Raw genomic sequence first — 116008 nt, forward strand, 5'->3', positions numbered from 1 at the left:
TTATCAAAGGATCACATAAAAAACACACTTTCCTCTTGCTAAAAATCCCATAATTTTTTTCTTTCTAGATTCTCATCATCAGTTTTTTTTAAATACCTCTACTGATTGTAGGAAGGATAATCAAGAGTCTCAAATAAAGCACAACAGAGACTCTAAAGGTGAAAAGAAATACACAATTCCACAACAGAACAGAATCATTTTTCATTAAACTCATTATTCACCACTTACTCATAAAAATAGATTTATAAATCTGTATTTCTTCTTTCCATAATTTGATTAGAAAAAAAAAAATACACAATCAAATCAATGAACATCATGAAAATGCTGTCTTGGTGCAAGTAATTTTTTTTTTTTTTTTTTTTTTTAACATACTGGCCATAGACTCTTATCTACTCTTATACAATATCAACATCTATCTGTGTTCACATGGAATATGTTAACACATTCAGTCAAGACCCCAGCTGTCGGATCTCATGTCACAACAGTTCATAAACACCATGGCTGTTGTCAAATTAACATTAATTAGCTCATCATTGTGTAACCACTGAGATCTTGATTGTTAACTATACTGTGCACGTTCGAATGTCCATATAAATCCATTAACAGAGATCTATGTGTCATGTGTGCTCACATGTGGTAACCTCAGGCAGAGGCGTCTGGTCCTGCATAACCACCTGCGGTGACGTGGTGACCGGCCGACTCGGGGGCACTGAGTTTTTCTGGAGCTCAATCCCAAACGCAGGGGGAGCGTTTTGCAACTGTCTTCTATACTGCACAAAGCTGCAAGTCTTAAGAATAATGGCCAACACATTTTTACCCATGAGTATCCCAGATACCCTGCCATCTTTGTAGAGGAGCATGTTTCCCCCACGGATGAAAAGCGTGACAATATTGATGGTGACCAGGCTGAGTATGGGGTACAACATCATCTTGTGAGGAACGATATTGATCCCTTGCATGCTGATTTCGCTCAGTGACACACACGGCAACACCAGAAGCAGGATGTAACAGTAGAAGAACATTAAACCTTCTGCCCATAGAGGGAGCCCTTTCTTCTGTGGCTCCCAAAGATTAGCCTGTATGTCCAGAACATCTAGAAGGTCCACCACCACCCAGAAGAGACGGTTTCGGATCTCCTCCCTCTTCTTGAAGGCTCGTACGTACTCCATGTGGTCGATAGCCACCAGGATAACAAACAGTACAGGAATGCATATGGATAGCAATAATGTTAGCGCCTTACGCGCTAATGCATCCAGACTTTTCCTGTCTGCCTTGTAGTTCTGATATATGAAGTAAACCTTGATCTCCAACACAAAGATGTAGAGAAACCAGAGGATCATGGCGTAGCCGCGCTTTGCCGTTCGTACCTCGGCACCCACCCACACCGCTACGTATCGCAGAATGATGAGAAAGCAGATATCACCCACGGTAACCATGATGCAGATGCCGATCTTGCGCGGGCCGTGGTTCTGCTCCACCAAGTACGCATCTGTAAAAGCCATACTGCTCATAATGAGGATGGTAGACAAGCACACATGGGGCTTGTTGGTTGGAGGGGGCGGTACCATCCTGCCACGGGCTGGGTGACGGTGCCTTGTCGATGGACCACCGATTGGTCGATTTGCAGAGGTTTGTCTGCGAGTACTCGTGGGATTGGGGGAGCTCAGACTGCCGTCTCCCCCTCCGCTGCTCCCAAGGCTGACATCCAGATTGCACTAACTAGGCATAGACAGATCACCTTTATTAATCCTGGATCACAAAACCCTTCCATCTATGCACAAGAACACAACTCTAAATTACAGACAGAAATGCATAGCTCAGTTTAATCTGCCCTCAAAAAATGACAAAGATTACCTTATTTGATATCATTTTTTCCTTTCTGATTAGATGGATAATGGGTATTTAAGAGATGGATGGAATAGAAAAAAAGTGAATTGGAAATACTTAGCCAAAGAACTCTGGATTTTACCTTAATTCCTTTTAGAGCAGAGAAACAATGAACGAATAGAAAAAAGGGGGAAAAACTTACTTTTTCTCCTTTCTGTAGTTCACCATAATGATTTGCAGTTGACAGTCTTCGTGCGATGCTTTGAGAGCAAGGCAAAGCTGTAATCCATGAGCAAGCCTATGTGCATATATAAAGATTCCCTCCCTGTGAAGAGCTGTTAAATCCAGTAGTCATGGATGTTTCTTTAAGCTAAAGGAAAAATCCCCAAAATATCACAAGCGTAATCCACTTAAATTAGAATGTCAACGAAGAAGCTGTTTTAGTGGTCTCAAAATCTGTTTTCAGAGTCAAATGTGCATCCAGAGAGACTGAGGGCATTTCTTATCCTTCTACACGCAGGAATATGTGTTTTGTTCTTGTTTTTTTGTTTAATTTTCTTGATATGTGCTTTAGTTTGAAAGTACAGCTGTAGCAAAACTCACAGCAACAAAAAGAAAGTTGTGTTAGCTGTAAATCCCAGCGAAGGTTTGCTTGTCTTTCCAAAGAAGAAAAAAAAAAGACATTGAAATCCCATATCAAAGATCCACATCGAGCTTTGGCAGCATGTGTACTAGCTTATTTGTGTAATATCTATGTGTGTTTATGCATGTGAGTGTGCATACGTGTGCGTGTGTGTGTTTGTGTGTGTGTGTGTGTGCATGTGGGTGGGCTGTCAGTATCGTAGTGAACCCCGTGAATGCAGATGCTGGCAGAGTTCTCTGTCCCTCTGTGCGTGTGTGTGTGTGTGTGTGCGTGTCCTTCTCTTTCTTTCTCTCTCTCTCTCTCTCTCTCTCTCTCTCTCTCTCTCTCTGCCCTCTTAGCGTTGTGTGGGAGGTTCTCTCCTGTCAGTGCTGCTCTCCCTGGCTACTGCTCCCTGGCCCCCTGGTCCCTTCATGCTTGCGTTGACTCCGTCCCTGTTCCAGATAGGAGATTTGGAGCGCTGCGACGGGAATACCGGGGGCTGAACTCCCCCCTCAGCATGCTGGTAGTGAGGAATACTGTCCCTCTGTGTGCGCTCGCGGCTGCTGCTGCTGCTGCTTCTGCTACTGCTGCCTGTTGTACTCAGTCACCAGTAATCTGGGGCTCCTCACACTGACTCCTGTTTGGGAGATTTTTTCTTTCCTCTCCTCCTCTTGTCCCCTCCTCTCTCTTTTCTGCTGCTTTCGTTCATGTGAAGGCACTTGCTGTGTGGAGGTGATGCTCAGTAGAGCACAGCTGCGGTGAAAGAGAGGGAGAAAGAGGGAGAGAGAGAGAGAGAGAGAGAGAGAGCGAGAGAGAGGGAGGGAAGGAGGGAGGGAGAAAGAGAGAGAGAGAGAGAAAACAGTTATCTGGGTGGAAGGGGGTAGTGTGGAGAGAGGAAAGCCAGCCTTCATTCTGCAGCTTCAGTGAATGCACAACTTGCCTTTCTCTTGTGCGCTCAAACTCAGACACACATACCCACACACACACACACACACAACATATATTGAGTTGTTTTTTGTTAAACTGTCTGCCCCCATAACCATCTTCTCCTCTGCTACCCTTATAATTAGAGAATGCTTTTATCTTTTTCTTTTTTGCTCACACAAATGCTTTTAAAATGCTTGTTTGCACTTTTATCTAGTGTGAACTTTGAGCAAATTTCAGCAGATGGAGAGTAAACAAAAGCTGGTGGCATTTGACAGATTTTTTTTTTTTTTTTTTAATTTCAAACAAAGCCAGAGAGAGAGAGAGCAGTGGCAGTCTAACAGGCTGTCTGTGTCACTGGTGCGTTGGCTAAGGGCTGTGGAATGGAGACAGGCAGACGGAGGTTGCTAGGCATGCTGCCTCTTATGGTACCATCATATTGATCTTGTGACAGAGCCGTGAATCAGAATACTGAGACGCAGAGAGGGAGTGGGGGATACAGAGAGAGAGAGAGAGAGAGAGAGAGAGAAAGAAACTGCACAGAGGTGAGAAGAACAGTTCTTTAGGTGAGGTGTTTATAAAAGGGGATGGTGAGTAACAGAGAAGGGGTCATTTGCCCCTTTCGATACATGTTAATATACAGACAACCTGTCTCAATTCACATTTATTCACCAACCCACCATCAGAGGGCAAGGACCAAAATTTTAAAAGATCTTACACTAGTGTAGACAGAGTTACATAATGATGCAGAACAAAGTCTAGTGCCATAAAGTGCATACAAAAACATGTTTACGCTGAAATGAAGTAACGAAAACCAACCACTTGACTGGAATAAAATACCTAAACTCTCTACAGCTTTAAGCTATAAGCAGGGAGGTGAGGTGATGGAGGGAGTAGAAATATGTTATGTTATGACCAAGGCCATAAAAAGACAAAATGTACTTAGAAATATTAAAATCAAAATACCAAAAGTGTAAACACCAGACCTACAAAACAAAATTTACACTCTTTACATCGGGAGCTGATTTAACGGCTGCTGTATTTATTGTGTGTGGCGAGTGTGTGTGTGTGTGTGCACGAGAGAGGAGGGATGGGGGAGGGGAAACGCACGCAAATGAGAGAGAGAGAGAGAGAGAGAGAGAGAGAGAAAGAGAGAGTGAAGGAAAGAGAATCGTGTATGAGAATGACCCCCCAAAAAGAATCAGCACTTTAAGTGTAAAATGGCAGCTTGCTGCTCTAATACAATTCCTCATCTGCACTAATCTGTCACAGACAAAGAGAAAGTGTAGACATGGCATTGTCATAACCTCAATTACAAATTCCGCCCATGCAATCTCTCTTAATTCATAATTCATTGATTCATTTACATGTCTTTTATGACATTTGTGTATGGCAAGATGCTCCATGATGCTCTCAGCTTATGAAAAGCCAAGTCATCTCATGCATAGCATTCAAATTGGGTTCTATATATCACTCACAGTCTTACCTGACACAACTCGTTTCTTAAACACTACTTATGACATAGTATATTTATTATTCATTAGAGTGGAGGAAGTTTCATAAATAGATTATGTAGGGAAAACTCAAGAGAGTTCTTTTGCCATCTGAATTACAGAAGATTAGAGAACATTTATCTCACTCACTCCTGCATGAGATGAGCTTTTATCTGGCATAGTCCACTCCCTTAGGTCCACTCTAATTATTTCCAGGAAAATATTTCCAGATTTGCTATGTTATAAAGGCTCTTGTGAGAGCCATGGGTTAATTGATTTTTTTTTCAGCACATCTGAATATATAATGCAGGTTATATACATATATAAGAAGTTTACCCATAGGATTCATCATTTGTCAGTTCACCTCCTCATCTCTTATTTGATGGGCCCTGTGATGACCTACAGGGAGAACCATGGCTGCAGTAATGAGAGATCAGATGGCCAGAATAAATCCAGCAGAGATAGAGAGAAAGGGGTAAGAGAGAGAGAGAGAGAGAGAGATGGAGACAGAGAGAAAGAAACAGAGAGAAAAAGAGACAGAAAGAGAGAAAAAGAGAGTATAAACAAAACTGTGAGATTGCACCCAAGACAGACTCTTTCAGGAATTAAAAATTCACAAAACAAAGAATGTGAGTAAGGGGTGGGTCAGAACTCAAGGAGGAAGTTCATAATGAAAGCTCTTTGGAATGGAATACAGACATGGAATGTCTCGTATATAACCTGTCACAAGGTATACAGGCTAAAGCACTCGACTGTGTCTATTATGCTCACTGGCTCAAGGTATACAGGGTTATATTAGTGAACAGAGGCTTAGATACGCTCATAGACGAGGGTGCTGCATCATTGGAGGCCATTAAACCTCTAGCAGCAGCATTTCGGATGGAAATGTGCCTGAATATGCAATGGATATCTGGGAACAGATTTACTAAACTGTAATCTACTCGCTCTATCACCGAGCAAGTTTTTATTCCACAGTCCCATGGTTTTCATGAAAAAAAAAAAACTTCACTTCTTTCTAATTTGGAGTACCAATTACGCATACTCTTGTGAGTTTCCTTTTTGTTTGGCAGCTGAGATAACAGAGGCTAGTACACACCTTACAGCATTTCCCTTTTTTTTTTCAAAGTGCAAGGCATCATGAATCAAGTCAAATAACACACTAGAGGGAGGGTGCTAGAGTCTTATCTCCACGACTACTGTTGCTGAGAAGCAAGTGTGACCCTTAAGGGCACAATCAGCCAAGGAAACATAGCAAGTTTATGTCGCTTGGATTCCTAGTCTTTCAGCAAGTGTTGAGAACATACTCTACCTTCTCCTTATTAATAATTTGATTATAAGTACATAGCTGGTGATTTCCTCAATGACAAAATGGTTCCATTTAAATTTTCTCTAACCTGTAAGACACTCTTTCAATAACTCTTGAATACAAAGTTCACCAAGATCAAGCACTGAGGAGAATCCTAAAATGATATTCCTGTCTGCAAATCACAAACATACCCTGAAAGACAAACAGGAACTTACAATCAGCTTATTGAAATAAACCTATCAGGACTTATCAAAGCTCCTGACACTCTGAAATTCCCTTCTTTTTTCACCACCAAGATAAAGAAAATTAGTTTGCATCTGTATTCCTCATGCGCGTCTCCAAACATGCTAATATAATTACCATCTATTGATGTGCGTACATTGTACACAAGTGAACTAACAGCATTAGATTGGATTCCGTTGTGTTCAGCTTCATTTGTTTATGATCTCATACTTATTGGTTCATGCTTAATTTATCTGTATCATTTCTGCCATATTAGATTAATAGAGCAACCCAATCTAATTAAATGAAAGGTGCTCGTAACAAACTCCCGAAAGACAAATGAATATGTTTTTAAAGTTCTTTATACCACAGATTCATTTGATCCATTACCTTTCCTGAATATTCAACTGTTGGGTTTCACATTGTGTTTTAAATCATTTTATTGCTGTCAGTTGTAATGTTTCTCAAAAAGAAGTCAACCTCCGGTCCACTACCATCAGGGCGCTGAGATTATATAGAAAGGAGTTGCTAAGGGAGTCCTGCTGGGAGCTGGTGCCCTTCATGGAAAAATTGTTCCATGGAGTCCAGGAAGGTTCAGTAAGTGTGTGTTATTAAAATCCTTGCTGCTCAAAGTACTTCAGCTAACCTATATAATTTGTTTTCGAGAAAGAAGGACATATTCACTGTTTCTTGTTGAATCTGTCTTTTCACTGGTTTGTGAAGTAATCCATTTAGAGCACTTTGCCTTTGGACATATACATTTTCAAGTCATATTTGGCTAAGATTTCAAGGTTATTCACATTTTTATTATTACACTCATTTTCCGAGTTGAAAATAAAAGGAAATTAAAACTACAGACTATTTTAATGCAAATATTGCATTCTTATCTTCTCTGATCCTTTACATAAATGATGGTTGATTTATTACAGATGCACTGAAATGAGAGACATACACTGTATCCTTTTTAATCCAGAGTAAGTTGTTTGTCTTAGATGAAATAAGGAGACAACTGGCAGAAGTTAAACTAAAGCATTTTAAAACTGACTGGTCGTTCTTTTTCTCAATTGCTGCTTCTTGAATGTGCTAGAATAGGCTCAACCAGAAGTATTAGCAAAGAATATGAACCAAGTCAGTGGTTCAGTATTTACCCCTCAAAACTGAATGCAAATACTGTAGTATGGTTGATCAGACTACTTTAAAATCTCTCAGTACCTTTTAGGACTGGAAAAAGGGCATTTCTCTTGTAGAGTGATTAGTCCATGCAAAGGAATTTAAAAGAAAATTCTTTTCAGTGTCGTGCAATGATAATTTAGCATGTGTTTGTTTATTTGTTTGTTTGGTTTTTGTTTGTCTGTTTGTTTGTTTGTTTGTTTCACAAATCCTGTCTTTAAAACAAAAGGTGAGCTCAGGATGCTATTTAGGAGTATTCATAAAACCATACCATCTCGTGGTAAGGAACACCACACGTAATTTATCATCTATAAGACATATGTAATAGCTTAATAGCATGAATACTTTGTATTATACCAAGGGGCCAAAAAGGCTACCATACCCCAACAGAACTAGTGACCTTTCCAAAATAGCTGCCCGGTCATTTTATTTTCTAGCAATTGCCTCATAAACTGGCTTTAGTAGGTGTGAATGAAGACATGGCAAAACTCAAATGAGAACTATCAGAGGCACTGTATGAAAATATTATGAAGTCTTTACAACTGAATTATGCTATCAGCAATTAGAATATTCATGATGAATATATCAAATTAGGCAAACACACACAATGCAAAAAACAAGGAAAAGATGTTAGCTCCCTATGATGTAGGTGTTTATTAATGAGTCAAATAAAAGTTTGGTCATTGTTAATCATTTAGTCGTGGGCGAAAATTATGTGTGACCTGTTAATAGATTCTGCCAGCCATTCATAAGATTGCTGACAGGCATCTGCAAAAGTGAAGCCGCGGTAATATGAATGATAGGGGAATATTTAACTACGGTCTAGCCTGTGGGTGGGGGGGCACAATGAAGATAAAGTAAACTGTCTGCAAACATCCGGCATGATGTGATTTGCAGGTGTCTGGGGTCCAAAGAAAAAAAAAATCCTTTGGGCGAAAAATGTAAATAAATTACATCAGTTTCATGGACCGGATTTGGAGTCAGCAAGTCGCAAAAAGATGGTGAATTTACATCACCAAAGACAATTTGTACATGAAGCATAACAAGGGAAATAGGCCCCATAAATCACATTAGCTGTAACCCTGAGCTTCCATCGATTACCCCACAGGAAAATGAATGGGGACATTAGAGCCTCCCATCCCTAAACATCCCCATCAGGATCCTAACCACTCAGCAGGAGGCATGTAGGGGCAGAATCGCAGTTACACCCCAGTGAGGAGGGAGATGGACAGGGGAGATGTTGTCAGAGGTGTTGTGACAGGTGTTGGAAGATGTGACTGTAGCAGTGGAGCCTGGAGCCACAGGCAATGCAGAGCCAAAGGCTCTGATCCAGAGGTGGCAATGTTAATAGACCTTATAGGGGCATTACCTTCATTTTTAACCAGCCAAAATGTGATGAAAACGCATTATTACGCTTTTTTTCTTAGGGCTAGTCATTAAATTTGCATAAAACACATAAGCTCATATTTAGGGCCATGATGGAACGCTTGCATTAGGAGTAAACACTGCCGCACTGCCGGGTGGGTGTGTAGATATTTCTCAGTCAACACTGTGGTATGGTTTTTTAAGCACACATGATTTTCAGGCTCTAAGGATAATTATCCTTATTTACCGGGTGCCTGACTGTTGAAGTGAGGGCACAAACTGGGTCTATGGGAAGAAGTGAAATGTTCCTCTGGATTGCTTTTCACTGAGCCAAAACAGGAATTAGGATGGGAATACTTTTTCAAACTGACTAAAGGAGTAAAGCCATAATATTTGTGTTTGTGTGTGAGCAGAGGCTCTAAATCCATCAAACTCTAAAACAACACTACACCTTCAGCAGATTTTTCTATAGGTTGACCATACCTTTCCTAAACCAATGGGGATTCAAAGCAAGATGTTTGCCAACCAAAGGAGTCCTACTACAGCCATTGCATATACTCATTTGTGTGTGGGCAGGCTTTTACTGTGTGAAAATTACCATAAACACAAATAAACAAGTAAACAAACAAGCAAAAGTTACACAGACTGTCATGTATGGAGATGTGGAGAGATAATGATAGTGATTTGTGTAAGGTGTTTGTTCAGTTTCCTGTAAGTTTCCTCTGGGTTTTTTTTTTTTCCTGAGATTGATTTATTTGATGCAAAGCAGTGACGACCTCACCGGTAGAACATGAAAACCTACGCGTGGCCCTGAAGGGATGAAGCATCTGCTAGGGGATGAGCAGAATTCATTGAAATGCAGTAAATCAGGTGATAAGTAACTGAGTAAATAAGAATCTCTCAGCTGTCATGTTTTTTTATTTATATACTGCTTGGGAGTTTTGAGCAGTTCTGATTATTTTCTGTGAGGAGTTGGGGTTTCAGTTCAGAGTGTAAGATTCTTAAGATATACTATAATTGTGAGTACTCTAAGAAATAAGAAATGCATGCACCTCAATAGCTCTCTGTACATCTTTCTAAATATAACTTTAAATTTCTAAGTAGTAGATAACAGCTGGAATCTCAGCCAATAAGTAAAAATTCAGTTGAGACAACACTGGTTTTCTTGATATGCATGTAATATGCACAAACAGAACCAAGAATGCCAGCAGGAAATTTTTATGAGTAGTGTAAACAATTTAAAACAAGCAAAATATTTAAACTATCAGATACAACAACTGCCAGCTATGGTCTCATTCTTTATAACACTAATCAGTGTGGAAGAGATAATAACTAGCCTATGTCTTGCCAATGGCAAAGTTTACACAAACTGCATAATTTGACCTGAAAAGTAAACAAATGTCATATTTTTCTCCATGGGCTGCTTGAAGCAAAACAATTAGTTGGGAAGGAGATTTGCTCCATTGTACATTGTATGAGACATGTACACAAATGGCTTTACTCGGTCACTGGATGTGTTTTTTACCTTTCTTGTCCACATGAGAGGTAAAAAGCATTGTCATTAAGATTTCTCTGAAAAAAGCAAAAGAATCAACTAGATTTTCCTATAATTTACTTATATGCACAATTTTTGTAAGATGTATGAGGACAACAAGAACCTAGTGTCGCATATGTACTCCTGTGACTAAAGTTTTAAATCTACTGTGGTCTTTTTTGTGTGTTTGTTTCAGTTCTCTTTGGCTAGACAAAAAATACATATGTCTTACTATAATTTCCTCTTTGTGACATTTAACCTCTGTCTCCCATCCTCAGGAGAAATGTTATTAAGATGGAACACTGTAATGACATCGGAGTTCACAGCAACGTGCCTCAAACAGAGATCAAGTGTCAGAAATGTGCACAGATACAGCATATTAACTGGGGTTTTTACGGCTCTTTAATGATCTGCATCCAGATCTGTACATCCTCAGAGAACAGAGAACAAAAAAAAAAAAAAACCTCTGACGTGTTCTTCTTATCTTCTGATATGTGCGTGTACTGCCATTTATTAAGCTGATAAGAAGGTCCACATTCACTCTGTCACATGCTCTTTTCTAATGCCTCTAAACCACTGTAAGTAGGATAATTCCTTACAATAATCATCATAGGCAGAGGGTGTGTTTGCTGAAATAAAGATTTAATAAGGGTGTGATGCTTCTTTAAATCTATCAGTGGAGACGAACTGTACCCCCAGTTTTCCTTATTTGAATGGGTCCCATGACGTTCTGAATCTGGCTCAGTGGTTTGGGAAATGGGACCATGCTGTGAGTCATGTTTGGTGAGTCAGGGATCCTAGATGTGTTCCCTGCTTTCATGCCTCTCACAGAGGATCTTCAGTCAAATTGCTCGTCTAAAAAGTACTTCAGGTTTCATCACCCTCTCAACCTGGAATAAAGTAATCACCTTCTGTTAAACCATACACTGCTACAATCATCACTGACATTAATGTGGTACGTGCTTTGGAAACAAACCATGTGGCATAGACCTTGTAATATATATAAATATATACAAACATACATTGTCACACAAATATATATTGTATATGTGTGACTATTTGATAATGTAACATCACTTGACACACAGGCTAACATTCTTCTCAAGCTAACATTTTTCCCTCAATGTAGCAGTTATTATAGCTATTACAGTAATTGCAAGCATATTCAAACGTGTATAATAACTAGCAGCAATTTAAAAATCCTTTCTTTGAAGGAAAATAAATTCAGCTTCTATCAGCATTAAAAAGTTCACATGATGTCAAAAAGTTTTTCAAACCTTCAGAGTAACACAGTTAATAGTTTTGGTCAGAGTTGTACCTCTGGAGACTCATTGATCATTACTCTGTAGAAATATGAAGAGATTAATAAAGAATGGAGAGAAAAGGAAAAGGACACACAGAACTAAGAGCATAATTAAATGAAAGATATTATGTCTACACCACAGTCTGTTCGCTGTGCCATAGAGTTTTAGGTCCCAACTTGAAAACTGTAGGACTGGCAGATTTTTTTAAAAAATAATGAATGTAGGTCAACGGAATAAAATGAAGGAATACATGTAGGTAGACAGAACTTAAAGCATTAAAGTACTAAGAAGAAATTTTCCAGCATCACCAACTCTTTCAAATGCTTCACATCACCGAATTTGAATGCAAACTGTGTGCGGCTGTACAGAATTTGGGTCAGTGCCTCTTCACATCTCAGTGTAGTAGCAGTGCTGAGAGTGTACACAGGCTGCCAAACATTTATATAGAGGATTGTACACAGAGATGCATACACACACACACACACACACACACACACACAATACATTCACACATTTCTACTGGGAGCATACATGTCCTGAAGTTCTTTTGTGGCCTGTGTAATGGTTAGCTGACGTTAGGCCAAAGCAGTGGTGACAAGGCTGACCTTGAGTGGCTCGGCCCTTTACCTCCTGAGCCAACACCTGTCTGCAAGCCTTCAAAGGGTACACTGAGAGTCCAGGGCAAATCCCACAGAGAGAGAGAGAGAGAGAGAGAGAGAGAAAGAAAGAGAGAGAATGAGAGAGAAGAGGAGAGAAAGACAGAAAAACAGAAAGCAGAGAGAGTTAAGGTGTTTGTGCATTTGTGTTAGTGTGCGTGTGTGTGTGTGTGTGTGTGTGTGGATGAGGGAGAGAAATAGGAGGAGAGAGAGAGAGAGAGCGAGAGAGAGAGAGAGAGAGAGAGAGAGAGAGGAATTGCAGGAAGAAGCAACAAAGCGTGCAAAGGGAGGACAGAGAGGAGGAGATGGAAAAGATGGTGTAGGTGGGCCAGCTGAGAGGGACAGATAATGGAAATCAGACAGCTGAGTTAACACTGTCATTATAAAATATCTCAATTTAGACCTCAAGAGAGGACTGAAGTGAAACAGGGGAATTTAGATATTTCAGAGAGGAGAGAGACACAGAGTGTAAAAGAGTGTCACAGTGATGGAAAGAGATGAAAGGAAAGAAATTAAGGGAAAGGGGAAGAACAGAGGATATATGGCCAAAGAGTAAGAGAGTGTGAGAAGCAGTTTAGTGGTAGAGTGACAAAGATAAAGAAGGATGTTGAAAAAGTAGACAGCGAGTCTGGCACAGTTAAGTGACAAGAAAACAGTAGAAAAGGGAGTGATATAGGAAAAGAAAGATTGAGAAACTAGGTGCTGGAGGAGGAGGACTAATGGCCTACTTATTCAGCCCCTGCAGTTGGCCCTCTGAATCCCTGTAGTGAACTGCATGGGTTCAGTAGGCACCCAGGGAGTGAGGAGGGGGGTGGGTTTAAACCTAAAACTTAACATCCTGTGAGCTAGACTTACTCTTCAACTTTTTTTCTGTTCCCCCAAAGACTGAAGCCTGGAAGTTTTCAGCTACAGAGGCTCCAGAAAGTTCTGGTTCATTGCCTGGTTGAAAAAAAATAATTAGAACATCATTGGTTTAAGTAGTTGTTGCAGGATATTGCCACCATGTCCTTGAAGAAATTTTTCCTGTAAATTAGGACAATGAAAAAGCAGCCTCTGCTTTATTCAAAAAATACATCAGATATGTTGTTTATAGAAATAAAGAAACCTGCTTATTTTGGTCCCGTACCGCATGTCTTGTTTAGGAACCTCAGGCAATTGATCTCACTTGAGACCCTCTTAAGGAACACAGTAGCTACCATCTTTTCATCTCTGAAAGCTTAAGATTTAGAGTAGGTACCACATCTTTTCCTCACTCATCTCTTTCCCTTCAGAAGGATCTACGTTGCTTTTTGTGTCATTTACTAGTCTGAGTTAGTTAGGGAGTATCAAAAGGGAGACCAAATCAAAGTATCTCATTATCTCACAGTTTTAAAGCACTGTCTATGGAAGTGGAGTAGCAATGTTTTCTTCCTGTGGTTTATTGAGACAAATTGTCCTCTTTACAAGTCTCACGGAATCTTTTGACTTTTGTAGACATCAAGTTCAGTCTTACATTTTGAGTAGAGGTTTCTGCATTTACATTTCTGGAGTTTGATGGATTACACCATCACTCTTCTGTGAATTGCCCTTGATAGATTCACCAGCAATGAGTTCAGACTCTACTACTATGGTATCTGAGAATGCCCCAGAATTTCACAAATACCATGTTTTCTTCGGTAACTTTAAAAAACAAGGACATATTATGAGGCTATTTTTATATTCTAAAGTGCATGTGCGTGTTTGTGCGCGTGTGTACGTGTGTGTGTGTGTGCTACATGTATCTTAATGGTTACCTTGACAATGATGAAGTGATATCTGAATAAAACATTCAACATATCATGGAGTTGACATCCAACATACACTCTTTGCTAACAGATTGTTGACCTGTTTCAGTTCAAATTTAAAAACGAGTCTTCGAGGGAAGTTCCATGCGGATGAGACAAACAGTGGTCCAAGACACATATAAAAGGCCTCACTACATATTAAAGAATCTATATATAACCCTGTTAACACAACAGCTGCACCAGTTTATACAGATCAGCATTGTCTGGACTGTGAATCTGTTCAATAAATAAGAAATTTGTTTTTTTCTTTGTTTGTTTTGTTTTGTTTTGTTTTGTTTTGTTTTGAACTTATATTAGCTGCTCTGTCTGTGGTTCTAGTTCTACTGAATTGTTAATTAATTCCCCAAATACCTCTAGAGGCACTAGTTGACAACTTGTCTTTTGACAAAGAGCGTCTAATTGGATATATCTAGATTAAGGTTTGGTTCTCTGTCTTTCTACTGCAGCTAGTAAGGAATTATGCATTATTAACCAGCCTGCGACCCAAAGTTATTCAAATCTACCAAACTCTGTGGAGAACATCTTTCGTGTCTTTTAATCGTGAACTCTAACTGGTTCATGCTGAATATGAGGACAACTAAATCAAAATGAGTTTTAATCGTTCCTTTCCCCTCTAAGTCTCTAAGTGTCAGTTGTTGCCATTAAAAATCTGCAGAGTGTAATAACATTTTATTAAGCACAATAAAACACGTCTAATAATAACTTTATGTCTTTGATCACACACATTCCTTAACACTTAAGCACTTAAATGTGTCTTAGTTTAAACCATAAAGTGCCTGTCTTCACAGAGCTTGTCCCATTGATATGAAGCTCCTGTTGAAAACCATTGCTGTTGATGTGAAATTAAAGCAGCTGGTTTGTGTACCACTGTCTCCTCAGCTCTCACCTGGATGACTGCTGTGTTTTTCAATGGTATATTTGGGTTATTTACTGCTTGATGGAAGTAGACATGCAATCTGTCTGGTTCTGTTCCAGCCATTTCATCTGACAAATTTTGTTCAATGTAACTGAAAGCATTCTGGAAAAAAAGCCAAGAATTGAACATTACAGCTTCTTAGAGAAGTATAGAACCAAATAGCAAAACTTAAAGAGGAGCTCCTAGAACTGAGAACCACCCTGAATATGACTATTATAAAGATTTTAAGTAGTTCTTCCACAGTTCTGCAAATCCTCAAAAATGTATGCAAATTCTTCTATGCTTTTACTAAAACACAGACGTTACTTTCCTTTTGTCAAAACTAAGAGATTCCCCAGACTTACCCCAAGGACAAGACTGGAGCGAAACTCACAGCTTTAGAAGAACATACAGTTGGTAAAAAACCCATTTTCGGTCACTAGACATGCTCACACAGTCATAGTTGTTATATCTAGAGCCAGCCATATGTTTTCCACTCCAGGTCCTATTGGTGGAAAAACTGGTCAAAAAGCATACACTGAGCACTGTGTTCTTCAGCTGCAGTGGGGCCACAGACCTGATGCACTATAATTTGAGATAACAAATACAATTTTAATAAAATAAAATAATAGTAATTAAAAAAAACACTTTTTGTTTTTATTACATGTAGTGACGGTCCTTTTGCACATCACAGCTAAATATGGTTGAGAGCGCATTAATCAATCACACTGAGCTGTTCTTCAAGAACACGCGGCTGTTAAGTTCTTTTTGATGTTATCATTATCACAAACAGAACAAGGGATCATGGGCGTGTCAGTTTGATGAATAAATTAGCTTTCAAATTAGAGGTTGAATTGTGAAAGCCAGACAAAAGGTTTACGGAGTGTGACAGTTTCATAAAGGTTATTTTGAATTCCTGTTGTGAAAATGTTTAAACTTGTTGAAAATGTTCCTCCTCTGTGTAGGTGTAAACACATCTGTCTGATGTCTGAACAAACCTAAATAATGTAGAATGGGAGTTATAATTGAAACTTAACTTTCCCTTTGAGCAAAACAAAAGGAGGGGTGGTTGCTGAAGAAATGCTGAAGAACAAAATGTTCTCGTGAGATAATTGCATAAAATGTCCCACTGAAACTGTTCAGAGTTGTGCTAAAACCATGCAGTTTGTAATAGATATAAAAGGAATGAGTAAATATGATATAGATCATTTTTATTGCTACTGTACCATGCAATATGCAGTATTTTTCATTATATTGTGATTTAATGATAACCAGGCCGAAGAGCATTAAATTTCATTGCTCATCAGGTGGTAATAGATTAATCATTTCAATGATCCCTAAACATCTATTAGGACAGGGATTTTCAACCTGTTGGGGGGGGGGGGGCAAGCACCTGTCAAGGGGGGCGCAAGACTAGGAGATTTTTAGGCCCAAACTGGCTAGTAAAATGAAAAAGGAGGAGGAGGGGTGGTGCGAGTTCAGAGCTAGACAAAGTGGGGAGGGGCACATGTTAAAAAAGGCTGTATTAGGACACTGCACCAGTCATATGGTTTGTCTGATTCTCTTCACAAGTTATCAGCTTACACAGAGAAGAGTGACTGAATATTTCACAGAGATGTTTCACATGTTTTTAGCATTTGAAATTTTCAATTTTCAGCGGTTTCACTAAACAGTAAAACTGTGATAGTTCCGTTAAGACATATACTAGGAGATTTGTAGCATTTCTGGTTTTAATCAAGTAATTCAAATACAGATTAGTAGCAATTCATCTGCAATGACCTCTTCGTTTCTCACCTTGAAAAAATCTCAGTGCTATGCAAATAACCTTAGTGGTGTTTTCCATTTAACAACATTACTTTCTTCAGTAACCTAATTAGGATGAAGTAAAACCTCTGTGCTCCCTTTAGGGGTCTGTGCAAGCTTTGATGTGACTCCAACAGGAAGAAACAGTTGCCACAGTTACACCCCTGAGAGCTACAGATTTCCTACCCTCTAAACATGAAACATGGAACATCACTGTGGTTTCAGTACCATGGTCAGCACCGTTTAGCTTTCCAGCAGGAGATCCAGTCAATCAGGACCAATGAGACACAAGTAGAGGCACTTACCAAAGGCACCTGCAGCTCACAAAGACATTCAGTCATTGTATAAGCCAAGTGATGCCTTCTTTTCTCCCTATGCTGTCTCTCCCTGAATCTGTTTCATGCCTAGTTAATCAGAAAATGTTTTATTCCAGTCTCACTTTTAGCACCATAATATCTCCCTTTTTTTGTTTCACACAATGGTATCAAACAACACTTCAACCATCTTTGGCTAAGCAGTACTCTGCGCTGGCCTTGAGCAGTCTTGCATAGTAATATGGTTCTGTAGAAATAAACAACCCTAAATATTTGCATTAGAGTAGTCATCAGAAGAGCGGCTATTGTGAATCTAGCATAAACAGTGTATTTTTCTTCAAAAGAGTAATGTCTGCAAAATCATTCAGTGCATCACAGCTGCTAACACAACTGGTCCCTCTCTTTCTCTCTCTCTCTCTCCCTCTCTCTCTCTCTCTCTCTCTCTCTCTCTCTCTCTCACTTAGTGCTTATTTTTACAAGATTGTTTTGCAATGCATTAAAATGGGAGAGTATAATGAATGCTTGAAACCAAAAAGGATATATGCAAAGAAAAAGCACTACCCTTTTCTATTGGACGTAATTAATCACACTGAAGTATTGCAGAGAAGTGAGGCATAAACCTGCAACTATTACAAAAGAAGAATATATAGATTCATCTAGTGCATTAAAAACACAATAACAACTCCCTGGTGACTGTTAAGAGTTTACGCTGAAGTTTGAATATGCTAAGCATCGGAATCTGCGCAGGGCTTAGACACTCACTCCATAATCCAGACACGGAAATCCACAAATTCCAGAATGGGGTCAGATAAGGGCGGAGTCACGGCTGTTACCCAGAGTCCCCAGTGTCTCAGCCTTCTTATTCAGACAGCTTTTTTTAGCATGGAGATGTCAGCTGCTGTGGAGAATCAATTTCTCCACAAGCAGGGGCGGGTCGATCTACATTTTCCAATTCATTTATACTCATTACCACGAAAGAGCCAGTCGACACGGCAATTTCTATACCTGCAACGTTCAGCTCTCTCTGTGATGTTTGCCTCTATATATATATATATATATATATATATATATATATATATATTTTTTTTTTTTTTTTTTTTTTTCACTTATTTATTTTCCATTGGTCAGGTTATTCTTAGTCTAACCACATGAACCACTTTACATCTAACATCTTAACCAAGCTCGGAAACATACGACATGGAGAGCTATAAAGCATACTTTCTATGCATTATGAGGAACTGATTGATTTCTGACCTGATGGTGTAGATTCAATAGGTCTTTATTGCTAGTCTGAATATTGGTTTCATTAATTTGCTCATGATGTTTGCAATCATTCAAACTGTTCTGTTTGGACTCATTTCTGAGTGTTGGGTGTGAGGTGAGAGTTTTAGTCTCTCATTTTTCTGCCATTTGTTAGGACAAGAAAGACAAACGACAGCCCACCCCCCCGCCCCGTGCCCTGTAAAAGACACACCTGAGCACTGTCACCTTGGACACTGTGACAGATTACAAATGTATGCCTTGATTTACATTTGTCTGATGGTGCTGCTACTCCTTTTTTTAAATGCGAAATTATTTCCATTGTCAATCAGCAGGTCCAAGACAAATCGCTTAACTACCCTTCTTGATAAATAGTACAATATAACAGATAAATATCAACTTAAAAATCAAAGAAAAAATGAAGGAAAATAAGGGCCAGGATGTTGAATCCTTGGTATTGTGGCTCTGTACTGATTGAACTGGAATGTTAATGGTCATAAAATATGCTTTATATGCAAGGGGTAACTGTCTCGCCTGAATGTTAGTAATTTCCTTTATTTATTGTACATTTAATCTAGTTTTACAGATTTCAGAAGCCGAACATGCTCCACTTCAATGAATTGCAGCTCTGGTATGATACTGCTTCGACAAGCAATTTGTGAATTAATCTTTTTAACATCACTGAAGTGATTCTTCTTTCTCTGGAAGATGTCCAAAAGGAAGAAGCCTTGTTTTAAACACTAAGTGCATTAACATCATAAGTGATGGAAAAACGAGCTTCTCGAAATGTATTAGTTGTCTTGAAACAAATGACATGTTTGGCTATAGGTTGAATTCTTAAATGACACCAAGTATTGTGTTTCTATTTTCCTCACGCCTCTTCTGTCAAGACTTGGCAGCCAAAGATGAAAGAAGATGATAGAAAGTGTTACCTTTGATCCGGTTTTCATGCTTTTTCAGCCAAACTAAAAGCACAAATCTGGGATTAAGAAACTAGGGGAAAAAAAAGAAAACAATCATAATTCCAGTCTTTTGTTTGATATAGAAATATAAATTCAGGATGTGTTCACTGGTGTGTTTTTTTAAGTACGTTTTTATGATGTCTTGTGCAGATGATCAGTGTGAGAAAAGACACAGTTAGGTTGTGGGAACAGGACTGATGACTGATAGTTCACTCCACTTTGAGTATAGACAATATATCCTGTTTGCAAAACAACTTCTCCAGGTTAGTGAAATTAATCAATGACTCATAGCACTGTTGGATATTGGTAAAAGATAAATTATAATTATTATGAATTCTACTGCAACTCGTTTATCATGAAGACATTTGTGATTATGTTTCGAGTGAATCATTACTCCACAGCAACAGTTTTTGTACAATTTATTTAGATTTGTTTTTCAAAAATCAATCTCTTTACTTTTTCATCATGTGAATATGTGCTTTCCTCCCAAGAAATTACTGTTAAATTGATTGTTTAAAGTATCTGATTTCTGGTATGATTTTCCTCTTCTGAAGATGATTTGTTTTATTTACATGGGTGAGCTCAGTTGTATCTTCTGGAACAGTCTTTAAACAGGAATATAACTACATTTTTGCGGTTTGGGGGTGTATCAGGTAATAGTTAGCTGTGTCCTATTTTTCTATCGCCAGGGCTCATTGTCCCCTGGCAAGAAACCTGCTTTTAGTATATGTCTTGAAATTCATCTGTGTGACACCAGACGTTGGCCCCCTGGACAAACTCATCCCTCTGCTGGAGAAAAACAACCTAAAGCAACCTTTCAGAGAGCAGTACAGCTCTGATATTAGCTACCGTCTGCTGGCTTCCAGCTAATACCTTCCTCCAGGACCTGTTTGTCCAGGAGAAGCAAAATTCAATGCATGAGGACGTACAAACGACAGTCACTAACGGTTTTCTATAATGCACTAGCAAGGCTTGGTAATTATGCGGTATTTTATGTTTGGAGGAAAAAGTAATAAAAGTTGTCAGTTAAAGTAATGTCTCTCCACAGAGACGGCTTGTGACGCAGCCAAAATTTCCTGTAGCTGCTTGCTTTCACCTGAAAGACACTGAAATAAGACAGATGAGAAATTTCCGGACAACTTTGACATGTAATGATGACTTTGTTATGAGGCTGCACCCCAATCAATTTATTACATTGTGTGAACATATATTCCACCTATGAATAAGCTTCATGTAAGAGACACTGTCAGCACAAGGTGACTGAAATGGGTCATTACGTCAGACCGCTCTGATTAGAACAGGCTCCTGCTGTGGGCAAACCATTAGAATGCCCTTATATATACCTGTCTCTTAGAAAAAGAGGATAAATATACCAGATATATCAAAGTACATTGAGCTTTACTAAATGCACAGTTCATTGAAACTGTTCCTACAAAGGTCAGCCGTTAGCTGCTAAATCAATTGATTAACGAGAAGAAGCTATGATTTGTGCATTAACTGATTCATGGGCAGAAGCTGTGATTTGCACATTCCCTCCTCTTCATTAGTTTGGCATATTGGACAGTGGTGCCCTGACTAAAGACTTAAATGGGCCACCTATGGATCATCCAGTGTCAGTAAGTGAGGGATTGGCCACATTTTTCTCTTATTGATTCTTCAATGGATTTCTTTCCCTTTTTTGGGAACTCAGTCTAACAATGGTTTCTATGACACACTTTCTGGTTAGCACTATTTTGTGCTTAGAGCCTGAAGACAGTCACATCATAATAAGCTCCACTCAGCTGTGCATGTTACTTAATGTGGCATAATTATATAAGCATGCCCTGGACACCAAAAGAAGCTTACTAGTCCCAAAAGTCCACAGAGAGATGTAAGGAAGCACCGATGAAAAGAAGAAGAAGAAGAAGAAGAAGAAGAAGAAGAAGAAGAAGAAGAAGTCTTTCTTTTCCACCTGCTTGTGTTGATGCTCATGGACATGGATATGACACGATAGATTGCATCTCTATAAACTTTTTTGAACGACCACAAAATCATTCCAAAGTAAATCATCTCATCAGCACTTTTAGCTCCTGGTTTCTTCTAATGTGACATTATTGCTGCACCTGTGGGTATATGTGTTTTAAATAGAAGTGAAAGCTTTTTATCATCATTATGTCTCATAGACATAATGTTTGAGCTGGAGGACATGTGAAGACATATCCTCTCTCTATGTCGATTGATACCTTCTGCACTCAGAGCTATTGCATTCCAAACCATTAACTCCTCTAATCTCTTTCAGTCCATGACCCAAAGAGGTTAAATTAATTTCAGACAGTTTCTTTCTTACCTAGGACCAAGCATTTTTTTTCTCCATTATCTAAACTGAATGGTCTGGGTTGTTTGGTGGCTCTTGACTGCTTGGAAATGACAAAGCCTTGAGCAGATCAGACAGTGTAAGGTGTGGTGGGAGATCTGATTGGAAGGAAAGGGAGGGTAATACGATTTTATAGAGAGTTGAGCCTGTTGCAGAATCAAGCAGCCTCCATTGGAGCACCTGATTTAATTTACTCTCCATCTCATTGTGCCCCTTACAAAAACACATTACAAGAGAGGTGCTCTAAAACGTAGCCATGTAAGTCTTTTCAGAGCATAAGATCGGTTTTCAAGATTGTTGAACATGACAACTAATTGGAAAAATCACATTACGAGAACCTTTTTGACCCTCTTCCTGGTTTTAATTTTTAGCAGTTTGTGTTGTTTGGGATTACTAAATTCATGTTGCAGATGAGCCCTTGCGCAGAGGGATCATATTCCTAGTACAAAACTTTTTTTAAGGACTTTCAAGGCAATACAACACAAGTCTTTTGTCTTTTGTTTGTAAGGAAGAATGACTTTATTGTGAAACACTGTTTAGCCTCAAAAACAGATGCAGGAAAACGATCTCACCTAAATTTATAACTGGACAAAGGAGCAGGAGAAGCACTCAAATTTTATTACTCCACGACACATGTTTAGCACATTTTTTTGTGGTAGACAAGGAGGAAGTCAAAGATCCCCTGGTACAGTCCAATCTGTGGCTGTCATGGTGCCAGGTATTCAGTCCAAAACCTAATCCAAAATATTAGCTATGGTACAAGTGGATGTTTTTTGTGTTTGCTTTTTAGTCAAATATTGTTGTGTGACAGGAGAAAAGTATTTGTGCCTCTTTTCCCACAGACTGGAAAAGTGCCAAACATATCACAGAGGATATAATGGTTCAATGAGAGTTTGATTAAATCAGACTCTAAATAAAAACAGCCAAATAGACTGATCTTTACTGACAGAGACTGTGCTCAGTAATAAGTCATTCTTTCAAGCTGCCTAACAGAGGATGAGGTGCGCAAATATCGTCAATATGAGGCAATTTATGCTGTATTTGTCAAGCTTTTTGGAAGAATTCCTTCGAGACTTTATGCTCATTAAACATATTGTGTTTCTTTAAAAACTATAATTATTCAAGCTTGATGTTTTTAAATAATCAGTTTGGCTGAGTTAAGTGATTTCTACTTCAACCATAAGACATAATTAATGGGACTGCATTGTTGTATGTTTGAAGTTTCTTTTTCGTAAAAATGATTCCTGAACATATTTATTTTTCATTTCAGTAGTATGATGAATAAGGAGAACAGCAGCAGGGAGTATGGGCTGTCTTAGATCTGTGGATGGAAGATTTTGATTGGCTCTGATGAGCTTGCAGTTCTAACTGTAACAGCATGATGTTAGAGACGCTGGGTCCCCCAGTTAGTAAGATTCCCTTTAATGCTGCTCTAGCTCACCAAAACCATAACATCACCATCCACTTTTTGTCTTTCAGCTGATAAAGTTTGTTTAAAGGGTCCAGTGGTCTTCTCTGAGATGAGTTGCCTTGTTTCATCACAGGCAATTTTAATTTTCACTTCCTGTCTGCCCTTCTCCACCTCTTTGAGTTTGGCCCCTTTAAAACGTCTTTCGCTTCTTCAGACAGCTCTGCACTTCCCATCCTGTGTCTAATTCACAAAGCCAACAATATTGTGTCTGTCTGCCCTCACTGTCTGCAGAGAGAATGCACTTCTTTCTTCCTCTCTGAGTCGATAAACCGGACCTTCAACGTGTTTTATCTGTCCTCCAAAAATGAAATTTCCATTTGCGTTTCCCTTTTATGAGCTCTCTCTTCTATGAATAAATATAACTAGTCTGTGTAGACGAGACTCCTGCTAGATTTGCTTTGATGAACAAAGGATTTTTAAAAGATGACTTTGGAGTTAGGATAAAATGACGTATGATTAACATTTTGATTTCTGATACTGTATTAACAAGATTGCTCGGGAGATTTTATTTCCTCAGATGAAGTAGACTGGCAGGGCTTATTATGTCGTTTGAATAGAAGAAAGATAATACTGTCCCTGAAATTACCACGTGAGTACTGTTTATGAATGTGACAGCCATGAGGCTTTCCGCAGCACTTGCCCTTCTTTGATGTTTTGTACCTGCATTTCTGTTACACGTCAGAAAATCATTATATCTACTCAGATATGATCAAAGTTTGGAGACTGTCTGCCTTTTTTTCCGAGCAAATATTGATGACCAGTAATATAGGTGGCCTCCCAGCACATTTGAAAAATACAACTGGACCAAGTAGATGTTTCCAGGTTTGGAGGATAACATTATAGGCTTCTGCTGTTGGCAGCACTGATGTGAAGCATTGAATCAGTCAGGAATAAAATGGCTGGGTGCCTGCTTCCAATCCAAAAAATGGCTACAGAGATTATTAACATCAGTCATAAATTATCTTTGTGACCTGGGCCTTGCTGGATCAGTCTGTGCCCGAACCAGTAGTAACCACTCCTGACTTCATTACCCGCAGAGCTAACAAGTCAGCTAGGCTCTTTAAAATCTAAAAGGAGTGGTATCTGCATCATGATCAATTAGCATTGAAGAACTCCACTGACCTGCATCACTTCTATCCTTTGATCTTTAGATCAGTTTCAAATATAGACCTTTTTTCATTTTCTTTTTTTTTTTACTTACCAAGGGACATTGGATTGATCGGTGTTTGCATCCTACTGCAGGTAAAGGCAAGAACAGTCACTGGTCAATTAGCTCAGTGTGTTTTCTCAGAGGGTTGCACCTCCGATACGGTGAAGATTGACTTTAAACATATCAATGTGTCCATTGAACTTCCTAAGTACAGACAACAAATACCATGTCTAAAACAAGAAGATAAACGGTTATATCATCGCTGCGTCTCATTTCCCAATTCTTGTCATATGTTCCCACTGGTCAGAATCGGAAACTCTGAACACTGTTTGGCATGAATTATAAACAGAAGTTGAGCTCCAAATCAAGCCCCAGTTTATCAGGTCTCTCACTCCAGAGGGATTTTGACCTCTATATACTCAACCTCCTCATATGTGCTAATCTGGACTTTATGAACTTGAACATCACTCTGTTAAAAATATATGTTTAATCTGTCACACACATGTTAAATGTTTTTGTACAGTTCGTGTACACAGCCCTCCTAGTACAGGGCTATTAAAGATGTAAAATAACACGTCGAGTTTGACATGACAAGATAACATATTATCTTAATGAGTTGAAACACACTTGTTGCCAGATGAAGGTTTAGCTCTTAGTGTAAAGTTTATAAGCCCTTTTAAATACACAATGCACCCTCCTTTTGGTGAACTTTCCATAGGCGTCAATGACCTGTGGTTCATATGCTCCTTCTCAGTCCCCCTCATCCACAACCGTCCACAGACTTTATATGTCACTGAGCTTCAGATTCATCAATAAGACACAGAACAGAAATAACAGGTCTGAGAATAAGTATAGCTTGCTTTTCAGATAGAGGTCATGCTGAAATACCAATAAAATGTCATATGGGGGTATGGTTTACAATATGAATTGTTCTATGTGTTTCAGTTCTTTCTTTCTTTTTTTTTTCTTTTTCTGTTTGTTTGTATTTCTGATTTATCTGCATTAGATCCTGCATCTACCAGTACTCACAACCAGTGCAGAATATGCCTATTCTCCTCTGGTTACAGAAGTTATTTTTAGAGCAATACTTATATATGCAGATTATTTCCCCACAGTGAGATTTTATACCCATGTGTAGTCATGACCAGTAGAACCGCATGCAAAATACGCCCTGAGGCAATGATAGCTTAGTGGGCTGTATTCAGCTTCTGTAGCTGATGGCATTCTCGCCACAATGTCACCATAAGGTTTTAAAATGACAAGAAAGGAATAAGGCAAAGAGCCAGAAGCAATTCTGGTTATACAACTGCGAGATGAAGTTGTTTTTTTTTTCTTTATTTATTTATTTCTTGAAGAGGAGTATTTGCAAAAAATGAGCTTCTGATAAGTGGTTGGAAGAACTCTTGTATTTCAACCTTTCTTAAGAACACTCAGGGTGACCTTGAGATGAGCTGAAGGTGGAGTGAGCCATCAGAGTAAATAACAGGCTGTGAGCCCTGTCACACTGCATGTTACAGAGGAAGAGCTACTCCATGCTTTACTCATCCATACGGACTAAAGACCATTCCATTAAAACAGAGTGGAGGTGGATTTCAAATGTAAACGCGCAGCAATTGTTTTAGAGAAATCCGAATACAGTGAGCACTGTGGAAACATGAGATCAGACTTAAATCTTTCTTTTTGTGTTTTTTTTGTGATTTCTCATTAAAGTAAGGATACAGCCCTACAAGCACTTTTACATTCCCATAATGCTTAGAGGAGGTGTCGTTATGGTCTTTATTTCGAGATATTTATGCTGTTCAGGCTGAAACAGCTCCACAACAACAATTAAAACCCAGAGAATGTGGTCTGTGTTGAGGTTTAGTTTAGCTTAGTTCTTCAGTTGGATTGTTAGTTGTACCTGTGAAACTGCTGTTCAAAAACAAATGACAAATAAGAAATAAATAGTAAGATGTAAATAAAAAAACGGGGGAGGGGGGGGATCAGTGAGTCAGTGTGGATCAGTGAGTCAGTGAGTGATAGATATTAGTCATTTAAATCTTTGGCAATTTATCTGAACAGCCAATTTTCTTACTTAATGAATTAATTCTCCAATAAATTTCCTGGTTCATTTAATTTCGAATAAAGACCACTTCCTATTCCTCTTGAAGAGAAAGGCTGTGTTAGTCACATATTTAAAATAAGACCATGTCTCTATCAGCCAACTTCAGATACTCAAGTTTCCAGCTCAAGCGTCACCAGTAAATCTAGTGTGTGCCTCTGGCATTCAGTGAGCCACTGCTCTCTTGTACCTGCTTTCCCCTGTCCCCGTAGTTCTCATCTTTAGTCCTTAACGCCTGGAGCTATGTGTGTGGTGGCGCACACAGATGTCTGCTCCATCACTGCATTAGTACAGCTATCTGTCTAAGCCCTGCCACTCTGCCATAACAAGATTCTCAATAGATCTCTTAGATCCCTCTTCTCTGGTGAGGGCAGGAAGCCTTCCCAAAGCAACATTCAAAAACCAAATTCTCATTCTCTCTCTCTCTCTCTCTCTCTCTCTCTCTCTCTCTCTCTCTCTGTACTGCTGTATCTTCCTTTCCATATTCTGCACATTTCCTTCACTTTGCACAGCCGGTTCTCTTATTTTCTCTTTCCTCACTGTATCCATCACCAACTGATCTATCCTCGCCAGCATTTTGTCTTCTGCCTCTGCATGGTGTTCTTCAATCATACTTGGGATTGTGGGAGAATCTAAATTGAGCTAAGCCTCTTGCAACATTGTTTTGCACAGAAACATGGTAAATGTCATAGGTTGTATCAGTATATATGGTACACTTCATGAAACCAGAGAACAGATAGAGCGTCTACTGAACGTTACTCATCAAACCTTCTAAACAATGTGATTTTCAACATGGGCAACATCACCATAGGTTTATTCTTCTCATGGCTGTCTCTGCTCCATCTTAAAACTAGGTTTTCGTTTGGTCTAAGCGAGTAAGTAAACATATTAATAATAAGTGATCACATTAAGTAAAAGCAGATCACCTGTCTTGAGATAATGTCAAAATGCCCTACAGAATGAAAAATAAAATGAATAAGAGTTCTCATCTCAGAGAGATTGAGATTAAACAACCTCTTTCCTTATATCTGACAAGAGACATTACATCCATAAAACTCACCTGCCAACCAGACACTCATACTGTAATCTCTGTGAAACCTTCTCTGTGTTACAGTGGCTTGAGGTCATCAGGGTTTACCTGGAATATTCTTAGTCTGTCATATTCCTTTCTGAAATTTCACACTGATTCATAATAGTAATAAATCTTGATCAGACCACAGATGTCAGTGTTATGAAAGGAGCTTAAGATGCCCCCTGATATTTATTGCTTCGGTCATGTTCAAGGATATGGAGGTGAAATGGAATATCCAGTGTACAGTGTGATGTAAAAAAACAAAAAACAAACAAAAAACCAAAATCCGCTTGGGTCGGATGGATGTGACAAGACTGGCAGCTATGTTAGCGTAATGATGGGTCATACATCTACAGCACCAGTCACATAGCTCCATGCATTACAGAATAAATACATGAACTACAGGAACCGGGGAAGGCAGTGTCTGATTGGGATGCAAGAGTTTTTGTTTGTTTGGTTGGTTTTGCCTTATAATAATAATAATAATAATAATAATAATATTAATAATATTAATAATCATCATCATCATCATCATAATGAAGACAGAAAAAAAAACACTTTTGGAAAATAAAATGCAGTTATAAAAGATAAATGATGTTTTATAACTTGAAAGAAAGAGACATTGTATAGTTGGAGATCACAGAAAAAAAAAATGTCATTGTGAGTGTTGATAATAACATTGAATATTGTGCTCTGAGTGCGCTGGAAGCCTTATAAATGCATCTTCGGCTTTTAAAGGGACTGTTTTTCCACAACACCTGGTTTGTACTGGGCTGACTCCTGCTCTTGATGGAATCGATTACCTTTCAGAGCACTCAAGACAGAGGACACAAGACAAATGTGTGAAGGCTCCCCTACTGTTCTATTGTTGGGCATCTATTCAGCCCTATCTGGATGCTTATCTCAGAGCTGTACTCTTCTGTCATGTTCCGTCATTTGCTTGGTCATTCTTTCACTCCTTTGTCTGATAGTGACCTCCCCCCTGAGATCCCTGCATGAGCGGACCTCACGGTCGCGTTCTGATTCCACACGGACCTGCTTATCTCTTTTCATACGTCTTGGCTTGGGACTGACCCTGAGTACACAAATCAATCTGGATAGTACTCATTTCCAGTCATGCAAAGTAAAACAAACATTGACAGGGTGCAATGACCGGGCTTGCTTCAATGTGGAAATAAAAAGTTGATTTTTGAATTTATATTTTAGTCCATTGTCAGTAACTGCCTTGCACTGCATTTACAGAAAATGTAACAAAAATTGAATGGGCACGATGATGTGTATATTTTATGGTATATATTTGTGGATCAAGAGAAATGGCTACATAGTAATGTGATGCGTTTCTCTTAGAGCTTTTTAGGTCCTGGTGTATGCACTGGGAATTATCACTTTCAGATGTACTGTCACCGACCTCTGCGGTGAGTGCTTTCATTTCACTGTGTCTAATTGAGCCGGTCTCAATTTGTTTGTTGGCTAGAGATAAAAATTCAGTCATAATTATTTGCTCAGACAACATCCAGTTGCCCAAATTGTAGGACAGCCAGTAGAAAAAAAAGAAACAGAGGAAACACAGCCACGCTCTCTCTTTGTAGTGCCAAATACCATGCAGTAAATCCAAAATCTGAAAAATGATGAGAATGGGAGTCACCAACAGAAATAGCAAACACAGAGAAAGAGATCAAGAACTGGGTCTTAATTCTGCTGAGAGAGTGAGAGAGAAAGAAAGTCTCAAACATGCTCCTTAAACCACATAAGACCTGAAATGATATTGCAGCTGTTGGCACATTGATGAAGCAGCTGTATAGATCAGTTAATGTCACACAGAACATGTCAGCACATTAGCACGAACATGTTTAAAAAACAACAACAATGTTAACAGGAGAGCAGATCTGCCATCCCAGTGTACGTGAGCTGAGTCTGATACTCCTCATGGTTCTGCTGAAGGTAGCTGTTTGACAGCCAATTAATTATCTCAGCAAAAATGTGAGATTAGAGCATGCTGTTCCCTTCCAGGAAAAACATGGGATGCTTTTCAGGTGAAGTAAATCTTAGGACAGTCTGTGTGTGCGTGTGCGTGTGCATGTGCGTGTGCGTGTGTGTGTGCATGTTTGTGTTTGCTTGTGCGTAGGGTGGGGGGAAGGATGGAGCTGGGCGTACGTGTTAATGACAAATAGCTGCAGGGCTAGAGGGCCAGGCATGACAACCACAGATAAGCGATTATGTGTAGGTTCAGCTGAAACAGGTGATGCTTCACCCTCTGGAGATGCTGTGTTTGGTTGAAGTGTAGCCGCATCAGAAACACATCAAACAGAAATCTCCTGCTGTGCTTCTGTGGAAGAGCCTTCACAGGGGGAGCATCAAAAGATAAACATGTTACGGCGTACTTCAGGGTGAAAAAAAAAAGTGGTAAAGAATTCAAATGGTCTTATCAGGAAACCATCTCTCTTTCAAACAAAGTCAAAACTTGAGGCAAGCAGTCCAAGAAGCAAAGAGATTTAAATAGCAAAAAAAAAAAAAAGTTCACTGCTAAACACTTAAAATAAAAAACTATACAGCCTCCAATTTCCACATTTGGAATGCTTCCTATTCTTTTAGAGCATTCAGAATGCTTGAACTCATAATAAATGGATTTGTTTATTGGCGATATGGTACATATAGGAAATAAAATTGGTGTGGTACATGCCTTTATAAAATCCTTTAATATTTCATCAGGGTTTGGAACTGAAATGGAAGCAGACTCCACTGTTGGTACTCCTGCGCTTAATTGTGTTTAGGCACCTTTCCAGTTCTATGAATCTGGACGGTTCTGGAACATTTCGGCCTCATATATGCTTTGGATCCGACCTCCTAACACAGAGCCTGAATTGCCAGCCCTCCACCAAATATCCACTCCATTAATATCACACTGGAAACGAGCTAACGAAATGCCTGCCAACCGGGCTTTGATTCTCTTCCCTGATCTGCCACAGTGGCTCAGAAAACTGCATATCAGTCTCCTATTACCTTCACAGGCTTCCGGCTCAGTCGGCTCCAATCCCACCCTAAGCCCCGGATCTGAGCATGTAAACTGGGACAGCAACACAGTAGATCATAAGGATGATACATGGAAAAACTCTATGCTAAAGCTATGGCCCATGACAATATGTCTGGACCTGGAGACGTGTTTGACCGTATTCATTTGGTAATAATGTTCTATCTCCAGCAGGAGTGGCATTATTAGAGAACTAAACCCATCACGTGCTTTTCTGTCACCGTGGTTTGGTTAAGAAGAATCACAGCATCACAGTCCACGCACATGTGAACAGTGGAACTCAGTGTAGTCCAAGAAAAACTGTTATTTCTGTAAGATGTTTTTTCCAGTTAGCTGTTGAAACACCTGATGTTGCCTTACTAACAGATTAGTGGGATATTGTCAGCTTTGTAAATGTGAAAAAAAGACACAAACTGATGAAGTTAAAGAAAATTACAGTGAAACAAAGAGGAGAAATGGAATATGGAACAAACGGAATATGGAACAGGGTAGTGGCCTAGTGGTTAGAGGAAGCAGGCTTATGACTGAAAGGTTGCTGGTTTAATTCCCAGGAACAGCAGGAAAAACATCCTTGGCTGCAGTGGGCACTTAACTCCCAACAGCTTCCTGGACACATACATGCTGCCCACCTAGTGGTTGTGTCTGTGTCTGCTCACTACTGGTTTGTATGGATGGGTTAAATGCAGAAGTCAAATTCACAGAGAGTTAATCTTTTTAATTTAACTAATTGCTTGACTGTTGGACAGAAGTAAACCCGTGTCTGAAGAGATATTTCGGACGAATATCTATAGTGGACGTATAGCTCACATCTATAGTTCATGCATATATTTACAACAGCGTTCACAACAATAAGAAACTGTAGAAAAATCATATATTACTGTCAAATTTTCTTTTGACATTTTTTTTTTCTTTTTATAAAGGTGTTTTCCGTCCATATTTATTCACACAGAGAGATCCAACAGTGTTTCTTTTGTAGCTTACTTAAACAACTGTAGGTTAATTACAGGGTAATAGCATTGCTCTAAGATGTCCCATGGGCATGTTTTGCTCTCTATTGAGAAGGAGAACTAGGCAGGTCATCAGTAGTTTATCAGAAGTTTATCACTCTATTCTGCAGCTCCTAAAACAGTGAAACCCTTTAAAACAAGCAGGCTGTAATTATCCACAGGAAACAGATTCTGTGTCCTCATACTGCCTGTATTATTTTGCCCTGTAGGAAGTACACAAAAAGAAATGAAGAAAATATCAGAGAAATGAAAAGAAAACAAGACAGCCGAAAATATTGTGTGTGTGTGTGTGTGAGTCTAATGTTGATAATTAGGTCAGGGATACTGTCCCAGTTGATGCTATATTCTGATATTTGTCATAACTATTTAATTCTGAGTAAAAGGAATCAACAGAGTAGGGTATCTAGAGAATTGCACTGTGACACTGAACACAATAACAATATGACTCAGACATTATTTGTCTCAGTCCTCTTGCACTGTGCAGTCAAAATAAATCATCCATCCATTCCCCATCCATACCCAATGCATACTGAGTCAACCACCACAATCCCGCCAAAAACAAACAAACAAACAAAAAAAAATTAAAAAAAACTGTTGCCACGGTTGACTCAGCCAATGATAATGGCAAATACAGATATTTGACTCACTCTTGGCCGCACACCCTTTAAATGATTCAAAGATATATGGTATTCACTTTGTCTCCATATGGTGTGCGGCGTGTGATAATTACGATATAATTGCTTTATATGTTTGGACCCTGGACCATTTGCTCTGCCAGCTGTCATCTCCAGGCAACTGCCCTGTCCCGTCTCTCTCTGTCACTCATGCTGCGATCAACAAGCCTGCATTCTCAGAGGATGCCTACAGCCTCCTGTTCGTTAAATAACATCAAGAAAGGGAAAACACAGCAGCCTTCCCTCCCTCTCTCCCTCTCTCCCTGGTTTGTTTGTGGAGCCCTATGGGATCCAAATAAATGTCACCTCTACATTACTAAATGAGATCCATTGTCAAACCCCCCTAGTCTTAAAGTGCATTAGTTTAGGTTGGCTGCACTGCTAATTTTCTGCTCTGGAAGGTGACAGGCTGTGGGGGTGGGGTAGATTGTCTAGTCCCATTGTCCCAATTCATAACCTGGTCCCACAGCAAAAAAATCAGGGCTGAAAATGGCAAATATTTCAGTGTTGACATTTGAGGCTTTTTCCCCTGCTGTAGTGCTCTCTGTCATTATTGCATATTTTACATCAGGCATTGCTACACTTGCTTGCTTATTTTTTTGTTCTTAATTGTATGTCTCTTTGCGTTGTTGCTTCTCATTATTATCTTTTTTTAATCACTGAATGTTTTTTTATTTTAATAATTAGCAGCTCTTTGATTGTGACATTCATAAAGATGAAGCTTAGATTTCTACTGTTTATCTGTATTAGAAGGACAGAAGTGTGTTATGTGTTTATGAGATGATGTCCATACAGTGCAAGTAATGGTTGCTGTCAGTCAAACGTTCACATTGATGATGCCCGAAATGCAGTTCAGCTGTTTGTTTTCCACTGAGGATTTGTCTAGGGATGTTGTTTTTATCTTTGATATCTTTTGAACAGCGTAAACAAAAGAAAACATTGACCTAAAAAAAAAAAACTTCACTCTGTTCTAAGATGTGTTCTGAGCTTAAATCATGTTCCTTTGAACTAATGTCCTGAATTGCAGTCTATGTGAGAGCTAATGGTTGAATGAAGATGTTTACTGAAAGAAATCTTTTTCCCAGAAATTATACTGCGTGTGTGTATATATATATATATATATATATACACACACACACACACACACAGCATAGATATGTATACACACACACACACACACACACATATATATGTATACATATATAAAAGCATCGAACAAATGATTCTCCAGAATAATTTGCAATGCGCTGTCACATCTTCAGAGAAAAGTTCCAAAATATCAGATAGCTTGGAAAAAAAAAACATTTTCTCTCTCTCTCTCTCTCTCTCTCTCTCCCTCTCTTTCATGAGATAGTGACACAGGAAGAAATGCACAAACAGACAAACATGTTTATACAGCTCTGGTTATTCAGGTATGGATTTCCATACCATTAGGCCCTGTGTTTGCGCTGTTTGTCTACCAACATATAAAGCCACTGTGTTCAGACCATGTCAAAGCTTTGTGTGCAATGAACTGACTTCTTCCTCCCCCTATCTCCTCATTTTCCCCCGTAGTATCCACAGAATAAAAGATTTCAAGTAAAGAATCACCTGACAGTTATTTAATTCTTTTAGCATTTATCAAGTAAGAGTTTATTTGTAACTAATGCTGGAAACAGTATGCTTGACTTACATTTAGTCACAGACATAAACACAGAGTTAGGGAAACAGTGAACCTCTGGCAGAGTGTTTTTTTTCCCCATAGCAAAATGTACACACTTACGAATACAGTCAGCTGCACTTTTCAGAAAACAAGACCAGTAATTCATAAGTTCATGTTAGGTTTTAGTAGTCCGGGGTGGTGATGTAGCTGTGTTTGGAGATTGCTTAGGTTGTCTTGTTGTGTTTTTTTTTTCTCTGGCCTCCCCACATTTCCATATTTGATTTGTTTGCTCATAGAGGTATATCTAACAGTAGCGTTACAATTTTCAAACTTGGGTAAGAATAATGATTTAGCTTTAACCTTATACCTTCCTGTTTCATTGCTTTATGTTTGGAACAAAATAGAAAACCGCAGTTCAAATGCTGTAAATATCCAAAATAAAACCCCAAATCTACTGTGCTTCATTAAATTCCTCATAAAAAGCTTCTTACACTGTTGTCTCTGTTTGCCAATATTTGGTTTTTTTTTTTCTTCTGGCTCAAGAAAAATAAATAAACTCAATTTTTTTTTCTTTCATCAACTTTTATCTTAAACTTTTAATGAGCTTTTTATACAGCTTGGTTTCCTATGCTACTCCCACATGTTTTTATTTCAGGACAAGCATGCTTCATATTAGACTCTTAGCCATCAGTAAACCTCTCAGCCAATCACTCCAGTTACATCCCACAACAGTTACACTCCTCCAGCTACGTCCCTTAAAACAGTTACAGTACAACAACGGCCTGTCAGTTATATCCCTGTTCACGGTAACCACATTAACATCAATAAGAATGGTGGTGCAAAATTTAGCATCAGACATTTTAAGGTCAGAATCCAGTGTCATTATCCCCTAGACAGTGGAAAAGAGGCATCACTGACCACAAAAACACAATTCAGCAGATTCACTGGTTCTTTAAGTGCTAATAACTAACCGGGAAACAATCCCCTGCCGTGACTGATTTCACCTTTGTTACCTGTTTTCCTCGTTATTCAGAGGTATGGACAAAAATAAATAAATCGGGCATTCTGTCATTCCACATATGCTCATCAAATGATTTATTGACTGCAAAGAGGAAGGACATAACATCTCTGCTGTCAGCAACCCATTCCGAGGTCTTTCTGTGGTCGTCTTGACAACAATAATTTCTCCTTTAGAGCTGTAGCAGAATTCTGTTATTGGTTTGAAAATTCAAAGCTCAGAAGACAAGATGTGCCAAAGCAAGATGTTAATTAAGGGGTTTCCAGACGAACTTTGCCTTTACAGATCTCTCTCTCTCTGTCAATTTGTTTTGAACTAGATTACATGGGCATCAAATGACACCTTAATTGAATGAAACACTTCAGGGTTCATTAATTCTGGATAATAAATTGATCTGACATAGATGAGCTAAAGATGTGCTTTATTTTATGAAGCAAAGGAGCACTTGAGAGTCAAGTTTCCCAGCCTTCTGTGCGAGACTGAGAAAATTCTTAACAGATTTATGGTTAATTAGTGCAGTAACTTGTTTTCATACGTTCCAAAACAACTGTTCTGTTGCCCCCCCCCCCCCCCCCCCCCTCCCCCCCCCCCCCCCCCCCCCCACACACACACACTTTTTTTTCTCTTTTTTTTTTAGTTGTGAATCTCAGTGGGGTGAAGTAAAGCTTGCTGAAGAGTTCTTTGCTGAAGGGTTTTGTCTTTCTTTGAAGCAAATTCACTTCTAATCCCTCTAAGCCAATAAGAGTGATGTGATTTTGGCTATTCCATGCCTGTGTCAATGCTGAGGACCTATCCATTTGAAGTGTGTCACGCTCTTACCTCAAGACCACGTATAATGACACTAAGTGCATGTCCTGTGTCACAAATGTGTATTGATCAGTCCTCTGGGATATTAGCTTTCCAAAGATGAGCTCGATATTTTTTGAAGACTCTGCATTTTGTGTATGTGGATAAACTCTTAAACAGCTTATCCTTTTCTGTCCCTAAGAGTTGATAGATAAAAGGGTTTTTTGTTGACTCTGTTGGTTGCTTAAATGGCGCAAAACCATAATCCTCTGTCTCCAGGAGCTTGTACCAAAGCAAGTTCTGGCATGTACTAACTACGTTTATAAGACACATCAAAGGAACTCAAACCTGATTTGGAAAATGAGCGGGCAACGCTGATATGATATGCATCACTTGAGTGGTAGTGTATCAAGTAGCTATTGTTGTTGAATAGGTTTTTGTTTTTTGGGGGTTTTTTTGTTGGTTTATTCTGTTGTTGTTGTTCTTCTTTTTTTTTTTTTGAGTATGAATTTAAAAAATGTCTTTTCCTTTTTTTTTTCTTTTCTCAAGACAGAAAAGCACTTCCACACATGACTGGGTTGGATGTGAGAATAAAAGCTAATTAAAGTGCATTACGGAAAAGTGTTCTCTGTGCACCACTCAAATGCTCCACGGGCTTTGACAAAGCTGCAGGGGATCAGCTAAAGCTGATCACTAACTTATAATTATCATTATTTCTATTATTATTATGACAGAACAGTTTAATGGATCGAGACAAGTCTTAGGCAGTTTGTCAGAAGGAATCATTTTTATACACGAATCTCTCTCTCTCTCTCTCTCTCTCTCTGTGGCCCATATTTCTACATGGTTGTTTTCTGGAAAGAAGCCACTCAGTTTGGGCTCTACCTCTTGCCGCCAGAAGAATCATGCAGTGTTGTTTCTATAGCTTGTGGGCAGAAGAAATGAAACTTGCTGGAGTGTCAAAGGTCCCCAACTGTACTGGAAGGCAGAGTCTTTTTTCTGGCTCTGAAACCTCAGATTTCCCTTGGTTGCCACCAGTTTAATTACGCTGAAAACCCTGAGGATGGAAGGATGTTAATTTTACTGATAGGTCTAGCCTTGGTGCTTCAAAACAATGCAAGTTGATCTCTGAGGGTGACAGTTAGAAAAGTTGTTAGGGATGTCAGGGCATCTCAGTCTAAACACATGAATCACACTTCACCACTCTTTCATGGACCCTTGAGATTTCTATAAATTATGCTTGTTCAGCTCAAAGCTGTACATTTAAAAAATGAGGATAAAAGAAATGTGACGATGAAGTCCATGTTTATTGCAGAAATGAAAGCACATTAAGTCAATGTTACAATTTAGTATTAGTAATAGCACCATAGAGAATTTGTACACAGCCAGAAAATGTATTACATCATGATTTTAATGAAATTTTATTCATTTTGTAAAATAAAGTAAGAGGTAGTAATGAAGGAGTTTGCTTATTTTTAAATGCGCATCACCACGGATGTTTGGACTTCAGCATTGTTTAACATTGTTTGGACCAATTGTCTCTGAGGACATAAATATCTGTCCAGTGGGCACCTAATTGACTTTTTACTGGTTCCCACGTGGGAAACCCTTTTTAAAGAGATATATTGATGTTACTTTAGGAACAAAAAGACAAAAAGCTAAATATTTCTTCGGTTGTGGCTGAGATTAGGGCCTTACAATGCAGTAAAATTGAAGTCAATGGGAAGTCCCCTTTAGAATATTGAGACAAGTGTTTGTGTGTGTGTGTGTGTGTGTGTGTATGAGAGAGAGAGAGAGAGAGATAGAGAGATAAAACAACTCTCTGACAGTCGCCTCTTCCTTCCTCATTAGTCTTGGCAGCCTATTCTCTTACATGGATTGTTATGGACTGGTGATGAGATCAGAACTGATATAATGAGAAAACTTCAAAAATCAGAGTCAGAATTGTCATTCTTGTGACCATTTGATTCTGTAATGAGTGTCTCCTTGTTTCATGTTTAATTTCTGTTTTGATTTAATGAAGTTATCTCTATTTCATAAAAGCACATTAACAAGAAAACCTGCTGAAGCATTCATTTTGGATTTTGTCTCTTCAGTCAGCTCAGAGTGCTACACAAAAGATTCAGGAGTTTTAAATCGAAAAGGTCATTCTGGATTTTGGATTTTACAAGCACTTTTTCTGTATTATAAACTAAGAAAGCACTACATGCCCTGTATATGAGTATGATGAGTATGTATGATGAATATGTATGATGTATATGAGTATGATATGATGAATATGTAACAAAACTGGACAGAGTGGATCCAGAAACTTTTATTTATCAGAGACTTTTATTAATCAGAGTCCAAGGATAATCCATAAATGGACAGTCAAAGAACAAAGTCCAAAGTCAAAACTGAGTGATCTGTCCATAACGTTAACGAAAGGAGCAGGGTAGGGAGAAAAACAATGATAGGAGAACACGAGGAAAAAATCACAAAACTCACAGGGAAAAAACGAAAACAGCACGAAGAATCGCACGATCAGTATTGGGCAGGAACAAACAACAATATCTGACAAAGAACAGAGAAAACAGGCAGGGTATGTATGGAAACAGAACAGGTGAAACTAATATTCAGGTGATTGATCACGCTGAGATTGAGAACTGGAAGGAGTGGAGTGGATTGTGGAACTGGAGTCCATGACAGTATATGAGTATATATTAGAGAATATGAGTAATTTTTGGGCATACAAACATATAAATCTTAACCAGGAATGAATGGGTCCACACACAGCTATAAGATCACCTGCATTAACTTTTCAGAACAGTTTTAGATTAAACATTTCAATAATATTTTGTCTAATTAACCTTGCCCAGTAAAATTTCGAAACCCTCTCATTCATATGGGCGGGTGTCTCTAATGGCGCCATAGATCAAACAAATATATCAAGTGTATTATTGCATCAGCAATGCAGAGCTCCCTCCCTCAGCATAGAGATTCTATTGTTTCCATGGAGAGCATTCTGCTGCATCAGTCATTCTGTTTTAATGCTGCAGGATTCTGTCCAAAAGCATCCCACGCATCGATTAGACCATTCCTGATGTTGCTATATTGAAAAATTAGACCATTCTATGAGATTAGGCCATCACATCTCTTTCCTTGCTGGCTAAAATGCTGAATATTAATGACTTTATTATGCCAAGGAGCTAAAAATAGAATATCCCTATTGAGCTTAAGTTCACTATGGAACTCCATGAGCCCAATTTAAAATGCAGAAAAGAACAGAGAAAGACTGGTTAGCTAAATGAGGAAGACGTGAAATGTTTTGATGAACTGTACAGACGGTGAAGTTGAAGTCAAAGTAGTGTCTGTTTCTAGAACCCATAATTAGTTCTATGATTCATAGCCTATTTGAGTTTCTATCAGTTCTGTATTCAAGATTTCCCAAAACATATCATCTAATCATTTCTCTGCCCCCTTTTACCCCGTCTTAATTAACGCCCTCTAATTCAACTTACAACAGACAAGTAAATGTGAATGCTTTAGTTAATTACATAGTTATAGTTATGAAAAATTATACAGTTATCTGAAACTGCACTGCAAAACTTTTTTTTTTTGTCTTTTCTGATTAAAAAGTTTGGGATGTATGGTCATAAATGTGATTATGCTATATGAGGTAGCCATCACAATATAAATGTATCCTTTTAGCTTTAAGAGTTCATCCTTTAGTAGTTTATATGCTTTTTTGTAACCATATAAAAGTAAACAAGTTTTCTCTGATATTGTTCTGCTTATCTTGTTACTGCTTTGAGAAGAACTTTGAGAAATGATCTTCCTTCACAAAAAAAGCACAGAGATCAAATCAACTCCAGACAGATGACTTTTCTAAAAAGAGTAGAGCTGTTTCCTGAGATATAACCTGCCCACATCCTCCAATATCATCCATGTTTCTGAGACAAATATGACAAGGTTTCAATAGCTTCTGACTTCAGAAACTGAGAGGTTACTTTCAAAGTCAGCAACAGACAGACATGCTAAGCCTCTCCTTCATACACCTACAGGACTAATCAAAATTGCTGACTGAGACAAATACTAAAGTTATCTCAAAGACATACCATGCTGTACTGTTAAGTCTTTATATCTAAACAAATGGGAGAGACACAGGCAAAGAAGAGAAAATTCGAAATGGATACTAAAAGCCATCTAACACAAAACTTTGAATCAAAGAGTTTAAACTCCATGATTGCTCCATTCACCAGAGTCAGAGAATAAATGCTTGGCATGTGAGGTTTAGAATCCAAGTTTGGATATGATGTATGGTACAACAGGGAGAGAGACAGCCGCCCTCTAATCTCATTTATCTGCTACAGATCTGCTGAAGTCATTTCAAAACGCCTTCCCACACCATCATTTCAATCAGATTCTAGCAGCTTCACTCCAATCATTTACTTCAACTGAGAACTTATTTTTCTGTTGTATGAAATATGTTTTATTAAAGAGATGACCTGTCTATCACTTTAAAGAATGCTTGTCAGGGGAGAGATGAGAATCTTTTTTTTTTTTTTGTAGAAGCTTCTCTTGGTGCTCTGTCAAAACAAGGTAAAGGACAAACACAGGATGTGGAGGAGTGGGGAAAATATTTGTTGCGACAGAACAAGTTCAGCGGCGTGTCCGCGAGCCCAGGAAGCAAACTGAATCCTTCCCACGACAGTCCCACACCTGTGTCTCTATCAAGAGGTGTCAATAGATTCCACTGGAGTCATTTCTTAAACATCAGAAGTTCATTAAATTATACATCATTCCTTGATGTTGAAAAAAATGTGTGCACTCAAATATTCATATCACATTTTGAAAGTGTGTAGCAAAGAGGATGGCTTTTCATTTTTCTTCTCTTTAATTTGTAACTTCCCACGTGTACACGATTAATACAATTTGTCTCTGCACACTAAAAAAAAACCCCATAAAAAACAAAATATGCTCCTGAGAGCCATGAATGATTGATATACGCATGAGTGCAGCCTTGTAAACAGCTGAACCTGTGGGTGAGATGTCACACTGGGAAAACAGACAATAAAATAGTACAATAGCTGGGGGACAAGACTTGTGTCACCTACCAAGAGTTGTGTGCACCTCATGCTAGTTAACGATACCGGAATGATTATACTCAGCAGGTACTAAAGTTCAACAAGGGCATTTTTTTTCTGCATTTAGCCTTTTGTTTTCACTCCACTGAGTCCTCTGAAGTTTACTTCTGAGAGACTGCTTCACAGTTGACCCTAACACTTCTAGTAGCAAGGCTCAGCCGGTGCATTACCTCCCACATGGTGTTCTTTCTTTTCACCTTTACCACCCTCGTTATGTGAGCATTTCTCCCATATTCCTCGTCTCTGGGTGGTCAGCCAATGCTTTTATTCAGTGCTGTTTACAGAGGAATACTGAGAGCTAGACAACTAGGCAACAAAAGGGTTTAAGACAAAGGGGAGATGGTTTTCAACTTATTACTGATCATCAGTTGCCATGGGTGGACTTTCTCAAGTTATTCAAGTTATTATTATTTTTATTCCTCGTGTGTTACTTGAAGTTTAGAACATACTGACTAGGATTAATTTGAATTCATGTATTCCTAACAGGTTGTCTGAACCTCGATGCAGAAGAGATCTGGTCCAAGCCGAAACCCTCTTGCAGTCTTCCATCCTTGAAGGACACTGTCTGTTTAGCCAAAATTCAGCCTCATGACCTCTCTCAGGGTTTTTTGGGGGGTTATTGGAATTGTGAAGGAATGATCCGTTTGAGCTTTGAATACCACTCTCTTTTTTCCTTTGAGAGTTTGGAGGATAGTTTTATGCCTCTTTCTTTTGAGGTTGCATGAGTGAAAGGGATTTTGTTGCTGGTTTATTGCATCTCGGCTCAGCGATGGATACTTTGTGATGAGCAACTGATCCCTTTTCATTCAAGCTGGACCATCAGAAACTTGCAGAGAGTTGAAACGAAAATTTTAATGGCTCTTTTGCACAGTCACTATGGCAATAGAAAGGCAGACTAGAGCACATTCCACTAGAGAGATGAGCTTGAGAAACTTCTCATTTTTAGCTGTTTTATAAATATTTTGTTGTCTTCTCTAATGAAGATACACAGGGGTAGGAACCAACATTATTTGGTTTGAAAGGATCATGAAAATTACAGAATGCCAAAAGTCATTAAAAAATGGTTAAATATGCTTCTTAACCATATTAAGCCTGGAGAAATACATGTTTTGGGGGAAAAAATTCATCAGTCCATTACAAAGTTTTAGCTTTCGTTGACAGGAAAGTTGAGAGGATTCCTCATGGTGAAAGATTAAAGATCAGAAAAGAGAGATGAGAGAGAGAGAAAGAGAGAGAGAGAGAGAGACTTCCCATAGGCTTGCATGGCTACTTGTATAGCAATTGTGTTATTTTTCTGTTTCTAGCTTTGCTTCTAGCTTTAATCTCTTTTGTCTCCTCAGATGCTCTCTGTTCCCTCTGTTTTCTCTATATGTGCAGAGAAAAAAATGAATAAAGTGGAAAAAATCCAATCCAAGAGTCATGACACAGCTGAATAGAATATTGACTGTTATAGTGACATTCATTCCAAGAGCAAATCAATTCTTCTAATATTTTCTCGTTAGATGTGTTTTCTGAAAATAGATCATATCATTTCGTTTGTTTGAAATAGTGCTTGATGTGCACATTCTTGGACCACTTGCAGACTTCTGAATAGATAGACGCAGTTTTAAAAAGAGCTCAGAACCATCTTTGTTTATGCAAATGAGTCTACAAAAAATATACTACAAAGCCCTGATTGAAGTATCATTTCTTATTCCCATTCATTTAATTTTCAAAGATTTATGAAGAGTTTCCAGCTGTTATTTATGTATGTAATTACAATGATCACTCTTTCCCTCCTGTGATTACTTGCTGGCGTTATCACTCAGTCCTGTTGATTTCACAAGAAGAATGTCAGTAATGAACTATAATGAAAGAGGAAACCAGCTTTACGTGTCATTGCTAATTCAGTTAATGATAGCCCTTTGTTGATTGTGGAAGAGTATTGGAAACAGTACAACCAGGCTTCATTTATGGACAACGAATGAGTAGTTGTTTCATTCCATTGTCCTAACAGGCACTTGATCTGCCAAATGAACATGCTTCAGAAACATATGAAAAGCTGGACTTCTGTGAGCTGAGCTAACAGGTGAGGGCCTCTTCAACAAGAAATATCAAACACTGAATTGCTAAGCAACCACGCTCGTGTCTTGTTCGCTTAGTCTGACAATGTGCTGCAGCCTTCTAACTGAAAACTCTGTAGGAGCTTTTCTATTTCAAGTTGTTATTCAAATCTTTACACCTTGTCAGCTAAAGCAGAGGAAAGAAATGGTCTACATGCTGTATCTATGCAAATCTGTGAGAATGTAAATATTATAGAAGAGAAGTGCAAATAGTGGTTAAATATGGTATTATTTGCATTTTCAGAATGGGTTTGTAATTAAATACGTTGTTACTTCTCTCTCTCTCTCTCTCTCTCTCTCTCTTCTATCTTTCTTTCTCTCTGTCTTTCTTTTTTTCTCTTCTTCTTCCTTTCTTTCTTTCTTTCTTTCATTTCTTTCTTTCTTTCTTTCTTTCATTTATTTCTGTCTTTCTTTCTTTGTATCTCTGTATCTCCCTCTCCAACTTTATCTCTGTTCAGGTCATCAGACTTTACTAATCAAGACTGCTCTCATTAGTCCACTGATTTCCCGCATTGTATACAACTCAGCATCATTACTCTCTAAATCACAGCGAGAGACTCAAAAGAGATGTTGATTTTACTTTTTGTGTTTATTTATCAGGGTTTGATGCTTAGTAAATTTGTCAGAACAACAAACTGTTTGAGACCGTAACCTTTTTTCCATCCTTTCATTTAACTCCTTGAGGGTTGTCAGGTGAGATAATGAGAAAGTAATTCATATATCCAAATCTTTTCATCATTCTAAGGAAGTTATCTGAAAAACTGAGGCTGAGTTTGTTGTGGTAATGTCTTATGTTTATTCTATGGTATTTAATAAGCCTCAGCAGTACAGTGTACCATGTGCTATGGCTTGCTGATGTCATCGTAATTGAAAAATTCACTGAAATTTCCCGGTCAGACACTGATGAAATTGTAGACAAGTGTGGCTTATCAAATAACATGAGCACGTGATGTAACTTGACAACACCATGCAAGCTGTCGTATAGATAAAATTAATGCCTGGGTGTTGGCCTCACCTACATCAACTGAGGCAACTAACAATAAGACTGCCATACAAGGGTGAGGCTTTGGAGACTGGGGCTAATTGGGCCTTCCAAACTAGGATGAAAAAAAGCAAGGGAGGTAATAATAAACAAGATTGCTTCTGACCCTTCATTGTTGCCAAGTGATTTTTGAATAGAGACGGAATCCCGAGTCATTTGCTGTGAGGGTCTGATAAGCAGTCCGCTCTTCCCGCGTAATCAGGATGAAGGTTGACTGTGTAAGAAAAAAAAAAAAAAGCTTATTCTCTATCTGCCCGGCACCCTTAACCCAATCCCCTTAACAGCTACAGTGACATTCACCGTAATGATTTTCTTCCACACAGGCCACGCTGTGAAGGGTTGTCTTTTAATTAGTGCAGTGATGAACCACAATGTTGGGCCTTTCCATTTGCAATAATTCAGTGATACATGTGACACATAAGGTGAATGAATTGTCTACCTGCTCTGCACCTCGGTGACTTAACTAAGACAGATGTCCTGATATCTGAAAGAAATGGTATTCTCCAGCCAGTTTCCCCACTCATTTAGCTGACAGTTTGGCGATTAGCATGGTCAGTGTGTGATTGCTTCAGCCTGTAATAGTTTCATTTGTTTTAGTATTAAATTGCTGATATCTATGCAATCTGGCAGATTTGCCTGTTGGATTGATGGAATCAAATAAACCTGTTCACATACACGGAAATCGATTTTTTTTCTTTTTTCTTTTCTTTTTTTTTAATAAATGTTTAAGGATGTTATAAGGGCAGCCTAACCGATGATAGTTCATCTCTTTTGATTAGCACATGTAATGATCCCATTAATCACTGACTGGCAAAGTTATTGTTCTGCTAAGACAACTGTGTTTGTCTGTAAATTGTACCAGAAGTTGTGAGCATTTGGGTATTTTTATCCTTGCCTTCATGAAATGGGAGTTAACAAGTTGAGATATGTTCGATTGTTTTGCTAGTTTATCACAGCTGGTTGCCTTGACATGAGAGCCCCTATATGCTCCTTGCTGTGTGTTCATGTCCATTATGTTTGTCATCCCTTTCTAAAGATCTTTGTTTATTGTCTGTTTGTTTCAGTGCCTGACGAAGGACTTAAAATGAAAACTGATTACTGAATAATGATAATAATGATGATAATGTGGGTTTGCGTTTGACTGTTCTGTTCTGTTTCTTTTCTGTTTCTATTCCACTCCGTTCTCTTCTGTTTCTGTTACTTTTACATGGAGATGGTTTTAAAAAAAAAACTACAAATTATCCTCCTAATGATCAACCGGACTCATTTCACAATAACATTTTTTTTTTTTATAGTGTCATTGTTTTTCCTTTCATTTCTCCCCCTTCTCTCCACTGTAGGGCCCTCATCTATCTGCATCAAACTGCTTGTTTGCAGAGATAGCAGTATACACCCCACAAGAGGAAAAGGCTGAAAGGAGCCTGGCTTTCCCTAGGACAGAGCGTGAGCCTCTTATTCATCTTGTTGTCATTTACAGAATGCTTTAGGACTTGATTGTCCTCTCAACAAACATTCTGATTGATTTTATTGGCTCGTGAATAGGTCAATCAACCTCCAGCTTTGGGCTGTACGTTAGGCCTGCGTATATGAAAAGTGGATCTTGTAGGGCTAGCAGTTAACACCCTCTTGTGCATTAAGTTATGTTTCTTAATCAGCGACTAATTGTACAGGGTAGGAAACTAGTTCTTCCATTAAGTTCTTTTTTTTTCATGAAGAAGACTCAATCCACCTTCCAATTTCCATGTGTAGTACATAATACAATTCAAATTTGAATCATATTATGTTTACATTATACACAACTAACTCTCAAAGATGTTTAGCCCTGTTGATATCAACCAATTCAGTTATTTGTGTGATAGTGCCTTTCTGAAAAAGAGTCCATGTTTGAGAACATTTGTTCCTCATTCATAATACCTCTGACCAAGGAACACTTCTAGATGTAAAAAAAAAGAGGATTTTTTTTTTCATCTCAGGGTTGAGGAAGACAGACTACTCCCCCTGTAATTATTCATCCTCAGGTTCAGACACTGTTGACATGACTGATAAGACTGATGGATAGTTCAAGGATAATTTAAACATTCAAAGTTAATTATAATGCCTGTTGTGATAATGTCTTTGTTTTGCCCTCAATCTCTGTCATGTAATTTGTATTGTTTTGTGTATGTCTGCTTAATCCTGTTGTCATCTAACATAGCACATAAAAATAGTCTGTGTACTTACACAGTAAAATCCCAGAATTTTTCTCCTGTGTCGCCATTTATTATTTACTCCCATACAAAAAGAGATGTATAAATTAGGATCATTAGACATTAGGTCCATTGGCAAAAGAATGCTTATATGTTTATAAATATGTATTTACACATTAGTTACAGCACAATAAAATGGTAATAGATGTCTATTGTAATGTGTAGCAAATTCAAATACAAAGAATTACATAATAGAGGATAACAGAGATTGAAGAAATCAGAAGAATGGTTACTGAGGCTGTGAGGAAAGTATTGTGACTATAAAACATTGTATTGGATGCATTGTTATAATACTCTCAATACAAGGCTTGTGTACACTGTGACAAAAGAAGGATATTAGGCAAATGAATGTATATCACACGAAGTTCAGTGACGTTTAGAATAGAACTGCAGGGGTTTCAGGGTGTCCTCTCTCTCTGTTGGGGACAGCGTGAGTCTCCTGAGTATTGACATCTTGCTGGGCCTGGTGCCCTCTCTGTCACAAGGAGGGAGGAGTGTTCATGGCAGATCTGCTCTTAGTTAAAGCATTTCAGCCTCCCGTTTCATGTGTCTCATATTCATCATCTTTGATCAATAAATCTTGACTAACAATAAACTAATATCATCCAATACTTCTTACCTCCCTTGGGCATTTCATAGCGTCATGGTCCAAAACAAGTGCCATTCTCCACTACTTTGGAAAGATCCATATAGCAGTTTTACAAGGGTTTTTTTTTTTTTTTTTTGAAGTTTTTTGGTGGCAAACTTGAGAAGTAAATAAGGTGACTGCACCCCTGCAGTCCTGCACTGTCACGGCTCACTGCCTGAGAGACGCTGAGTCATTGTGCTGGCAGTGTTCTGACAGGGTAATGAGTTCATCTCCACGAATATCATAAAGTCAGCAGGGATTAAATCTGTAATCTACACCCGCAGACATGATAACCTATTAACACTCTGGATTGGATCATCTCTCTCCACTCTTCTTCAAGGAAAGAAGATAACGAACCATTTTAAAACAATGATTTGTAAGACATTTAATACGGCTCACCTCCAATGGGGTAAGAATATTAGGTTCATATTCTTTATAGCACCCTTTACACAAACATAAAAGTTTCACTTCAAACTGTTGCTGCCTTGACCTTATTTTACTGACCTAGGCAGCCAGATACACAGGAATATATCTATCTTTTTCCACTGCAGCGTCAGTAACACCATTCACTATTTTTCAGGCTAAACTGAAAAGGGATTTTAGAGTTGATATTCTTTCCTCTTTTCTTTTCTGGACACTGAACAACGGGAAATGATAACTGGATAATCATAAAAGCAGCAGCCAGTTGTGCGTGTTACAGGTCAATCGACTTCCCTCCATGTCTGTTTACCCCAAAGATGATTTCCTCTCCTGGAGAATTGTTTTTGTACATACCACTCAGCCGAGCCAGCCGGACACTGATGACAACTCTATTGTTCCTCTAAAAAAATTGAAGTTAGAGATGAGAGTAAAAGATCCTTTTCCTTAGTAATATAAAACCCTTGAAACATAAACCTCCAGACAACAGGATGACTGAGGCTTGGTTTATTTCAGTCACACAGTGTCACATGGAATTTTGTTAAAAGAAAAAAATGTATAATTTATTTTGGTCTTCCTCATCAGGATTCAGTGGATATAACTAGTGATATTAAAGCATGAATAACATGTATGCCAGAGACTGACTGTCTTTGATAATCCTTTAATTGTGTGTTACGGCTCAGATCTCTCTGCACCAGACGTTCAAATATTCCTGTAGCCTTTGAACAGCACCTCCTCCTGTGAACCTCTCTCTGAGCTTTGGTTAAGAGTCAAACACATGGATAAATGATGTTTATTTACATATAACTTAGCTACCATTTGTTCAGTGTGGGACAGTACATTTTACTTGTTGGATGTAGCCTCCATTTTATCATTAAAAAAAATAGTGAAATGTATTCGTTTGTACTTTCATGTGATTTATCTGGCTTCAACCACTGCACATTAAACATATGGAAATGTTACATTAGAAAGGCTAAATCTGTTTTGAATCGTGTGTTTGAATATATGAAATTTTGAATGCTTTCTTTATTCAGTGAGTGTTGCTGTAGCATCAGGACAAACACCAACACCAGTATCCCAGGCAATGCTGTTTGTTTTGACAATTCAGTCAAAAAAGATAACACTGTCTCTCCAATACTTCTCCCCAAGAATGACTTGACAGAGTAGGAAGCTGAACTTCCAAATATCTCTTCATTTGTCTGTTAGTTTGGGCATTTTCAGAATAAAAAAAATTCTGAAGTAAATGTTTGTCAGCAAAGATGAATATGAATGAATCCAGTTTTTCTGGGCATGATATCACAATTACTTTCATGTCTTTTTTTTCTCTCTCTCTTGGCTTTTTTGTTCTCTGTGGTTGTACCTGTCCAAGAACAGTAAATGACAGTTTCACTATTTTATTTTGAATCATCTGAAAACCTGTCAGTTGTTGTGTATTCTGTCTGATACATAAACTTGGAAAATGTTGGATCAAACTGCATAATTTTCATATGAAAAGCATCTGAGAGCTTTTTTTTTCCAAGTTGTCACTTTACTCCAAATCAGACCACGTTGGCTCATACAGTTCCCTTTGATGTCCACCACTGGGAAATGTTCAGCGGTTTCTAAGTGTTTAGTAATGCCAAAGACCCAGGTGATTTCTAGTCAAATCTGCAATTCTCAAGTTTATCATCTAGATGCTCCTTGAGAACTTCATCAAAGAACAGTTTAAACAGCTCGTTTATAAAATTATTTAGAGATGCACCCAAAAACAGCATTTAGTCTGAGCGTATACAGGAGTTCTTATTAGTCACTGGTGATATAAATAATTTACAATTACTATTTTTTAAATTACTTTCATGTCACACTGTGTCTACTCCTATTTACAGTGTATTATTACATTTTTGCCTCTCTAAGGCACAGTTTCAGTCAGATATTTTTCAGCAGTTTAAAACTGAAAACAGTATTTAGTGTTGCAGTATCTTTAATACTATTAAATCAGTCATTGTTTGCTGTAAAGTGAAAGCTTTCCTCTCCTTTGAATAACAGTCATACTTACTGTCACTTACTGGGGTGTTTTTGTGTAATGACTAATGATGACTTGGATCTCTCAGCGACAATCCTGAAAATTGCTCCTAATCCACATAACACTTAAAATGTGTTTTCGTCTGTCATAGCAAGGACTGTCAGCCATAAGTCTGGTAAAAGTCATAATCCTCTTAAGTCACTCTCTGATTTTTAACTGTAATGTTATAGATGCAGTCTCTGTGTATACATACAATGTTCAATCAAGTAATTTAATCAAACCACATTCTATGAATTGACAGAACTTATGGCTCAGGTTCAAACAACCTGATATGGCTTGTCCTATTCAGTTTAAAATATTGGCTTAAACTGCCCTTACCAAAGTGAATGACCACTGAAAACAATGTCAAAATTGGTTTGCTTCTCGGCCATGTAGTGTTATGTGCTGGGAAGTGGGTGCTGGCACCTTTTCTGTGCTTAGGCCAGGTGCCAGTATCTCACTGGTACTATCATAATCCAGTTGCAGTGGACTGAAAGGGTTTTTTCTATTTAGGTGAAAGGTTATAGTTAGTGAATGCAAAAATTGATTACTTCTGTACCTTTTGATTTGGACTAAACTTGTTGAATGCAGTACAACAACTTTGTTTTAGCGTGTATTTCAAATTATGTACTTATCACTTCTTTACCACACATATTCTGAAATAATGTGGATGAAAGTATAAAGTTTTGCATGCTTGATGTTTATTCACCATTTTCTACTTCCTGCCTCATTAAAATTGGATGCTGTCTGATGTCTTAGCAAAAATATCTTCTTGAAAGTATAAATTTAGAAGGGAATGAAAATATTTTCCACCTGAAAAGCAAGAGTAAAGAGTATAAAACAATTTTCCGACATTTATATTGAGTAGCTGAGACATTCTCTAGCATTCTGCTTGCATGAGTGAACATTCTAGACCTTTTTGTTTCTCCCTCAGGGATCTGTGACAGTAGATGCAAGGGCCAGGTTTGTCAGTTATATTCAGATATTTAAGTGGAGTTTTGTGCCAACTTGAGGTGAACATGGTATGTATGTTTGGGGTGAAAGGGCTGTTTATGACAGGGTAAACACAAAGGGGAGTTTGGCGTTGCTGCCCACTGGCATGTAGAAAGAGTCTGGCCCTGTTTCGATCCCGAGTAGGCTTGCTAGATGGAACAAATTGCTAGATGGCACACACACACACACACACACACACACACACACACACACACACAGACACACACACACACACACACACACACATACACACGCAATACACCAGAGGCATTTATAGCCATATAAACAGTGAGATATTGCTTTCTTGACTCATCATCTTGTGACCTATAACATTCTTAAATAACCCATATGGTCCTCTCACACATAGCCTGATACTGAAGACCTTGTCACAGAGGTATCACCACAGCAGACGTTTCTCTGTCTCCACGCCACACTCTTGCAGCACTCATTTCCTCCGTCTTGTGTGTTCCAACACTAATGCTAGTCATTTTACGGTGGTCCCTGAATTCTCCTGACGCACCCTTCACACCAAATAGCTTCTCCTTGCTCTATTGGTCGGGGCAGCAGTCACCCTTGATTCCTTTTCATTTGGGACTAGAGGGTGAAGAAGACCAGAACAGGCTTGTCAACGTTTATGCTGCAGTTTGACTGCTACTGGTTTATTAATCAAAGGCATATCCAACTCCTTGAAGTGCCCAGCTCTGCCACTCCTGCTTTTGCTAAACACTTTCTGACAGAGGAACTGAAGGGCCTTGCGTGGTTGATTTGACATACTTCTGCTCACAGACTCAACATGCAGAGAGTTTAAAGTTCCCCAAGCCCCTCTGGCCAATTTGCACATTATGTAGGCTAGTTCTGGCTGTTCGGTCCACCCAGAAGTTAACATTTACTGATGGAAAAGCAAAGGCCGCTCTTTGAGTCACTGAGCATCATATGGTATCATATGTCACATATCATCTTACATGGCTAGTAGAGGTAAGACAAGAGCTTTTTTTTAAAAACGTGTTTGACCGTAGTAATGAAAGACCATGGTTTATGGTTTTGTGGTTTTTTGAATACTTTTGATTTAAGCACAGACATTTTCAGCCAAAATGACAGGTTTCGAGAGCCACAAAGTTTTGAGCCAGCATTTTAATAAATTGTGTCCCAAATTTGAATAATTTAGTACATGACAGGTCTGCAATGCTTGCTATTCTGAGTTTCATTGACTGAATCTTAGAAATTGATGTTAAAATCGGGAAGTAAACAGTAATGTGAGATGAGGCCCAGCTTGAGGAGGAACCAGCTGAAAAGTGTAGCTTGAGAAGAGATGAACTGAATGGAGTGATCTCCAACCCTTTCACAGGGTGGTCAATAAAAAATGATCGGGTCGTCTATTCCCTCCTGTGAAATGGGCGCAGAGGAATATAACTCTCTGATTGATTATTCCCTACCTTTATGTTCTTTTTATTCATTCAAACAGTTTTTTTCCCCTCAGTTCAGACTCTTGGTGGGTCACATATCTCTCCTTTCTTTCATGTTTCTGTGTCCCTCAGTGCCACAACCTCCTCAAACGAACTTTCTTTCCAACCTGACATGCCTGAACAAACTTTTCTGCCCCTAGCAAGAGATAAAAACTGATGTCAGGTCTGACTTTTGGATGACCTAGAAGTGGGCGTTGTATAGCAGGATGGATTTCATATAGACACATTTTGTTCACAGCTTACAGGTTACAGCTTTTTGCACTACTCAGGCTTGGATTTTATTCTCCTCTAACTTATGTAATGTTTTCTTTCCCTTTACTGATTTAAATAAGTCTCTGACTGATTCTGACTAAAAGTGTGTCGAGCACTTTTGAGTACTTCAAAAACAAAATGACAATCAGCTGATACGGCACTAACCCCTTGGGATTCAGACAAAAAGTACCCTTATTTCAGATTCGACTTTTGAATGTAAGCTATTGACCATGGGTGCCAAATAATTAATAACATAAGCTCTTTTCATTCCACCGGTCCATAGCTTTTTTAGGGTCAACAGTTTTATTATGTCTGCTTAGGATTGTGTACCACACTGATAATGTGCTTCTGTTTCTTTGTTTAAAATTCAACTGGATTAAAAAAAAAAAAGCATCCAGCTACCCAGACAAAATGGCTCTTTAACATCTATTCATTAAAGGAGTCTATATTCTGCAATACCTGATGTTTGCCATCAGTGCAGTAAGACGCTGATTGCAGAAGAAAGGTTTCTGTCTCCCGCCTGGAGCCTGTCCATTGTGTGTCTATTGTGTGACAGTCAGGCTGTTTAAATCGCTCTCATGCAGGTGCCGTAATGAGGCTTAGGAAAGAGTGAACACATCCCAGGAGAGGGGGCTTCTGGGACTTTTATTTGTATTTTAGGTGAATTGGCTGTTGTTTCACCGTCATGTTAATGCATATCCTGGAACCCACCCCCCCTCTGTCTCCTCCCATTATGCAGTTTGTTGTGTGTTGAGGGCTTACCTCTTTGGGTATGACAAAGACTATGACATTAGCATGGATGCCCACTGATCCATTTTCTCATGTCTCTGCTGAGTGGATCGGCTTTCTGGCTTCAGGATACAAAGAGCTATTGTGAATGTATTTCCAGTTTTGCCCCCCCCTTTCTGCCCCCCCCCCTTTTTTTTTTATTCCTTCCCTCCCCTGTGTTTTATTCTCTCTCCTTCATTCAAGTAAATTTTTAAATCATAAATGAAATAACCTAGTGTTGATGTATTGGAAATGCACGTGTAAAAAATCACAATTCTGTTCACTTGGCTTTGTTAAAGCAGGAGGGATACCGAAGCAGCAGGGCAAACAGCTCTTAAAGCTAACTCAACATTACTGCATTATCATTAGCTATAGACTCAAGACCTTTGAGAACAAGAAGCACAACATACAGCACACTTGCTGGTAGTAGTACTGCTCTAATTGGTACCCTGGATGAGTTGAAAGAGTTTAGAGGTCAGCAGAAGGCGACTTCCTCCCTGTTCAGTTAAAACAGGGTCCTGCAGACTCTGTGTATATGTTTCTCTCAGAGCAGGTTTGTCTTTCATGTGGAAATGAAAGTATGAGCTTAAGGGATTTTTTCAAGAAACTAAAAACAGCCTGCCCTTTGCTGACGTACATGAAATTCCCAGAAGTCAATTTGACCCTTCTGAGCAATATGAACAATCCTATGATCAAATCCTTTGAATCCCCTCCCGGCTGGTCATTTGATTGACAGGTGACACTGCCAGCCCATAACATAAGAACCAATTTTCTTTCCTGTTTTTGCGGTTAAAATTCTGCCTTGATGTGAGAGCTACAAGATCTCTACACATCTGCCCAAGGTAACCTTGTCTGTGTGTCCCAAGCTTCAACCCACATGTAGTTACAGCACATGATGAATTGCCTGTCATAGCTTTAAACACACATCATTAAATTTGTGCTGATAAGCTTTATGACTAATCACCCCAGGTAGCATTATGGATCAAAAAGAATCATGCAAGTGATAGGAGTTAGTTCATATGAGAAAAGGAAGGAAATTGCACATCGATTGAAAGGGCGGCATATGATCCATTGGGGAACATAACCATAATTACATCAGCGATATCTGAGTGCTCTTATGACTGATTTGCTTTAATTAGCAGTTTGTAGAGGGAAGAGATAAGTTTTATCATGCCGTTGGAGATAGACTTCGAATTGATTCTTTAGTATGTTCACGTATTGATAAAAGATTCAAACAGCCTCCGACTGCACGCCACAGACTGATTATTCAATATGGGCTTGAAGCCATATTGTAATGAGGTCTGAAAAATAATAGAAAAGTTGAAATGTGATGTGAAATAGCTATGCCATGCACAGCATAATGAAGGCTTAAATTATCATGTGACTCTTTTCATACTACCTGAGGACAGAGACAGCAGAACAACATCCCTCTGTAATAATTTTGTTCATATCCAAACTTTCCTTCACAACAATCCTCCCGGTGCGACTGAGGCTGCGTGTCTCTTTCATCTTTTTGGGCAAATTTTGGTATGTTATTAAGCTGAGGACTGACAAAGAAAGAACACAACATTTGACAGCAGCTACACTGGGACAATAGAAAGTACCGAAATCATCCCATCTTGTTTGTTTTCTTTTAAAAGCAGAATGCAGCGTGTTTTAGAGGAAGATCCTTTTTTTTCCAGAAGCGATCATTCTGGTGCCAAGTCATTTGTGTTCTCTCCTTTTTTCCCCATTTTTTGCCCCAGAACACATGAAGGTGGTTTAAAATTTAAAGTGTGTGTGTGTGTGTGTGGGGGGGGGGGGGGGTCGGATGTTTTTTTCTCCCCTTTGAGAATGATGCAGTGAGAGAAACAATTCTGTTTTCTAACCTGCAGGTACCATAGCAACCCCCCCCCCCCCCCCCCACCACCACCACCACCACCACAACCACAACCACATCTAAATATTTAAAACTCATCAGTAGTTCTATGTTTACTAGGCCCATGGGAAGCAGTCTGTGTCTCTTTACTGTTCTTCCCCAGGTTAGCTTTAAGAAGTGCTAATGTGAATATCTGTATGTTTTATAGAATACACCCTTACACCAGATATTATGCAAAATAAATACTTATGATTAGAATATCTTTATTTGCAGAGAACTATAGAGTTTTAGCTCTTCTGTGTTCATACCAACCAGTTCACTTCCCATTTATTGAAAATATAGTTTAACGTGGTTAAAGCTGGGGTTCTGTGTTGGTCTCTGAAATATTCTCCTTCAACCACATGCTCACAAGCCTTGCTTTGTGATAAAAAAGGTCTTCTTGTGTAAAGGCCAACCCCATAAAGTTGTCACAGTATAAAGCTCACAGAATCATTCTGAACATCTGTGAAGGCCTTAGCTTTCATGGATCTGTACTGAGATTCATGCATATTTTAAAGGAACTATCTTATCATAAATTTTGGGGCACACCATAAGAGGGTTGTCTAATTACCCCTGAGACAGTAATGTGTCTTCAATTGATTATGAGTCTTTTATTACGGATTGGAGTCTCTTCATTAATAATTCCCCTCTCTCAGATTCAATTACAGTATTTTTCCCAATGTCTACTGTGCTGTATCGATTTAAAATGTTCATCTTTGTGCAACAGCTTTTTCATCTTTTACAAACTGTTTATTTACGTCTTGCTAATGGGCAGATGAGCAATGGTCGATATTTGAAGTGTGTTCTGTATTTTAGTATTTTAATTATAAACATCATAGAAAAAAAAATTATGTTCCTAACTTACATTTCATATGCCTTCCGCAAACAGTAACACCAATGAAAGAACCAGAGAACAGACTAGTCCCTCAAACACAAAATCCAGTCTCCTATGTTCCCCATAAGCCATTGTTGTCTTCAAAGAGAAGAGAAGTTATCCCCTCTCTCCCCCTATTTCTTCCACTCCTCTGTTTTTCAATCACATGCTTGAGTCAGAGGCGTGCAGTGATATTATCTAGGGCCTCTTAAAGGGCCTGGAGCCTCAAAAGATGTCCTCTTAATCTCCTCCAGGTCTGATCTGACTGATTTGCAGTTTATCTCACAATTGGACCACAGGCCGTGGCCAATGGCTTTGAGTCATTCGACAGAGGGAATTCTCAGTTATTGCTTTTGATATGGCAAACACAAGGAACACATTCCACCAATATGATTGGTCAGTTTTGTACAATAGCTACAAATGTAAGAACTATTTAACTCTTTATTTTTACACTGAACTCCCATTGTACATAGCAGTATGCAATATATATATATTTTACTATATTATAAGATCCAGAAATATGTGCTGCAAGGTATTACTGTAGTTCACATGCAAATATGTGTAGTATGAAGAAGCAAAAAATGTATACTAGGAACATGTAAAATAAACTGTGACCATGCACTTTAAGATAATACTGATTGCATGGCTGCATTTAGTATTTTAAAAGTTAACACCCCATATTTTATTATGATTTGATGGCAGTGATGGAGATCTGGCATTCTGCTCATCATGTCAGTGAAAAACATTATCATTTTTTCTGTAAAAAAAAAAATTGATAGGCTTACTTGATCTGCCATCTGCTGTTTTAATTGGACAGATGAAGCTGCAAACATGGACAAATTAGCATCGTGTAAGCATGTGCTGTGTGAACAGCAATAACAAAGCACACACAGGCAGATCCCATTGTTTACCTGCCACTAAGTCTTCTTTTTCCTAGAGGCATGTGCATTTTTATACCCCAAATTACACAGAACTCTCTCCCAAATCCTTGACCTCTGGCAGAGAGGGACCAGTGTTCCTCCCAAGCCCTTGTCCAAAATTGCTTCGTTTATACAATTAGAGGTTATAATCTTTAATTGTCCTGTGCACCAATCTCTTTTGTAGTGCAAGGCCCCAGCAACACGGCAGTTACACCCTGCCAAAAGGCAGCCAGCACTGTTTCATCCTGCATGCCAGGAGATAGGGATGAACAATGGTGCTTACAGAGCATTCGTCACTCCATGGCCATGCCAGTGCACACCACCTAGTTCCCTCTTGTCCCATCATCCACCTGGTTCACGTTCGGAGTGCCAATAAACTGTTCTTGTCTCTCGTTTAGTCAGTGTAGAATGTTAGAGTGCCACCTGCTGTTCAGTGAAAGATTCTGGCTGACACTGAATATGACTCACACAAGATTCAAGAGTTAACTGCAATGAACTCAATGAACTGTAGTCTGTGAAATCAATGGACACCTTGAGTGTGAAAGGAGAATTTTTGCTAACAAACACACACACAAAAAGAAGAACTTTGGATAAGACACACAAGGTACAATATGGTCTCCTAATCTTAGTCTTTCTCCATGCTTTAAAGCACTCTTTCCAGCAAAGTAAATTAGACAATGAGTTGAATCTGATGTGTTTGAAAAAGGAAAAATTCAAAATGCGTAGTGCTCTGAGCTTCTGGGACGAGGACCTGGATACTGCGGTAGAGGACTTGGAGGCTTATTGCAAAATTAACCAGAGAAAGACTGCCACCTGCTACGTATTAGTAGGAACAGCAATGTTAGAGATCTGGGATGTTAAACAAGATGCAAAACAGCTTGGAAATGATGCAGTGTTGCTGAAATAATATGATTTTTTTTAACTATTTTCCTACTGAGGTAAGGTAAATTAAAATGGTAAGCTTGAATAAAATTTGTGCTTCACGAGTCATGAAGGACAAAACAGGCTATAGATTGTAATCACTCTCTGTACTATTGTTCACTCTCTGTAAAGTGCGGTTCTTTTTTAAAGTTTCTTTTAAATGGCACTTTTATATTGGATATATTTATTTCATTACAGTTGTGCAGGATTCTCCTATATGAACTCTAGATGGCGCTATGCTACATGTAATCCTAGCTTTATCTCCGACGTGATTTGTAATGAAGTATTGTTTGTGGTCTTTGACTGGCTGACATTTATAGCTGAACTGAGGTACTCTACCACAGATGTATCTGTGAAACACGGAGGATAACAAAGGTAATATCAGGTGATTATAGTGCCGCTGGTGCTGACGGTGGTCGTGATGATGACAGTAATGATGAAGATACGAGGGTGGAAGGAGGATTAATTATAGCAGTGGCAGAAATTACATTAAGTACAGCAAGTAGATAAGAATCTAATAGATTAGACAAGATTAGAATAGAAACTGACAGCTAACAAAAAACCCCAAAAAGCAAATAACAACAGCAATGATTAAATATATATATATATATATACATATCTTTACTGATTTTAACTTATTTAGAATACATGAATGAATAAATAAAGCTTTGTGAGTTACAGCACTTTCTAGTTTTTGAGCCTTTAAAAGAGCACAAACACATTTTAATGATGTTGTCTAACAAGTGCAAATGTGTCTAATTGCGTGGTAAAACAAAGATACAACTACTGCGCTCCATAATCAATTAGGCCTGCAATCGACTACTTTTACTTTCCATAGCTTCCATAACGTTCTATCGCGTGTGCAATCGTGGAAAACATAAGTTATGCATCACGGAGTAGGCAATAATACCGTATCCGGAGGATGTTGACGGTTGTTTCGTGTAATGCAGTGTTTGTTATCTCTGAGTGCGTATTTGGGGCACTAATGTAGCAAATACACAAAGTTGTGTCCCGTCAAGTTCACTGTGAGACAGTTTCATAGGTAGGGATATTTAGTGTTAATTTCTTCTTGTTCGTCGTGGCTGTCAGAGGCCGCGGAGCAAAATCAGAGGGCAACTTGTGAGATTAGTCCATTACGCAGATTGTCTTGATGAGGTCAGGTATAAAGTAGCAAAAGATCAGTACAAGTGGCAGTACATAAAAGGAATTCGCTTACAGGGAACTTGTCGACATGTACCATTTATCAACATTCGCATATGTCATTATTTCCGTCCAAATGTACCGCATAATCGTGTTTTTGTTTTCGTGTTTTTTCGTAACTGATAAACTTACGGAATTGGCTCCCTCTATCGCTTGGTCAAGGAAGTCTGCGCTTCATCCTAAATAAATTGCAAAGCTCCGCCTTTGAGTGTCGCGATTGCCAAATTGTACAGCTAGGATGAGTGTTAGCCTCATTAAATGTTCAGTGAGAATCAGAGAGGTAGAGAGAGGAGGGGAGTTTGTGCAATAGAGTTAGCCAGTCTCATTGCCAGACAGTCGGCTTGAGCTGCAACCCAGCAGAGGTGATGATGGCGGCAGCCCTAGAGAGAGGAGGGGTTCGGGCCGCCTTCTTGAACCCTGGCAGCGGCGGTGGTGGACCAGCACCGACAGCCGTCCCGGCTGGAGCGGCCGCCGGGGCCCTTGTGTTAGGTTCTGGGGGTACCGGCCCGATGCCTGTCCCTATGAACCTCTTCGCGACCTGGGAGATAGACCGTTCTTCTCCGAGCTGTGTGCCGAGGTAGTGCATTCACAATGTTCATGCTTGTTAAGTTCTTACGAGGAAATATTCTACCGCTTAAAGTGTAAAGCTTGTATAAGAATGTTCTGCCGAACTGATCAGCGATGTGAAAGCGCGTTCGGTCAGCCTTTCCGTGCATAGTTTTTCAGCACGAGGACAGAGTTTCTGTGTCACATCGATAATTCGCTGTCATTTGATTTGTTGTTCATCAGGAAAAAAAACACATAAAAACAAGATCATAAACAACAACAAAAATAACAGCTAAAGCACGTGCATGGTATTCGTAGCTATGCTGTAAGTTGTGCATGCATGTACTCAACGATCGCATTCATATCACTTTCCCAAAATAAGACTGCTATTTTGACTCCTGTTGTCAGTTTGCGAGCTATGGGTCTGGGGAAGGCTCCATGTATGTTGTCAATACTACCGTGCAACGGCAGAAATGTAACTCCGATAGCAGTCTAAAGTTTATAACCATATTGTTCTAAGTTATTGGCGTTGAAGAGTTAGTCGCTCTCTCACTGTTCTGTCATTCGCGAAGTCCTGCTGTCCAAAGGAAGTTTCAGGGCTGGTGTTAAAAATGTTAGAACAGCTCGTACCAACTGTCGGTGTTACTTGACCATTATTTTTAGTGTGTCCAGCAACACATTTAACCGTACATAGCGGCAGTTTTAAAAATTTCCCTTGTATATAGCGTCAGTAGCCTGTTGTGATTTGAGTGGATTCACCGATATCGCTGTAATTTATAACATTTCTTGTACCGCGGGTAATTTGCTTCTGACATTCATCTAACCTATTATACAGTAAGAACAGTAACATAGGACAGTAATCCATTCAGGCTTACCAGATTAATTTGATGGTTGTTCCGTTGTTTGTTTGTTTGTTTGTTTGTTTGTATTTACTTTTGATGTGAGCAGAGATGGTCCCGTGAGAATTTTGGCCAGTTCTGTTTCTCACTCTCTATTGGCTGATGTGGGAAAGCTGTTTTTGTATCACAGCTCAGAACCCATGCTCCTGATCATTTGTCTGCAAACATTCAGGAAATTTAAGACCGCTTGTCTGACAGACGTGCTTCTTGCTGTTAGGGAGGCAGTGTAGACTATTACTGTTTTAAATATTAATTCAAGCCACGTGTCACAACAATTTCATGTTCACCAATACATCAACGTATATTTAATGTATATTTAATTTTCGGACAAAATTATCTCACAACACATATTAGCCTTACATTTCATAAATATTAATTTCATGTCCGGCCTAGCAATATTAAAATATATATATAGGTTCAATTTTTTTATTTTTTATTTTTTTTGACTTAGTCAAACTGTTTATGTATCAGGTCTATATCCTGTGTCCATTAATGACACCTCCATTTACTGATGTTCATCTTTACTGACACATTACACTAAGAGAATTTTTGTTCTAATATTGTCCTATCACTAGTCTACAGAGGCAGGATGTAATTGGGGGGGGGGGGGGGGGGGGGGGGGGGGGCATCCTGTTTCACCCCTACAGGGTTAATTGGGTTTATATTCAAATTTGTTGCCGTCTCACAGGAGATCTGAATGAATTCCCGTTGTGATGGTTTGTGCAGAGGTGTGCATGTCTGATTTCCTGTCTGCGTAAGCGCAGGCAGTGGAGACTGCCTGGGCACCTGACAGAGAGCCTCATAGGAGCAGTGGGCACATTAATCAGCTTTGACCTAGATGCGTCCCACAACCCAGCAGTGATGGGGGAGGGGTGGGGGATCCCTAGTGGCTGCTCTGTGGCTTTTCCCTGGTGTGTGTGTGTGTGTGTGTGTGTGTGTGTATATGTCTGTGAATTGTTCACATATTTACATAGTGAAAACAAATCATGACCAGTTAAAAAGATGGCCCTCCTGTTTTTTTTTATTATTATTATTTAATGAGATCTAAAATCAGAGCTGCAAAGTCAATGCATTATTGGTATAAGGCTGTGATCCCATCGCCTTTCACTAATGCATACTTTGTTACCTCCCCACTGATTCAGTGTTGAGATGCTCATACAATGAGAAAGACTTAAATGTCCTTTAAGTCCACTTTTCAATTTCTAGTTAACATACCTCCCATAGCTTTTGTGTTTTTCAGTCATGATAGAGGTTGTGCAGTTTATTATAGAGCTACAAGTAATGAGTGGTGCTTATGGGTCTTCTGTATTGGGAGGAAAAAGCAAAACCACAAAAATACTGACAACAACAGTCTAATAAATCACGACACAATCATTCGGTTTACGCTGGAGAACTGTTAATGTAAAGGATGAGTTATGCGTGAACTTTTATTGAATTATAATTGCTGTGTTTACAAGGCTCAGTCTGTTGTTTCTGATGGAGAGAGGTAGGCTTTATGGATCTTTTCTGTAGAGGGTACCGGTCTGCTTTGGGAGATGCTTAAGTAGTTTGTGATTCTGTGGTTAGGCACTGGAGGCTTTCAAGAGTAACCTCCTGCTGTGAAATGCATCCATTAAGTATAATGTACTCTGTGCTTTGGCAAAGATGAGGGAAAATGTCACATTGCCTGTTTATTTCATCTCTCTTCCCGGTGCTGTTTGCCTTATTGACCCCTTTATTGGACTTGACAGTGTGGTTAAGGTGAAAATCAATGGAGCAGTCTTCATGTTTATACATTGACAGCTGTAAGTCAAGTGTTTACGTCCAAATGTGTTTGTTTTAATAGACTTGAACTCATAATGTCCCTGTGTCTCGGCATAAGTGAAACTTAATGCTCCGTTTTAAGAAAATTAACAATAAAAAATCTCGAATGTACCCAAGCAGCATAACATTCCTTTATCTGCATGTTGGACTTTTGGATATCTCTTTTTTTTTTTTTCTTTTTGTTCCTGTTGATTTTCTCGCTTCTGAGTGCTTGGTCTTGTCGGGCTGCCTTTGAGACTGATAATAAGAGTGTGGAGCACACACAGATCTGGTCCAATCTGCTCTGCAGACATGAGGCATCTCTCTCAGTCCAGACTAGATAAATGGGCTGCCGGACACAGCTGAAATGGTATTTCCAGTCTGGTCTCCTGAGTCTGTTTAGTATGACTGTTTTTTGGTGGTTGGGAGTAGACGGTGTTAGCATGTAATACTCAGGCTTCTGCAGATCCTGTGAGCAATTTGGAAAGGAGTCAGAGAAACAGATTCATGTTAAAAGTCCGTTTTATGACTGTTCATGGAATGTTACTGCATTACTTGTCCTGTCTCTCTGTTAAATCAGTTATTTTTCTGTTGACTGCCATGTGAAAAAAAATGGGTGGGAATGTAAGGAAGGGGATTTTTCCAGTTTTCTGTTTATGCATGTTTATGTCAGGTTAGCTTGGTAATCTGGTGTGTTTCTGAGACTGACTTTCTAAGTCTATCCTCTGTTTTGTAAGATTATACCTTGGATCAATATAAGCAATTATTTTTCATTGTAAATTAGTTTCCACCTTTTTTTTTATAAACTGTGTCAGATTGAGGAGGGAATTAGCTTATTTGTTTCAGTCTTAATTTCCTCTTTACTTGAGTAGTTCTCTTGGATCAGGCCGAGAAAATATACGCGTTTGCTCTGTGGCACTGCCTGCATCACAGCGGCTCTTGTCAGCAAGCTCTATCACAGAGACGGACCCATCAAGACAGGTAGGCCTGATAGCCCTGTCTTGTTTATTAGGTTTTACATGAATTATCCATTTGAATCATGACCACTTGGATTTGGATTTTCCTAAATAGCTTTAAAAGGATATAAGTTTAAAATAAGCGGCATGTGGAAGAAGAGCGGATAACCTCCACACCACTCAGTCAGTTTTAGATGCAGAGATGGAGCTCCAACCTGGGCGTCCACGCTGAGCGTTAGCTTGGTCTGCTGCCCTGGCATAGTTTCATGGGCGGGGCTTCCTAATGCAGCTGTTCCCCTTAACACATGTGGACGGACGCCTGTGTCTCCAGCTGGGGTTTGTAAACGATAGCTCCTCGGCGGTATTTCCAGAGAGGACCACTCCTTGAAACAAAGCCACGCTCTGGATTCTGTACCAAGAAAGACATTCCATTTATATGATTTCAGGTTGCTTTGTGGCTTAGTGTTTTGTTGTCAGTGTGCTATGAATTCATCTCCTGCAGTGTTTAACAACTGCACATGGGATGTCTCTAGAATGTTAATCTGCCTGTTCTCACATAAACCCTTCTTCAGGGAAGATCCTCCTATTCACTCTCTCTCTCTGCTGCTGTAACACACTTTCACTTAAACTCTCTGTTTACCATTCAAATATACACCAGGATTTCACACTCAAAGGAAACAAAACATGGAGCCAAATCAAAGAAGGCAATTTACCGGCGCTTTTGTCATACGGTATGTTAGAGTACTGAGTGTCACATTTCTTGTTTTATTTTTCGTTTTTTCCCCTCATACTTTCTTTTTTTTTGTCTCTGATAGCTGGTGGGTGCCCAAAACTTTGATTTTAGTTGCCGTGGCAAGCATGGTGACATGATGTCTGACAGTTCTGTGGTTGGCATGGAAACAGGTTTGTGTGACTAGAGGTTGAATAGGTATTGGCACCATTCTGGGCAGGACAGTCCTGGTTGGACTACAGCTGTCTAGTGGACATTTAGAATTGTTAAATGGCCAAGATCTTGCCAGGCTGTCTGCCCACCACAAATACTGTTCTGGATGAAAACACACGGAGACAAATAAAGCAAAGTGGCTGAGACAGACTCATTTCAGTCTGTCTATTTTTGTTTTTATGAAAAATTTGATATCTGGGGAGTTTAGATAAGGCCCTGCGCAGTTCTGCTTGTTACTGGATGACAGGCATACGACATTCTCCTGTTGTGTTTAAAGTGGTTGACTGCAGGATCTGAGAGAAAAAAAAAAGTTTATTTACTGTCCCAGTTTGTTCAGAATAGAGACATCTAGATTGGTAGCGATGTCCTTCCTGTGAACCCAGAGTTTTTCAACAAACTACAAATGTTTTTTTCTATAAACATCAAAAAAAGAAAGATCTTGAAAGAATTCTATGTTGTATACAAAATCATCGACTCTCTGTGCGGTAACACGCTGTATTATAGCGTGGGATTTTTGTTTTACAGGTGAAACTGACAGTTTGGTTCTGTCATGTAGATGTGTTTTTATCAGATATTCTCTTTTTGTGTTGAATATTTTACCCTTGCTCTCGCTTTCCTTCACAGTCATTAAGCATGAGGCCTGAGCTCTGGGGAGAACATTTGGCTGTGCTTTTAGGCAGAGCATTTTTCTACTTCTTCTTACTTTACTCACCTCCCTCTCTCTCTCTCTCTCTCTCCCTCTCTCTCTCTCTCTCTCTCCCTCTCTCTCTCTCTCTCTCTCTCTCTCAGTCTCCCTCTCTCTCTCCCTCTCTCTGAGCCGACACGCTGACCAGTGCAACGTGAATGTTGCTGAGTAGAGAGGGACACAGGAGAATGAAGTGCTTAATAGAACTTTTCTGTAGAAGCAAACATAATTTCAACTCTTCACAACAAATCCTATTTTGAAAAAGAAAAAAAAAAGTTCAGTGAATTAATCCCTCTCTTTCCAGGCTATTTTGAGGGGGATCAGCTGTCGCGAATTGATTGGATGATGTTTAGATGCATCACGTTTTGTTCATTGTCTGGCGTTTATGATGTTTATGGCTAAACTCTGAGCAGCGGGTTCATGGCAGGCTAAGCCTCTTGACATCTCAGACCCAGAGGTTACGACCTTTCACATCAGTGTTAAGTAGACTGAAGACTGTGCTGTGGTATGCTGCAATGTTTGGCATCTCTCTCCTAAGAGACTAAAAGCCTTCTGCCAGCTTCTAATACCATGACCGAAACAAACAAAGACACAAAAACAAACAGAACCGGTGGCGGTTCTCTCAGTTACGCTAAACATACTTTAATAAACATGTTTTTAAGATTCTTTAGTCTATAATGCTAAAGTTATGTTTAAGATGCTAAAGTAATGTCTGAAATAATGTTTAAAACACAATGGCTGTAACTAATTAGAGGTTTTACGTTAGATATCTATTTATCTGAGATTCAGTCCTAAATCTGGAGTATTTTAAACTTTTCGTTGAAGTGCATTCCTTGATATCTTGACTCAGAGTTAAAGTTTTACAGCAACACTAACCGGCCTGACCAACAACTGCTGCTTTACATTACGATCCAGAACCGCACACTGTCAGTGGATATTGTACAAACCCTTTTGCTTGTGTTTGACACAGCATGGGACTATGCTCTGAGTCAGAACTCGTTCATATTTAATTAAGATTTTCAGCTGTTTTTGATTGTCCTGTGTCTGCATGCTCAAGATGATCAGTCTACACTTGCACACTTCATGTGAGTGGACAGAACTGTCTCCATGAACAAGCAACCTTCATCTGAGTCAGGTTGGATTGAATTCTGCCTGGGGTTAGGCTTTAGCCCTGTCTCCGCTGAAATGTTGTGCTTTTCATCTGCGTGTTTGAAGAATTATTATGGAAATGCGTTATCATGTGTAGCACAGGTAGGAAAAAACATGATTGTGGTAGATTTGCTTTGAGCCAGTAATTGGCCTTAGTGAATAGTGGATTAAGCTGTTGTTATTATTACATTGTTATTGTTTTTATCAAAGGAAATAATGCTGTTTACTATCTTGTAGTGCTGAGACATGTTTTTCAGCTTTTTACTAGAACTTTAAGTGTGTGTGTGTAAACAGTGTTTTCTTGGCCCTTGCTTTTGTTGTCATATGTTTAGGTATTTGAAAGGAATCAAGCTCTTAATGCACCTAAAGTTGTTATGTCTCAATTTCATGTATCCTTAGCATTGCTTCCTTCTTCCTGCAACCCCAACTCCTTTCCGTTTGTTGTGGCAGGAACCAACAGCTATGAACTCCAGAGCCAGTCAGTATCCATTGTTTTAAACCAAACTTTCATTGGTTTGATGGAAGGAGTCTGATGGATGTGAGTGTGTATAGAGCATAGATGCGCTCATTTCAGGTTTTTCTGGAAATGATTGAGTACACCTCAAAGGGTGTAATATTTTAAATTTGAGTGACAAAAAGTGAAAGAACCTTTAGAATGTTGCTGCAAGCCAGAAAGCAAAGGGAAATTTAAGTCACAGCCCCCTCCCCCCCCCCCCAAAAAAAAAATTACAGATCATTTAATGTCAAGTAGCCAGATGGCACCTGGGAATCATGTCTAAATTTTTAAACTGAGCACAACCCTTGTGTGGAGTGTGCTGTTGACTCACCTGCTTGAAGCAACAGAGGAGTGAATGATTTAGCGAGTGAGGGAGTGTTCTAAAATCTGTGCCACTGGCTTATGTCTCCATCCTGGCGCTTTGGTCTCGCCTGAATGAGTCACTTCCTGCCTGCAGGTGGATGGCACTGCGTCGGAGCCAGCAGTGTAGCTACGGTTTGACAAGCATGTTTTTGTTTTGACATTTGAGTTTGTTTTCCTTAACTAACTGACCTCGGGATATTTACCCCTGTAAACACGGCAGTAGTCGTTTTGCTCAAAGAGCACAAAGTGATTAACATGAGAGGAGCCGAATTTCACGCCCTCTCCAGATCTGTAGTAGTAGAGTGCACAGAGACATCCCCATAAATTTCTCATAATTTTGGAGGGTTTAAGCCATCTCATTTAAGACAGAATTATCAGTCAAATGCACTCATGAAATTATAAAATGGCCTTATTTTTGTTCTAATATATGCCAATAGCTTTTACTCCATCTACTTCAGTCACCGTAAGTGATTTAAATTCATTGATGTATTTGTGCTTTAGATTAATATTAGACATATCAGCATATCAGACTATAAACAGAAGCTTCATCCCCTGTAGACAAAGATGTAAATTGGTATATTTTCACAGCTAGACCGGAGGCAAAGCTTTCCCTTGATTTTTTACAAGATGATTTTTACAAGCTGTCCATCTTGGCATTGTTTCCCTCAGCAGGGGAGCTTTGTTAATCTGATTTCATAACTTCTAAAGAAGATGAGCCAGTAATCTGATGCTGCATAGCGCAGGGTCCAATTTAATCCCTTTCGTTGGAATTATTGACATGGCTCAAATGTTCTCCGGGGCGCTCCAGGAACTGACAGCAGTCTGTCTGAAAACAGCAACACATCCTTTGACAGTAACAACAGCGATACTCTCTCCTAGAATATTAATTATGGAGTTTCTCTGAGATGTCACATATTGGCCATACTATACAGCAAACCTCTGTCTATTGAGTCAATAACAAACCTCTGACCTTTTAGTGTAAAGGAAGCCTTCCTTTAGCATATAGCAGGGCTCTATCCTTTTGGCTGTACTCATTGTAAACCACTTATTAAACTCTTCAGTCTGCTCAACAAAATACCCCCCAGATGGAAAATAAACTGAAAAGAAAGCTATTGAGCATGTGAACTAATTTGGATGTTATTGTTTGTCTGCTGGTTTGCACGTTGATGAGTGTAAAATAATAAGCTTGTGGTTATGAAATCACCCTGTTGTTTCTTTCCTGCCTGTGCTGCTTGTCCAAAATTAGGTCTTGGTAATTTAGGATCTGCCCATGCGTTACACAGCCTAAATGCTACTCTGACTACGGTGTTGACTTAATAGTACTGTCATTAGTAATTTATCATACTTTTGGCAAAAATGTCAGTGTGGGCAGATGGAAATTCCTCTGACATATCTGTTAAATGTCTGTTGTTGTTGTTTTGGCTGGTTTGGGTTTTCCAAGTTGAACTGCATTGTCTTTCTCAGTGCTTCATGTCTCGAATCCACGGTCCAAATGCTATATTTTGCTTTGATTTTTTTTTACCCTGCACTCTTGTATTTTGGATGGCGTCCTGCTGTAGAGTAGAAGGGAGGGGAGGGGCTGGGGGGTCCTGACCCATTGCCCGGGGATTTACGACAACTATAACCTGCTGTGGATTATCCTGGAACCCCCCAGTCCTCATCCAACTCTCTAACTTCCACACTCCTATCAACCCCCACTCACTTCCTCTCAATCTCTCTCTCTCTCTCTCTCTCTCTCTCTCTCTCTCTCTTTCTCAGCTTACTTCCTCTACCAGATATCCTGGAGTGGCACTGATTTCCTTGGGAAGAAATTGACATTCCTTAGAAACCCTGTGGTTAGATTAATCACCTGCACAGATTCTTTAGTAGAGAACTGGGTTGGTGCTACCCATATCTGTAGTTTGTGCATGATGAGAAATAATAGGCAATAGACTTCACTTGGAGAGGAGAAAAACTTTTACTTCTTTACCTGAGTCTCAATAAGGAATCGGTGGCAACCCTGGCTTTTGTTTTGGGGTTGTGCTTTCAAAATAGAGGGATCTCCCTCGAGGAGAACCCTGTACCAAGGGCCCAGAGGTCTGGAAATGTCCACACACAGAGCAGCAAGGACCTGTCAAAATAAACATGTGTAGAATGGACAAAATAGTTTTTAGCTTATATTCGTTGCCGCCCCCTCTCTCTCTCACTCTCTCTCTGTCTCTGTCTCTCTCTCTCTCTCTAGCTCTCTCTCTCTCTCTGTCCCTCTTTTTTTTTCCTCTCCACTCAGGCATTTCCTGAGCTGTGTGTGCCAGCAGCAGCACAGAGAGTGTTTATAGTCAGGACAGAAAAGATGTGGCCCCTCTGTTCTCTCATAGCTGGTCGTAATTATGCCTGAACACAAACTATCCAGCTATCATGTGGTTTTAACTCTCCCTGGACTCTCATTTTCATTGTCTTGAATGTTTGCGTGAACCCTTGATACCTGTATAGTACAGTTAGATTAATCAGTTACATAGTTAGATTAACTGAGACTGATTAGACAGAATTGCACGTAAGCGATCTAAACAGACTTGTTTAAGAGCTGTTACAACCCAGATCTCGGATTGGGCCAAAGCTACTCAGAGACAGCAGTCTCTCTGAAGTGGAAGATTAAAAGACTTGTTTTTTTTTTTTTTCTTTTTTCAAAAGGCTTGAAGTGTTTTTTATATCTAAATCTGATGATACTGGGTGTACTCTGTCTAAAATGCCATTTTGTCCTGTAAATTTGTATGTCGCAAATCATTTCTTGATTTTGTAAAATCATTGTTGGTCTGCATCAACAGCAGGGTGGGCAGAGAGTGAGAGTCTATGACACGGTGGCATGAACATAATCAGGTCTAATTTATAGACATCTCCATGGAAGGGGTGGGGGGGGGTTGTTGGATTCGTTGACCTCAGACTTTGGTGAAAGAGGCAGAACATGAAAGAACTGCTGTCTACAGCCTCATTATCTTGGATTCATCTTCATCTTAGAATCAGTTGATTTTGGCCCTCTTTTGTTACTGCCTTTTTGACCCCAGCACTTGTCAGTCTAAACAAAGATGTTTAACATATTCTTTCTCTCTCCCTCTTTCTCTGTGTGTGTGTGTGTATTTGTGTGTGTTGGATCTCATTACTTAATGAGCCTGATTATGTTACAGCCACAGTTCTTAGCAGCTCTGTCTCATTTGAGATGTCCCTCTGTACTTCTGAAACTATAATTATCCTGCCAGGACACTAGGTGGGTGACGTCGGGTCAGAGAGATAAAGTCACAATACATATGGTTCTGTTTCTCAGACTAGATGAGATTTTTTTTTTTTAATACATATATTTAAGCTTTTTGCTGCATTCCATCTATTGCCTATTTGACATTCTTTGCTAAGCTGGCTTGTAAAGCTGTCTCTGTTGGCACAAGGTCAGAAAGTTCAGTATAGACAGCTTAACATTTGAGCACTTCAGCATAAACTCCAGGTCACATATCTAACTTACTGCATTGTAACTCTTTTTTCTGTTTTTTTTTTTTTTTTTTTTGAGGGAAAACAAGAGCAATCCTGTACTTGCTGACCTCTGTAGTTCCTCTCTTATTGATTGCATTGCATCTAGTTTTGTTGTCCCCTTTCTCTCTCTCTCTCTCTCTCTCTCTCTCTCTCTCTCTCTCTCAATCTCTCTCTCTCTCTCTCTCTCTCTGTTTCTGTAGTTTTTTTCCATGCACTCCCACCCCCTACCACCATCCTTTTTTCTGTCCTTTTCTTTTTTTTCTGGGTTTTTTTTTTTTTTTTGAGAGCGTTGCTTACTTAGCTAAAAATTTACTTACTCTGGAGGTTTTGCAGGCATCTGAGTTAGCAACGTTACAACTGGCATCACTAGAGCACACATTGCTCATATCTCTATAGTTTCCTCTTTCTGTGGCCTAGTAGATTGGCCTTTTTTTGAAAGGCTAGTCTTGATTAATGCACTGTAGTTAGTTTGGCCTGATTTTAACATGGGCCTGCATGTATACATTCACAGATGTAAACATCTGTCTGCATTCGCATTCATTTGAATTTCTATATTGGTAATTTGCTACCGTTAAAGTCTCTGTGTATCGCTAACTCCCTAGTGAGAGCTGTATTAGCTGAGATACTTTCACTTGTGTTCTGATCACTGACAGCGCTTCTAAACAGATTTCTGTCCCTGAATCCTGAAGGCTCAACGAAGCTATGGTGATGTAACTCTCTGTGGCTTTGGAGCTCCTAAAATGATGACCCATTGGACTTTGTGTGTCAACATGCATGTAGGGTCCGTTATGCTGGTGCTGACCCGGAGGATAGGCTCTATAATCATAGCATTATAGCGGAGTTGCATAACCCCATCAACGTCCAACCTTTTGTCCCTCTGGAATAAAGGGAACAAATGTTCATAAAACCGCTCTAAGCCTACTCTTTCCTACCTCTCACCATCCTCCCATTGCTCCCAGATACACTCACACAGATACCCAGATACGCTGTACACACATATACACACACGCACACAAACAAACGCGCCCGCGCGCGCACACATCCCATTGTTCAGAGCCTTTAGCCAAAGTATGTGTCCTGTGGGAATGAATTAAGAGGCTTTCGGTTCTGCGTTTGCCATACAATGTGATGGTGTAAACAAAGATTTCATGTTGAGGAAAGGCTCAGACAAGTTTGTAGACCCTAATTGGATTCAGTGAGGACTGCAGCAGTGTGACTCAACCCTCTATGCCATAATGTCACTTTGTGTGTGTGTGTGTGTGTGTGTGTATGTGTGTGTGTTTTTCAAAGGTGTGTGTTTCTCCAGTACAGCAACTAGTATCTAAGTGTCTACTTATTATTTGAAGAAAAGCTTTTTGGTGGATCTGCTCACACTTTTTATATTTTCAGACAAATTCACTACCCTCACCAACAAACCAGAAGAAAGCTGCTCTTGTACAAAAGCTTGTGTTGATCATGGTTTTTGGAGAAGTGAAGCCTTTCCTTCTGTGATCCCATGTGGAGGTTTAGGACATATTCCCGTGCGCGCGCGTGTGTGTGTACATGAAGGCGACCAGGTCAAGGCCTATAATCTTCTTACAACCTGCTATTGCTTGAGGAAGCAGATGTTTTCTATTGATGGACAGACAGGATAAGATGCTATTTTAAGACTGAGCTGTGCTTATCTGAAGCTTAAAACAGCACTTTATGGATTAAAATGACCCTATGCATCCAGTGGTTGAGGATTAAAGATCAAATATTATGTGTCCGGTATAGCATAGGCAACCTCATAAATAGGCCCTAAATAAGATTCAATCATTCAAGGGTTTGCAGTTGCTAAGAATCCAACACCTGCCCTCACTGGTTGGCACAGTAGATGTGTTCATGCCCTTTAGACATGATTTGCCATGTGTTTTGGTTTTTTTTCCCTCTCTCTTCTCCAGGTATTCATTTAGAAAAGTGAAGTGCCTTTTAGACCCGACATAGCAAAATCACCTTATGTGAGCAGACCCCATTCTAAATAAGTACTGGATGGGAGAGAACATGTACCCGTGCACATGGGCGCTGGTTTTATTTATTCATGTCGTTCTGTTATTCTCAGCCTCCGTGTCTAGCCATTTAATTTAGGCTGCTGTTGAGAGCAGAGGGGGCTCTGATTTGCTGCGCCTGCCGTGAGTCCGAGCCCCTGAGATGGCAAGGCAGGAAAAGAAAAACAGCTCCAACCGAACCTCATTCATTTAATGCAGTGCTCCAGGCTCCAGCTCTGGCAGATGGGATTTGAGGACAGGCGGGAGGGGGGGGTTCAAGGAAGCCTTGGGGTGATGGATGGATGAGTCTGTTATGACGTAGAGCAGTGATTTGACAGCGGAGGGAAGAGCTGGTCTCAGAGCCTCGTTTAATGAGATTGAGCAGCTTCTACAATGGCTTTTGCTCCTTTAGATGAATGGATGGAGTAGTAGGCAGGGAAAAAAAGTGATTCATTCACAAAGTATTGGATGAATAAATGATGCAGTTGCTTCAGTATAATGCAACATCAACAGAGAGACTTTTTTACCTTTTTTACAGTGAATGTATAGAATGAATGTGTTATCATTAAATACTGCAGGAGAGGTCAGGTTATTTACAGTCTCTTTCTCTCTCTCTCTCTCTCTCTCTCTCTCTCTCTCTCTCTGTCTATCTCAGTGTATTTCCTCTGCTCTCTACATTTCACACTGTGCTCTAGACATTGGTCCTCTTATGAAACATCTTCTCCCTGAACCTGTTATGTATGCAGAGCATTTGGCACTATAGTGACAGTTGTGTTTTCCAGCATGCCACTGAGTAGGTGAGACATTTTGAACTCCAACTGCTGACGTAGTTCTTATGTCCATCTGTCAGCTGTACACTTTGGTCCCTCGAGGTGTGGTCCTCGTAATGCATTTCTTAAAGACTTGAGTGTATACTGACACAGTAGTGTGTTTACCGCAGTAAGAATTACCCCACCCCTTATCATTGACCCCTCAGCCACATTCTTGAATATTCTTTTTTAATATTACCCTGAAGCATGTCAGTACAGACATGAACAAAGACCTTGTCACCAATACCCTTTTAGCAGGATCAGTCAATGGCACTAATTAATACCGCATATTTACAATCAGTATAGCTTAATCTTTCCATTGTAAGCAAAACAAAAGGTATGTGAGCTATAGATCCTCATATTGAGTATTCCTGTGTGTGTGTGTGTGTGTGTGTGTGTGTGTGTGTCATAATGAGGACTGTTTATGTGAAACTCTAGAGGAAGACAAACCCATGGCACACAGACCTGTCTGGGCTTGTCTATCCACAGCAGTCAGGGGCCAGGTGAACTCATTAATAAGTGATCAGAGGTGAACAAAAGAGCTTGTTTACGCTACACCGAACTGAGGTCCACTGACAATAACGGATGCTGTGAATTAGTTTGTGTTCACACATGCCACGTAGGGCGGCCTAATGTTTGAGTGCAACCCAATCCTGTGAGGAGCTGGAGCCAGTGAAGTCAGAGAAGACAGAATGGATCTAAAAATAAAAATCCAGAGGACGGTGATGCGTCTACAGCCGTTTGAAAGAGAAGCACTAAGACGTTTCAGCTCTTTGATGTAGAGACTTCGACTTCCAGTTCTTTTGCTTCAACTGGAGCTGTCAAACTGTAATAACAAGTTCACAGGGAAAAAAAAAAGTGACTGGAGAAGTAACGACATATAAAGATCTGTTTCATTAATTGTATGCCTCATAAAAACGTCATGTGATCAGTGGTGATCAGTATTGTTGATTACAGCATAAGGACTTACCACTCTTACAACTTCTGATCCAACGGAATGCATGTTCTAATCTAAGAAACGCTCTGCATTTTTTCACAGTTTTACTGGAAAAATATTACGCAGTGCATTACATTACTTCACCGATAAAATATATTGTCTTTTATATGTCTGCGCTGCAATGGACTTGCGACCTGTCCGGGGTGTTTCCCCGCCTTTCACCCAATGAACGCTGAGACAGGTTCCAGCACCCCCTGCGACCCTAATTAGGACAAGCAGCTTAGAAAAGGAATGAATGAATGAATGAATGAATGAATGAATGAAAGTTCAGTCTTTATGTAAACATGTTAGCCTGTATAAGATTAGAATCTCCCTCTGGTCTCATGCAGAATGGTGGTGTTGAATATTTGGACTTTGCACAGGCAATATATGTGGCTGTCTGCTTTATATGTCTGCTTTGTAAAACACCACAGGACACCATGTAACGAAAGCATGTTAGTTATTTTTACCACTTGGATGTGTTTTTTTTTTTTTGTCCCACAGAGAGGTGATGCACACTCAGTGATTTTAGCATTCTGCATCCTCCAGGATGATTTTATACCTGACTGCTAACACCTGTCTCACTTACCCAGCAAGCCTGGTATAGATAGACAGGCAGAACCCACCTCACCAGCTGTTTCCCCTGACTGAAAAATTTGCCTTTGAGTAAAACTATAGAGAGTAAAATGAAAAGAGCAAACTACAAAAAAAATTAAACAAATAAACTTGGAATGTTCAGTGAAAATGATGGCAAGATTCATTCAGATTCAAGAGTGTAATAAATGAAACCTGGTTAATGCCTTGTTTTTGTCAAAAAGTCTTTTGAGTCTTCATGACCCAGAAGGATACAGCTGTGGGTTCCCAAGCCCCTGGACCTATGACAAAAGTGCCCACAAAACAAATGGTGCACATTTTTTGACCTGCATCATAACATTTGAAGTTCCACCAATTTCAATAAGTGGAACTTTCTGGTGGCTCTCGCATAAAGTTCCAGCGTTTCCCCTGTGACAACACCGTCTTAGCCTTTATTTTGCAGCTTCCTGGATGGCGGCCGAAGATATGGTCACTCAGGATTACTCTGCCAATGCGGTGCCTATTTACAGTAAAATCTCGGAACGTCCCCTCCTACAGTTATCACACCTCTTGCTGGAAAACCGAGACGCGACTTTCTGTAAGGTGATTCTGTCAGTGACCTGGTCAGCGGTGGGTGGGGGCAGGTTTAGTGTGTCACATTTGTGCTGCGACGTGGATTAACACAGATGCTTCTACCCCAGCCGTCACGCTTGTGCGGTAAAGCATGCGCCTATTCCTCATGCAGGAGGATTTGGCCATGCTTAAACAGCTTAAAACCTCTATGTATAGCTCTTTAGTGGACTGTCAAAAAAAGAAAACAAAAAAAAAGAAATGTCGTCATATGATATGAGGATACCCGCCTGGCTTGAATATCTCTGACAGGCTTTTTTTTTTTTTTTTTTTTTTTGTGAGCTGGGCTTTGCATTGTTTTGTGAGTAGTCGTACTGGGAGGGGTTCAAGTATCAATCAGCAGATTTTTTAAAAACCGAGTCCTATGCCAACGACCTCTTATGCGGATTCCCCCATCTTCACAACCACGGCAGGGGGCCCATGGAGCATGACTGAATGAATCATCAGTGTGATGAATCATCAGTAATTTGTAAAGGCATCTGCATTTAGTCAATGTACAGCTTAGCCCCATCTCCCTGAAGGCGCTCTCTCTCTCTCTTTCTCTTTCTCTCTCTCTCTCTCTCTCTCTTTCTCTCTCTCTCTCTTTCTCGGGCATCTTTGTTTCTTTTCTTGTTTATTACAAGACTTAACGCTGGGTCTAATTGAGATTAGTCTGTCTGGAGATCAGGACAGGGCAAGTAAGTGACTCCCTCTTGTCCCTTTTGGGAGAGTTTATATCTGCTTCTCTAAAATGAGGATTTTCATTCATAGAATTAAACCCTTCCAGCCTGGCCATCTGGCATGAAGGTTTGATATATACGTCTTAAAATGGGCAGAAGCAGGGTTCAGAGGGTTTTGTCTCTAGCATGTGTGCTGTAATGTTTTTAACCCCTACTGTGTGAATCTCTTAAAACTGACCTTTGTGGTTATACCACTTTTTTCATGTTATTTTGCTGTTTTAAATACAAAAAAAAACCCAGTATGTCCTAAAGCACCATTAATAATGCTTTTTTTCTTTCTACCATCCTCAGTCTCACTGTTGTTCTGTGTTCCATCGCACTCCATAGTCTTGGACTCAGAAGAATAAATAAATGAATAAAACCTCAAATAGGCTTTCATTCCCTAGAGGGATTTAGTAAATGTATTAAATATTCAGAAAAGTAGCTTTTAAACATGCTCGCTTTTTATTTGTACTCAATTATGCAGCTGAAAGTGAACAGGTATGCCCCCATATATATATATATATATATACAACATGTGGTGGCCCATTCTGGAAGGAACTTTTAGGGGAGAGGAAGTAAAAGCTTTGTCATAGCACAGTGTTCTATATAATGTAGTGCTGTAGTTTCAGTAGGAATCTGCCTCTAGGTTGTATAGGTCTCAGGGAAGCAGAGATTGAAAAAACATTGTAAAGCTTTAGGTTCCTGTCTGTCTTCTATGAGAACCTGAATCCTGTGAAGAAAAATAAATGTCTCAGAGAACATGAATGCTAGCCTTGCAAAAGATGGCTCTCGGCCCCGTGCGCCTTTATGGTTGTTCATCCTCTCGTCCTCCCCTGTGGAACGATTCTTTTTCTCCTTTCACTTTCTCCCGTCTTTCTTCTCTCGCTCTCCCGTCCTCTTCCCCTTCTTTTGTGCCTCTATCCATCGCAGTTCAGTCAACCATAAAGACAGGACCGGCAAAACATCATCTGGAATGCTGAGCGATGGGGGGGAAAAAAATGTGTGCGAGGTATGTTTTCGTTTAGCATTCGTTTATTAGATACGCCGCTTTAGCTTTCTTGTGTCAGGCAGGTTAATCTGAACCATCTGAGGCTTGGGAGGGAACAGCTGTCGTTTTGTGATTGTTCCTATACAGTTTGATCGGTTCCAGCAGGAACCAGTGGGTCAGAAGCTTTGAGAACCAGTTAATGCAGAGCACAGTGATGATTTCTGGGCCTTATAAAAGTTTCTTTTTTTTTTTGTTTTGTTTTTTTAAATTGCACTATAATGAATACAAAGGACTGTTTATAGGAATATAAATAGACCGTCATATTAACAGATTATACATTATGCTTACTGAGTGCCACACAGCATGTCTGACATCCCAGAGGTTTAACGCATCTTTGCTATTCCTGTGTCGATGACTCACCTCCACATCAAAGTCTCTGCTTCATTCATACTGAACTTCATGGTCCATCTGTTCACTTAAGCCATCCATGTACCGTAAATAGCTGTATGTCTTTTCTGCCCACACTGTCATTTTTCTAAAGTTTTCTTGTGACACAACTGCTTCGCTTATGTGGTTTTAAAAGGTGAGTGTTATGAAACTGCTGTCTTTTTCTGTCTACATTTCCTTTTTTTTTTTACATTAGACCATCTTCTGATATTTAGATATCTAAATTTAGGATCTAGAGTAAGGAATTTCTTCTTCTTTTAAAGACAAGGGCAATAGCAGTTAACAACAGAGAACTCCGAGCACTCACTAGAACTTAAAATAACATCATATTCTACATAAGCCTTCAGTGTCACTCCGTTATCATCTGGCTTCGGGTCCTGGTGTCTGTCGACCCTCTGTAATGGCCCTCTGTATCTTCTGAGACAGAAAACCCCATAGGCTTAAGCTCCTGTTCACTTAACCTCCCTGCCACACCACGGAGAAGATGTGTTTTTCCATTATCTGTGTGACTGAGATGGACAGAGGTACTGCTTCACTCGTGGAGACCTCTGCACATCCCAGACTAGTGACTGACTGATAAGAATACTTCAGCCGGTGGCTTGTATTGACCGACCACATGTCTGCGCTTTGCCAGTCCACACCTATGGGGTCCATAGGCCACAGGCAAAATGAGTTGGTCCTATCTCAGTACTGCTTATACTGGTCGTAACAAGCGGCTGTTTTTAGTCAGTTCTTATCAGACTGTCCCATTCTGTCTGGTTACGCCTCATGCTATCAACAGGGAGGCAAATGTACCCTTGACAGAGGAAGTCCGACTGTTCCTGTGCTGTCTTATACTGTGATGTCTTCAAGTTCAGATTTCAGCTTCTTGGCTAGTTGAAAATGTTTTCCTCATTCTTTTTTTCTCCCGGGACATGCCAACAGAAAAAAAAGGCCAGACTGGATGATGTGATGGAGACATTTCTGTTGGGGAGTTGTGGGAGTGATGCTAGTCTAAATACTAGTTTAAAATGCTAGACACAGAACTGAACTGGCATGAAGAGCTTCCTCTCTTGACATTTATATTATGCATGGTGATTTTTAAATCATTTTTCCACAGGTAAAGTGATATCGATGTGTATCGTCCTTTTCACATGGTATCTGAACTGGTACCATTGCCTAAAAGGGAAATTCTAAGTGGGTTCTCTTAGAAAAAAGAACTTGTGGAGGTAATTTTTTTAAATCAGAGAAATCTCAGATGAGTTGTTATTCTCAACACCAGCTTGAAAAACAGGAGTGGTTTGGGTGGTTGGGAAGCCACTCTTTGGGATAGAATTAAATACTGGTTTCTAGTCCACTTATAATGGGTGCGAGGGGTTGTGGGGTCAAACAGAGGTTAATCAGATGACTTTTTCATAGCGTGTCATAATGTTTGTGTAGCTCCTTGATTCTCTCTCTTTCTCTCTCTCTCTCTCTCTCAGTCCCACAGCTCTGCAGAAGAGTGCTCTGTTTTTTCTCTCTCTCTCCTTTCAGTCGTGTTTTCATTCTGAAACACACCGTGAAGTTGATTGGTTAAACTGAGTGTAGCATTATCCAATAAAGATTTAGCTGCGTTGAGGTTGTTATCCAAAGCATTGTAGAGCTATGTGTTAAGCCCCATAAACTATACTCAGATACCGCAGTTAAGCAGAGGAAACCACAGTCCCTTCTTATCCCTAAACAAATATTCTGTGGTTATTTAAAGGGAGTAATGGATGAAAATTGCGATTTTTTTTTGACTAAATGAGTATACTTAACCTTGAAGCTTTATCTATTTTTGAATTATTTTTTTAATGTGAAAGACTTGCTCGAGCTCTTTTACACAGCCCACCAAACTCCTCCCTGCCTCCACTGATCCCTGCTTATTTTCTTCACATTCTGGTATTTCAGATTGCCTTTCATACTGTACGTTTATCTGCCTGTCTATCTACTGGTCCAATTTTAGCAAAGCATCTTGTCTCACTTGTCCTACTGAGTTAGAGTGAGTGAAAGATGAAAGCATATGAAAGATGAATTCAGAGTTTAGTTTTTTTTGTTTTTTTTTTAAGAGAGAGAAAGATAGCGTGATGGGCTGTACACATGTCTGAGTAAGTGAACGATAGAGCTGTTTAAAAGAAGAGAGAGAGTTTGTCAGTTACAGTAAGGGAGAGTTGAAGAAAAGCGTAGTGAATCGGGCTCATCTCTGTTCTCCGTCTCTGTCAGGAAGAATTTGGGAGGAGTGTGAGTAGGATGGTACTGTCATAGCGAGTTTGATCACTGCATCTCTCTGTCAGAACAGACTGAATGAGAAAGAGAAGGATAGACACGCAACAGCAAAAAAAAGAGAGAGAGAGAGAGAGAGAGAGAGAGAGAGCCGGTGAACAACGACATGCAATAGAACTTTTTCAAAACCTGTTGTTTTTTTTTGTTTGTTTTGTTTTGATGTTATATGTTGTTGTTGAAGATTTACATTATCTTGACAGTTTTCTGGCACATGAGCATTAATTAATCACACAACTGATCTGATTCATTTGTATGCTTTTACCCCAAAGCTTGGAGGTCAAACAGCTCTGTGCCCTCCTTGCAACTAAGAGCCACTATAAAGTTGCTGTATAGGAATCTAGTCTTTGACTTTTTTGGGGGGAGAGGGTGACAGAGGAGAGCCTCTACGGATTGGTCAGTTTAAAGCCCTTGATCCAGATTAGTGTGAGACACTCTGGGAGATAGGCTATTCTTTATTATTGATTGCAAAGTAAGAGGCTACTCCATAAAGCTCAGAACGTCAGTCTATTCTCTCAGTTAAGTAAACAAATGGCGCAGCTCTCTCATTGTATTTTATCTGCCTGTCTGCAGGAAGAATAAGAGAGGGAAAGAAGGAGGGATTGAGAGAGTGAGTCAGAGTTACAGGAGTATATGCTGACAAAAGAACTGACTGGGAATGTAAACAACCATTAGGATCAATACAAGCAGGCTAACAATTATTACCTCTCTTTCAGGGGTTGGCAGTAGTGTTGTTTTGTGAGCGCATCATGAGTAAACACTATAAAAAAAGAATTACTTTTATCAGCTGGGAAACAGACTGTAGGTGGATTATAACCAGTGGTTTCTTGCAAATGAGCTGTGCTATAAAATTTGGATTTGGGTGAAGTACAACTGCCCCCCCCCCTTCCCCCCTCCCTCCTGTCTTTCACTCTCTCCCATGTTTCACAATTCCATTGGCTTTGTTTTTCTTTCTGGCTGAGAAACAAACAGTAATCTCTCTCTCTCTCTCTCTCTCTCTCTCTCTCTCTCTCCCTTTCTTTATATATATCATCCGCTGAAATTGATATGCCAGAAATGAGGATTTGCATCTGTCAGGTTGCAAGTGTTTCACATGCTCTCTCTCTCTCTTTCAGCCTTTGTTAGAGTGGCATGCCTGCTGGCTTGGTTCAGATAAATCTGGCAAATGAGTGGCACAAAGGCATTGAATAGTGGGCATGGTGTGTGTGTGTGTGTGTGTGTGTGTGTGTGTGTGTGTGTGTGTGTGTGGGTGCGTGCGTGCGTTTGTGTGTGTGTGTGTGTAAATGTTTGTGTTTATGTGTGTGTGTATTTCTTAAAAATAAAGTGCAGTTCTTTGGAACACCCCAATAAATTGCCAGCTCACATCTGAATAAAGTATGACCACATTAACTGTTAGCTTGTCCTTCTCACGACCTCTAACAGCATACTCTGACTTTAAGACAATGTAGAAACTGCCATGTTGGCTCCGTGGCTTCGGGAAAAGTGACCCAGAGCACTAGAGTTTCCTCTGAAAGAATGTGCTTTCTTGCAGAGGGGCCAGGCTGTGGCTGCTTTGTGATTTAATGCGAGGAGAATGATGAGAAAGTGGGTCAGGGAGGGAGGACAAGTGGATCTTGTTGACGTTTTTGGAAATGGTTTGCAGCACAGACGACCTTTTTGGTTGGAAACAGGCAGAGCAGATGAGCAAATTTTTCTAGCTGAGGGAAGCAAGCAACCCTGGTCCTCTAGATGGCAAGGGAAAAGGGGTGTGCGTGTGTGCGTGTGTGTGTGTGATTGTAGGAGAGACAGAGAAAGAGAAAGAGGGGGAGTGAGACAGAAGGAGAATTAGTATACGCCTCTGTCTGCATCTGTGGGGGGTTTTTTGTTTGTTTTGTTTTTGTTTTTCTTTTTTTTTTTAATGAGCGAGAGGTCAAGTTTTGTCCCTTGACTAACAGCATTATAGGAGTATTTTCTCCAACAGGAAATGCCTTGGTGTCGAGTTTCAGTTCACATCTCTCATTTTTCACAAAAAAACATTCTCTCTAATGTTGAGAGGCTCCTTTGTTCTGGAATGACAGTTCTGTGGCTGAGTGTGAGTGGCACACTATAACGATAGTCTGTTTCTGGAGTATAAAATGGATTTCACTTTGAGGGGAATGCATGTTCGTCTTACAGACTTTATTTAAAATGGAGCAGATGGCTCCCATTTTCCTACATACTGCTCGCTTTAAAGTGAACCAGCAACAACACGAGGATATAGAGATGGCTGTCGAACATATAAACTCTCTCTCTCTCTCTCCCTCCACAGAAACAACACTGTCATAATAAAAAAAAAGTACCCAGTTGCCTCCTTTAGAGGATGTGTGCACTTCAGTGTGTGTTTGAACAGCCTATCTGAACAGTGTACCAGAGCACAGGTGTGACTGATATTAAAGACGTTAGTCACTGCGTACACTCTTCTCTGAACCAGTGTGGGTCCAAGAGAGAGAATGTTATTATATTACTATTCATTCCTACCCTTGGCTATGAGAAGCCATGTTATGTGTGATTAAGCAACACAGCACTGCCCTTCTGGTGCCTCTTATTGATTCACATGAAATAATAAGATATATATATATATATATATATATATATATATATATATATATATATATATTTGTGTGTATGTGTGTATGCGTGTGTGTGTGTGTGTGTGTGTGTGTGTGTGTGTGTATGTGTGTGTGTGTGTGTGTATACACACATATATATACACATACACACTGATTGGAGCCAGGCTCTAGTGACTAATGTTCTTTTTTTGCTGTCTCTCTTTCTCTTTCTTTCTCTGTCTTTGTTCCCTTACTTTCTCTTGTTTTACACATGTTCTATGGAGAAGTCTTGTGATGTATTGAGCTTTCACTCTCCCCCCAAGTGAATCGTTTTGATGTGACCTTCTGCACTGTGTCTGTAATGAATGAACAGAACTGAACTCTCTAAGGAAAAGCTCATTCTTGCCAGTACTCTTTCGTAGTAACAGAGCAGTTTTAAACCACAGTGTTGTGTAGACTTTTTTTTATAGGAAAAACTGAATAAGTAGATATTCAAAAATGTAAGTCAAACAAACGAAGTTATAAATAAATGAGCAAGCTGAAAATATGTAAGATAATGTTTCCTCTTTAAAGTCAGAAAGCCCAGGAATGAGAAATAAAGATACAGTATTGTGTTGTTTTTGAATGTTTGCCAGGTAATACGGCTGATTCTCATCTTTCATGACTGTGTAATAACGTTAGCTTACTGTGGCTCTGTTTCTCTGGAGGAAGTGGGAAATATAAAGACGGATATTGATATTTCTCTCTCTCTCTCCCTCTCTCTCCCTCTCTCTCTCTCTCTCTCTCTCTCTTTCTCCTTTCTCCCATTTCCCTGTCCCTGTCTCTTTTTTCTCTCCTGTACAGGCTGTGTAGCCTTACCCTGAAGAAGCTGATTGTCTTAAGAGAACTGGACAAAGAGCTCAGCTCTGTCGTAATAGCAGTTAAAATCCAGGTGAGTGACGTTAAAGTTAATACTGGTGAACTAAGCAAGAAGCAACATTTGGACTGCAACTGTTTGCAGTGAAAGTGAATTCTCTCTGTTCTCTCTGTGGATGACTACACAAATATCAGACGGTCTGCTAGACAGTAAATAGGGTGAGTCAGCTCAGGCAGTGGTAAGCTCTTTAAATCTATATGAACCACTCCGCTTTACTGGCAGACACTTCTGCATCAAACTCACTTTCTGATAAGTGTGAATTGAGAATGGTTGAGGATAAACTCTTCTAGAGAAGCATTATCAAGTGAGCACATGCCTCTTGCATCAGAAAGCAAACATTATGCAAGCTTAGAAATAGAAACAGAACAGAATTAACAGAATGAAAACAAAGTGTTACGAACGATGACAACAGTGTATTTCGGTAAGATAGTTTCAGTATGACATACAACACCAAGGTTGATCTTAGCTCCTACCTTACTTTCATTCATATAAATATTAGTGTACAAAGCTCTTAGTTGTGAATCAAGGGGCACTTACAGTGCTCTAGGTGCTAAATGTTTGCAGTTGTGATGTGAGAAATATTCTCTTGGACTTAAATAAATACATTCCCCATGCTCACTGTGATGAAGTGTTATATTTGCAGTATACAGCGCCAGACTGAATGGTGTCATTAGACTCTCCAGTTCACAAGTACGAGGGAGATGTAAGGTTCCATTTTACTGATAGAGTTCTTTCTGAAAGCTATTGTATGAGACTGTACATCCGTTGTTTTCATTCTTGCAAATTCAAATCAGCAGAAATATTCTACATCTGATGGAACTCTGATGGAACAGAAATACTGCTGAATAGATTTTTTTTTTCATGGGAAAAAGTCAAATAAACACTCCTGTACAGAAGGAAAAGAACCTAGAGGTATTATTAGATGTCATAGCAGGATTATACTCGCATGGTCACAGCGGTTTCTCACAGGTCTGCTGTCACTGTTATTAAGTGCGCGGCTTTGGAGTTGACTGCTCGGGTCATTCACTGGGTCCTGGGTGCTTCAGCCAGTGAGCGCATATGAGTTTAGTTCAGCCAATGGCTGATAGACTCATAGAACAGTCTGCTCCCCAGTAGGCAGCCAGGTTGTCAAGGTGATGGCCTACTGGAGGGTAACAGCAGGGAGAGATGAGAAAAGACTGCTTGGCAGACAGAGAGAGAGAGACAGAGAGAGATGTACACACATACACACACACACACACGCACACGCATGCACACGCACACACACACACACGCACGCCCCCTTCTCCACAATAAAATACAAATATATTGACAGTAGAAACAGCTATCACACACTTCACCAATCACTCTTTACAACCACCAGATCATAAATAGCTTGCAGCTCTTCCTTCTGTCATTACCGTTCTTCTCAAGTGCACACACACACATACACACAGAGTCAGTCAGTCAGCGGTATGCCCAAAGGCAGTAGGGAGGAGATGTTTTCTCAGTAAAGGTGGTGGTTTGTGTCTGTCTACTCTACTGGAGAACTGTTAGTGTAGCTTGTTCTCTGAGCAGACAGGCTGGTATGGGAGCAGCACAGTTACTATGTCCCTAGGTCTGATAACCACTGCACATCAGATTACTCACTTTCACCTAAGAGAAAATCCATGAAACAGAAGCAGATTGAGTGGACAGTTTTTCATCCTGAAATTGCATACAAATCAAAGTATCAATTCAGTCCCATTTTACAAATGTAAACTCATCCAGATATAATCTCTTTTCTGGAAAGCAAAACTTGTTATACATGTCTTTGTCATTTCTCAATTGTTTCTGCCAAGTCCTTCATGTCACTGCTGATAAAAGTGGTAAATATACCATTAGTTATAAAAAGAAATCAGTGTGCCCAATGAATTGTGGAGCTCTTGTGCAATTTTGGCCTGTCCATACTAATAGAGAATGATAATGGTACATTTCTTTGCCTGCAGCTCGTTTCTAATCTTTTTTTATTTCCTATTGCAAACATTTTTATGTTGATGAGGACAGTAAAATTTCAATTTCCTTCAGTGCATCTAAGTGTGTTTTTTCCTCATTTAAGAGTTGACTTATTGAGCTTGTAAGGAATGTTTGGTTGATGAGTACTGAGTGGTTATGTGTGTGTGTGTGTGTGTGTGTGTGTGATGATAGATATCTAAATGACATCCCTCAGCACCAGCATAGCCATCATACAGTGCTGACATAGGAGCTGTGTGATTTGGCCCTCTGCTCGCTCCTATACAGCACAGATGTCAATCTCTCACCCAGACAGAAACGGAGGAGGAGCAGAACTAAAACCCATTTCTTCATCTCTCTCTCACTCTCTCCGTCTCTCTCTCTCTCTCTCTCTCTCTCTCTCCCTCTCTCTGAGTCAGACAGCCTGCTCCCCTCCTCTCCCTGCCAGTCCTCATTAGGGGGTATTATGGGTGACTCTGGCAGTGTTTAGACCACCTGTCCTGTGTCTGAGATAGGCTCACTCAGCCAGCCACAGCAGCTTCTCTCTGCTGCCTTAGTCCCTGCATGTCAACAGGGTGCAATATGCTGACTACATTAGCTCTTCTCTTAACCCAGTTGAATAATAATGTGTGTGTGTGTGTGTGTATGTGTGTTATGTGGTATGTTATATGTGTATATCATAAGAAAAATGGCTTTGCTGTGTGTCAGCTCATGAAAAGTCTCAGTTAGCATATAGATATATTGTTAGAATATAGATATAACTAACTCATATATCTTTCTCATATTAGACAGTCTTCTGTTCTATGTTGTTCTTTTAGTTATATGGCTGACTGAGAAAGTGGGCTTTGTGGAACATCACCCTATCCCAATCGACACATGTATGACCCTAACAAGAGTTACTGCTCCTATAGGCATGCAGGATTCATTCATTGCCTATTGCCACATGTCTTCATGTCCTTTTTCTACATTTCTACATTTAACTATTAATGTTGCGCAAGGTCACTGTTTGTCTCTCTAGCCTCCATGAGGGAGAGGCAATGAAGGGTGTGTGTATGTGCATGTGTGTGTGTATGTGCACGTGTGTGTGTGTGTGTTGGAGTCACTGGAGTGTACTATTATCCCTTCGCTGCGTTTGCTCCAGAGCGTGAAATCTCTCCGTTTCTGCCGCGTGGCCCTAAGGAGCGGCAGCAGAACGGCCTCTGTTTGCCTGAGTTCTGGAACTGGAGCATTAAATCCGATTTCCAGCAGGTCCTGCCAGCCAAGAGAGAAGGAAAGGGAGAGAGAGAGAGGAAGAGCAAGAGAGAGAGAGAATAAAAAAAAAGAGGAATAAAGCTAAGCTCCAATAGGACTGCTTCGGTCTGAGCAAATAGAAATGGCCTTGGCAATTATGAAAAGACTCACAATTACGTTTACATATAATCATTTTTGTGTTTTATCAAGTTATCTGACATAGGCCAGCAATCTTACAGCAAGGCACAGCTAAGTATGCTTGGAGACATACTAATTGAGAACATTTATTGGCCCACAGGTAGCTGCCAAAATAAAGGAATTAGGGCACTGGGCCACCCTAACCTGCCAGAACAGCTTCAATGTACCTTGGCATAGATTCTACAAGTACCTGGAACTCTATTAGAGAATGAGACACCATTCCTCCAAAAAAAAAAAATGTAATTGTATCATTTGGTGTTTTGTTGCCAGTGGTGGAAGGCACTGCTCTCCACAATAAAACACAAACATATTGGTACCATTCCAGAATCTTCCATAAGGATTCAATTGGGTTAAAAGCTCATGACTGAGATGGACATAAATTGGCATAAATTATTTGCCTCAGCTGATTCACAGTTGCTGTTGCTTGTTTGTTTCCAATTGCATTTTTAACCTGTGCACAGACATCCCGGTCATTTTCAACCTGTGCACAGACATCCCAGTCATTTGTAACTTGTGCACAGACATCCTGTGCACAGATATGCACTTCAATCACATTTGACCATAGGTGATCATTTCTTTCCCATTGTTTGTTGTGAAACTTGTGCAACTTGAAGAGTTTTTGTCACTGAGGCTGTTTCCCCGACAATCCATTTTGAAGTAACTGAGATCTCTTTAACGTAATAGATGACTTGCCTTGTGTAGGATTTTCATACATGGCCCTAAGCATGGAGGAATGTTACTTGCTTAATTAATTCTGGAATCACACTTTTGTAGTAGCACCTGCTTTCAATAGCCTTTGTATTCTTCATTTTAATCAACTGCTCTATTGTTTCCATTCCTTACTCTTGGATATAAGTCGTCCAAACATTATCAAATTTCAGCTCACTTGATTTTTTTGACTGTTGTGTAATACTTTCTCAGCCCAGAGTGTAATCTCACTTTGTTATTACTGTATAAGGAGCAGCCTCTGCTTCCAAGAGCTGAAACCAAATCCCTCTTTGCACGTTGGCACCTTTCATTCTCTATAACTTCAGACTGTTTGGTCTGGCTCCTGGACTCTGGCCACTGATTTTGACTTGTTGTCATATCATTTGTTGTGCATGCACAGCTCACCTCATTGTATTATGGCCTGTTAAGGCTCATGGGAACCGTCCTGAAATCATCCCCTTTTTCAGATCCAAGCTCTGCTCAAGCTATTATCGTCTTGATGCTTTGGACGTTATCCAAACTCATGAGTGTGTCGACTGGCCAGGAAAGCCATCCTTTTCTATGCCAGAGACTCTGCATTCCTGACAAATCCCTTTAGGAGTGCTAACATGAAGCTCTTGACCCAGAACGTTGTGCGTCTGAGCTGTAAAAGTTGTACTTGTTTTTGAAATCAACGTGCCCTCAAAAACATAGAGGGTGAAACGGTGACCAGACAAGAAAAGCGCTTTGATCCAAATGTTCTCTGGCTGCATGGTTTTAACAGCAGAGTGACCTGCTTCACTCTGTATAGCTGTAGCAGAAAGTAAGAATTCATGTAGTGTGTGGGAGCTGGTTGTCAAACGTGTCCTTGTTTCAAAATGTCTGAGTGAAGAAGTATGTAGTCGTAGTCTAGCTGCTCAGAACAGTTATGGGACTCTCTGTTCATCACAACATTGAAAAATTAATGGATTTTTAAACTGCCATCTTTTCCTATCGTTAATATTATTTTTACAATTCGAATTATTATCATTCTTCTTCTTCCTCCTCTTCTTCTTCTTCTTCTTCTTCTTCTTCTTCCTCTTGTAGCTGTGGTTGTTGTTGTTGTTGTTGTTGTAGCTGTTGTCATTGTTTATTTAGATGTGGAAATCAAAGTAGAACTATTTTATTTACATTGATTTTAGAGCAGAGGAAGTCTTGAGATAAATCTTCCGTTTGTGTAATTACATGGCAACACAGTGAGCATGCATTAGTGTGACATTCATTAGACAACATTTGTAGTTAATGAAATCTCATATGCTGGAGCATTATAATAGTAATGCATTCGACCCAGTCAAGCATTCCTAATCAGCAGGTTATTTTGTGCAGACGTTTCATTCTTCACTCTTGTTAAAATAAAAAAAAAAAAACCTTTACAGCAAATCAGTATTACGTAGCTTGCAATTCAAGGAATCTGCTAAATCAGTGTATATCTCTGGAAACAGAGGTTAGTTCCAGTTTTTAAGAGTGTTTGTGTATGGGTGAATTGCTGTACGATTCTGGACAGCATCTGAAATTTTTGTGCATTAGCCTCAAGTGTAGCACACTGCAGCCTTTATTCATTGCTCTCAATGACAGTGGTCCGTCATGACATGAGAATTATACCTGTGGTCTGGTCAGTGTTACACTGCTTCTGAAAGAAGATTTTAATATAAGAGAATTTAAATAAGATGCTCTTTCAGAACAGTTTCTCAGATCTGTCTAGATTTGACACTGTGATTCTTGGTAAAGCATTCTTTTTTGTCTTTGCTTCTAATGGAAATAATTTATTTACGTGCAGCTCAGTCACCCTCAGTGTTGGTGTCTGAGACTGTGTGATGGAGTGTTTTTGCAGCTCAGAGTGGGTTGGTACAAGGCTGCTGGCATGTTACTTGTAGACTGAGTTCTTCTCTGACATTTAAGAGAAGGAAAGCTGAAAATATTCATGTTAAAGTTGTATTAGAGATGGGTTTGATTCATTCTAAATCTCACCGATTGTGCAGGAGATTTAAGCCTAAAATCTCACTATTTTTATAGTCATGTAAATATCATTTTAATGACAAATTTCTTAGCTTAGTAACATCTCACATAGTTATCAAAAAAAAAAAAAAGTGAAGACAGAGAGTTAGAACAGAATGATTTGCTGCCATTATGTCTAGGGCCTGTGTGGTAGTGTGTGGCCTAGATTTCAGAAAAGAAAGTGAATGATGTATCAGAAGAGGAAGAAGACTGGTGTGATAAAGAGCTGGAGGGTGTCTAGCACTCTGTTAGGACAGTATATGGACCCCTTTCATCCAGTCAGTCATGCTAGCCATGAGTTGTCCCGAGTGACCTCAGCAAGGCTGTGACTTAGCCTGTTGTTAAGGTCAGTTCAACAGAGTTCTCCATTCCAGTAAATTACTCTCCTCTCTGTATCATTAAGTAATTTGACATTAAGTAGCTATGCTCTTTTCTAAGAATGTCTATTAATATCTCATACCACACACTGTTGATTTAAGTTGAGCACAGCTATGGAGAGCCTGTTGTTAGCGCTGGTATTCAACACCTGCTAGCTACCAAACAGTAAAAAAAAAAAACTCGGCGGCATTTGACTTTTAAAGAGTCTTTCACACTGTGAAATTTCCTAGAAACTTTAAATTACAGGTTGTGAGCTTTTGTCCTGTTCAGTAAGCAATTCACCTTTTAAATTTGTTCTATGTATTAGTTTTAAAGTAGCATGTTAGTATTACTCAACTTTTATAACTTAGTAAAGTGAAAGATATGTGGTAGATGCAGTACGTTTTTTGTTTGTTTGTTCCAAGTTTTCCTCTGTTGCCAGTGTCTCAGTCGGCAATATAAATGTAATTTAATGCCGTTACATGGATATTATGATCTGATGGCCTTTATATCTGTGGCTCTGACTCTGCCTCTGAAGTGATTCCTCCTCCCCACACAGCCCCAGTGTTCAGTTTGTCAAACAATACTCATGAGCTGAAGGAATTGTGGCGTTAAAATCAGTCCATCAGTCAGTGAGTGTTGTATTTCTGGTGTCGTATGTCATTCCACAGTTGATACCAAACTCTACTGCCTTAGATGTGTCTAGGCATGCAATACAACTGAGCCAACAATACATGTCTTTCATAGTCAAGGCTTATGGTTTTTGGCCAGTATTTGTGCTGACTGTGTAAATGGTTATGATTATGAATGTGAATGGAAACATCACTCGTTTGTCGAGATTTCTTGATATGACATGGAATAATGCACTGTGGTATTTGGTATGTCTGACAGTTTTTTTGTTGCGTTAAACAAAACCAGTCTCGCTCGATAGTGACAGTTACTGTGACATACATGCTGCTCAGTCTTTACGACCACAGAGACTCTATAAAATAACAGCACATGTCCCAGAGTTATGTCATCAGATTTGTATGTCTGTGTTTGTCAGGCTGCCTGTGGAATATCAACCATCTTCTTATCAGTATTACCGTATCTGACACAAAAAATAGGCTTTAAATCGGTTTTCATTTATGTTCGTTTATCATAAAATCTATAGTGTCCTTTGTGTCATATTTGCATATTGCAGGCGAATATTTTTACGGAATTGAATGTGTATTTGATTTTTAAAATCATAAAGCCACTGATGGTGAACCTCAAAAATATTGCACTGCGCAGTTTATTCCACATTTAAAAATGATAGCAGTCAAACATTTACTTGTCTCTGGTTTACCTTTCTAGGTAGCCAATTCCTGTAAAATGTTTTAAGTCCAGTGCTGTCAGATGTTCTGTTTAATACTATGTGTTAATTTGATGTTGCAACCTTTTAGTTTAGTCACAACGGCAACCTGGTTTCCTTAGTGGACCAGTCATAGTTTTATCTCTTGGTTTTGTGGAGCTTATCCTGTGTAGCCACTCTGTAGCTCTGTCTCTTTCCAGTAAATGAGGGTCAGGCCCTGCCACCTCGTTAAAACAAGTAAACACTTAACCCTGCCCACACATACAGAAGTAGTCACAGATGAAAATAGCTTAATCACAAGCAAATAAACCTATGTGACATGGAGCAGCAAAGTTTTTAGCCTTTCGAAACATGCAGAAGATTCCAGAAAGGACACTTGGGGACTTCAGCTGTCTAGTCTCCACTCAGCATTTAGAAGTCAGAGGAGGTCAAAACCAAGACTAACAGTTTAAGGGTTCTGTAAATGGACTATTAAGCGTGCCATCAGTGCAGCGTGTTTTGACCAGAGATATTTTTATTTAACAATGGAATTCTAGAAATGGACACACTAAAAGAATCTGACAGTACATTAACTTAAAATATCAAGTCAACATCCTGCATTTACCTTTCTTAGTAACCTCAGCTTTAAAATACATTGCTTGTCATTGGGATAAGAGTTGCTCAAAAGGCAAACACAGAGTATTTACTTTATATATTAAATTAATTTTTTGATGATTTTGTTTTTTGGTGTTATTTGTTTTTTTGGGGTAATTTTTGAGTAAAGATTTCATAATTCTGAGTCGCTAAATTCTTACTTTTGAATTTCACACTGTGTCAAATATTTTTCACTTCTCATGTTCAATTAAAAAGAAGGTCCTCAGGTCCAATTAATATCAGTCTAGTGATAATGAAAATGAGTTCTAATTTCAGCTATGCAACACCAGGGCATTTATTGTTAAAAGTTAAAAGTCAGTATGCCAACACTATTCAGGATTTCTGCCTCAAGGGAAGGGCAGTTTTATCTTTTTTGTTTTATCTTTTTTATTGGTCTTAGAATCAGAAAGTTCAAAAGAACAACTTACAATATACTAGGAAGAGAGAATTAATTTTGAATTCCATTATGAAACAATATAAGCGTTTGCAAGAGGATTTAAGATTCAAATATCCTATGACTGAAGTTCGATCCTGTAGCTAAAGACATATATATAAATGTGTGGTCACAGTGTGAGATAGAAAATGCCAGCCAGCTTATAAAAGGTGACCGTTTTTTTTATTGATTTTGAATTGATTGATTGTTTCTGTGATGTTTTTGTAGGGCTCCAAAAGAGTTTTGAGATCAAATGAATACATCCTTCCACCCAGCGGCTTGATGGAGACTGACCTGGAACTGACCTTTTCACTACAGGTACACAGCTGAGACCCGAGGACACGTTGACTCACACTTTCAGCTGATCAGTTTCGCTTGACACCCATTCATATCTCTCAGTACATCTGTCTACTTGTATCACTCCTTCATACTGTTGTCTCTTACACCTTGTCTATTGACATTTGGCTTCAGAAAAGACAGCTGTTGTTTAAATAAAAATTGCTTGAATATGTCTTTTGGATTGGAATCGATTGGAATCAGTGTCAAACATTTCCCTTGTAGCATTGTACACGGTTGAAAGTAGGGGCTAGTTGGCTGTGTACACTTGGAGATGTAATAATGTTACAAAAACCACTTGTTGAATGATATTGTTTTTTTTTTTATTGTTTATAGTATCCACACTTTCTCAAGAGAGATGCCAACCGGCTTCAGATAATGCTGCAGAGACGAAAACGCTACAAAAACCGCACAATCCTAGGTTACAAGACTCTGGCAGTGGGTGTCATTAATATGGCAGAGGTGAGAAAACTCTACTGAAGGGAAAATTCCAGGCTATATCAACAGATGGCTCACAGAACGCCTTGAGTTATTCTATTACAACTTAACACTTGAATAAACTGAAATAGATCCTTGGGTGTTTTGTTTTTTATGTAGTGCATGGAAAGGGACAAAAAACATGTATTATCAATGATGCTGATCATATTTGTTTACAAAACTTTTGTGTCTCATATAGTTCTTCGGAGTCCCCTAAGTCTTTCTGAGTGAATGTGTGGCAATCAAGCATTGTATTTCCATTGCTTGGTTTTTTATCAAATTTATAGGCTTCTCTGCTGGCCATTTTTTTTATTTCACTAAATGATTTATGTAGATATCTCAAACACAAAGCACAGTTTGAAATTATGGACCATCTGGATGAGATCTTGTGTTCTGCTCCCCAGCAAAACAGTTTATAAAGCCATGCTGTGTTTCATTCGTGCTGGGTAAATACAAGTGGCCTTAACGTACAAAATTGTGTGTGCGTGCGTATGTGTCTGTGTGTCTGTCTGTGTGTGTGTGTGTGTGTGTGTGTGTGTGTGTGTGTGTGTGTGTGCGCGTGTGTGTGTTTGTGTGTGTGTGTGTGTTCCATCTGCACAGATGCTATGAAGTACATTTAATGCCTTTAATGTTCCTTATCTTTGTTTTGTTTCTTCAATTTTGCCTCGATTTTCTATATGGCGTCTTATGATTGGGTTACTGGGGCCCACAGAGTAATTACCTTGTCATAATCTGTACTGAGCACTCTCCACTGTATTTTCCACTTAGGCTGGCAGGATGTTTCCCCAGGGAACGTCAGTTTAGCTCTTTCTCTAATAATGTGTCCTCAAACACTCTGTACTGCCTCAGTGGTAGATGGCTTCAACTTGAGTTTCAAGTTGTTCTGCTTAAAGCAGACAAGTTTGGTCCTTTAGCTGGGTTATTCTTGTTCTATATCACAAATGTTAAGTCATCCAACATTTTTTCTAATCCCTGCTGTTATCATATTAACATCAAGGAAACAATGATGCTTCAAGCTATTCCCTTGTCGCTGTCTGGGTTAAATTCTTAAGATACTTTCTCCTTAGCAATTAAACTGAAGTTTCAGGTGACTCTGAATTGAAGAGACATGCCATAATAATATTTATATGTCCAGTGAGAAATAAATATACAAAGGCCCAGACAAATTTTCTCTTATCTTGTTGAAGGCAGACATTTTTAAAACATTAATTTAAATGGTAACTTGAACAGTGACTCTTAAGCACTTTTAAACAAAGTGGAAATGGCTTGGTGCTTAGTAAAGGGAGAAATACAACCTTACAACTGGTCTTTGTTTTTAATGATATATGCTTATGCAGGTTTTTCAAGTATCCTCAGATAAAGCAACCACAGCAGGATACTGCCTTTGTTCCTCTTAGATTAGGATATCTATGTGTATGCTCTGAGAACTCCCTGGAGTGTATTCTCTGGAGACACAGTAACAAATCTTTGGGGTGAGAAGAACTCAGTCCCAGTGAAGACTCCTGATTTGATTAATAGACACTGGAGTCTCTAGTACTATCGAGAGCACAAGCCACGCAGAAAGACACTGGATATTAGGGTCAGTCAGGGTGAAGCATCAAGTTATTTTGACATAATGTGATCCAGTTTTTAGAAAGGCTGGCCATATATGCAGATTTCACGCATTATTTTTTTTTTTCTTACCCCAAATTGAAAACGTAATTATAAAATGATTAAAATAATAATGTCTGTATTAAAATGTTTTCATTTTAGCATATGCAATAGTACAGTAAGCTTACTGTGTTTGCTTCTACCCATACATAAACATGACAGTAAAAATGTTACATGGCTATATATCAGATTCACATCACATTCAATTTTTCTCTTACTTTGAAATCTTTGTCATCCATTCTTTGAAAGGATTATAACCCATTGCCTTCGTTTATAGATGATCTTTTTGTGTTCAGGTGATGCAACACCCAACAGACGGAGGTCAGATCCTCGGTCTCCATAGCAACATGAAGGAGGCGCCGGCACGTGTTGCGGAGATCAGCGTGTTCTCTCTGTCCAGTCAGCCCATTGACCACGAGTATGGCAGTGGTCAGGCCGGCGCCAAGGTCAAAGCTTCTGGTCAGTCAAATGCTCTCAGCCTGTTTGGAGCATAGTACAATAGTCAGCCCCACAAGAGTGTATACCTCTGCCCTCCTGTCTAGAAAAATTACCTTTTTTTTCTAAAGCTGCATATCCTGATGTTTAAGTTATTTAAAAAAAAAGTCCCTTCCTATTTTTAGCACTCCTGTCTGTCCGAGATTTGGTTGGCTGCAATTTCTTTGTTCAGGCAAACCTGTTTCATGTCTCAGATAGCCACAATCTTGTAATCTACCAGAGTTTGGACAGCTGTATAAAAATTACTGTGAGTGCATGTTGGTGTCAAAAATTACTCCACTTCTCAATGCTTTCTTCTTTCATTACTTTCGGTGCTTTTATCTTTACATAGTTACAGTTTTCAGAATCAGATCTTGAGCACTTTGTGCAAAGCCAATAACTCAGATAACATGTTAAGTTGTATTGTTCTCAGTGGAGATGTCACAACCCTAAAGTACTTGTAAGAATAGGAATCTGTGTGTAAGCAGTGTTTGCTCAGTTTCTGTGGAGGCTTGTGTGGAATGGCATTCCTTAGCCTTCCATCTGTGTTATGACAACACTCACCCATACCCTCTCCCCACCCTCCCAGCATGCTCTGCTAGCTGAACACATTAACCCAACCCACTACCTCACTGCTCCATCTGAAAGACAGCACATGAGCTCATGCTCAGAGAATTACACAGCTGTCTGTCAGAGCTACACGCTCATCTGTCATAAAGGAGCATAAGGTCTCCTGTTTCTAGTGTTTTCCAGCGTAAAACGGAAGAGTTATTTCGAATGCCCAATGGTTCCAGAGCTTGACAGTCTAAATTCTCTGCTAGTGGGACATTGTTAGGATCACGTCATGACGTTCAAGAATATTAAGAACACACGTTTTTTCAGCTCCAGTTTTAAGGACCTGCTGAACATCTGTGAACATTCTTAATTCATTGTTTAAACAGATCATAAAGCTTGTGGTGTTTTGAATAAAGTGAGTTAGTGAAGGGCAAGTCCCTGAACACAGAAATGTACAGTCTTTTGGGTCTCTAGGGGTGGGGTAGAGCAGCACTTTGTTGTGGAGTGCAGTCTGTACAGTAAGATTGACTGTTCTTATATAACTGAATGGTTCTGCCTCTCTTAGGATTTAGTACTGCTGGTATTTGTTGGGCCTTGGTTGAAGTATAATCTTACTGTCATTTGCTAAGCCAAGAGAAGCTGAGTGGTTAGGGTTACAGTTTCTGCTTGTCTCAACCAATTTTGAGCCCCTTACCTCAATTAAAAATGGTCTAAGAATGGATGTGCTAAATGTCATCTTTCTAATTCTGTACGTCTGCAAGAAATGATGTTTGTAAAAAGGCGTAAGAAAGAGTCGCGTTACAGTATAGTTGCGTGGTTACTGTCTTGTTTTGAGAGTTCACTCCAAAGGTGTGTGTCCCACAGATCGCTCTCCTGACATGGACAACTACTCTGAGGAAGATGATGATAGCTACTCCTCAGAACAAGAGGCCAGCGATGATGCTGTGCCTGGACAGGTGGGAAACACGCAAACATACACACACACACACACACACACAACCACACTCGTTTCTCCTCCACATACACACACACCTCACGTTGCTCACATTGTGTTTCAGGACCTGTATGACGAAGACGATGAGGTCCGAAAACCAAAGAAAGCTCGGAGGAAAATTATCAGAGCCACCTCCATGACCAGGGTGAGCAGTTCCCCCTCAAGCATAACAGCACAGAGACACAGACCTGATCACTCATGGCCAAAATCACAGAAAAGACCACTACAATAAAACTGCTGGGACAGTTATCATTTAAGCCACAATCCTTGATTTCAGTGTGGCTGCCCAAATGCTTTGGTAAACACAGGGACTGGAGTTTGAAAGAGATAATGACATAAGTTGTGGTTCAAGTCCCTGCCAGACCAGAACATATACCAGTCAATCATAAATATATCACAAAACCAATGTTTTGAATTATGCTGTGAACAGAAACTTTAGGTTTGGAGAAACATCCCCATTCCTTTTGGGTTACTATTGGATAAAACACCTCAACTCATGAGACGTTCATAAGTTCTGTTCTTTAAAAATCAGTTGATAGGCCAACACTAATTTGTATCATTTCAAAGGTCACTGACCCAGCAGGCAAACTGTATTTTAAGAAGATTTGAATATTCCATTTTTGTATGCATTATAATATGAGAATTATGATTGTTTGTCGAACAGAGGGAGAGAGGAACCTCTCAGAAATCGAGCATCCAGCATAAGACAGATGCAAAAATATTCTGGTCAACCTGACTGTCTCTTAATGAAGGCAGACCATGTTCCATGCTCTCTACAGGTTAAAAATAGATACCCACCACAGAGAACAGATGTCTTTTTAATGTGGGACACTGGCAGAGGAGTTTAGAATCAATTCACACCAGACATGGTCACTTATTTAAGGTGTGTGGGCTTGAATGCCCAGCCGATGAAATGTTGCGCGTTGTGTATTCCATGCGCTAGCCGAATGAAACACAATATCCGACATTAACCGTAGGGATTAAAATGTCCTTTACATAGACTAACAGAGAATGAGTAATCTAGCGTGCAATTACTGCGACAACACTCCAATAAAGACCCAGGCGAAGCACTCATTACCGTGTAACAAGCATAGCCTTTGAAGCTCCTGTGGTTTTCAGTTAATGTGTCATGGTAAATTAGCTCCCCACGTCTCATTCAATTAACTTTCAGTTCCTGTTCAATCAACAGCAACCTAACTTCAAGCAGAAGTTTGTGGCCTTGCTGAAGAGGTTCAAGGTGACCGATGAGGTAAGTCGTGTTTTCATTGGACAAATTTTATTCAGCATTCTCTCCTTTCTCTTTTAAAATTTTAATTTGAGGACACTATATATCACATCAACGAACCTTTCTCCTCCTCAGTAGCTCAACTGAGCTCTGCTAATTTTTTTATTCTTTTATGCATCTTCCAGTCGACAAACTATGAAATATAACTTGTATTAACTTGCCCTCAGGACCTCAAAAGAAACACCCTAGTGACTGACTCCCAAAACAATGCATTAGTAGATAATCTTGTGTATGTGTATGTGTATGTGTGTGTGTGTGTGTGTGTGTGTCTGTGTGTGTGTGTTTGTGTATGTGTGTGTCTTTGAGTGTTTGAGTCTGTAAGTGTGTGCACACGTACGTGTGTGTGTCTTTGTGTGTGTGTGTGTGTGCATAGAAAGTTTGAGTGAAATGGAAGGTTTAGTAAAAAATCATTATCTCCATTTATGTCCAAACAACCTTGTGGGCTGAAAGTTACATTACGGTCTACATGGCTAACAATTGATACACACCATTAGTGAGAGTGATCAGCTATAAATCCATTATCTGCTTCTCTCTGTGTGCAGACTAATCTCATTAGTATACATTCATTAGCTAGACGCTCTCTCAGTTTTGTGTTTCTCCAGCAGCTCTGCCTGTGGCCCCTCTCTCCCTGCGGTAATTGTATTAGTGCTTTCAGCGGCAGGAAGGGGACAAGAGGTTAGTCAGGTCAGCGCTGGAGCAGAAAGAGAGAGAAACTTAAAAAGTTCATAAACTAAGAGGTTGAGTCCTTTCTAATGCATGCTAATGACAGAGAACTCAAAGAGTTCAGCTGTTTTTTGTAGCGCCTTCTGTCTCTGGACAGGGTTTGATTTTTATTTGTTTGCTTGTTTGTTAATCACGGCACAATGAGTGTAGGTACGTGTTGTCGGCTTTCGTTTGGTTCTTTCAAACTTTTTTTGCCTCACAGTTCTTTAAGCCCTCACTTAACACATTTCTAATCCTTTCGGTAGAGACAGACTGTCTTCGACAGCCATAAATACTAGCCACCCCTGGAGAGGGCAGGAGCTTTTGTGCCCTCTGCCAAGTTTCAGCCTTAATCCTCTGATTGGTTGGTCTCTGATTTACTACTCTAAGACAGGATGCAGATTAAAGGCTGGAAATAGCCTCATGCTTGTTTCTTTTAGGTTATTTACCCTCAGTGTGGTTGGGGTTGAGTTTGGACAGGTGTATATTTATAGCATTAATTTGCTCATTTTATAACCTGAACTCAATGTATTACACCTTTTAAATACATCATATTTATTCAAAAGGTTTTGTCTATGTTGCATCATGGCTTGGTAATGGTAGAAGGACTGAGTTGTACATACCAGTGTCTAAAAGTAGAACCTGTTACAACATTAAGGTGTGTGATCAGTATCCATAGATAGAGTATCCATACCTCATGGGGAGCACTGATTTCATAAGCAAGAGGTTGTAGATTTACTTCCATTTGTTTTTATATTTCATTTCAAAATGGAAGTATGAAAGAGAGAGAAACTAACATACAAAAAAATCTTTTATCTCTTTTATCTTTTTTTTTTTGCCTCGGTTCTGATTTTTCATTGGAAGCTGTTCTGATCTGATACGTTCTGTGCAGGTTCTGGACTCAGACCCGGTGGACCAGACACAGGAGGTAGAGGAGGATTTGGACCTGCTGTATGATAGTCTTGAGGTGTATAACCCCAGCGATAGTGGTCCTGAGATGGAGGATAATGAGAGTGTTCTGAGCACTCCCAAACCCAAACTCAAGTACGCTAACATGTTAACTGAGGTTTTAAGCCTGTACTGCCACCGTCTTCATAGCTAACTCAAGTACAAACTCAGATATCCTGATGTACTACCTGTGTTCACACTGAGCTGTAGCCTAGTCACAGACTGCTTCCATGTTTCTTGCTCATTCATTTCTATGGTGTCTCTGTTCATGTGGTACTCATGTTTCTCTGTCTTACTGTGTGTGTGTGTGTGTGTGTGTGTGTGTGTGTGTTTCAGGCCTTTTTTCGAAGGCATGTCTCACTCCAGTTCTCAGACTGAGATTGGTAGCATGCACAGTCAGAAGAGTCAACCCAGAGAGCACTCATACATGGTGAGTACCATCTTTTCACTTCAGAATATAAAACATATTTTATTAACGAAAGAATATACTGAAAGCCCTGTTTGATATGATAAGCTTGGTGTGTTCTTAACATTATATAACAACTCAACACAGAGCCTTTCAAATGTCTTCTCCCTTTCAAAAACATGACCGGCCAGTTCTATAATTCAGCCCAACTGCCACATCTCCTGTCCTCATATGCCTGAGAACAGGCAGACAGAGCTGTCCTCACAGTTCTAAGGATCTGTAGATCCAGTATATTTTAGTGCTGAGCACACACATCTTTTTAACAGTCTGAACTGTAATCTAAAACAGCATGCGGACGTTTGTGAAATGCATGAGATGGTTGATAGCTGAAGTAGGTCCTTTGCTTGCCTCATGTTTATCTGAATGGATGTAGCACTGCTCTAAGCTCCACACATGCTTCTCATACAGTCCCTGGGAGTCCCATGTGCCAGTGAACAGGAGAGTGTGAGATGGTGTACAGACTCTCTGAGCATTTGGTGTTTATGTGTGTGTGATTGCATGTTTGTGTTCGTGTGTGTTTCTGTCTGAGTGTGCACCTGTTTTGTGTGTGTGTGTGTGTTTACTTATATCCCTGATCTCATATCCCTCCTGAGAATTTGTACCCCTGTTACATCCCTGTCCTAGAGTATGTATCCATGGGTGTGAGTGTATGTGTGTATCTGTGTATGGATGTGTGTGTGTGTGTGTGTGTGTGTGTGTGTGTGTGTCTGTGTGTGTGTGTCTGTGTGTGTGTGTGTGTGTATACAGGGGGTATTTTTAGGGTTTGACATCAGATGCCCTGTTACTGTGGTCACCAGATCAGAGAGCTCAGGTCTGGCAGTTCCAGAATTCAGTGCATGTAATTCATGGACATTTGAGAGACAGCATGCATACCAGTTATAAATGCCCAAAGGACTGCCCAGAAGCCTTAGCACAATCCATTTTAGGATCAAACCATAGCACAAGCCTTGCTTACACGATCAGAGGTTGTGGACATGTGTGGAAAAGAAAATCAAATCAGTTACAGATTTCTGAAATAATGAAAACCTGCTGTTTGATGTTCTTCAATGAAGTTAAGGGAAATAAAAGTTGTTATTCTTTCCTTTAAGAAGAAGAAGAACAAACAACAAATGAGTGTTTATCCTGATGTTTTTTTTTTTTTTTTTACCCTCTATTTTCTTTAACCCTCTTGATAGTTAGAAATCGTTTCAGTATGATTACCTGAGTGTTTTTCTCCTGTGGTTTGTCTCTCTGCCTGTAAGAAAATGTTGTCAAAAAGTGTGCTAGCATCAAAGCCAGGCTGTCTCTACACCCCCTGCTTTGAGATATTTATATCTCTGTCGTTTCCTTCATAGAGCTGCTTGCACTGTCGTCACCGTGATCACACACACACACACACAAACACAGACACACACACATACACACATACACATACACACGCGCACACATGCACACAGTCCTGTGTCACTGTCTGTGTTTCATACAAATCTCAGCCTACACAAGCCATACTTGGCTTTAAATGCTTCTACATTTTACATTAACAATTAAAGCAAATGTCAGGGGAGGCTGATGCTAGTTATTAATTAAAGCAGTGATAAATGCCACGAGTCATGCACTAGGCTCTGATTAGAGGAGGCCATTAGTGACAGCAGGGATGTTTTAGTGTTAGTTGGTGGTGTGTATGATTCAACAGCACCTCCATCAGGTGGAAAGTGTAACTGCGACAAACTGTGTCCCATATGTTACAGGGCAGTGATCTTCTGACCATAGACAGATGTAAAGCAGTTGGAGTCAGGTACCATGAAGACACTAGTATGGACTCCATAGCTGGGGTAAGATTTTGACTCTTATTTTCTCCTTCTTGAACTATTTCGTGCTCACGCTCTCTCTCCCTTTCTATCTCTGTTTTATTCTATATATTAGCTATTCATTTGCCATAGTAACTATCTTTTTTGCTTTTCTTTTGTGCTCCTTTATGCCCTCCCCTTTATTGTTATGTGCCTCATCAAGCTCTTCTTTACTGTAATACCCGCTGCACAACCTGTTCCCTCCTTATTGCTGTCTTTTATCTCACACCATCTCTCGTTATCCTCATGAAGCTCCCTGGCTACCTATTTCCCTTTCAATAGCTTCTCTTCATAAGTCTCCAAGTGTCCTGTTCCTATTCTATTCTACGGTCAGAGAGAGAGACAGAGAGAGAGAGAGAAAGGCAGGCATGTAACACAGGGAAATGTATTATGAGGGGATGGTTTGGGTGGTTTGGGGGATTGTTCTCTCTCTCTCTCTCTCTCTCTCTCTCTCGCTCTCTTGCTGGGTCTCACCATGAGACACTTACATTATTCACAGGCAGAGAGAAAATGAGGTGGCAGCATGCTGTGACCCCTCGACCTTCTGCTGAAGCATCCGTGGCTTCTCTCCGCCTCCAGCTGATATTAACCCTGTGCCATTGTTAGCATTTAATCACTAGTAGGAGTCACTTTATGACTGAGTAACAACCTGCCTCCTTTTCCTAACTACCTTCCTCCAAAGTACTTCAGACAGTACCACTGTGTGGACTGGTAGAAAGCCTATTACATCCAACCCCGTGTGCTTCAGGCCACTTTATGTGGGGTTTTTGAACATTTTTTCCCCTTATTCTGCCCTTGCTGGCCTCTTGCAGGAGGCTGAAGCAGAGGAGTCTGGGACAGGCCCGGATATGACTTGTGGCTGGGAGGCCAGCACTGATAGGCTGGCCAGCTCCATAGGGAAGCTCTGCAAGACAGAGTCCCAGAATCACATGTCCCCCAGGTACACATTTTGGTTTCTTTGTTTACAGTAATTCGTTTTGAAGAGTTATATACAGCCCAGTTTTCCAAACTCCTTGATCGTGTTCGTACCTAATCAGTGGTTCTTAGTTTGAGTAGAGATTATTGCTGCATAATGCATGGCTGAGCATCCAGTTGGGAAAATCATTTGAAGTAAATGAAACTTTATAAGAGCTCTCTAAAGTATAAGCCAAAAAACATCACACAGAATTTCCCATCACTCCGCTTCTCAGATGCAATCCCAGAACGGGCTTTGTGTGTTTATTGGGTTGTTTTATACTAAACGGCTTTGATTAAAACTTAAAGCAGCTTCAAATTCAAATCAGTTTTCCTAAATGGGTGATAACGTTAAGCATTTAAGGTTCAGAAAAAAGGAGAGTTATTCAGATGTGCCCTTTAAAATAAGAATATGAAGTATGGAAAATTGGAAGGGATATCCGTTAATTAGCTTATTTTGTGTGCCTTAATCTCTAGATGGAAACATTATGAAGCTCTTTATCTGATTAAATGTTTTGTTTTGTTCAGTCGGCATGTTCTCAATGTGATGAGAAGCTCTTTTAAGATATTTATTTAAGTGTCATTAAAATGAAAAAATGTTGTGCATGGTGAGGTTCAATAAACTGAGACAAAAGCTGGAATGACATGACCTAAATCTGAAATCGTTTTTTTCGCCGTGGTTATTTTACGTCTCCAGTAAAATGGAAAACAGGCTTCACCGACGCGCTCGAAGCACGTCCATGAAGGACAGGCAGAACTCCAAAACTCAGAGCGATCGCACCATCAGCATGGACAGTGAATGCTCCCCGGACTCACGCCTCATAGCCCAGGTACTCAAAAAACCCCCCAAAAAAACCCAGGCCCACACCATTTGTCCATATTTTCTATGGTGTTTCTATCTGCCTGTCACTGCATTTCTAAGGTCAGATTTCCATAAGGTCAGACTTATTTGAGTGTAAGGTTGTTACTCAAAAACAGTGATGTTTATTTAATGTGTCGTAACACTTAGGTGCCCAGGAAATCCGTGTATGACCAGCTGAATCAGATCCTCATTTCAGATGAGCGGCTACCTGAGAGCATTATCCTCATTAACACCGTGGACTGGCAGGGCCAGGTAGGTGTGTGTGTGTGTGTGTGTGTGTGTGTGTGTGTCTGCATGTGTTAGTCTGTGTCAATTTGTGTGTGTATGTGTGTCTGTGTCTGTGTGTGTTCGTGCACGCTGTGTCTTGGTATTATGTCTGTTTATAATTTTTGTTCTCTCACAGTATGTGGCGGAGGTTCTCCATAAGCAGGGTCAGCCAATAGTGTCAACATGCTCGGCTGCTGACGTACAGGCTGCGTTCAACACCATCGTCACACGGATTCAGAGATTGTGAGTGTCTCACTCCCTCTCTCTCTCTCTCTCACACACACACACACACACACACACACACACACATACACACACACTCATGCACAGAGACATGGACATAAAATAAGCACTGAGGATTAATCCACTCTTAGGGATCTCTTTTTCACTCCACAGAGCCTCACCGCCAAAGCATTCCATTTCTTTGGAATGTTTTTGTGTTTGAAATGTAGAGGTTTTATGGTTTCATATCCTAGAAGCATAATAAATGAGGGCATTCTAAGCATTCCAGTTCCAGAATGTACAGTTACTTCAAAACCATTAGACTGAGACCAGTAGACGTTCAATTTGCTTTCATGTATGATTCCACTTTTTTCTCTGTGACAACACTGTCCTCATCTTGACTGTCTTCTTCAAGTTCAGAACTGCTCTGTATGCCACTATAACTCTCTAAGTGCAGTTTATCACTACACTTAACCCAATGTCAAACAAAAATGGAAAGTCTCATCTCAATTTCCATAAAAGGAAAAGATTTTTTCTCGCAATCTCTCTGAATGGCACACAGCTTTGGATAAACCATGCGTCTGTTAGGAGATTATTTAAGTATGAAATTCTTCCATTCCTCCATTGCCTGTGTTTTTTTTCTGGTTTCTGTTAAAAACTGTTTTGATGTGGTGTAGACTCACATGCAAATTCTTATTCCTCCAGCTGTAATTGTAATGCCCAGACTCCACCCACCATCAAGGTTGCCGTGGCAGGTGACCAAAGCTACCTCAGTACTGTTCTACGCTTCTTTGTCGAACAGTTGGCCAATAAAACGCCAGACTGGCTCAGTTACATCCGCTTCCTGGTCATCCCCATTGGTAAGGACAAGCTGTGAAAAAAAGAGAACCCTGTCTGTGTGTTATGTACTAAAATAACTGACAACATTTGCATGTATAGAACGACATATTTCTTTTTTTCCACATCTAGTAATATGAATGATGAGTGGACCTGATGGAAAAAGGGATTCTTTCATTGTTTTTTTCATTTTTGCCTAAGGCTCCCATCCATTGGCAAAGTATGTGGCCTCTTTTGACAGCAAGTTTAACAGTCTCTTCATGGACACAGCGTGGAGGGAGTTGTTCTGCCGGTCAGAGCCTCCTTCCTCAGGTAAGACATGCAGAGACAGTGGACTGATGACACATTGTGAATCATCCTGCAAACCACTGACAAACAAGCTACGAGGGCAAGCTTTTTAGTTACTGTGAACTGACAGATACAGAAAGAAATGTTTGTGTGTGGGTGTATGTGCATATTCATTTGTGTGCCTTTGTATATGCGTAAAATCAGATTGAATAGTGTCTGTAAGTAAAACCCAGTGAGACTCAGCGGCTGTCAACAGTCTGTTAAAGAGTCAGTAATTTTCCTGTGCGTTTGTCACCCTCCTGCAAGTGTCCAGCAGTGGAACCACTCACCCACAGCAGGTGCCCTGTGCTGCCTCCTCTCTAATTTTATAAATCTCTCCATATGTCAAATCCATGTCATTGCTGGCAACCCCACTCTATAAAACTGTCTGTAGAGTAGAGGGAGTTGTAAAATAGTCCTATATAGATTAGTATAAAAACTCACATTGGAAAAGTCATGTGTGCAGGATATCAGTGAACATGTACAGCCACGTTAAACCATCTAAATGTGATTTTTATGGAAACATGTTTAATTAATTTCTATGATAAAAACGGATGAAAAGGCTCATTGCTAAGTTGCTAATGTACTTAAAAGCATTAGAGAAGTGAAAAGTTTATATTCTCATAAAAGCAGATTACTCTAACAGATCCTCATTCAGCAGTCATGTTTCATTGATAATTCTATCAAAGTAAGTCACAAATGAAACCAAGTCCAACCCCCAATTTCCTTTTACCCTTTGAGAGAGGGAATTGGGGCTGTAAAGAAATGCTGGGATTTAAATATTTCATGGTTGGATCGTAGTATGATCTTCATCTCACCCCTCATGTGCGTGTATTTCTTCAGACCCAGTAGACGTAGCTGGACGGATCATTCAGTATCTCGCCGGTGCCAACGTGTCTCACCAGTTCCCCATATCAGAGGCCATGCTTACCTACAAACAGAAGAGGTGGGATCACCATGCCTTGCTTGTGTTGGTATACCTGTGTGTGTGTGTGTGGACTTAACGTAGAGGACAGAGAAAGAACATAGTAGTTTTCTGACTTGTGTTAGTATATGAGTGGACTGCATGCTGGAATGGAACTGATGCCTAACTTTCTCCTGATGTTCTCCATGTAGCTGTCCTCTCAGATCGGTCAACTCTCTCCCTCTCTCTCTCTCTCTCTCTCTCTTTTCCACTAATACCTCTGTCTCTGCTCTTATTACTACTCACCGCTACCATGACTTGACCAGCGCTGCCTTTGGAGTCTTATACAGTCCGGTGGTTTTTATCTCAAACCACTTCTTGGACTGATCCTTTAGCAAAAAAAAAAAAAAAAAAACAGTCTCTCTCCAATAATTACATACAGGAACTCCAAATCCCAAATCCTGGACTGGCAGAGTTCTTTGCTTAAGTAATATTGCTTGTTATTTACTCATGTGGATGCAAACGATTAAGATTAGTTCCTCATACAGTGGAATCTTTTCTGCTTGTTAATCTGTTTCGTTACTGTGGCTCGCTGCTGATTTATTTCTCTCCAAGTAGTCATAGTGGTTTCAGTCCCTTTTGATTGCTTAGATCTAAACAGTTCCTTGGTTTATCACTAAGCTGTTGTTTTCTTTGGTAAAAAAAAAAAAAAAATGTGTCGTGGCTTATGTAGAGTTGTGTTAAATTGTGTTTGAGTCCAGATTACTGAGAGCATAATGGCTAGCTCACGACTAACACTTCTGCACTCATTTTTTTCCCCCACATTTTCCCTTTTGTTTGCATCCAAGGAAGAGGAGTTTGTATTTTGATTTTTATATCAGGTATAAAATCCTGATTTTTTTTGTTTGTTATAGTTGTTGTTGCTTTTTTGTGCTTGTTTCTTTTTCTTGTCTTTCCTTGCTTGGCCCTTGCTGTGTGTGACATCTTGCCACTGAGCATATTCCGTGTAATCCTGTGTAGTCCTTCCCCTTGGATTTGCTGTTAGCTTAATACAAAATCTCTGCCTTTTCAATTTTTTTAATTTCCCTTAAATGAAAAAACAAACAATGAAATGGAAGGCAATATAAACAATATTCTTATATTTTGAGTGTCATTTAAAGCACTTTATTTGATTTAAGTCTCAGAGAAAAAGATTGTTTGATTATTTAAAATTGTTTGATCTGTCAATATCTCCCTGTCTGGAAACACATACATTTTCAAGTGCGTCAAAACAGATAACAACTGCAGATTAAAAAATGTTTGCTTTAGATCCATGTTCCCCCAGAATTTACATTGTGTATGACTTTTTGTGAGCAAGAGGAAAAAAGAAAAATCGCTGTGTGTTTGACACACACTGCTCATACTTAAGTAGACCAGTGTTACTTTCCTCTGCTAACTTTTTTCTGTCCAGTGGAATAACTGCTATTTTGACAGTGCAAAACACACTTAACTCTAAATTTAAATGTATCATCTGATATGGTATGTTGATGATTTATTAATGTCAGTGATATATGAGTTAGGAGAATGACCAGAGTCACTGACACAAAGACACATGTCCCTTTATGTGAACTGTCACATGCCTGATGGATTATGACACAAATTATAGTTCACATCATTACACACACCAACCATGACACATGCCAAAGTTTCCATTATAATATGAGAGTAATAGGTACATTGATTTGAGAGATGCCAGTTCAGTTAGTCACAAAATTCAAAAAACCATTTATATGCCACAGTAAGTGTCACAATATAACACGCTCTGACAGGTATAGTTTTACATAAACAAACCTGTCATGTGTAATAATTACTTGGCCAACTAAAATGTCACTGATTCATCAGCCAGATTTTTTGGTTTTGATGTAGTGGGTACATTTAACGTGTCTCTCTTCATTCACAAGGGGAATTTAGGAAATTAGAGATTATTCTGAAATTTCCGGGTGACTAACATCCAGATGAATAGTGGCAGTGTGTAATATTAGTGTAATTTATATGATATGTGATCTTGACAGTGTATATTAAACACAGAGATGCAGAGAAATTATTCTTCTCATTATGCAAACAGAGGACAGCAGTGTCTGAGGGTGTACACTACAGAAAAAAAGAGACAGAGAGAGAGAGAGAGAGAGAGAAAACAACCAAAGCATGTTGTACTCAGTCCAATGGAGAAGATTTGTCTGCAAGTAACACACACACTCACTCAGTGCCCTATAAAGAAATAGGAATGCAGTGATGTCACTCTCACACACAGAAAAACAGGCACAAACTGATCTGCCGTTGCCCTGTGAATTTTTGCTGTTGTTTCTCTCAGTTTCAATTTTTGTGCCAGAGGTCACAATTCTAAGGACATTATAACCTTCACATCATCACTTTGGTGCCCAGTGCTATATCTGTACTGATTCAAAAGACTTCTGTGTCCCCGTGAACAGCAAAAGCAATCTTCATTTGTCTTACAATGGCTGTGACTCAGTCTCTTACTCAGGAATGGTCTCCTTGTCCATCTCATTGTCACGTGACCCTGAAACGACCTCATTTCATCAGCCTAACATGTTCCATTGCCTCTGATGGGACATCTCAAGTTTTTTCCAGGACCATTGAGTGTCCGTTTGTGCCCCTAATCTGTCGATATCTGTTTCTCTTAAACGTCTCTGCATACACTAACTTTACCCAAACCGTTTCCTCTCTAGCCCCGATGAGGACTCTTGCCAAAAATTTGTGCCATTCATTGGGGTAAGACTACTCCTTCTGTCTTGTTCATTTGTGTATTATTTTAGATTATTTGCTAGCTTTTATAATATGGTAAATAACTCAAGAAAGTAAATGAGTGTTGCTCAGAACTGTGTGTTATTAATAAATAAATGTATATATATATATATATATATATACACACTAAATTGATCAGTCAGATGTGAAGTGTCTTTTTAACCAATACAGGTTGTGAAAGTGGGCATCGTGGAACATAGCCTTTCTACATCTGGTGAGTTTTCCCTTGAGTGTATCGTAAGTCTGTGTGCATCCTTATAGATAAGAACTTCAGTTTTTTCATTGGTCAAAAAACAAAAAAACAGAACCAACATTATGACATCATCTCCTCACAGCCTTACAGCAAGCCCTGGGGATACACTAGCCAGAATCAGAGAGGTTTTATGGGTCATGTTTGTGTTCCGAACAGAAGATTGCGTTGTACTGACAGAATCTGATGAAACACACCAGCATTCATGCGTAGACGTGCAGTAGACCTGCAGGATTTGTTTGTGTCATTTGGACATGATGCTCTGTAATTGGTCACATGAGTTCACATTCTTTCGCCTGCCTCTGTCTCTGACTCACAGCCATGTACAGGAAAGCTCAGAGCAAGCTGTTCAGGCCAGAGAGTAATGTGACATGTTTTATGTCCCAAATGGATTCATATATTTCCTTCATTCACATGACTCAGTGTGAACTGTGTTTCAGAGGCTGACCTGTGTCTCTGGTCAAAAGATCTTTCTTCCTCTTTGAAAGAAAAAAAAGAAATGGAGAATAGGATCGGCAGCAACCAGTATATAGTGTTGTATTTTTAGTAGGCTGGCGCTCAGTTAAATTGTTTCCTCATCTTAGAATGGTCTCTGTGATTCACCATCTTTCTGCCACAGTCTTGAAAATCTGTTGTAATGTCTTGCGGCTCTTGAGATCAATACACACTTGGCGTCAGTGGTAGCGAATGAATTTACAGTGGTTAGATTTGTGTACCATAATCCAGCACCACTTAAGAAAGTTTCCCATCATCACTCATTACTACTGCTAAAGTGCTTCCTGCCATGGTCAAATAATCACATAAAACACTTAAGGGCCAAATTTAACGGTTCACGATATTTAGTGGTTAATTGTAACGACTGACTATTTTAGTAGTTTACGGTGGATGCTTACAATTGTTTAGTACTGTACAGTCATGACTTTCATATATCTAGTCATTTCTGATCATTGCTCCTGTAGTTCCTACAATAAGTTAACTGGTGGTTTGGACTCTGAAAGAAGAGAATCTTAGAGTGCAACACAAGCAAATGTGAATAAATGTTATTTTCTTTACTTTATGATCTTCGTCACCCTCCTCGTCCTCATCCTCTCTGTGCTCTCTCTTTGTCAGTGGACTCTGACGATGCCATGGGCGGGAGCGCAGGTGTGACCTCGTCTCCTGCTCCCCAGTCAGCCTCACCCTACGGGAAGGAGCTGTGTGGCACTCCACCACCCTCTCCCTCCGTCTCTGCCGGCCTGTCTGGAGCTGGGTATGACCTTGCCACATCCAAGGCACAGAGATCTTAGCATACCCATGCACTAAAACCTTTTCCCAGTGAACACAACACAGCTCAACAAATAAGACACACTATGGACTGATAAGCGTGGACAATACAGAATGAGTCATGACTGTGTCTAGACACAAAAGCCACCTCACAGTTATGACAATATGACTGTGCAATTACAAATCAATAATGATTGGCAAGTTTTTGAATCTAATTTGTGAAATAAAGTCTGTCAGGTGTCTGCATGCGTGTGAGTATCTCTTTATGTGTTTATTTAATCATGTATTCATCGAAGTATGCGTGTGTGTTATAGTTCTCCGTGCACAGGTGGGGAAGTGATGGGACTGCAGGTGGATTACTGGACGTGGCAGGGGGCGGAGAAGAAAAAAGATGGAGAGAAAAGAGAAGCAGGTCTGAAGAACACTCTGAAGAGTAATTTCCGCTCTTTACAGGTCAGCCGCCTGCCCTGTGGAGGTGAACTCACTCCTCCTCCATGCATGGCTATGACTGTGGTCACCAAGGAGAAGAATAAGAAGGGTAGGGGTCCCAATCTGACACACTTAAGAACCTGAGGTTTTCACAACCACACAGATTTCAACAGTAAATCTAAAATAAAGCAGTTAGCATACTACTGATAACTAAGCAGTCTTTTTGTACATAGGGGGCACAGCCTAAGCAATTCACAGTTGTTTTAATTTGATAACATATAATACTGAAGTATGTTAATTGTGCGTTTACATATAACATAAAAATCCATTATTTATTTGTAAATAATTAGTATAAAATGCAATTATTATCAGTTAGAACACCTGATGAAGTTGGCCTGTCTACCTTTCTTAGAACCATGCAGGCTAAAGCCCTCTCTCCAAGGATTTGATGAATTTGCCCAAATGTGAATTTATAACAGCTTCTATTTTGCTGGCTTTGCTCCAGTAATCTTTCTCAGTAAGAAGCCCAAGGAGAAAGATCTGGACTCCAAGAGTCAGGTGATTGATGGGATTAGCAGACTGATTTGCACAGCCAAACATCACCACACCATGCTCAGAGGTATCTCCTTCAATCTTCTCCTAGATTCATTCTCAGCACTCAAACTAGTTCAGATGATTTGATGTTACCCAACATTTTTCTTAGAAAATGGCTATAGTAGTTGAGTGTCCATTTCAAAGTACTGGTCATGGTATCTGAATGCTTCTCTCCTGACTTTTTCCATAGTTTCCATAGATGGAGTTGAATGGAATGATGTCAAGTTTTTTCAGCTTGCTGCTCAGTGGCCTACTCATGTCAAGCACTTCCCTGTGGGTGTCTTTGGCTACACTAAGCCCATGTGACTTCACAAACCTAGGCCACTCCCAGTCTCTGTCCAGAGCTTGTCTTATTGAGAGAAAGAGAGAGAGAGAGAAAGAGAGAGAGAGAGAGAGAGAGAGAGAGGATAAAGGAAAGAAGCCAATTTAACGTAGCAGTAACAGGTTTCCTGTGGAAACTGTACTGTCTCAAGAGTGTTTTCAGTACGCAAATTTTTATTGTGGCTGTCTTTATTTTCAATTATAGTTGTTGTTTCTCTTCTGTTTTTTTTTAACACTACGAACAAAACAAGTTATAATTTTGTAAGAATGAGCTGCCAAATTTAAAGTGTATTTTTTGGGTCTGGACAAATCGCCACCTTACAATGATGGCAGCTGTGTTTGCACTTTGTGTTTTTGTTACTTAAATTTATAATTTCTGTGAAATCTTCTGTGGGACGTTGTTATGTACACAATGGAAAAAGTGGGAGTTGAATGGAGATGTTTGATGTATGTGTGTGTGTGTGTGTGTGTGTGTGTGTATGTATGTGTGGTAGGAAGATAGGAATATTGCTGTGAATCCAGATATAGAATCCTGCACCCCAATGCAATGTGTTTTTTTTTTGTTTTGTTTTGTTTTTGGTTTTTTTTTGTTTGTTTTGTTTTGTTTTTTTTAGTATTCCTTCCCTTTATTTTTTCAGAGAAAAAACATTTTTAAATAATACAACATAATACCTAATGTATTAACCTGCCTTTTATTTTAAAGCACACTGTGTTCAAAGCAAAAAAGAAAAAAAGGACTGACAAACTTTTAAAATCAGTGTATTTTAGGGAGGAAGCAGACGTAGTTGTCTCGTGGGTGCATTTGTGACAAAGGAACTTCAGTCAGTCCTCCATCAAGTGAAGACAAGAGTTAAACATTATTCATTTCAGCACGTCGTGGTATGAGGATATGGTTCTGCCAGTGTTTAAAAAAATGGCCTCTGCATTGTAACCATTTGTTACGAGCCTTTTCAAAGGAATCATTGTGCATTCAAAAACCATTGCGCTAAAGCCACGGACTGGTCTAGTGTGACCACACGTACACTATGTAGGTACATGTCTTGCGCTAGGAACAGCTTTATGCCAAATGTAAAATTCCCTTTAGCTATCTTGACTGTGTCTTTCTTTAATTATAGGAAGACGGGTTGGAGGACACAGAATGTATTCGCTGGCTATTATGTCCAATTATTCAACAACAAACGAACTTTATTTTGATTAACAAAATTAATGCTTTCTTGCATGTCTGTAGTACTACAGAGGAGGGTCATTATTTGTTTTTCAACACTTATTTTATTACCAGGTGTTTTGTTTGCCTCGCTCTGCTCTGGTCTAACACATCATGTATCAAGTCATTAGTATAGTCAGCCTCCGCTGATGTTAGCTGTTATGAGTTCTTTCTCTTTTTTTTAAGACGATGCGATATTTTTTGCTATTTCCTCTTTGTTTTCCCTGGTGACTAAAGACTAGTGTGACACACTAAAACGGGTCATAGTCGCTGACAAAACCATTATCGGTATGCAGATTTACCGCTCGCAACATCACCCTTTTCCTGGACGACTTGCTCGATTTAGAATTAGTCACATGCTGTTTTTTTTTTTTTGTTTGTTTGTTTGTTTCTGAGAAGACGCGACATTTTTGCTATTTCCTCTTTATTTTCCCTGGTGACTAAAGACTAGTGTGACACACTAAAACGGGTCATAGTCGCTGACAAAGCCATTATCGGTATGCAGATTTACCAATCGCAACATCACTCTTTTCATGGACGACTTGCCCGATTTAGAATTAGTCACATGCATTATCGAAAATTCCTCGCCGGGCAAATGTGGATACCAAGTGAGTCATCAGCTTGTTTGTTCATTTTGTATACTTGAGGAGACACACCTTATTTTTCCCAAATTGCAGTAGATGAATGTACAGGGCATCATTGTTCTAAATTAATAGTCTGTGATCATTTGGAAAGGGTTGGGCCATATGAGTTGGAGTAGTTAAAACTTTTTAGAAACGCACCGCAGGATTAATTTCATGCGTTGTAAAGTGGCCAAAGTCAAAAGCATAATGTAGTGAAGCGCCTATGGTGCACTGCCATCAAGTGGTTGTTTGGAGCATTGATGGAACGTTTAGTATTGGTTAAGTGGTTGTCCGACTGATGTCCAGTGTTTGTATTGTCAGTATTGTGATGTTTTCAGTTGTTCTTTTGTATAATCTATCTACTTGTAAAGACACTGCGGCCAGACAGTTCTGACCATTTCTCAAAGAACAAATGAAAATTGGATAGGGTCACAATAACTCACAATAATAAATCTTGGCAAGATGCTTTACCATCTTCAAGTTCAGCTGAGGACTTAGTGATTTGGGGTATGACTTTCTACAGGTTCCTCTCTTTACTTTTTGTAGTTGTCAGGTTCTAGTAGAACTGTCTTACTGTTGGCTTTTGATTGTGCAGGGTTGGGGTCACAATTGGTTGAATTGAGAACCGGTGAATAAATTCATTTCTTGGACTTGACCGTGTGTGAATTTAGAATTGGAATTGAATTGGACTTTTGGAATACAGAATTGAGCTTTATGACATTCAGTGAAATTTAACAACCACATTATATTTTCATATCTGCAATCATAACACATTTAAGTCATCAAACAAAATGCATTTCATTTGGAATTTCAAAGACTACTTTAAGAAAGGTTTGAAATTATATTAACATTGTAGAAAATATGATGTATGAAACAATTTATGCAAATTATTCATTTTGAATTTTAGGAATCCTTTGCAAGAAACTGTATATTTGAACATGATTTTCTCAGTTTCACTTTCAAACATTTAAAAGAGCCAAATTGTGTTCAAATTGTGTCACGATGTATTTTGTCATAGGCTTTTCCATTCGCCATTCTTCATTCAAGTTTGAGATGAACTTACCTGTGAATTGACTGCAGTCATTTTAATAAGTTATGGCAAAAGGCATATCCCTATATCTATTTGATATACAATTAGCATTTTCTTCAGAAAATAATGCTTCTTCATGCCCGTTCCTTATGGTGCTATTTTGAAGTGAAATGCCTTTTAGAGCAATATGAGTTTAAAATGTTTATGTCTACACGTGCACTACGTTTTGTTCTAAATAGTATCCGAACTTACATTTTTGTTGGCTGTCAGGGACTGCAGGACTGTGGTAATGATTTCAACATCAAATGTATTGGTCATTGGAGGGAGTAAATTAAGATTCTTTTTTTTCCTATGTTGATTGAGAACTTTAAGTCTCTGACTACATTGCCAGCTTTAATATTTGCATTGGAAATACCATGGAGTCAAAAGCATAAACGAGTTACCTTTTGTGAAAACTGACCTGTTATGGTTCTGAGATTGATTATGTTGGACTTACTTTACAAGAACATTTCATTTAACTTATTCAGAACATTTAAGAAAAGGGAAGCACAATGAACCCATTCACCCTTTTCCTAAACTGAAAACAATCACTAATATTTAATGCCAAAAATCATACTGCTACCCACAAGCTTTTTTTTTTGGTGGGGGGGGGGGCGTCTGTAGGTTAAACCGAAGTGAAACTTTAAAATGCTGCAGTGCACTTTCTTAAAACACCTATTTTGGAATTCCCATTGTCAGTCAATATTTTGTCACAGTAGTGACACCACAAAAGAAGTAAAGATTGCATCAACTATTTACTCAGTCTGCTCTCTTACATTTAATCCTATAAACCACTACAAATACTTTATATTTAAGTTTAAACATAAGCCAGATGTCAGTTCTGCTACATGCTTGTGTAGAACTCCTGTTTTGTTCTGTTTTTTATCTTTTGCTAAACTACAATACTTTTTTTTTTTTTGGACGGGAGTGAATCATATGACCACTCCAAAGCCTTGTGTTTCTTGTCAGTTAATCTCTTCATGTTTGAACAGTCCTTTAACAATGTCTCCGTCCATGTTCTAGTCTTGTATGCTGTCAGTCTGGTTTTTGGAAGTGTAGTATGTATGTTTTCTGTAAACAATACGTCCCTGGTTTCATTGGCTCTTTTCATGCACATATTCCTTTTAGGTGGCTTGACTGTAAAATACTAACTGAAAAGAGAACAAGAGTAAACCCTTTAGCCTGTTGAAAGGGCAAATTTCCACAAAGCTAAATTATTGGAATCTTTGAGCTTGCCTGCTTTTCATCTAGAGATATACAAGCAGGCATTCTTTGCACAAAACCTTTTAACTTATATTGCAGTATTTTTAAACTTACCACTAAAAAAAAAACAAAAAAAACAGGATTTTAAGCATTGCATGTTTTACCACAGATGTAAATATATATTGGAATTTTGTATTGTTTTTTGTTGTTTGTTTCTTTCTTTCCATGCTCACAAGCAACTGTGTTTAATAAAACATTTTTAACCTTCCTTATAAGATTTGCCTTCTTAATGTGTCATAGATCACTCACTCACTCACTTTCAAAGCTACTTATCCTAATTAGGGTCGCAGGGGGTGCTGGAGCCTATCCCTGCATTCATTAGGAGAAAGGTGGGGAAACACCCTGGACAGGT

At 39.5% G+C, this 116008-nt stretch overlaps 2 protein-coding genes across 3 annotated transcripts; one reads left to right on the forward strand and one right to left on the reverse strand.

Moving 5' to 3' along the window:
- Positions 1-617: 617 nt before the first annotated feature.
- On the reverse strand, positions 618-1568 carry LOC115810821 (transmembrane protein 121). The gene has a single exon (XM_030772843.1). The coding sequence runs from the start codon at positions 1566-1568 to the stop codon at positions 618-620; it is 951 nt and encodes a 316-aa protein (XP_030628703.1).
- Positions 1569-59037: 57469 nt separating this feature from the next.
- LOC115809319 (phosphofurin acidic cluster sorting protein 2-like) lies at positions 59038-111482 on the forward strand. Of its 2 annotated transcripts, XM_030770920.1 has the most exons (25): positions 59038-59249; positions 82804-82891; positions 91981-92070; positions 92425-92550; positions 94512-94674; positions 96109-96200; positions 96303-96383; positions 97428-97487; positions 99118-99269; positions 99510-99603; positions 101367-101450; positions 102278-102405; positions 103117-103249; positions 103429-103533; positions 103685-103791; positions 104476-104630; positions 104809-104919; positions 105778-105880; positions 106687-106719; positions 108565-108607; positions 108812-108854; positions 110001-110139; positions 110468-110691; positions 111088-111201; positions 111367-111482. In XM_030770920.1, the coding sequence occupies exons 1-25, from the start codon at positions 59038-59040 to the stop codon at positions 111480-111482; spliced, it is 2796 nt and encodes a 931-aa protein (XP_030626780.1). The 2 variants fall into 2 exon arrangements, with proteins under 2 accessions (XP_030626780.1, XP_030626781.1); XM_030770921.1 differs by lacking the exon at positions 106687-106719.
- Positions 111483-116008: the final 4526 nt, after the last annotated feature.

Source organism: Chanos chanos, chromosome 4 (genome assembly GCF_902362185.1).
Source record: "Chanos chanos chromosome 4, fChaCha1.1, whole genome shotgun sequence".
In the NCBI taxonomy this organism is placed as follows: Eukaryota; Metazoa; Chordata; class Actinopteri; order Gonorynchiformes; family Chanidae; genus Chanos; species Chanos chanos.

What these genes read in the sequence shown, in the direction of transcription:
- LOC115810821 (XM_030772843.1), bottom strand. Translation starts at nt 1,568, where the DNA reads ATGGTACCGCCCCCTCCAACCAACAAGCCCCATGTGTGCTTGTCTACC.
- LOC115809319 (XM_030770920.1), top strand. Translation starts at nt 59,038, where the DNA reads ATGATGGCGGCAGCCCTAGAGAGAGGAGGGGTTCGGGCCGCCTTCTTG. An exon ending in ACTCCCAAACCCAAACTCAA is followed by an intron (nt 99,270 to 99,509) that starts GTACGCTAACAT and finishes TGTGTGTTTCAG; the next exon opens with GCCTTTTTTCGAAGGCATGT. An exon ending in GTCAGAGCCTCCTTCCTCAG is followed by an intron (nt 104,920 to 105,777) that starts GTAAGACATGCA and finishes GTATTTCTTCAG; the next exon opens with ACCCAGTAGACGTAGCTGGA.